The 144,179-nt window shown below is 38.5% G+C and overlaps 6 protein-coding genes across 6 annotated transcripts; 4 read left to right on the top strand and 2 right to left on the bottom strand.

Moving 5' to 3' along the window:
- Positions 1-24,805: 24,805 nt before the first annotated feature.
- Positions 24,806-50,419, top strand: LOC128715422 (roundabout homolog 1). Its single transcript, XM_053810317.1, has 14 exons — positions 24,806-24,890; positions 38,692-38,885; positions 39,897-39,999; positions 44,765-44,918; positions 45,269-45,399; positions 45,481-45,621; positions 46,512-46,643; positions 46,756-47,687; positions 47,754-47,876; positions 47,954-48,188; positions 48,283-48,378; positions 48,441-48,848; positions 49,011-49,206; positions 49,369-50,419. The coding sequence occupies exons 1-14, from the start codon at positions 24,806-24,808 to the stop codon at positions 50,417-50,419; spliced, it is 3,981 nt and encodes a 1,326-aa protein (XP_053666292.1).
- A 6,137-nt stretch (positions 50,420-56,556) lies between these two features.
- On the top strand, positions 56,557-64,240 carry LOC128714717 (uncharacterized). The gene is made up of 4 exons (XM_053809597.1): positions 56,557-56,575; positions 63,453-63,599; positions 63,696-63,772; positions 63,848-64,240. The coding sequence occupies exons 1-4, from the start codon at positions 56,557-56,559 to the stop codon at positions 64,238-64,240; spliced, it is 636 nt and encodes a 211-aa protein (XP_053665572.1).
- Positions 64,241-64,850: 610 nt separating this feature from the next.
- LOC128715289 (uncharacterized) lies at positions 64,851-65,523 on the bottom strand. Its single transcript, XM_053810170.1, has 2 exons — positions 65,061-65,523; positions 64,851-64,984 (listed from the first exon to the last, which is right to left on the bottom strand). The coding sequence occupies exons 1-2, from the start codon at positions 65,521-65,523 to the stop codon at positions 64,851-64,853; spliced, it is 597 nt and encodes a 198-aa protein (XP_053666145.1).
- Positions 65,524-71,511: 5,988 nt separating this feature from the next.
- On the top strand, positions 71,512-72,394 carry LOC128712606 (trypsin-7-like). The gene is made up of 2 exons (XM_053807496.1): positions 71,512-71,738; positions 71,836-72,394. Exons 1-2 carry the CDS (start codon positions 71,512-71,514, stop codon positions 72,392-72,394), a joined length of 786 nt encoding a protein of 261 aa, XP_053663471.1.
- A 5,877-nt stretch (positions 72,395-78,271) lies between these two features.
- Positions 78,272-113,354, top strand: LOC128715779 (protein sax-3). The gene is given in 11 exon segments (XM_053810694.1): positions 78,272-78,455; positions 99,959-100,152; positions 102,304-102,406; positions 105,915-106,199; positions 106,285-106,557; positions 106,637-107,914; positions 107,987-108,082; positions 108,162-108,402; positions 108,615-108,775; positions 109,611-109,788; positions 112,004-113,354. Coding segments are annotated over 11 exon segments (4,344 nt in total).
- Positions 113,355-125,150: 11,796 nt separating this feature from the next.
- LOC128712605 (glutathione hydrolase 1 proenzyme-like) lies at positions 125,151-130,753 on the bottom strand. Its single transcript, XM_053807495.1, has 6 exons — positions 130,038-130,753; positions 129,542-129,967; positions 129,125-129,469; positions 126,272-127,009; positions 125,776-126,201; positions 125,151-125,703 (listed from the first exon to the last, which is right to left on the bottom strand). Exons 1-6 carry the CDS (start codon positions 130,751-130,753, stop codon positions 125,151-125,153), a joined length of 3,204 nt encoding a protein of 1,067 aa, XP_053663470.1.
- Between the last annotated feature and the right edge of the window lie 13,426 nt (positions 130,754-144,179).

The raw sequence follows: 144,179 nt of genomic DNA, 5'->3' as shown, positions 1-144,179 counted from the left end.
AGTTTGTTCCTCAGTATAATGGAGTGCTAATGTGTTTTATATATCATGAGCAATTGGAAATTGTTTTTAAAACAATAAACAGAATGTCGCAGAAAGTTGTCGTTCCAATGCAATATTTTTGAAGAACGTTATTTCAGTTTTGGAAAATAGATCTTTAAAACTATAAAATGTTGTACAGCCATGATGCGTTTTATCGTCAAACTGTTGAAAAGTCCTTTTACTATTTTATTTTGACAAACAACACAAAACAAAAGAAGGAGAACATTAATGTTTTCCTCTTAACGTTTCTGTGTTTCTTTACTGGGGTTGGTGTTCATTTGGTGAGCGAAATCCAATTAAGATCCGTTACCATTGGAATGTGTGCGTATATCCCGCCTGGAGTATTAATTTGATTATAATTCATTAAATAATTAGCAATTTGTGGGTAAACCGCAATTAGCCACAGTTGTACCAACGGGCAAATGTTTGAGAACTGTTTGCTTTTGAGACATTTTTGTGTGTATTGCCGAGCGTCGTTAGAGACAAATATGATTCAAAAGAATACGAGCGAAAATGTCTACATCGATGCAATCCCATATCAATAAAACAGCCGCAACAAACGAATTAAGCTTAACTTTATTCGAATTGATACTACTAGAAGATATAATTTTAGAAGATTTTTACACAATACAAATAAGAAAAAATCACCGGCCATTCAAAACCATCCCCAAGTACCGTTTCAGTTTTGGTGCCATACTACTACTGAAGTTCTGTACGTTATGGTAACGAATTAACTCTATTACATTCCAGCCTCAAAGGAGAGAAAATTTTGCAGAAACAAAACCGCAAGAAATCGTAAGAAGCACACTCCTTGTTTTCAGTTTGGCTTTTTGAATTAATTTCAAACCACATTTTCATCCTCGTTTCGAGCAAGAATTCAAACTAAAGGTTTTGGGATCGGGTTGGATAAAGCGAATGTAATCTTTCGGAAAATCCATTAAATCTAAAATTGGCATATTGCGGTTTCAGTTTATATCTGGCAGTGTTAAGTTACACAAGAGCTGCCAGCATGAAATATTACACCAGTCGTGTAAAACATTGTTATGGTTTAATTAAAGTTTACTTCACTTGAGTTTACCTTAAAACAATGTTATATTTATATATCTACAGTAGCACAGTACCGGCAAAATAGTTGAAAACTCTGTAATTAACCAAGCAGCACTTCGATAACCTTGCGTACATTATATTCTGACATGGGTAAAATTTTATTTTTAATATAAAATTGATAGAAACTTGATAGAAACTAGAAATTTTCTCATAGTAAATTTGCCGTGGCCGAAAAGATAGACAAATGCGTTCACCTGAAAAACTGAGCATGTTTAATAGTTTTATGGTATAGCATTCAACTTTGTTTGATCAATAATTGCGCAGTGCAGAACATATTCGTGAACATATTCCTAACATTATAAACCAGTATGCTATGCAATAATGTGTAGTTGATTTTGCTTACGATGCGTTCATTAAAGTATAAGTTTTAATTTGGTTAGAGGTACTAAAACAATTTCGTTTGGTGTCGTCACACAAATTCGGAGAGGTTCCTCTACCGACATCTCCACTTCGTATGCATGGGTAAGTCAATATAAGCAAACACAATATATTTATCAATTTAGTACACTTTTCCACTAAGTGTAGTTTATTTGACATTTTGGTCTTTGTGTTTTGGGATGGATATGGATATTTGAATATTTACAATCCTATTTAAACGGTATCCAATGCAATACTCAAACTTTATGTTCTCAGGCAAGTTAGAGGTCAATAAATACTCTTTAAGTCCTTCGAAAATTAAATTGAACAGATGCAAGTATTATTTTACTTTTGCAATAATCATCGCCCTTTTACACAGCCGCTCACATTATTTAGTCGCATAATTTGAAGCTTGCGGTGATTAAATAGGATCGCTGCATGGTACTGCGAATTAAATAGAATAGATTTAGTTCGCATTCGTCACTGTCATTGATGTGACTGATGTGATATATGCACTACACCAGACGTCACGAGCTCTCTCAGTGGAACGGTATTCTTGTTTTTGAAAGGGTGCAGAATCTTTCAGCGATCCGCCCATTTGCTGTTTCGGAGCTAATCAAATTAAGCTGCACAGGGGCGACCGAAACGCGATGATTCTGATTTGATGAATATTTGACTACCTTTTTACTGTCGAAGAAGGTTAACCTAGGGAATTTGTAATTTTGTCATCGTTTTAGGAAACAAATGTCTCCCAGAGTGACAGCTTTAGCGGTCTAACAGCCCTGGTGATAATGTCCCACACAACAAACAAATTATCCAAAGGGTTGGAAGGAATGCTTAAATGATTGGTTTTTATGTTCAATACACGGGAAAGTATTGAATTGCTATAACAAATATTGGTACGAAAAGTGATTTGGAGCTTACGAATCAATCGTAAATCAACGAATCAACACGTAAATCCAAATCAATTTTGAGGCCTCTCGAAATGACAGCGAAAGCGGTTTTGGATATTTGTTTTTCTTCTAGTATATAAGTGAATACAAAAAAGCACAAACGCATTTACACTCTGTCAGCAAATGATTGACGTATCGCGGTACAGGTTAATTCAATCAGCAAATTTGGATGGTGTTGTCAAATATCATAGAGCTGTACATACACAAAGGACTTTCACAAAGTAATGGAATTGTCTAAGGTGGATTGTAGTATACATAAACAATGGATTTATAAAAAACATGATCTGTATAAATCAAGCATGAAACTAGTTTCTCGTCAATTCCTCATGGCTTTCGTTGGGGTAAAACCATCGAACACCGTGTCGAGAAAGAAATAAAACACGTATACATATTTTTCCTTTTGTATAACTGTTTAAAGCTTTCACAGTTCTATAATCATACTATACAGCAAACCCGCATCGTTTCGGCTGGATAAAGACAAATACCAGGACCCAATCAAACAAATCAGTCGATGTTAGTGAAAGTGATATCTCTCACTAAAGAATTTTTGAACGAATCGAAACACATTAGTTGGTGCGAGTTTCGTAAATAAACTGAGCACGCGTGTGACATCTATTTTGCTCTTTATACATCACAGCATAGTTAAGAGTTTGTCGCTTTATTCGCACATAACAATTAACGCTAATTATAAGAGCATAAGAAGAGTATACCACTGTTTTGTTGATACTTTCACACATGCCTGTGCGTGTGGGGTGCGCGTTTCTTCAAAGAGCATTTTTTAATGGCATGTTGGTGGGTTTTGCTACGTGACACTTGCATGTTTCGCTATGCAATTCCCCATTTCCCAACGGGGTTGCGGTTGTATGTACTTGAAAGTAACAATTGGCAGCAATTTGGTTGAACTCATTATTTTTCACTTAGCACAGTTGTGTTCAAGACACACCGTATTCACTGTTCGCAACACGCGTTGTCCTTTTGGTCATTACCATGCAATCAGTGAATATATTTAGTGATGGTGTTATTTTCGATGTAATTGTTTAAACAACAGAGAAAGTGGAATTTAAAATATGTCGGAAAAGAGTTATAATTATTTTTCAATTCAATGGAATGGGTGGTAAAACCCAAAAAATGTTATTTTTATATCTTATATTGGTATAGAGTATTGCTTAACATTAACTAGCCACTTTGCGGAAATTTTAAACAGTGTAGAGTAAATACAGTCCAAAGTCGAGTATCTTGTGTTTTTGTTAGTCATAATTCAATTATTCATCGTGAAAATCAATAGAAACGCTTTGAAACAGCGCGGTGGGTAACAGATGACAACACTCATCACTAAAAGCGAAATAAGGAAGAGAGCATTGAAATTGTCAATCAGTATCAAAGAAGCGATGATTATATCCATACCGAGTAGAAATAAATAAATGAAACAGATAGGACAAAAACAAGAAACTCGCTACAGTTACAGATACACTCTCTGCAGTGGATTTTTTGTCCTGCCTATACCCAGTGGGAGATGGAAAAGTTTGCTATTTACAACGAATTTCAATATTTATGATCCAGCTAAGTCTTCGAGGGAGATCAAATTTACTTTTTCATCGTGGGAATAATCAATGGATTCTTCATCCATTAGACACGGAACACAAAATGACGAGTCTCATGTTGAAGCTAATTTTGAGGAGTATTTTATTTTGAACCTGTTTGTATTCTTCGCTTTTTTGTGCAATATTGGCACTAATTCTGATTCGTTGAGCTATAAATGAAGCTATTTCTAAACTCTGATTCAACCTTTAGTATGTTTCGTTTATGTTGTTTGGCGGTTGAACCCATTACAATATAGTGAGAAAGTGCTTCTGCTTGTTAAGTTTTTTATTGGAAATTACTGGAAGCAATTTTTTTTTTTACGTTTTATCCAACACAAAATTTATTTAAGTTCGAAACATGTACGATGTGACATAATGACTGAAGAGTGCACTCAAACTTTATTTATTTCCTTGTTCAAAAGAATAGCTGTTTCACGAAATCATTTCGATCATCACATAAATCACTGAAATCTCTCAAAAGTTTCCTCACACTCTCCTGTATAACGCACAGGGGTTTGAAATATTTGTCAATGTGAAATGGGAGGTTGTTTTCTTTGAGGAAAATTAAAACGGCGTCGTTTGATAACGACCTCGACACGCGACCGGCGGTGGTCCAATCGCACGGTGCGTCTCGATTCCCATGAACCTTGCCGTTACATCATGAAGGTTTGTCCGTTTAATCTATTGCCAAAAGTATCAACACGTTTCGTTTCGTTACAGTTTATGTTGAGTAGCGTCCAACGGTTGTGCATTTGTAGGGTTATAACGTGAAAATAAATTGCTCGATAGGATGAGGCGGCTTTTCGGCATTTTTTTAGGTAGAACAGAGTTTTCCACGGTGACGACCGCGAGATGCAGTTTCTGCAGTTGGGTAGGCAGGAGTAAGGATTGGCTTGCAATTAGATTTGAAAGGTTTCCCTTTTCCGGGGTTTGTACTTATCGCATGCAGTGATTTCGTGATTTGGGATTGTATGGATGGCTGCCGATGGTTTATATTCATCAAGATATGTTTGATACACGCGTTTAATCAATGTTATTTCAGTAATGAACAAGATCGTGTAGATTAAATGTCCAACATTGCTCATAACATTTAGTACAAAGCAAAATGTAACAATCCTCTTTAATCGTTAAATGAATGAGAGAATTTGGTTGTATTACTTTCAAGCCTAGCGCTAAATATGTTTGCGCTAGTAAAAAGCAGTATAAATGATTCACTATTAACTTTCTCCAGCGTTGGGAAGATATTCTTTGCATCAGCTTCGTTTATAAAATTATTTATACTGGTAGTAAGCGTAATGCAGTATATCTGCTTTGAATTAGGTGTATAAAATTGACGCAGTCATAAAAATCTGAATCGTTGTACGTTAATGCTGGTGTGTGTGTCATCAAAATATCGTCTGCCAATAAGTGACACTTGAAAGGCTTGACGGTGATATTCGAAAACGTTCTTGATTTTCTTTGCGAATGCATTATACGTTTGGAGCAGGATTTATGTTCTGAACGGAGTTACGCACGCCACACCAAGTGTCAGCGGAACGAATATACGAACGAAATATATTTAGCCTCTGACTGAGATGCAAAAGTGCGTCAATGTGAACAAGGAGCTCGATGAGACAAAAAGGCAGAGGGAGTTCGGAAACGTTTAGTTCCAGATATGAGAAAAATGCGCTGCAAAATATGACCGACCGAGGGTAGCGCGTTAGAACGCACAGCGTTACACATTTCAGGTTCAATTTTACATGGCTGAATGGTAACACGAGTGGTCGAGGAAAAACTTTTCGAAGGGACGAAAAATGCTATAAATTTATAGCGGGTACATGAACGCATCAATTGCTTGCGGAAAGATTGGAATTTCAGACCTTATTTTTCGTTTCTCGGTGTGCGAAAAATCGGTGTTGCAATCAACGCTCGAGCACTGTAGGATTCATAAAAGAAAACTTCGAAAAATATCTACCAGAATGGGCAAAAGTAAAAGGAAAGTAGAATGACAGAGGATAACTCTGACTACCTGTGCTTTCTGTCAAATGGGATCCGAAGAAACATCTGCTACAAGCATTCACCAAAGTTTCGACGAGCAATAATAAATCACTCGATTGTAATGAGAAAATAAATGTAGAAAAGATGAAACAGGAAAAAAATATTCCGAAAGATGCATATTGTAAAGCAGTTTTCCAATTGCATTGAACCTACGTTGCTTTCATTGTAAAATGTAAGTAGAAAAAGGTAAAATCCGAAAAAATGTTTCGTAGAACGTTGACAATACTTTTTCACATAGAAGCTTTTCAGATCTGCTTAGCATCGGCGAGATGTTGTCCTTTGAAATTTGAACAAAACCTTGACACCTTTCATTAACATCAGGTATTAATCCTGTTGTAATCCTGACACGGGATGCGATAGATTGGTGATGTGCCGGACGGTGAACAGTGAAGTGGCAATAGCAGTGTCTGATCTGTATAGAAAGAACAAACAATTTTAACAAGTACTTTAACTCAGATCATTTTTCCAGAAATTGCAGCATTTCCTAGAAATATTTGAACTTTGGCGATTGACTAGGGCTACATTTTTGTGAAAAGTTTGATGAAATTATCCGTTGATAACGCAAATTATAATTTTAAAACTATATCCAAAAAATGAAGATTAATTGAAAAATAAATAAAAATATAATTGTAAATGTTTGATCTATAAAACAAGACGCTACATTTTACTCTTAGTCATTTATGTTTTACACATCATGCATTGAACTACACGATAGCTGAAAGTATTGAATAAATTAAAGTATTATCCCAAAATTAGTTTGTTTCCCCCTGATTTTAACCAAGTCATTCATTACGACCTTGTTCTTTCATTTACTCACTCTATTTTATCACCTTGTCGTTACCTCCGAGTTTTGATTAATGAATCCTGATGGCACGCGGAAGAATTACTTAAGCAAGAATCTATGATGTGGGTTCCATTTAATTGATTGGGAAGTAATTTTAAACAGGAACAGTGCTTGAAAAGGACAATTTTTGGTGAAGAGTGTCTCGCTTATATTGAGTACTATTTCATTTTCTACAAATCCTCAACATTTATCCACAGTTGCATGTCTGTAGTATAAATGATTAAATGTTGAATCTAGCATAATGTTCCCTCCTTGTGATTGGTTTATTATATTATATTTGAACTCCACAAATAAACCTCAACTGATTTTGTACAAAACAAGATTATTTTCCAAATATAATGGATAACTGTTTTAACGCAAATAAACAAAGTAAAAAATTTGAAATAATACATAAAAACACATGATAATACATATTTGATGTGTTGAAATAAGTAATATTTAAGTTTCTTTATATTCAATTTTATGGACAATATCTTTCGACCCCAAAAGAGGTTAATACAAATGAATTGATTCATAGGAAATAGTACAAGTAATGGCAGTACAAATAGGCTGCTCACTCTCTTTAAGAACAAAACTTTATACGATGATCACATGATGCAAAAAGTAGAAAAGTGAAACGAAAAGTAACTTTGAAACTTTTGGATTACAGTGCTTACAGATTTCCACTAGCTTACAACATTTTCGAAATGTATAACAAAGGTTAGCATAGGTGAATCTCTTCAGGGAACTATTAACGAAGTTATGTGAAGATAAAAACAATACAGAAGTTTCTCTCCTTTCTTTACCTAGGCATTAATCTCTCTCCAGACAGCGAACGTCAATTGTTGCGATAAGTTTCCGGAACAAGTATGATACAAGAGAATTAAAGTATCAGTAAAACGACAAACGGGTTCCTGAAGAGCATGAAGCCGTTCGATTGAATTGATATTAATTATTTTGATTTTCCGTATTTTTACTATGTTTTACTTCGCTTACCTGGTAACGACATAGAAATGAGAAAGTTAGAACAAAATATTACTAGTTGTAGTTGTAGTTTCGGAAAATATCATAAATATCTTCTAAATAAGATCATCCGTTAAGATTTAATATGGTTTTAGAAAAGGTTTTAGTTTACCTCGACCAACGCCTTACATTAGTCCCCAGTAGCAGTTCCAAGTAGCTTTTGGAGTGTTTTTATTGACTATAATTGTTAGTCCTGAAATGAAAATTAATGCTATGTACAAGAGGAAACTGTGCTGTTCAAAATTTGTCTGAGTTTGCTTACACCTCAACGAAATGGGTATTCAAAAAAACATCAAAATTGTGCAGGTGAAAGATCTGTCTTTATATATTCAATTATATTGCTAAATGTTTGGATCCATTACGCTATTTGGTTTTGTACCGTATACCGTGCCAAGCTGTTTGTTTGTTTTCGACCTCGACTTTTGTTTTAAGGTGTTCCATGCTATTCCATGCTATTCCTAGTTGTGATACAAAAAAATGTCGAAAAATCTTGACACATTTAGTTTCTTTCCACTTCAAAAACATCTGCAACCAGTATGGTGGTGATTTATATAACGATATCAATAGCCGATCCCGAACAGCTTTATCCATACGGAGGGCGTCAGAGTCTCTGCTTAGCCTTTCATGTGTTGTGTTGAACCCATTGCAGAATGGGCATTCGTGTAACACTTTCAGGTACGCACACGTATGCGTCAGCCACAGTTGGTCACTTGTGATGAAAATCACGTTTATCACTCCTGGTTTTGGGGATGTATCGGAGTTTTCTCCAACCCTTACATAGGAATGGGATTTGTGTCCCACTGTTTTATCATGTTGCCTTCGTAGGCGGTTCGTCTTGGGGACGATGTGAAGACGTTCAGTCACAATCGCGTGGCCTTTCCGGGCACAGCTGCTGCATGCTGCCAAGGAAATCAATTTATTTCGTTTCGAAGTTGGAAATATTGGCAATTGGTTGGTTATCGCTCGCCGTGCGGGTTTGCTTCTGATTTTTCGTTTGATTTAGATTAGCAACGTAATTGCTATAAATAAGGTCCCAGGTTCCTTGTTGCCGGTGAAGGAAATTGGGGACGTGCACTCCCTGAAGCATCCGACAGCAAAGGCGACCATGAAGGATGAAAAGGAAATGTTTAGTTTTATGGTTTTGGGATAGAAAGGACGAAACGCATGTTGGACGGGTTGCGTGTTAAGGAATTTAGCCGAACTTTGACCATCAGTTCAAAGATGAATAAAAGGGGCCCAATAGAGTTCCATGTGCGGCAAATGATTGAAGTTCGTTCTTTATTTTCATGATGTGTGGATATAGGGGATGAAAAAAATGTTGTTTTCAGTCAACTTTAAAAGACCAATCAAACCACATAAATATATCCCGCATATGGACTAACGAGAAGGCATCTTCCTTTGTTTTCCGTTTTGAATAATCGGCCCAACATTATCGAGATAATGGGTTAATTAATTCTATTAAAATTACGTGTTATTGTATTTGAAAGTGAAATGCTTAACACTTCTACAGCTTGCACAATAAATTTAGGAATTTTTTGTAATGTCCTTCAAAAGACAAAAACATCATGCACTCCGCCTTTTCAATGAAAGTGGGGTGGTGATATATGAAACTCTGCAACATGGTGAAAATAACAAATGTGTTGTTTTCATTCAAATGAAGCTAACCGTGAACGCTCTAAACACGACGGTTCAATTTGAACAATGTTGATAGTTAATTGCGACTACACATGTAATGCTTGGTCACCCTCCTTATGAAAGGACCCTTGAGGAATCGAAAAATCCCTTCTCTATGCGGCCTCGCAGGCCGCATGTTGGGCCAGTTCTTCAGCAAGGTTCGAACTTTCACCCTGACATTAATTTTCATCCATAAGTAGGGTGAAAGATGCATCGCTTGAAAGGTGCGTACAGCTGAGAGTCAAAAAAGCGAAATCGTCTCGGGACATCCGAAGGGATGTCGTCTAGAACCGCTGAAGGGTGTAGCGATTTATTGGGTAAAAAACATTTAAAAATAAATATTGTCATTATTTTTAATATCCGCTTTGCTGGCGCATCGAGCATCGGGCGCTACACGGTAGCTTGTGGCGATTGTCACAACGGGGCGCATAATAACAAACGTCTCTGGATGAGAACAAAAAAAAAACAGAGTGAGAAAGGATGGTGACCATGACGCAGATCCACGCGTCGTTGTTAATGGATGCTGTTCCGCAAGGGTCGCGGGATGAGATAGATCTACGCAGTTGAAACGATTCCGGTGGGAAGTCATAGTGCAAGACTATAGTTTCCCTGTATCGTTGAAGCTGGTCGGTGGCCACGGCTTTTCGTTCCACGTTATCCGTGTTTCATGTTATATTCGGATCCGGAAGGCATTGCGCTCATCTGCCATCATAGTGTACAGAAATATCTCGCGTATTAAGGATTGACAACAGGACCAACTTTAGAAGGGTGAATCACCGAGCATTTGTCACTAGCTTTATTATCGTCCTCTACGCGGGCCTACAGTTCGATGGTTTTTAATGTAACATATTTGCGGAAGAAAGTGTTGTACATTAAGACGACGTAGCCGTAGAACCATTTCTAGAGCAACTACTGAATATAATATGTTTCTGTATATTCCTACTCGCAGAGCTATTCTATCATTGGAAAAAAGGTTATAACAATTTAGAATTTTAAATGCAAAGCCACATGCCACATGCAAGTCTATGCCACATTTTCTGTGGATGTCTTTAAAGTGATGCACACAAAAGAACAAACTGCAAAGAAATAAGTCCCATCGGCATCGTTTCACAAGATACAATAGCAAAAATTTTCAACATGTTGAGTATTGTTTGTAATGCGGCCTATACTGCCATTGTAAATAATGACCAGGTGTCCTTCAGGCAGTTTTAAAGTATGAAACTGATACGGCATAAGAAGAGTCTGAAGATAGGAAAAATGCAAATCTACACAAAATAATTTTTGATAAGACGTGAAAACCTTTCCATTCTATAGTTTCAAACTGAACCACGCAAAAGCTGAAACAAAACACTTCCATCGCCACAGGACACATGTTCACCTACGGCTCTGTTTGTTGCATAAAGAACTGCACACTTTTGGTCTTTTTTTATTTTACGTTGGTTGTTGTGACGAACAACAACGCACGGCCCGTTTTTACACAAGAGATGTTCTTCAGAAGCGAGAGATTTTCTTTTTTTTTTGTTAAAAGAAACAATCCACTTGAAACAACGCAAGAGAATATACAAAAATCACCCACTTGCTTATCTCCCGGAGCGACATCCCACCGAGCAACCGGGCAACTGGAAGTGGGTATACGTTTCGGGATGGGTTGGATTTGGTTGGCAAAATCAGTTGAAGTTTGGGACCGAGTTTAGCTCAATGATTCTTATTTTGTTTCGAAGGAACGGTTACAACATTGTGTGCTGTGTGCTATATTTTGTTTTTCCGAAAGTCCGAACATTCTTCCTGCCATTGTTAAGGGGTAACACAGTATTTATGTGTAATCCCAAGGCAATCATAAGCGATTTTGTGTGAAATTTTGACATAAGCGTGTAACACAATCTCCCCAGAGATACGTGATACTATCATGAAATGGTTTGGTTGGATGTGGTGGGTTTTTCTAGCTCCAAGCCATCGTTTCAAGCAAGTCCCAGGATGGATCGACACCAGAATCCCTGCACCATATTTGACAGGGATGAAATATCACGAGCCAAGGACAATGTAGGAACTTCACGGTCCCACATATACATACTTTAGACCAGCAATTTGTCCATCAATCTGAATTGTATATTGTAACAAATATAGACCAATTTATTGAAAATGCATCACTTTCATATTAATTATTAAACTAAGCTACTGTGGTGCAACATAGACAGACGGAACTTCTACGAGTAAACCATAGCTTGTGATTGGATTCACTGTTGATTATTCTATTAAAACGATTGAATGCTTACATGAAACATTTCTTGTTTCTACTTACATTCTATACTCCCTGTAGTGAAGATTTTCCCAGGATTGCATCAAGTTGAAGCCAGCCGGGACGAGAGGAACCGAGTGGTACAATAATTGGCACCCTCGATTACTCGATTTTCGTCATATGGCTTTTGCGCGTTCTGCAGATGGGACACTGTTTAACTTGCAACGTGCCGTGGCCATGACGGCAAAGCAGCAACAAAAAAAAAACAGGGAACGTAATTACAAGGTCGTCACAAGCGCCTATGGCCGGGAAATCGAATGGGAATTGAATTACTTTTCTATTGCCACCTTCATCATGTTTCTCGAGGGATTATCGTGCGTGCGCACGATACACACCACGCCGTTGGATGCGTTTGCAAGCTGAGATTAGGACTCGCAGGGGTTCGTTTTCGCTCCCTTGCAACAGCTGAATGCTCGAGAACACTGTCGAGTATTGTTTGATTTTTAATGGTCTCTACAGATGAGTGGCTATTGTTTCGATTGATTAATGATGGAACTTGAGTGAAATACTGTAGCAAACCGCCTTATGCCAATATTGGACCACATAATTGTAAGTGTTTTGCATACGTTTATCAAAGTGATCGCACGTAAATGCTAACATATGATTTTTTTTGTACCGATATCTCATTTAATATTATTTCCTATTGAAAATAGTGTGCGTATGTAAAATTTATATGCGCTTATAAGTGAAGAAAACGATATTTTCGTTGCTTATGAGTTTGTATTATACACACAGTTCTAGAAAAACACGACGATTTATCGGAGGCCATGTTTCAGATTACCGTACTCAGACGTACCATCGTCGGCGTTTGTGATAGTTTTATTGCACATACACACATCTGCTTTCATCGTACATTCCCTTTTTGAAATCGGTCCAAAATCGTTTTTGAAATGACTGTTTGTTTCTACGTCTTGTTCCTATATTCTAATGAAACTCGTATTACCGCACTAGCGTGTCATGTCGTTCAAATGGTTTCTACTTATCATGCACCTACGTTCCTGCGAGTCAAATGCTTGCAGCACCAAACGCTGCACGACAGGAAGCGATAGAATATTCCCAAATTCAAAGGGGGAGGGATGAAACAGGGGGGAAAAGGACCGCAACCATATTTAAACGCGCAGTGTGAAGACACAAGCTTAGCCGATTTAGGACTCGTGTAAATATAGTATGTTCTGTTCCCGCTCAACTGTAGCGGTCTGTACAGACATGAGTCTCCGTCTCCCTTTTTTCCCAATCGACCGCGAGTTGTCAGCTGTTTGTAATAGAGAGTTGAGATTTTGGCTTCTGAAGTGCCGCGACACATCTTCGATGGAAATGTCCAAAAGACCCTCCATCCACAAATGGTTCCGTGTTAACGTTTCCATCCCTAGCAGTGGCAGTGGATAATGAAAGTGTCACCAGGGGGCACAACACTAACCTTTTACTAAATCCCGCACACGTCCTGAACATTAATAGCACCAGCTCACGAGTTTCCGCTGGATGCATGGTGCACATAATTTATGTAAAATATATATCGCTAGTTAGGCAAGCTTCCATTTCCATTTCTCATTTACAATCACTACACACCGTACGTGGACGGGAAAATTAGCTTCCTAAGGCGAATAAGCTTACTGTTGCTGTAATATTTGTGATCGTCATTTATATATATTACAGTCGTCGTACAGTTTCGTCTAAATGTAATACTGGGTAGTGAACGTTATTAACGGTCATTATTGAAATGGTGAAAAATAGCACAAGACAACAACCTGTGCTATTAAATTTTGAGCGACAAAATAATGTTCGATAGCAGCAGCTGGTACAGGTAGCTATGTTTGACCCAGTGGCACTATGTCAGTCACGCTAAATTTTATCAGCCACTTTCCGGATGGATGCCGTGTTGTGGACGAGTGCTGTGATGTACGAGTGCAAAAGGCAGGCCCGACGTGATGAAGCCGCTCATGAAACCTTCGCACATTCATCCTCCGTTAAGGGCTCTAAAGAGCTTATTGATTTCGAGAAAACGAACATAAATTAACGAGCTAAATAACTTAATCCCTCCCGTTTGCCGAGGAGTCCGATCCAGCAACAGCTAGGCGTCGGCGTAGAGTGAAAGCGAACCCAACGAGATGGGTGCTTCTGCTAATGCAGCTCAAGCAAACGCAAAACAAAAACACTTTGAACAAATGGAAGAAGATGCTTATGTCAACATAAACATGACATAATTTTTAATGTCAAACGGTTGACAAGGAGTCGAAAAACGGAGCATCGCGCGCTTTTGAAATTGATGGGTCGATCTATGGCCTAGGAGATCTGAAGTGGCTTAACAGAATGTATGCTCTACTGACGCTAGGAAAGATACGTTTCGGGAATTACTAGCCCGAGTACATTTATTTGTTTGTAGTGTGTTTTTTAAACATATTCTTGCATGCACTTAAGTGTCATTTGCTGAGATAGATAAGAAAAAATAGGTTTGGGCAATCTATGCTGCCAATATTGGAAGCCTTCGTAATATGAATGATTATGCTTATGAGTTCCTATGGTTTGAGTTCCGTCAACACCTTTATATCGCGACGACAACACCTTTAAATCGCGATACATAACGAAGTACCTATATTCATACCAACACTAGAGAAGAAACAAAAAACCCTGAATCAAAGTAGAAATAATCTTTCTCATAGGAATAACATCAGCAACAACCATGAACAATTCATTAAAATTATTCCATGTGAAATGACAATACACCCTATATTAGTAAAAGATCTCGTAACCAAAATCAAAATGAGAGGTGTGAAAATAACAGAATATTATTGCTGATATTGCTGATTAAATTCAGGCATCTTCAGCTGTCTATGTAATGAACTGACCATTTCGGTTTTTTCATTCTTCGCAACCAAAAACCGACTAACAATAAGCCCAGGTCATAAAACTGAACAACCAGCGTTTCTAGAATTCTAATTCCTTCTGTACCGCTCTAAAGGACACTCAAGCCAATAGAAAATGATTCTCAAGGATCTGCCCGATTCAGAAGAACAGAAAGGTGGTAAAAAAAATCTACCGAAAATCCTCATAAGCGTGCAGCTTGGGCATGAGATGAGTGCTATTAACCAGTGCAATGCGCCGACAAAGGCCGAGGAAAAAAAATGTTCTTGTCCGTTTCTTTAACTGATTTTTTTAGGGTCAGCAAATGTGTTTGTTTTTACTGTTTTCATGTTTCTTTCCGACCTTCGGTTTGGTTTTTACCTGTGATGGGATAAAAATGTTTTAATAAGTCAAGCGCATCACGCGTTACTGTAGATTCGCACTAGGTTGTGGGAATATATTTCGTTTGAATACTGACACACACCTGATTCAATCATAAAAAAAAACCCAAACAAAATACAGCAATATGTAATGTTAGAGCAGATAGGAAACCATTACGTATATCAAATTTGTACTCTATTTGCTATACCTTATTTAAAACCATAATATGAAACTACTTCATAAATGAAGCTTTGCATTAGTAAAGACCAAGATCACCATGTGCATTGACATTAAATACTCAACAAGTTTAACATCATTTTCCAACTCATATAAAAAAGCCATTGCAACTGCTTTCCATAATGTGATCGTTCGGATTCAAATAACAATCACGCAATTCATAGCTGATGGTCAATACTTTTCCGTTACTAAACCTGTTTTTATTGCTTAGATCTTTATGTTTTATCGTTCAGTTTTGTGGTTTACTATCCGGAAACCCTTCATTTCACTTATAACACGATTGTCGTTCCAATTGATTTTGATGCCGGATTGCCGTTCAAAGGGTTTGTTTTCATCTTGCAATTTCTCCACATCATCGTACGAGTTCATCAACAAAATGTTGTCAATAAAATGTCATCATACCATTTGGACGGCATGCCCGAAACAATGAACCCAGCGGAAAGGGTATTCGCATAATAAAACATATTTTAATCCGTTTTAAACCGATTTTGCGGTATTATGTGTTATTATGGCGATACCGTCACCATGTCGACCATGGCACCATGGCAGTGCCGCCATAGTATGTTGACGATACTGATGAGTGTGATCACGGGCCGTATGATGATTATGATAAGGCTCCACAGAACCTGCGCTACTCGTGCAGGAGTGTACGCAATCTCCATTCGAAATGCGGAAACGTCCAGGAGTCCTGCTGCTGGAGCGAGAGATTAAATATGGAGGATAAAAAATGAAGTTATGGTCGAAGGTTCCGAAAGGATGAACCGATAACTGGTTGTCGGTAGGAAAAAAAAAATAAATTACACCGATACGCAAGGATACGCGTGGCTGTTCCTAGTGAGATAATAATGGACCATACACCCAAGAGACATTTTGCCTTACGAATGTGGGGTGTTGCTGCCTATTACTGCAGGTGGAAGGATGCGATCGGCCTTGGGGGTTGAAATGAAAACGTGTGTCGTTTCAATTAAAGTTACGGTCATTAGGATTAATTTGATTATGTAGGAGGATTAGAAATGCGTAAAATCATCCTTCAGATTGTGTAGGGCGGAGATAGTTTTAGTTTATGTACAAGATTGTTCTAATGTGATGCCCGTGGATTCATGGGGCTTCTGTTGCTATTTATATTGTGGTTTTTGTAGTGCTTAATGTTTTCATGTGTATTTATTTCTGCAATGTATGGATTCTGATTTGTTTATCGTAGTCATTTGTAGTAAATTAAGTAGACGGAGACATTCAAAGTGGAGTACATGTTTACATTGTGGAACATATATACTTTAGTTTTGTAACTCGCTACTTATTATATTTTCAAAATTTGCTATGCAATATGTTGGGTATAAACAGATTAGTAGGTGCATCATATGATTCATACATTCATATAAACCACGAAATCAGTAAGGATTTAATGACGGAGCAGAAATTTATTACCGGCTTCTACACGCTTTGTTTACGTTTTCTGGCAATCACTCATTCGGTGCTCAGTAAAAAAGAGTGACCTCCAAAGATGCCCATTTCCCTGGTTTTCCATCCATGCGATGCGTAATGCTCCCGGAAATCTGCTGCGTCGTGGCAAAGGAAACTCCTGTCAAGCGAAGTTCGAGTAGGCCCTTTCGCCGGTTCATCCGCGCCGGTGCATGGCCGAAAGCCGATCTCGAGACGGAACAGCTGTTCGGAAAAGCAGGGGTTGACAGCAAGATTTAAAAGCATAGCAAACAATTTGAATTTGAGAAAAATGTTATGAAAAAATGAGAAAAAACAATTGAATAATTTTTGGTCTTTAATTTTGCAACTCGATAATACAGCAAAAATTTGTAATTATGAAAGAAATTAATTACAAAATGGCTGTATGATTTAAATGTTCTTTTGGATAACGAACCGCTAGGTTTTCATATTGTATGATTACATTACATTACACTATAACAATAAATGTTTGAATAGGAGCATGTTTTTATTATTATTTTTATTATCATTAGAATAGAACGATGTTATCAAATTTGGATTTAAACCTTTTTGTGTAAAGCTATTGCTCCTCTAAACCATTCCTTTCATACGCAAGAAGAAAACAGGAACGGCTGTAGTTCTTTAAGTACGACTCCGTGGTGTTTTGGTAGCGGCGCCGGCCTTCACACGACAAGACCGCTCAAAATTAAATCAAATTAAATCCCCTGTACACAGAACTGACTTTCCGACTGAGGGTATATAAATAAAAAAAACTGTAATGGCAGAATCGTAAGTAACTAAAATAATTGTACAAAAGCATTATTAAAAAAAAGCATAAATATATGAGCAATTTGGTCAAGGCATCATATTTTTATAAGAGACGTCAAATGCTGGGGTATTAAACGAATGGGAAATAAAGTATAGTATTTGATAAATAGATTAACATTAATATTGCTTTTCATACAAGCAGAAAATAACTGCTTATATCCCGTAATTCATAAACAGAGATCAATCAGCATACAACTATTCTTTAATAATGAGTAATAATCTACTCTCAGCCTTTGGAATTGTGTGCAAACCCTGGATGTGCTGCGATTGGTGCCGGGCTCGGGGTTCGGATCCGTTCGGCTCAAGGCGCCAGGAAAGGGCGAACAGCATCACACGCAGTTGTGTGTTAGTCGTAGTTTGTCTTTTGAACCTGGTGGTTTCGTTATTGGGTATCCGCGTGAAAAATGTCGTGCCGTTTCATTGCTTCAACAGTGCCGCTACGGCAATAGCTGGTGTTACGTGAGTTTCGATTGCCTTTAACAACAGCAAACAGTGTTTCAATCTTGGATAGAGCGAATGTCATTCAATAGTGCTTATGTAGTGAAAAATATAAAGCATAACAAAGTGCACTGGCTGAGGGGCATTCGATGTGCCGTCTCTCATCAGCCAAACAAACACAACGTAATGTAGTGAAAATTGGAGAATGCATCGTTGCGTGTTAGTGCTCATTTGCTGCTGAATATGAGAATATTTTGCTGAAGTATATAACAGTGTTGTAATTCCCAATCAATTTGTTCATCCTACTCAATACCTACAGGGAATAAAGCACGATGTTTATGTTTCTCTTCTGTATTTTCCATCGATCGTCGAATAATTGCATGCATTTGTGTACATCATTATTCCTGCTACCAGTGCAATTTATTAAAGTGATGTGTACGATATGACAGTAGTATAGAATAATAGTGTGCAGGTGAATAGTGAAAATAGAATAATAGTGTAAAGAAGTGAACCATAAAAAATGTGTAGTTGGAAGTGTAGTTACTAGATACGTATTTCCAGAACGTTCACACTATTGTACTGTTACTAAATTTGCTTTTAAATAAGAAGATAATTCAGTGTATGTCAGCCGAAATGATGAATAAAATAATAAGTTAATGTAATAGATAAATTATCGTTCCTAAAGGCAGTGTGAAGGCGGTGCGCATCGTGATGCTAGATAAAATTTTATTTTTTCGATGAGAAAATAATCTGATTGCTGCCAAGGAAACAACAAAGGTAGACATACAGAAAAGGATTATCCTTCCTTTTTATTGGCGGGAACGGTTTCTAGCAATATGCCTCATACGTAACCACTTCGTCGCTGGAGTTCTGAATAACCACGGTAAGCATGCGGGAAAGTGTTTACGCGAAGTCGAAAGAAGTGCTTTTGGATTACATTTCATATCTACGAGTTTGCTCCCAATCCATCTGGGAATTCATTTTTTGTGTTAAAAAAAAATCAGCCAAATACAGTTGATCATCAGTACATCGTCGGCTCAAGCTTTACTGACTTTTTAAGGTGCAATATTCAGGCTGCAGGAAAGCATGATCAGTGCCACATTTAAGCACTGGTAATGAACAGTGGAAGTGGAGGAAGAGTAAAAGCTTTTCCCTACGGAAGGATTAAGAACAAATTTTTCAGGATTATAAGGTGATTATTTGGAGGTTTCTCTTCGCTTCGGAGGCTCTTCGTTTTGGAAGATGAAACTCCTTTATCTATTCGTTTAGCTTTGCAGTCTTCCCTCACGTGCAAATTCATTACGTAGAAAGTATAGAGCAAGTAATGGCTATTCTGAGTGGTTTGTCTGCGTTTAGACAAACAAAACAAGTTAAAACAAACAGCTTAAACACATATTTTGTTATCATTTCATATTCTGTAAGAGTCTGAAATATTTTTAACAAATAATAAACACTTGGTTTCTGATAAAGTGAAAATATAACTATGGTTTATGTAACTTTTCTACTGTAACTATGTCAAATTCCATGACAAGCCGTGCCAGCATATTCATAACGAGCAGTACGTCACAGGACCGTCACATCCTAAAGATTGTTTTTGTTTACCACGCCGGTTCGTGCAACAGGATACGGTAGTAGCATTAATGGCGACATTAATAAAATATTGTCATTGTAACCGTTCTTGATTGACAGATGAAGCAACACAAAGCAAGCAGGGTCAGAAACAAGAAGAGTGATAGTAGTGTCGAGAAAGAAAGCAAACCATCTACGGAGTAGGAAAAGCCTTGGTTGAAAACGGAAAGAAGGAGCATGAAAGACGATCTGAACTCTTCTTAATTTTTAGCGGGCTCTTTGATGTCTATCTCGATGGCTTATTGCCCCGGTTGGTGTTACAACTTCCGTAGAAATTTCATGGGTTTGATGGGCGATTTATTATTAAAATATTCAAGGTTCTTTTTCGTTGGATGCGTTTGGAGCATTCAATTCATATAATGGTTGTTTTTGTTTTGTTATATATAACAGAGTTTCAGAAATATACTTTAGTTCAGACTATTTATTCTAACTTACATCAGTGTCATTGTTATTCTTGTGTTTAAGCTTCAAAACAGAGTTATTATTCGTTTCAACACAACTTTTACATGCAATTTAATCGTCAGTATGAACAAATTCCTCAATACTCTTTCACTTGCCCTACTTTTCTTAGAAATATGATGCCTAGAACTAAAATAATTGAGAATTTGGACAGCCAATTACGTTTGTTATCTGAAATTATGGTATTCACAGAAGTAATGATCTAAACTGTTAATAGTAAATGTTATATTTTTCTTATTGCAAAGTTGTATCTCTTCATTTCCAAAAGATTGGTTGGCTTTGCGAAAAACTCACTGACTTGAGCACAAAAAGAGAGCGACTAGCAACCGCATGGACAAATATTGACGCACAAGCAGTGCCTTACCGGGCTGATGGGAAAAGCAGCCAAAGGGCAATGCAATTATTGGCCCCAAAACGGAACAGCACATGGTGGCGGATGATGAGATTTGCGATAGCCGCGGCAAACCCCGACGACAGGCCTATGCCCGCGAAAGTTAAACAACAGACAGCAACAGTCGGAAGGAATGATGAATCAAGTTTCTAGCGGGCGTGTTTTGCGAGGGCAATGGTAGTTTGCAGCGAAATTTCCAGAGAGAAGTCTAGGAACATAAAAATGGTTGTGCTTAGTTACGGATTCTAGCTAAACATTGAACTAAATGGTTTGCCTAAGGGCGCCACATTAGGATTCTTGTTGCGTGTTGTTGCTGAAAAGTGTTGATAAGATAGATGAACGATCATGCCAAAGGCATTTGCTTGATTATAACTTTTGGAAGAATTTGATTAGCCGGAACATTTTCAACTTGTAACGCAGCACGCAGTTTGACTGATAACTACTTCAGCTATTTGCAAACGAGTTGCTAGATTAGTTAGGCATAGTTCACATTCGATGGCATTAGTTTTGGTGCGCTGGTTCTAGTTCGTTCGTGATGTAAATTTAGGCGGGATAAGCAAAGAAGGAGATGTTGCATTCGGTCATTAGCAAATCGTAAGGGTAAACGATCCTAATCCTCCATTTACCATCATCTTGCTCATTCATACTCATTCCAGTGATTAAATCTTGTCTTTTCAATTCTAGCAACGCATTTGAAGATAAGCAATCACTTTCAGTATAGTCAATTTTGAATGCTGTAAGAATATGTACCATTTCCGTTGAATGTTATTCTTCGGTATTGTTACTGTGCTTGTGTCATCTAGTAACTAACCAACCACTGAAAGACATACTGGGTCTTCCTTAGTCAGACAGCATGGATGCTTTTTCGGTTCCCTCTTAAAATTTCGCAGGGCTTCCGCTTTGCATTGGTCATTAATCTTATTGCCAGATCAGCAGTAAAAACATATTCACCCTCTCGATACAATGGCAGCAAGACCAGGAATTATTGTGGGAAAGGTCGCACACGTTTGTTCCCGTTTTGGTACACTTTTTCAGCAGCTCTAGGATCCGGCTAATCGTTCCGAATCGTTTGTATGTTTTCTTAGCACAAATGCAGACCAGCATGCAAGACCTTTATAGTTCCTTTTTTTTTGTTTTGTTTTGTTCATCATGGTGAAGGAGGGAAAATGTGTGTTTGCTTCGCACAGGGCTTCGGATGTACAGCGCAAACAAAATTTGGGAGTGGCTGGTTACGCATTGAAGGAACTGCCAAATAGTTCACAGCTCTATAGCCGAGCCCTATAGTGAGATAGATGGCAGTAGGAAACGGAAAGGACTTCAATTCTGAACTGGCCACAGCTGTGCTGCATGTTTTGTTTTCACATTTTGCTTTCTGTTTTTTGTTTCTTTTTTAACACTCAATCGATCCCTGATCAATACCGTCAATACCGTAATAGTGCGTTGATGCCTTTTTGCGTAAGTGACAAAGGCGAACGTTAGCGATTCGAGTGTGAGAAAGTAAAAAAAATCTTACTGGAATCTCATAAATTGGTTATCGTACCTATCTGGTACTTTTTGTTTGATATTATTCGTCCTTCGGAAAGGAAAACCAGAGTATGTGACGAGAGCGTTTATCACTTCGCCCGATCGTCTATACGTTTCCGTATTTGCAACAGCAAGGGAACGATTTCTTTGATCATCTAACATGGCTGCTTGCATGTGAAGATACAAGTTTAAAAGATTTGTTTGATGGTTTCCCATTGTTTGCACATGATTCGCTTGGCAGACACTAAGTAGAACGCTTCATCAACAAGGACATTTTCAGTAAGAATGTAAAAAAATCAATCCCAACGTGTTAAGTGCATGAACTGTCTCTGCTGTTACGAGGAAGATGGCAAGTGACCGTTTTGTGTGTGTGGAAGAAAGATCAGTTTTCGCTATAAATAGAAAGAAAGATACCAGCGCGAGCAATTAAAGCATTTGCTGGCAGGGAGACGCACCATTGATGACTAATGCAACGGCGGCTACTAAAATTGCGAGTCGATGACACACGGCCTACAAGTAGGATGGTGGTGGTTGGCTGGCTGCTCATGTAAGCGGTGTTCCCAAAAGAACGTGTTCGGTGCCGTTACACGTGTACATTTTAGCAGTAATTTGTAGTACAAACAGGTGTATGTTTGCATGCTTTTAATTACCGTCAGATGAGACATTTGATGAACTTATTTTCGATCATATCATAACAAATGGGTGTTGCATGGACCAACACGTATCCCAAAATAAATAGGAATAATGCACAAACACAAAATCACTGAATCATCGAGACTCCGAGGGCCCAACTGAGCGATGTATCTTCCAATAACTTTTGAGCGACTATTACAAGACCTCCTCAGCGGTCTGATATCGTAATTTATGGGTGGATTTCCAGTATTTTTAGTTTTCCGTCCGACGCCATAACTGCTCGACACCTTTCACTGTACATCGCCTGGACAGTGTATGTGTAATGTTTAACACTCAGTGCAGCAGCAATGGCTTAAAACTTCACTTCGGTTCGGTTGTTAGAATGCAGTCACACTAATGATGTTAAACGCCTACACCCAGTGTGTTAGCTCGCGAGTAGCTCACTAACCATCATACATACATTCCACAGTTATCATTCGTATCACCGCGCGACGAATTGACTGGGGTGTGTACGGTGGCTGTGTCAGGAGTGTTATGCTGTTTGTGCTCAAGTGTCGACGGAAAATGTGTAGAGAGCTATTGAAAAATCAACCGCCTTGGTCTCGCTTATTTCCCACTCCCGGGTGAAAGCATATAAAAGGTGCGTGTGGAAGCAGAATCCGGAGATACATAAAGCAGCATGATACCGGATCGGTCGGTAGGTGCTGTGCCGTCTAAGGATTTTTCTTGCCCAAGGATCATGGGGGGCAACAATATTGCTCAGATGGTTGTTTGCCTCGTCCGTCCCCGATTCACCTCCTACTGCAAATTGTTTTCTCTGGATGCTTTTATTCCGAACGCACCTCCAAACGCACCAAGTGGCAGCGGTAGAGAGATTATTTTCTTTAGAGTTTAGAAAGCAACACAAAAATACAGCGGTTTAATAAATCAGCATTAGAGGCACCGGGAAACGATTGTAAAAAATGATGAAAAGTAAAATTCATTGAAGAATCTTAACAATGGGTTCGCTGCTGTGAAGCGTTCAGAGGTTCGGCTGAGTATTTCTTCGTGCTACACTTTAAGGTTTATTGCCAACACTTTTATGTGTAAAAGCGTGTGAAATGTTCTTTCTGAGCGGGAACAGTTTGGAATCGAGAAAACTTGTTTGTATCATGCGTTATGATATGGGTTAGCCGAGGTAGATGATGTTTTCAATTTAAAGAAAAAAGATAATCAGAAAATGTTTTTTTTTCTGAACACCATACGTTAATCGGAAATGTGATAAGCCATACCTACAAATTTCTGTTACTATAAGACATTATTTAAAATTAATCAGATCTTATAAATAATTAAAGTGTAATAAAATGTATCATTTTCTCATCTACAGGTTGACATGTGCGAAATTTTCCAGCAATTGGAGTTGAAGCTGCTCCGTTTATGTGCAGCAAGTTGGATTGAAGATTTCTAAATTGCTCTACCATAACGCTTCATAAGTCATGATTGCATCGAGCATCCCCGGGATGAGAGTGTTTACCGTGGTTGTGGTGCTAGAATGGTATATCATGTGACAACACGCCATGGGCGAGACATCAATAATATTCCTCTTTAATCAAAAGATAGACGATGTCACTCAATCAATTCTGCGGCGAATATTGAGCAAATCAGACAGTGATAGTAACGTCCCAAGATATTGAAGTTAAACATACTAAGCGCATGGGAATCCAGCAAGGTCTAACTGGTAGGCAGCAATGCTGTTGTCAGTACTCCAGTTAAATTGTTCACACATGGTGTATACAGTTTCCGAATTTTCGATAATAACCAGATTTTTGCAGAATAAATATTTAATAATCTAGATTTCATTGGGCTAGTGTGGTGGAGCTTATACCGAATATACTTCTTAGTGAAAATAAATTTGAATATCTTCAGTCCTTAGTGATTATGGTGAAAAGATGTAGAAAATTTCATTGTGATTTAACTCATGCAGAATAATATGGATCGATAATCAACGGCGAAGCATAGTGAAGTGGAGTGAAGCATATGTAACTGAAATAGCATATATGTTATCTTATTAAGCCTTCCCGGCAATACTCTGATATCAGCCAGGGGGAACGCAAAGGTTACGGAAGAGCTACGGAAAGCAAAATGACTTTTGTCACCGAGGTTGGCGTTCATCATTTCGTGGCATGGCTCCTGTTAATGTCAAGTGGAATTTCAACGAAAGTATTAGGTGAGTTCGTGTAACAAATGGTATCATTTGAATAGATTAGATGAAAATTCATGACAGGCCATCTTCATTGATGCTTTATTCATGCGTTTTGTCGCTTGTTTTGCTACCCAATGTTGATGATCATTGCATCCGGTTGTGTTCATGGGATTAATTTGAGGTTTTCCTTTTGTGTAATTGAGCTTTTTCATGAAATATCACCTCATCAAAATATGTGTGGCACATCGTCTTATATACATAATAATGTACTATTTATTTCATTAAATACTTTTTTCTACGCTAAATAAGCACAGCAAACGGAGTAACATCCTCTGCACAATACCAGCAATATTATTGAAGTAATTGAAAAACTGCGAATAGATTACAGGTGGTATCGCCTTCAGGGTTTCATGCTATCCTGAATCAAAACCGTTCGTTGCGTTGCGTTAGCACATACTACTTTCCTTATGGCTAAGGTTCTTACTCTTACTTGTTGAGGGCTTGTGGCATATTTATTCTATGCTTCCACACCATGCACAAGTGATGCTTCTACATGCTTTCGAAGCATTCATTATTTGGCACAAAAGATCATAGCGAATCATGGCATGTTTTCATTGTGGAAAGAAAAAAGTTAATCCACGCTGGAAGAACAAGCATTTTCTTGAGTTTCCTCCCCCTTTTCTTGTATGGTTGTTTGCTTAAACCCTATCCCAATGCAGCCATTCTAGAAGACTAATTAATTTTAGCAGCTAATGCTTTCTTGGCAGTACGCATAAAAGAAGGTGTGATATTGATCTTGTTTGATTGTTTCGCTAGCATTCTCATGCTACCCTTTTTACTTGGAAGCATTCGTTTTCCGTTCGCATTTGTTGTTTTCTTTCGATTATGTATTGTTAGTCGCAAAGATATTTTTGAATGCAAATATATAAATGCCATGTTTCCTTTCATTCATTAAAGGGTAATATATGTAAAGAAATACGTCGTCGATAAAGAAGTTTCTTATACGGCCGACTCATAAGTGTATAGTAACATTATGGTCTACCGAGATGATATATTGTTTTTTCAAGCTATTGCAGGATTGTTTGTTATAAAAGTGACTTTTTGTCTGATATGTCTGATATGTCTGAATGTTAGAAGGAACAAAAATAAAAAATCTTGATGTTGAAGTTTGTAACGTGATCAGTGCTTTTGATTTAATGTTGTTACATTGATGTTGCATAAAATTTCATTGAATTCACAACTTCAATGATTCAAGGCATATTATTAGTTGTTTCTTAAAAATACACCAAGCCACATTATTTTTTTTAATTACTGATAGTCGTTGCTATATTTTATGGCATAGCGTTCAGTGTAAAACATCGTTCATGTTATAAGCAGCATGTTACTAAGCATAGTTGATGTACATATACCCAAAAAAGGGTTATTATGAATATGTTCGAGTTTGTAGTATGGTGCTTAAATTGCGTAAATGAATAACATATTTATTAAATAATTATAACCACATAAACCTCATGACAAAATAGTTTTATTTACATCCTTGTAATAACACCAGACTGTACATCACTAACAAGTTACCAAAATATATTTCTTTACGATCATGATGATGTTTGCATGATTTGGTAACGATAATTTGATTTGATTTAGTGTGCAGTTCTAAAACCCCTTACACGTTCACCATGCCTGTTGCAAAGCTTTAATCCATTGCTAAATTCAAACTCTCCGTACTGCGTGCTAAAATTTAACGAAACATATGGTTAATTTTCACAACAGTTACAAACGGATATTCTACTGCCAATTAAAACTAAAATACAAAAAAAATCTATCAATCCTCTAAGCTGTTGCATATCCAGGCTTTATGGCTATAGTACGTTATAATCCATCCGAATGCATCGATGGGATTACAACATAACTGCTGGCCACACGCGCACACGCGATGAGAAGGGTCCTTTTTTTAAGCCAAAACAAAGATCTGGGGTGATTTGAAGCTAGGGTTCCGCGAGAGGGTGAGTATAACGAAAGCAACAAACAAAAAAGGGAAAACTATAGCGAATTGATCCACCTAATCAACCAGCGAGATGTTAAGCAAAAGGGACAATTCATAGTTTTCGCTACCCTGGTACAACCCCCAAAATGATGGAAAAAACATACTGGTGTAGCTTGCTGCTAGGGTCTCACCTCCGATCATTCGACCGACATTCACGATACAGAAGAATTGTTCAAAGGAACCTTTCGATAGTGATCAAGCCGTGAGGGGTTTCCTATTGTTAATGATTGAAAACACCGAAAGTGCGTCAAAATGCGGGATGGAATTATTGGCTTAGGGTTCCAAAAATGGTTTCCTGCTCTTGTCACTCTCCAGCTGGCAATGTAACGTTGTGAATTTCTGCAAAATCAGTGAAAAGAAGGTCTTTGGCAAAATAATGTTTTCGATTTGTGTTTTGTGGTCTCAAAGCTTTAGTCGAGTGTGATTTATAGCGAAAGCGAATAGAAGTTTTTTTATTTACTACTTAGTTTGAAGATTATAGTTTGCAATACAGTAGTTTTAAAGCATAACGAACATTGTGAATATTGTAGTTTGAAACTAGTTTGTGTGGCAAATAGAAATGAAAGCCACAAGTTGAATTTATGTTCTGCTTCATTAGCCTAATATAATTAACTGAAAGTGTGCTATAAACGAATTAAAGTTTTGCTTTTCGTTTGAGGCAAGCGAAGTGGTTTGACATGTGCAGAAACATCATCTTTGACGAAAACGCTACATGAGAGTGGTATTTGAGCCATCATACTGATAGCATCTTATTTACACTCAGCTGATTCTGTTGACGGTTACTTTCATCCTGGAATCCATCGCATGCTGGAAAAATCTTTCAGAAATTTAATGTTTACGGTGTGCCATGTGAAAGGCACACAGTCAAGAATGCCGACAAGCATCAACTCATTAGCCTAATGAAAAGATCTGCTTGAGCAGATTAGCATGAATATAGGGAAGCGTTCACATGCAGTGCTGTAATGTATTCCAAAACCTGTGTGATTAAATGATGGTTCCTATGAGCTTGAGCCAGATGCATTGAGAAATTGAAGCAGACCAACGTTGCGGACGTTTATCGTGTAAGCGATCCAACGTTGAATGAGTTAGTGCGCTGTTCTTTTATTATGGAACAACATTATTTTTAACACAAACATTCCGGTTATGTGCAAACAGTCTGACCGAGCGAGAGATGTTTTTTTTGAGATTTGTTTAAACTACGGTGAATATATTAAGCGAAAATTTTACTAAAACAACTATTTTAACAATTTGTGTGATCGGAAATGGTGCATTGATGCGAATAAAATGGAAAAAAGGTAGAGATTCGCCCCAACGCAAACTTGCTTCAAATATTTGGTTGATCTTATGAGTGGGCAGAACGTTTTCATTAGCATTGCAATAACATGGGAAGGACCAATGTAATCTATACTACCAACAATTACGTTTCTCACTTGCTCACCCAATGATCAAAGTGCATTTTCGGCTACCGTCCATTAATTAAACGAAAGTAAATGATGGATGATGAAGTGGTGTAGTATGTTTCTTGTGGCTATACCGAGTGGTGCTGGATTATTTTTGGGTAGTATTAATTTAATACTATCTCCATTAAGGTAATTATTGCTTTCACCGCTATCGATTCTTTCTCTACCAGAGGAAGTTTACTTATTGTAACATGAACAGCTTTACTATGGAGTGTAAGGCTTAAAGATTTTGCTGCATCTAACGGTTCGATCTTTTTTACTGCAATCAATAGAAGCTCTTAGCATGAACAATAAAAGGTTAATTAAAATGCTTTTAATACAGAAATGTGTATTACACGATGCTGAGTAACATCACATTTACTAATAATCGATACGTTACTTGCTTGGTTCGTTTTGTGACAGATTTGTAATAATAATGTTCATTATTTTCATACGATCTGATTGATAAACAAATGATGCTCAACTTGGAGTAAGGCAAAATACAAATTAATGCTGTTGTCAGCTATTCTTCGGGAACAATATTTTTTCCGTCTGATAAAAATGCGTTGATACGGAACGTTCTTGTTCTTTGCCATTTTGCCCAATGTCCCACACAATCCTACGAAACTGTACAAGTTACTGCACTCTGCCTCATTCGTCACTATTACAAAAAGAGCAGCTTGAACTCAAGAATGGCTCAACTGCTCCACCAGAAACAGCTTCTACAAAACAGAAACCGTGAACATTATCAGAGGATTTTTTTACTGTTGTTGTTGATAACCGTTCAAACCATACTGTTAAATTAATTCATCACCCTTGTAGTAATTTGAAGTATGCTGTGATTTTCATGGTTCTTATCTTTAAGATAGTATACTCACCATGTAAAGTTGGTAATGAAATGATGGAGAGTGTAATCTTTTAATTAATACATTTAAATTCTGACTAACACAATGTGACACAATACATCATTGCCGAAGGCATGGGACAAACGAGATAGTTTTAAAAACGACATTGAACCATGTTTAAGCTTTGATATTATTTACTGGTTTTACTATTGTACGTAAGTGTGTACACCATTTGTAACCAAATTTTCTTAAATTTGTTTTTGCGTTTACATTCCACCATCCTTCTAGAGCCAAAATAAATCAAACATATACAGATGGGTTTGAACGGGAAATTGGAATGTAATCGTTTGACCCATTTTAAGAGCTTCATGTTATGTGTTTTAATGTTTAGTCCTCTTGTCGCAATCAGTAATAGGATTCTCATATCCCTGCGGCATTAAAAGTCAACAGCAGACAAGAAAAAAATCAAATCGGCTCGAGGTAATGTTTTGATGATAATGTAATTTCAAGCTAGGTTGAATACAGATCTAAACTGACAATTCCAAACATATTACTGTTGTTTGGAATTGTCAATTCTCCTCCTTTTTTTATTTTCAGACATGTTTGTTTGTTTGAAAGCAAAAATACTTGTTTGTTTTTAACTTGTAAATCGTAGAATACTGACAATTGTCATATGTATTCTTATCTTATTTTTATTTGGTAATAATGAAGGATGGTGCGAAAAGAGTTAAAAAAAAGATAATAAAATAATTACCGGAATTATTTCATTTAGTAATGCAAATTAAAACATTGTTTTGATCAAGGCCTATTTAATGTGTTCATTTAACACAAATTATACAAAATAGTTTATATTTTATAATAATTTTACTGACAGACATCATCGAACAATCACACCTTGAAAACAGCAAAACAAAGCATAATTATAAGATAATTATATCAAATACATAAGACGCATAAGACGTACATTGAAATTAAACCAAATTGACAAAAGCTTTCAAAAAATGTAAAATTGATATAAAATAGCTTGAATTGTTTCACTACAATTCTACAATCTACTTTAAACACCCATAGTCTAAACATATGTGATTCATTACACACGACTTGAAGCGCAGTTGTACGCTAGTATTTGTAATAAAGCACAATTTTGGAAGCATAGTACCTTCCATGAAATAGGTGCTTATAAGTGGTATTTCGTGTCCATTGCTCCCTAAAACTTCAACCTAAACCTAAAAGTGTGCGGACCAGCCAAACAACAAAACTACCAACCTTCGATGAGCATCAGATTGGTTAGCAGCAGGATACGGCAGCAATACGCTTGCCTGGCAGGGTATCTATCGTAGCACTGCATCCCTGTGAGCGGTTTCATTTTAAATCTCGTGCAAATAATTCATTTTCATTCAGGCGATGTAGAAACCAAGAATGTTCAAAGCCTGATAAAGCTGATAACCTACTGTGACCAGGGTGCAAATGGGGGATACCCTATTCTGGTGTGGCCTAGAACCGTTTTGAGGCGCTCTATGTCACTAACAAGGATTTGAACGGTTGCACCCTCTTCAGCAATGTCTAATTGAATCTTATCTGGCTGATTGCGTGAAGATATTTTCACTGACAAACTCTTGGTAGACAAACTCTAACCGTCCCTGACAAAGGAACTGGTATGTTGTGGCTTAAGGAAAGTGAATTGATTTTTCACATTCAGCTACCGTTCTGAAACATATCGCAGTGCTAAATATCGGCGTAAATGTTGAAGGTTTTCCAAAATGAATCACTTAGGGTGAACATTACGTACCACAAATTTGATCTCTTCAGGAATGGGCTGGAATACCTCCCACCGATATCGCATGCTCGTGCATTCGTTCAACTCAATTTACACTCCGTTTGCGAATTGATTTACGGCAGGGACGACAGAAAATTAGACAACAAATTTCCAATGGCTAGAACGAGGTTGAAAAGATGTGCAGAGTATCGTAGGTTAAGGGATACACAATGGGGAACTTGTTGCGTGTTCACTATTAAAAATGCCGTATTCAAAATATATAGCAACCAAGACGTAACCATCAATGCAAGATCGTCATTAACGTCAAAACCTATAGCATGTGGCAAATATCTGACATTCCTACAAAATGACAGCAATTGATGTATTTTACAGCCATGCAGGTTTTGTGTGTTATTAATGATTTCAAAACCTTGGAATCAAATAATCTAGATAGAGCCTGTTGCTGTAGGATTGATTGATTGACATTGTAATATTTTTGCATCTTTGCCGTTTAGGAGTATTTATCTCGCTACAGCTAAAGCATTGTAATACCAATCAATCATCAGAAAATAGATGAAGCGTTATAAGATTTACAATAGTCGTTCAATAACGGACAGGAAAATCGAATCGAGAATCGCTGAGTAATCTATAAATTTATGATGAACACATAAATATTATACGAAGAAATCGAACCCACTTCATTTCCCATTCGAAGAAAAGCTGATTCATCAGCCGAGAAGCCTAGAAAAGAGAGATAACAAATGCATAATATAACCTTCGGGTTAGAATTGTATCATAAGATTATGCTTGTGAGATTATCATGTGAGCATTAAAAAATATGTAACCAACGATGTATCCAGCGTAGAAACTATATAATGTTCTCACACAATTTTTGTACTACTATTCTTATCATTATTCACGCACAGTTAGTAGTTATGGTACTTTCGTAGCTTGCTCCGTTCAGACAATGCATTGCATCGACTGAACAACGCTCTCAAAGCAGTCTGCTTTCTTTGAATTCATGTTGCATGCCCCACGCCAAGCGTAAGGACCGCCATTTATCTACCGTCTACAACTATTGGTATATAGCACACACTTTGGAAAGGTGTGCAAATGGAAATAGGATGTAAATCCAATATTTACCATACAACAATGATGATTACACCGGCAGGGTCGACCAGGCGTTGTCTAAGAGCATATCGTTACCATGGCTGCACACGTACACACATGTGTGGGGCGGTTTTTTGTGCTTTTTCATCCCACGCGAAACGAAACGGGTAAACATCATTTCATTATTCATTTGTTTAACTCTCAAATCCTATCTTCAGTCATTTCGCGTCTTTTAGCTGATGCCGTTTTAAGTTGTCGGCTGAAGTCGTCAAACATGTTTACATGCTAAATGGTACTGCTTATCCTTTGAATTAATTTCATTTTCGCAGAAACGTGATATTTGGCAGAATAATACAAAATTGATTCCAAAATTGGTAACGCACTAACCGTGTTTACTGTAATTTCTTCACTAGAAGATATAAGAGATAATGGAAGAGGAAAGTAATATCAAATTTGAAAGTTTTCTCAAAATTTTATGGAATATAACTAATCTTTTTTTTTGGTAGTTAAGAAAGATGTTAATTTTGATTTTAATTCTTTGCTGTTTATCAACCTTTTTGCTTTCCAGTAAATGTTTTGTCATAAACAAATATCAAAATAAATTACCCTTTCGCCATGTATACGAGTTGATCAATGTTGAGTTGATCAATCACGAGCATATCAAGCATCAACTAGTGCAAATTGATACATTTCTTTGACGATTGTTCATTCGAGAAGCGAGTTGTTCTAATAGCTTGACTTCAATTAATGCGACTTCCTGAAAGACTGGCAAATAGTCATAACCTACGATGCAATGCACAGTACAAAAAAAGTTTATTTCTCTAGCAGCGTCATCAACGTCAATGAAGTAAATCAGACGCGTTCTAGCATGGAGTACAATTTCTCGAATGATTGGTTCTTCAATTAACTATCGAGGTCCGGGTTTGATATAATGACCGCTTACTTAAACAGCTAATAGTTGGTTAACAAGAGAGCAATAAATTGTACAAAAAAGAGGAGCTGTGTGAAAATTGAAGAATATTTTATGTTGAACTTAAGTTTAGTTTACACTCCTGTTGTGTATTGCTTATCTAAAGCCAAACGCTTTTATTTCACTCAGATCGGTTGACAAATTTATTTATTTTACTTAGATAACAGTTAGTAGAGTTCAGATATTTATTTGAAGGTTAGATAGTTCCGATAATTCAACAGCATGAGCTTACGGGTGGTCCCTAACAATAGGCATCTAAGAAGATATTTGTGGAAAAAATGCATTTATGTTCATCACATATTTTTTATGTTTCCGAAAACAAAAAAAAGACAAACATCTCTGAGTTCACAGAATCCTGCTTCAAGGCAAAACGTAAAATCAAATAAAACGGATAAAGGCGGCATAAAGAAAAGCAAAAGAACTCTATAAAAGATTTCCTCCTACAAACAAATACCACCACAGCAATGTGGTTTCTGTGAGCAAAGCAAACGCTTACTTTCCATACACATAAGTTCTTTAGATGAAATGCCGTCACCGATGGCTTGTGTTTACAAAACTGTCCTGACGCATTTTCAAGTTGTCATGTGTGACTTTGTCCATAGTCAAGATGTATGTATGATATTTTAGTATCTGTTTCGAAGCTTAATTCATGTTCGTACGGATTTTACTAACGCATCTTTACAAAATTCTGATTGCATTTACTGTTTGCCTGACTTTATAATTACTTGCAAATTTATCCTTTCAGTATTCTGAAACGTGATCCAGCAATCTGAATTCAAAATTGCTTAGCTTTGCTTACGGTAGCGAACAGTGCTCTGCTTGCTGGAACGATGGAACAAGAACGATGAACGGCGATCCAGAGTTAATAATTATTTCTGTTTGCTTTCATTGCGTTTTATAAACAACAGCAGTTTCCAAGGTATTGTTTACGTTGCGTTGTCATGTTTAGTACCTCTTGGTCATTGTCTTTTGCCGGGAACGCGAGATATCGATCAGAAGCGATTGCCAGTGAAAGCCGCAGCACTTACACATGTTAGTAAAATATTTCCGCATTTGGGAAAAGTAATGGATCGAGCTTCATTGTGCAGTATCATCCGTTCTGTTAATATGATTATACATATTTCTACGCATTCTCTTAATACGTCCATTTTAATTCAGTGTGCTTTGTAAATGCTATTATAAACGAACATGTGTGTTTAACAATAATGGATAATTCCATACAAATTACATATTATAATGGGGGTGACATATTACATTGGCTAGGTACGAAGCATAAAACTTGCTTGGACAGTTTTTGCACCTGTACATATATTTCAAAGCAAATGTTATGTTGACTTTAACAAACCACCCCACAAAACCGAGTAATGAAATGACGGTAAAAACCAAACATATTTATAATACGCCGTCCGGGGATACAGAATCGTGCGCCAACACGTGCTCCCTAAACGGTTGCATAAACACACATTTATAAACTCAGTCCTCCATGCGATGTCTCCTGCTTGTTCTGTGTTACCTGACAAAAGCATTTATTTGCGTTGTAAAAGAACGGACCTGTAAAAACTGTTCACCGTCGAGTTGTTTGTCCCTTTCAAGTGCGTTGCAGAAGCTTTCTCTGCGATTTCGGAGATGATTTTAAGACTTCGCATCTTACCATAAAAAAATCAACTTACATTTGTTCGGATTCTTTTATCAGGTACGCATGCTAGGGCAGAGAAATGCTAGCGGTGAAACTACCCTTAACAAAATTTGGTCGTATACACTTCGGAAAAGTATAGAGTAGTGTGGACCTACTTTCCTACCGGTTTTGGAAAGGTTTTGGATGAAAAAGAATAACGATGATGATGCCTGAAAATATACTGAACATAAAAAAATTGGAGCATAGAATATTGTGAAACTGCTTTCCGCTTCGGTTATGCCGGTTGACCAACTCTCAGCGTGGTTAAGTCAAAGGTTGAAGGAAGGCAGGGTATTTGTTTGTCGCGTTTACCATCACCGTGATGTAGGTGAGTACTCATGAGGGAACACACAAGGATGGTTTATAGTGTAAACCTTTTACCTCATCCTTTTTCTTTGAAGGGCCAACCTTTTACCCTTTATTCGATCTCTACAAACGGAAAAGGGGTAAAAAAATGTACAAGAGCATTTGGTTAGCATGTCAGCGGACAAGATAAGTGACTCGTTATTTAGCAAACGTCGGCCACAAAGCGGTGTTTGGCGTTCATCAGTGAGCAAGTACTTTGCTGGATAGATTTTTGGATGTTTTCATAATAGTACTAATATTTACATACCATATCATATATGGAAATGTAGAATATATAAAATGCATATGAAACGGAGAAACATTTCATTCTATAACCTTCAAATTCTTCGTTGAAACATTCTCATATGTTTCTGTTTCTTAAATGGTTGCCTCATGCTCTTAAATATATTTAACAAAGCTTTAAACAATTATCACTGAATTTATGTTTCAACATTTAAACATTCTCGTGTTATGAAATGTTAAAATATAATTTCATATACATCGTCCAATCTACGTAAAAAATATCAACAGTAGTCTGGCGCTAACCATAACTCATTTTGTTGCAAGAGATAAATTACTATAATCACATAAATTTGGGATTGCTTACATTATGAGACGCGATGCAGCCAAAAGATCAAAGAAAACAAAAATCATGGAAAAATCCATCCATGTTTATTTGTGGAAAGCAAGACACATTCAAGAAGTCCATATCGCCAAGATTAAAATTAAACAAAACTGAAGAAAAGTGTACAAACGATAATAGCAGCACCAAGGAATGGTCGGTCAAAAAAACGTATAACCAATTTTATGTCAGCACCACACATTGGCAGTTTATTTATCCAATCTGTTTTCATAAGAAACTCAACTTTTGACGCGGTGCGATCCGTTGTGTGATCTTCAACACATTCGATCATTCGAAACGCAGCAAGTTACACAGAGGGAGTATGGTGCAACAACACTCGTAAGTATGACCAGATGAAATAAACGATTTTGATTTACGATTCAAAATAAGCTGGATCTGCCCCGTTTAAATTTTAACGCATAAAACTTGATAAAAAAATTAAGTTGATAATTATTGGAAATCACAAATATAAAATGTTGTAATAGCGAGTATTACGTCCTTCTATCTCTCAATACATGAGATACAGTCTTACTTGAAAATATCTGTCCTACATATAATATCGTGACCATTGGTAGGCCTATCCAGACTTTTCCGTGACAGATAAAATGACTTTAGTTTTACAACTATAAATTACTAAGAATTTCGATTCGATCGCAATTATACATTTTGGTTTCCAGTTTCCTGCCAAACTATGGCCAAATTCTTTGTAATATAAACAAGATAATACATGCAACATTGACTAATATCAACCGACATATTTGACGAATTCGTATATTCTGGAGCAGCTCACAGTTAGTGGTAAACAAAAAGAGGTTACCTATAAAATAAAAACAAAACGGCTTGTAACAAGTACGCCATATAAACCTCTTCCCATTCAATGTCATTACACTTCACCGCATAGGATGAAACAAATAGATGTAAGTCAACATAGGGATACCGTCCTAACCACAGCATGTTTATCGACATGTACAAAGGCCTCTCAAAGGAAAGCTGAACATTCAACTGTTTTTCTATTCCGAACTCATCGTAATCGGGTATGAACATGCATCCGAAAACAATCGAATTTGAATATTTAGCACGTATTATTGGGTAGACGGTTTGATCGTTAGATGAATCTACTGCCTGTTCTAGAATATGTCCCAAGTACCAGCGGTTCGAACGTTCAGCTCACCCAACTGCTACATGTAAATGTACTCGTAAAAGTCATAACTTAGCACAGTGACACTACAGTACATCATTACTATTTTCTTTTTCAATGCTTTCTTTGCGTTGGATTTTTTTTTGTGGCGAAAGGCTCAACATGGAGCACCGGTTGAGGCAGCTGTATTGAGGACTTTGGTACCTATGGCGATATTGAGCCTCTTTCGTTTGTTGTGCTTATGTTTAGAGAAAGAAAAGTAAAGCTGTTTGATAATGCTTACCACAAAAATGCACATTGAAGCCCTGGGACATATATATAATATTAATACAAAATTAAGTACACACTATGTCTCCACCCCCGATATCTGCAGGTGTTTTGTGAGCTAAAACTCTATTCCTGACTGCGCCATACCTGATTTCACCACTTGGAAGCACACCTTTCATCTATTGTGTGTTCCATTCCGCGATAAATCTTCCTGCTGATAGACGGCGAATGCATCGCAGTGCTCATACATTCACTTCGTTTCGCCGCATGGCTTCCGGGCATGTTCAAGACATCCATCTGAAGGAATGAGTGGTTGTGATTTACACAACATGCGGATTAAATATGGCAAAAGTTTAGATTATTATTATTGTTAATTACAATGCAGCTTCGTGCAGGACCGTTTGCTGCCATTCGGAAGAAGGCTCCGATGCGCCAGAATTTCTGCAATGTCTTCGTGGTTTCTCCTTGATTTCAAATGCTGTTTTTTTGTCGAAAGAAAACGCATACCGTATGCATTAGATCCTATTGTGGTAAATTCACTTCTTCGGAATATGTTTAGAGCGAGTGCGAATCGGGGCTTCGCGTAAAAGTTTTGATGTTCTGGCTTGCGACAAACCTCTTGTGCTGAAGTTCCTATGTAATACATTTGCGTACGTGCAGCGTTTGTTGTATCGTGCGAACGCGACCGATGCTAACTTTTACAGCGATCGCATACTTGTGATAACTTATTTAAACTTTCACATCCGCGGGAAGAATGGAACGAGTCCGCTTCTGGGTGCACAGCAATGTCAGCTGCTTCTAACGATAAACTTATTCCAATGGTCTGTGACATTCCTAGTTAATCGCTACCCCGCCAGGATTGCAAATGGAATTATGGTTTAGTGAGAATGTTTCCGGTGAACTTGTGAGTTTGGCTCTGTTATCACAGGCCACTCAATGGGGATGCCTAGTCTTTACTGCTGCGTCTGTGTCTCATGTGTGTCAGGAGTGTGGAAAATATTCGTTCCGACATCGCAGTGCGCGAAGGATGGCACAACGACGGTTTTCGCGGAAATAGCACAAGTGCCACGTGACATTTCTGTTGTTGTTGATGTTGCTGTTTAAATTATAGCTGCTAAAACTACAAGGAGTGCGATTTCAATTATGCATACGTAAATGTTGTTGTTTCATTTCACAATATCATCCACCTACTATTCTACTATTCCTTTTAGTCGTTATTAAAGTTTTGTGGTATTTGCAACCTGCAGTGGTATACTATTCCATATGAAATTTTAATTAATTTCATTACGCTATTCACCGATAAAAAGTGCTAAAATGTTGGAATTTGTATACGTTTTTCATAAAACCTATTCGATACGATAGTTTATGAATATGCACGTATGTTGTTATAGTATGACGGTTTAATAAAGCAAAACGTCTTGGCCGTTCGTCATGAGTAAGAAGAAATACAATAGATTGACCCTTTAAATAGAATAGAACTTACAACAAGAATAGATTATTTTCCAGAATTTTTAACGCAATCATAGAGTATAGGCACATAATCAAAAACGCTAAAACTGTATGCATTCTTCATCTTCTTCAACTTACTAATCATTCCATACCTTCTCGTTTCAGCTTCAGAGTATCCAAAAATTACGGAACATCCGCTAGACGTCATTGTACCTCGTCACGTTCCGGCAACACTCAACTGCAAAGCCGAAGGCATCCCGACACCAACGATCACATGGTTTAAAGATGGTGAACCGATTAAAGTCGAACCGGGATCCCATAAAATTCTCCTGCCCGCTGGGGGTTTATTTTTTCTGAAGGTAATGCCTGGGATAGTAGCCACCATCCGTGTCCCTCCATCTCCATCGACAGTGTCATTCTGCTTCTAGATGCTGTCGATTTGAATTTTTAATTTCTCAACTCTCGGAACGATTTACTGGGCTCCGATCGGCACATTAGAAGGATGGGAAAGGTACGTGACATTGGAAGTTACACATTTTCCATGCACAGTTCATCGACGTACCACTTTTCCATCGGTTCATTTTCTTTCTTCCTTCCGGTACGGGTGAACCGAATGGTGTCGATGTAAAACGAGCAGGATGATGATATGGTACGGTGGTAGAAAAAGGTCCACTTCCCATCGTGCATCTACTAAATGCACACATTGAGCTATCGTCGGGTCTGTTATCCTTTTTTCCATGCAATACAGACATCAAACTAGCAAACTGGAGCCTTGTTCAGCGGAAAGATTTCATAAAAAGCATTTGAAGGAACAATGATGTGGATAACGACGACGATCATCACCACTAGGATGATGCCGTTGGTATAAGTTCACGGGATGCAGGCACAAGTAATAATCGTTTCTTTCCGCTCGGTGCGGCCTTCGCCTGGAGTAATAAAATCATTTTGCGACCAAATGCAACGTATGCAATATACCGAGGACTCGGTATATATCAGACAACAACGTTTCGCAAAGCCTCAGTGTATACACACCGTCGACCCGTTTTGGGCCAGTCAGCCAAACGATGTTCCTTTTATGGTTTTATGAAAGCATAAGCAATTATATTTTAAATTTGAAATCCACCATCCATTCGCGTAGTATTGTACAGCCAAGGGTGAATGCATCTTTTCTGTTGGAATAATATGTAAAAAAACCGTTGCGATATACAGGTAGAGATCTAGGGTAGTAATTCTTTTCGACACTGAAACTTCCGCGTCAATAAAAAGACAAGCAGAAAAATCGTTTGGCTGCGTTTTCTTGGACATATTGCAAATTATGTGTTGAGAAGCCGGCGTTTGATAACGGTATAATTTTTTCTTCAATTTTCCAGGTCGTGCACTCACGTCGTGAGACTGATGCGGGTGTTTATTGGTGCGAAGCGACGAACGAGCTCGGCGTTGCCAGAAGTCACAATGCAACGCTTCAAGTATCAGGTAGGAAATGAAAAGTTTAAAATTTATTGCTGTACCCTTAGCGTCATAGTTGGTAGAAGGGCAAATGGTAAAAGTAAAAGCAATTTTAAGAGTATTCAATTCACAGCATAAATTAATAGACTTGAATACTCCTGCTCCGAGCTCTTCGTCCTAATCCCTACTACGGATATTGAACAATGTACAGCAAAATGAATTGATTAACAAATTCAAAGCTCAGGGTCTTTATGGTCAATTGTAGACAAAATGCGCCTTGCCAGCTTGACTTTTAACAGGCAAACTGATATATATTTATTTGATAATTTTCAATAAAATGGTTGGACAGCTATCTGCACCAGCATCTGTGTTCTGTAAAGTGCAAGCATTTAAGCATTTTGCTTAATGAATCATTATGAATTGGAAAATTTCAACATTTTATACTTATTCATGATAAACTTATTAGTTATATGTGACTTAGACTGTGATACAGTATTAATAAGCATTTTAACCTTTGTTTCAATGACCAAAAATACACCCTTACTTCTATCACCACCTACCTGGGTAGGTCATACATTTCGTATGGGAGTTTGCACCTTTTCGCGTTGAAATGCGGATGTTTTCAGTTTTAGCTGATGAAATGTTTTCAAACTATTAGTAAAGCTACACAATACTATTTTCTAGTCTATTTAAAAAAATCATAATTTTAAAAATGCTATTTCATATAAATTTTGTATTCGAAGCTTTTTATACCCCTGACTTCCAAGACCACCCTGGTAGATCATACATTTTATATGACAGATGCCTTTTTCTAAAAGACCTTTGAAAGAAAATGTAGATCCAACCCAAGATATAGAAGAACCTCGTGATCGGCAGGTCGTGTAAAACATAAGGGAAATTGTTGCATGTGTGAAAAACGGCGATCTACAAGAAAAGCATGTGAAAAATGTGAAACCCCCGTCTGCGCTTCACACACATATGATTTACTGTAATAAGTGTAAATATAACATAGCGTAAAACGCGTATTTTTTATAATTTCCTGTTCTATAAAGTTGTGATGCTAACACTAAACTTGAAGTATACAATCATGAATTAATGAGAATTTATGGATTTCTAACAGGTTTTAGGGTTGTAAATCCTTTCATGTATAAAATATCAATAACAGACTTAAATATATTTTACATGCACTAAAACTGTTGTATCTCAAACATATTATACACAACAATGTGTTGCGGCTTTACTGATAATTAAACATTTCATCAGTTAAAACTGAAGAGATCCGCATTTCAACACGAACAGGTGCTAACTCCCATACAAAATGTATAACCTACCCGGGTAGGTGGTCATTGAAATGAAGGTTAATTGCAGATTTTTACATAATAATTGATAGTTTCGTTATCCCCAAAACTACCCCAAACTTTAAGCAATTTATTAAAATTATAACATATCTGATAGGTTACCACTAATAACATTATAACTTACTAAATTTGAAATTATAATTCAGTATTATCGAATAGTATGCCCAAAAAATAATGCAAAATACATACTTTGATGTAACAGAACTGTGATGAATACTTTGTGTAGAACATATCTTGAACACACTTGAACGCATATCGAATTGATATGACTCTTGTGATCTGATGGAACAAACAGATCTCATTATGAATTTCGCTTCATTATTTTAACAATATTTGGCTATTTTTATCGCTGCATTACTTACTGCATTACACAGGCGAAATAAATAGAAAATGTACAGCGTGCGATCTCTGAATACCAGCTACACCATCTTCCTGATCGTAACATTTCATCAAGACAGACACAAGAAAAGCGCTTGACAGCACTAAAACCAAAACCCACCCCTAGTTCGAGATACTTTCGTGTTGTTCTTTTAAATGTCTAGTCCAGTAGTAAACATGTGCCATATTGAGCTAACTGCAGGACGAGTATTTTCAAGAGATTTCCGAGGATTCATTATTTGAGTGTGATTGACAGTACACTTACAATTTGACGTACATCTGTATTCCTGGGCAATGATTGCAATGAATTGGTAGTCTTTAGCAATGCACATGTTCTATACTATACGTTCCATATACAAAAAAAACAGTTTTGATGGTAAGTAAATGCAAACTCATGACAGCCCGGTGGCATGATGGTAGCGGCGCCGGTCTTCACACGAACGGACCGGATCAAAATCCCATCCGGGCCAATCCCCCGTAGCAAGGACTGACTATCCGGCTACATGGTAAGAAAATAAGTCGATACCAGGCCAGGCCGTTCTAACGAAAAATAATTGCGAACTCTTTGGCATTTTTCGCAAATCAAAAGCAAACTCTTTTCTCTCGATACGCTGTATAGGCCATTTGGTATCTTGAAATAAAGGTTCATAATCTACTAATCTAATCTACTAAATCTTTGGCGGTGTATTGGCAGCGGCACCGGTCTTCACACGGCAGCACCGGTCCAAAATATCATCCGGACTAGACCCCCGTGCGCAGGACTGAATTTCATGTTACGCGTAAATAATGTACGAAATGGAAAAAAGAAATAGTCACAAAATAGAAGGCCTAGACCTCTGGAGGTTGTAGTGCCGATGAAGAAGAAGAATCTACTAAATAACCTAATAATCTATAAAAAAAATACAGATGTACAGATATCTATATGCTGTGTTTGTGTAGTGTCTTCTATTGTTTTTGTAGCATTACATGAAACTAGCTCTCGGAAGATTTTGTCACTTTTGCACCACCGCTGGGAAACAAATTTCGCCGTTTGCATATTAATGTCGCCGTTATGAATCTTTTATTATGCAGCCATATCTTTCCTGCCCGGTGAGTTTGCACAAAAACAGTACGAAATTGCCACAAACTTAACTACACTAGCAGAGCAGGAATGCTAAAAAAAGAGGCCAAAATAACTATACTTTTTCATATGGTACGGTACAAGTGAAAATGCGCTCGTCTCGTCCTGGAACGGCAATCTTCTACGTAGTTTGATAGGATGCGGAAAGGAAAAAGCGTTCAAGTGTGTGAAAAATAATGGCCAAGGGGAGATTTCAACGGATAAAAATGTGCAAGAATATTTATTCGAGTCCATGTCATAAATAAAAGGTGCTAGGGATCGCCTTCACGAGGACTGGCCCGGCCAGTATAAAATGCAATCTTGCATGTGTTTTAAACGTCACACGATGCTACTGTGGTAGCGGTTTTTGGTCCGCTGGCCATTATGTATCGAATAAGTAAGAGGATAGATAGTGGTGTTTGAAAAATTAACTATTTTTAACGGGAAACAAAGATCAAAAACATACTATAAAAACATAACATAGCTCTTTCCTTGCGGAAAGGTCAATTGATTGATAACTTCATTTAACTCGTGCATTGAAATGTAAATTTAAACTTGCAAGATGAGGAGCAATTTTGGGCTGAGATCCTGTTTTTCTGCTATCGATTTTCTTTCTGAATTTTCTACAGTACATAGATTTGTTTGGCTACCGTTTGCCTTTAAGCTGGCTATTAGCTTAATAGCGTTTTCTGCAGTATGGATATATCTCAGCGACAGTTAATCCAATTTGTACAATCCATACCCACTGCATCGGGAGGATTACGATATTTGACAAATGATTTCGTTGATCCTTTCGTCCCATTTCATGTCTCATCTCGGAACGCACATCTTGAGCAGGCTCTTGTACCGAATACACCAGAAGTGAAATGGAGGTGAATGGTGCATACTCTCCTACCGTATACTACCATCGTGATGATCTCGGATCGAAGCTATGGTTTCATATTTTATTCCGCACTGTCCCGGTACGGCCCATCCTAAAACGTGGCTAATTCGCCACGTATTAATCTTATGTTCGGATTTTTAAAGGGGGCCGAAAGCGGAAACAACATCACGCGCCGTTTTGCTGGTAAAACCTCGCCATTACCGTGTCCGCAGTCGCACGGACATAGTCGTTGTCCTTCTGCATTAACTTTTTGCGATAGGATTACAGCGAATACAAGATTGGTTAGCGTAAAGTTTTGCAAGTCACGTTCCGTGGAATGTAATCGACACCCCGTAACGTGCGTTCGTACTTTCGTGACATTCGTTCTAGTTTCTAGCATCCCGGAGCATTTTCGTAGTGCACGGGTTCGTACAAGGCAACATACAGCAACGGGCATTATTTGGAGTTTAGTCGGAGCAATTTGGTGCGCCAATCGAAGAAGATACATTAGGGAAGGTTTTGGTATTGCGAGCGTAGCTTGTGACATTATTTACCCCGAAACGCAGTTTACCAATAGCCGTAGTCGTGGTCTGGCATTTTATCCCGCTTCGGCCAAAAGTTCGATCGCATTCGTTTGCCGTTTCACGTATGAACTCGGAAAACTCGGATATCCCCTGGCGTGGGTTGGTGTTTGAAAAGTTGTTTTTAATACCTGGTCTTTATCACCGGGTAAGATTATTTCGTAGGGGGTTTGCTGTTGGTGTGGATTATAACTTTGCTATTTCCTCTCCTGCATAATGCCAAGGACTAACATTCTCCCGTAGAAGTAATCCGTCAGCCCGAAGGAACATTTCGAATCACTTTATTTTTAGTAGTGATGGTAGTGTATGTGCCGTCTTCACTCAATAACAAATGCTGTGTTTATCGAAGTGAAAAACCAACACACATTGCTGCTCATTTTATTTCAAACTAACATTTGACGATTATAATAAAAAATTGTAAAAAAAAATTTAATTACTCTCAGTCCAAATATTGAGTTAGATATACGGTGGAAAATGATCGCAAAATGTTCTCTTTCACAATGTTTGATTTCAGTGCTCCGGGAAGAGTTTCGTCTGGAACCACAAAATACGCGGGTAGCACAGGGCGAAACGGTCCTACTAGAATGTGGACCACCGAGAGGTTCACCGGAACCAACAGTGTTCTGGCGGAAAAACGGACAAACTTTAGATCTCTCCAGCACCAAACGGTAAGTCACATGTACAGTAGTGGCGGTGTATGGTGAGGACCCTCCACCACCCCACCCCCGTCCCACCCAACCACATTATTTATTAACTTTGGCATGAATAACAACATTTGCAAAGCTTGGTCATTTTATTTGCTCCACACACAAACTTCTAGCGGGCGATCGTTTTTTGCATGAATAATAGAGGTATAATGATACTTATCAACACTTCCGGCCATGCCCGCAGGGTTCGTGAACTTTCGAGCTCTCTCTCGTTAGTAAAAGTTAATCTTTCGCATTCCGACATCTCGTTTTTCATCAATTAAACTAAGCAATGCATTGTGTAACCTGGTCGCATAAATTACTACTTTCAGCATCCGTATCGTGGACGGTGGCAATCTGGCGATACAAGATGCTCGCCAATCAGACGACGGTCGTTATCAGTGTGTGGCGAAGAATGTGGTGGGAGCGCGCGAATCCACCGTTGCCTTCCTGCGCGTACACGGTAAGTGCTGCATGTTAATCGTGGGTGGGCACGATTTCGATGCGGGGTTCCCCTTTTTCATAGTGCTTACTATTTTTACAGTTAAACCATTTCTAATACGTGGGCCCCAGGATCAGACCGTAGTGGCCGGTAGCTCCGTAGTGTTTCAGTGTCGGGTCGGAGGAGAACCACTGCCAGATGTTCTGTGGAGGCGATCCGCTTCCGGAGGCAACATGCCGCTTGGTACGTATCGGAGGCACAACATTGCATGATAATCGGAAACGTAAAAAGGAAACCTCTGCCGAAGGAAGCGGAAATTCGAACGTGCGAAACTGCGAATGAACCAATAATAGGATAGGATAGTGTTTTATGTGTTGTCATTAGTCGTATTATTATTAGCTTGTTTATCATGAAACAAGCTACGGTTTGGTCAGCAGCAGGGCCACGAAAAACGGCTACGTGAGTACAACTTTGATCCCCTAAAAGGGTTGTGCGGTTAGCTGCCCATAAATTGGTATACCAGGATAAAGTTGTCACGTTCGTTCTGCTGTAAGCAATTGCGAAACAGGAAACTAGACACCACTTCACCTAGGCTATACCTCTGTCCGAGTACCGAGAAATCGGGTCGGTTGAAAATAAATTAATTACCGATACTACGTACCGTAGTCCTCTCGGTGCGTTATCTTTTGACACGTGCTAAGCGCATTGCTGGGAGTGACGAATTTTCGGACAAAATTGCCAACGAAAATATATCCATGCTTATAGATAAGCCCCTACAACAATCATGCTGTTTCAGGATGGAACGCTTAAAAATATGTTTTATCTGATATGTTCCATACGAAATCGACCCAATATTCATTATGCTGTCGAAAACACAAACAGGAAATTGCTTCTCACAGAAATTGACAACATATGAGCCAACAGTCATACATATTACTCTACGATTGGCGGCGAACATACGCACATCGTTTGAGCTATCGATTGTAGCATAAATCACGGTAGTAATTTCTATTAATTTGAACCCCTTGTTCGCTTCCGAATATGTTGGTACTTGCAAACAAGAAATAGGAAGCTCGTAGACGATAAACTGCTCTTACATCCCATCCATACTTTGCGTCCTCTTCCAAACACAGAACGAGTGCGAGTGCTGGAGGACAGAAGCTTGCGGATAGACGACATCACAATCGAAGATATGGGTGAATATAGCTGCGAGGCGGACAATGCTGTCGGATCTATCACCGCATCCGGTACATTGGTGGTGCATTGTAAGTCAAGACATGTTCAGTTGCATCGTTAATTCGTTTGACCACAATCGAGCACTTTCTGCTGACCCCGACCTCTATCTGTCTGTCTGTTTCTTTCGCCCAACCCTCGCAGCACCACCGAGCTTTCTGCTCCGGCCCAAAAATCTGCTCATCGAACCAGGATCGGAAGCATTGTTCGAATGTCAGGCAACCGGACACCCATATCCAACGCTGTTCTGGTCGGTGGAAGGCAACCGTACGCTGCTGCTACCGGGAAGCCGGATGGATAATTTAGAGGTTACACAAAATGCGGACGGCACCAGTGTGCTCTCCATTACGCAAATCGGTCGCATGGACAATGGCAAAGTGATCGTGTGCAGTGCCGTCAACAGCGTCGGCAGCCTAAGCACGCGTGTTGTGTTGAGCGTAAATCTTCAAGATGATCGCCCGCCGCCACTGATTCTACAGGGTCCATGCAATCAAACGTTGCCCATCAAATCCGTCGCAATTCTACCGTGCAGGGCGAGTGGAGTTCCTGCGCCGGTGATATCGTGGTACAAGGATGGGATACCGGTGTTGGCCTCAGAAAAGATAAACATCACCGAATCAGGGACACTGGCCATCGCTGAGTTGAGCAAAATCGACGACAGTGGACTGTATACCTGTGTCGCTAGCAGCAAATCTGGCAAAACAACCTGGAGTGCATTGCTGCGGATTGATGTTCCAACCAATCCCAACATCAAATTCTACCGCGCACCAGAAGCATCGACCTTCCCCGGTTCACCTGGTAAGCCGCAGGTAACGAACATAAACGAGAGTTCCGTCACGATCTCGTGGGCGAGAAGTAGCAAAGTCGGTGCATCAAGTCTGCTCGGATACACGGTGGAGTTGTTTGGGCGTAACCAAACCGAAGGCTGGTTTCAGGTTGCAAATCGTCTTCAAGATAATAACCACACCCAAACTGGACTAAGCGCTGGTGTGACGTACTATTTCGTAGTGCGTGCCGAAAATTCCCACGGCATTTCATTACCGAGTCCAATTTCAGAACCTATTCTGCTAGGAATGGTAAGTCCATTGTGGTACATATTTCTTTTTTTTTTTGCCATGTCTTAAGTGGATCTAAACTTTCAGAGTGACAGTTTTGGTGCAGGGATCGATATGAGCGAAGCGCGAGCTAGTTTGCTTTCAGGAGATGTGGTCGAGCTCGTAAATGCTACCGCTATCGATTCCACCTCAATTAAATTGATTTGGGAGGTAGGATAAGTTAATTTGATAGTCGGTTCCGTTGAAATAGTATACAAAGTAATGTCTTTTCCCATTCGCCACTCTAGATTATTAATGGAAAGTACGTGGAAGGGTTTTACATCTACTCACGCACCATTAGCACCGATCGCCCATCGAACGGACAGTCATACAAGATGATGACCGTTCTGAATGCTGGTGCTTCGTCTTGTTCTGTGACGGGACTGGAGAAGTATACGGAATACGAGTTCTTTATAGTACCGTTTTACAAAACAGTTGAAGGAAAACCGTCAAACTACCGACTAGCAAGAACTCTTGAGGATGGTAAGAAATGCAGCCAGCTAGTATTTATGGAATAAATACATTGAGTATTTATGGAACTAAAAAAATTTTGTTATTTTCCCAAAAAAATCAACAGTTCCATCTGATCCACCATACGGTATGGAAGCATTGCTTCTGAATTCATCTGCGGTTTACCTGAAGTGGAAAGCTCCGGCGGCAACGTCACAGAATGGTAATATTTCATCCATTGCAACCATTATACAGACGCTAACAGGGATTGTTCATCTCCCTCAGGTATTCTTCGCACTTACAACATCATTGTCCGTGGAGTTGACTTACGGACGAACTACTCGAAAGTGCTCAGCAATGTCACGATTGAGGCTAGCTCATCGACCCTGTTGCTAGCGAACCTGACCGAAGGTGTTACGTACACGGTCAGTATAGCCGCTGCTACATCCGCCGGCATGGGTCCTTTCAGCAATCCTGCCACATTGCGGCTCGATCCAATCACCAAGCAACTGGATCAAACATCTCATCGATATCCGATCAATCATAATAACATGGACGATATTTTGACACAGCCCTGGTTCATCGCGATACTAGGTTGCATCTTAGTGCTCATGATGCTTTCGTTTGGTGCAATGGTGTTCGTGAAACGTAAGCACATGATGATGAAGCAGTCAGCGCTTACAGCTTTGCGTGGTAAGTGTCAAGCACAGTTAAGGAATGTATTATTCTGGAAAAAAGTGGCATTTGCTTACCTTTTCTCATTGATTTTACGTTAATTAAATCTTTAAAGCAATACATTAATGAAACGGAATGCTGTCAATATTACAAATACCATTCATCAATAAATTATTACAGCTCATTCCGCAGGAGGTGTCGTTAAGATTCCACGCAACGATAGCCTTTGGATGAATCCATCAGGCATGATGTGGGGTTATCAGTCGACAGGAAGAAGTAAAGACCACATACAGGATTACGCTCCCGTAGGTGCGAGTACCACACTGCCGTTAGAACAACAACATCAACAAACGATTCTGCACGACAATCGCAACCGGTAAGTTTTCGGTCGGTGCTGAAGTGAGAAAAACTAACACACATGTATCGCATGAACGCTCCAAAATATTCCCCATCTCATACTAGAGCTGACGATGTGTAGCAAGATTCGATAAGTTTGTTTAACATTTTCACTTTGAAATTTCCATTCCTCCACACACAGCTATGCTGAGTACACTGACTATCCAAGCGATTACGCTGAGGTATCGTCCTTTAATCCGGTACCACACGAGGGCACGAACCATCTTACGGCGCGTAGTCAAATAGGCGGTAGCAGGGCACCGAGCGAGTATGGTTCAGGCGGAACTCGATCGCCGGCACCTTACGCTACGACCACACTGATTGGAAACTCGAGATTTATTACTGCTCCGGGTGGTGCAACCGGTAATGATAGTCACCTGCATCACCTGTTACCATCAACGGCAGCCGGTAAAATGTATTTCGACGGTGATGCCTATTCGGGCGGTTCGATCACACGGGCACCGTCGGACAATGACAGCGCGGGCTATGGTCGAAACGCTTGTTCGGAATCATATTTCAATCCAAAAGAGAAAATTAATATTACCGAGAACAAGCTGGCATCTCATACGATGTCCTTGCTGGCGGCTAGTAATGCATCAGTGGGCGGTGGATATCATCACCTAGTGCCGAGCCAGAACGGAAGTTCAAACGGTCAAAGCAGCGGTGCCAACAGTGCCTGCAGTGCTAGCAGTGGTAGCAGTAACAGCAGCAACGGTACCGACGGTGGAATTATCGAAGGTCGACACGGTGGGTCCTCCCAACCGCTTCCTGCTGCCTCGACCCAGACGGTTAGGGCGCTGAGAAATGGTTCCAATAAAACTCGTTTCAAACTCTCCCGAACACCGATCGTAAGCAGTTTGCGGTCCTCGTCGAAGCACGATACGAGGTCCAGTGAACATGGTAATCTGGACATCCACCAGCAGGAGCAGCAGAAGAAAATGTCCTCGCTCAACAATTTGGGACAAAAGCAGCAGTTCTACATAAAAGTAGGCGACACGGGAATAGCGGGCAGTACAAACAGTTGGAACCACGCCACAGCAAGCGCAATGGCCATGCCTAACCTGTACCAAAATGCTCACGCCACGATGCCGCTCGGTACTACCCACATCGGCGATGTGGTTGTCTACCTGCCCACCGGAAACCGCAGCGTCATTAGCTATCGTGCCGGTTCAGTCGTGGGGGACGATGTGTGAAGCTAGTGGAGCGACGGTTATTTATAATAATTTATTCTAAACTGCAATTATCTGCATGACCTGGAGAAGAAAGCTGACTGACGGTTAAAGGTAATCTTAGTGCCATCATCTCATTACGTAACACAGGGAGCGTAGTGAGGGCGAGCGTCGTTCCTAGTTCCTAGTATGTAAGAAGATTCAATGTTGTACCTATTAGCGTAGGATAAACGAATCAGAAGATAAGCATCGGCAAAGCTTGTGTTTGATTTCGACAATGTTTCGCATTGTGCCGGATGGCGCAACCATACCGTAAAAAAAACTTACAAAACCAAACAATGTACGAGCAAGACTGATCCATAAGCTTCCAACATGTGGGAACGTGGGAACTGATGGGCAAGGAGTAAGCGAATAGTGAGGCCGTTCATCAGGAATCAGAAACCCTTTCATACCTTCATACACCTACAAGTACTTCCAATGAAACTCGATGTAAATAAATTAGCCAGTGACCACCAATTAAAATTCATCCAACCGCAACGAAACGTGTTCCGGTAGGTTGATCCTGTATGGCTTTCGCTAGATCAACGATGTGAACGATGTGCAAGGCAAAAGAGATACATTTAAAAACAGAACCTAATGTCGAATGTTTGTCTCCAATCTTTGAAGCGGTTTTGTGTTTATATTATTATCTTTTTTCCGCTCCCTTCCTGATTATTTTTAAAAGTGGATTAAATTTTTTTCCCAATAAGCAACAAGCTTCGGCTCGAAGCACTTTGATTTGACCGCTTCAGGGACTTGTATCGAATGAGATCAAACATGCATATCATAAAAGAGGCTTCTAATTTATTGCTTTATTTCCTTTCTCTAACAAACATAATACAACACATACTGTTGAGAAAACCAAGAATTAAGTTTCTTTCAGTTTTAACCAACATCACCCAACAGAATCTAATGATGCAAGTCAAAATTAAGCAAGAATAGTAGATCTATGATACAAACGTCTGCTGAATGAATGCCGTAGCTTCTTCACCGGCACAACAACCTCAAGAGGTCTATGCTTGTCATTTATTGTTTTTTTGACATTATCTACTCGTCCCGGAATCAGTCCTGCGTTCGGTGGTTTGGTCCGGATTGGATTATCGACCGGTCCTGTCGTGTGAGGACCGGCACCGCTACCAATACACCACCGAGTCGCCCATTGCCGTAGCTTCACATTGATAAATTTCTCCTAACCGTGAAACAATCTTGCAATGCAACAGCAGTACTTTAGTCGTTACAAAACGCATCGTTACCTTTTCATGCACCTAGGCTAAATCGATTGTACATAGGCAAGGTAAAGCAATATTATCCCTCCGAACAATGAAACAGAAGTAACTGCATCAGACCCACGGAAATGTACGTATAGATAGGCCTGTAATGTAGCATCTTTATTTTTATCATTTCGAAAGATGATCAAAAAATAAGTATCCGATGAGATGAATCTTTGTTTATGTGTATTTCAGTGCATTCACGTTTTCAGGCAGACTACACGGAACGACTGTACATAATGCTGCAAAGTGTCAATTGTAAAATTAACAAAGCACACGCAATAAATTGAACCTTACCTGACGAGCGATGGAAAGGAAAGAAAGTGAATGTCGATTGCGGATGCACATGTACAATTTGTTGTACATTTATGAAAATTCGCTTCTTGGTGTAAAGTATAGACTAAGCTCATCCCTCAAACATGTTTAACGGTTCAAAAATATCCCGCTTTACTTGTATCGGTATGAAAACTGATGTGATTGAATGAAGAATGAATCGAAAACAAATCATGTTTTTTGACAATTTCTTACTTTTAAATTGATGACAATTTTGTTGTTTTTTTTTTTTAGTTCCTGTAGAAATTTCCGCTCCACATTTTATCAACTTGTGCATATGAAAGCCATTGTTGGTTGGAGACGCCCTGCCGCTCACTGCCTTGCCATTCATTTGATATTTTGATATAGGAAAGAAATAACCTTTTTTGTCTGCAGGGCCGGTTTTTTTCCTTATCAGTGCTATGTTAAAAAATAGGAGAATAGTTTTGATTTCCAGCGAGGCGAAAAATACGAACATCAACTAAGGCAAAATACCCTTTGAGCATAACATGGGAGATCAAAGTTAAAAATTTCAAACAACTGTAAGATGGATTACAGCCTAAAGGCCGATAAAGGCACAAAAGCAGTTTGCTTTTCCTTCGTTTCGATGGTATAGCAATCGTTGAAGCCTTTTATAACAATTACTTCATCCCGGGGTACATATTTTCGGACGTACTGCATGAACAACACTAGTCGCGAGCAGTTGAGTGAGTAGTAGCGGGTGTTAATTTAATCTCCCTTATTTATAACAATCACAATAAATTTTTAAAATTCACTGAACATTTGAATACGCACTTTGCGTTCCACCATGTTAAATCCATTACTCCTGGCCAGAACAGACACAGGGTCGCATCCCGCTTGTTGATTGGTTTCCATCTATGAACTGTTCATCGTTTGCACATTTTATGGTTCTTTCCCGAAATAAAATATCACATCACAATGGTTTTATGTAGCATGTGGAACGATGATATTTTCACGAGATGAATATTTCCTTTTTTTCTAGTCCTCGTCTGGTTTTTGAGGTGAGGCCTCGGAATGAACGATTTTCTCGTTGATGATGTTGATGTGCAGTAATCCGTTAGGGTGAGGTTTTAATTCATTTTAAATTTATGTGCCTTATGCTTCAACTGGGCAGGAAAATTTAGTGTTTTGGATAGCATCGATTTCATTAGTACATTTTGTCGCTCTTTTGTTGCAAACTAACTGCAACCTAGTTGCTATTATTAAAGTCGATTTGGTTTTGATGTTAGATGCGTTCTAAAATGAGTAAGTCTGAATATTTTTCATTAGTAACAGATTTTTATTTATTTCAAAAATGTTCAGGTAGTCCCCGATACATGCGGTTCCTCTTAAGCGCGGTTTCGAAGATACGCGATTTTTGGAAATTTGGCAGCCGCGTTAATTTACAGCACAAAATCTCAACAAAACAGTGAATAGTTGATCTAAAATACCGTCGTTTGTAATATAAAACATTTTTCAACATTTATGTTAAAGTTTTATTTCGAAAAATCGTCTGAATTCCTGATTCAAAAAAGTAGAGAGAACGAAATTGACTCTGTAACTTTGAGGCACGAACGATATTCCACTAGGATTCGACAAACGCGGAAATTCGAAATACGCGAATCTTTCCCGGATTACAACGGACCACTATAATAGCTTATCATGGGGACTGCGTGTACATTGTTATTTAAAAAAAATTATAATTTGAACTGGTAATCAATTTTTTTCATACAATTAATTTAACAAGATAAATGAATGTCCGTGAACCAATTTAACTAGTCATAGTTGTAAATTATAACAAAATTAATCACAACAATGTTAACATAACATCTTCATGAGTGGTGTGACATACACAAATATATGTGAGAAACACTGCCTTTGGAACGGCGTGTGTTGAAACGCGAAGCGGCACAATGGGCCAACATAATGGCATTTTGGCACCGAACACTAGAGGGCGCGGCTGGCGGTTAAAAGAATAGGCTGCGCGAGCTAACTAATCGATTTTGTTATTCATGGACGAATGTGGTGTTCAGTACGAGGCGTTAGACAGCGAAACATTTTTGGCCATTGTCGAATTCTTTGCTACATTATAAAGTATTACTCTATTTTATAAATTAGTAGTGAAACGAAGAAAATATAAATGGTATTTTTAAGTTTAAGATATGCTAAGTCTACGGTATTGTGACGGCATGAATGTTAAATAAAACTCGCTATGTATAGGTAGGATTGCAAATGTACTGTCTTTTGGTGGTGCCAAAGGGTGCTCATAGCTGCTCCTTGTTGAATTCGATTCGATACAGTAATTATAAGCTGCATCAAGATTCTCAGAGTTAAAATTTTCTAATAAAAAGTATAGAGGATTTTAACTACACTTTTGACAGTCACGTTTGTATTTATAGTAAAGCCATAAGGTGGTCTCTATAGATGACCAATCTTTACTAATCAGACTGGCACTAAGAACATGAGCATCTTGATGATTTTTCTCCGTATATATGATCCAATATTTCCATAGTATGGCACTCCAACGAATCTTTAGATAATGTAGGGTACAATCTCAGCACATTACAATCACAGCACAATCTCAGCACTGAACATTTTGAACTTCTAAAATCTACATCTCATAAGCTGACTTGAGTCTCCTTATATTTTTTATAAACTCTTTATGAGTCATGTGTTTGGGCTAGTCATCAGATATCTTATGTTTCATTTCAATAAGTAATCTCTGTAAAAAAAATAATACAAATGATTTTGTCTCATTACGTGTTTATAAAATCTGTCATTTACAAACAATAGGTGGAATGCATGAATATGACCACAATCCGTTCTTAAGTAGGAATTCTTACTCTTACGTTTACATATTTGATCCGATAATTGATTCCAATATTTAGAAGGTATCATCGTATTCTTTTAACTCGAGGTACATTACTGTATTAGACAGGCTATATAACTGCTTTTCCGCTAAATATTGCCTTATTATGTTGCGCCCAATACTCGCGCTCATAGAGCGAAACAAAACAATAATAGTGTAAAACAACACTATTGACTGTAAACAGCTATGTTAAGAATATATGGAGCGTTCGCGGTCGAAATAAATTACTAGCAAATCGGAACTCGGAACAGTTCAAACTTAAGCTCAACTATAGACGAACTCAGCCAAAGAACAAACTAGCTAAGAGGTTTAGTCATTTGGATTTGGGTGAAGGGAACATTAGCAGTATGCGAGTTCGTATCCGCATCGGTTGTCGATTGAGACTTAAGTGCAAAAAGACCATTTGCTTTGTGTCGAACAACAAAATCAGTGCAAAATTACCAGAGAATTTCGGGGTCGTTCTAGGATGAACTTTGAGAATAGCAATATTTGGAACATCTTGCCTTATGGATCAACATGTACACCTCCGTTTTACTCATATCTCGTATTATAAAGATCAATACAATCAGATTGAATGAAAAAGGGTGCATACTAAAATGTATATATTTGTGGGGTTATTTTCAATTTACCTGGTATTTAGTTTTTAACCGGATTTTTACCAATTTCGTCCTTGCCCATCAAAAAATTTAGTATTTTCAATTGAACCGTAAAAAAAAGGATAAAAAAAGGAATACAGGAAAAAAGGAACTCAGAATTTACTGACCGAAACTTCCGTCGTTATGTAGGGCTTTTCCAAAACGATGAAGAGTTCTATTGATACATACCGTATTTCTATATGCAAGTATAGTTTACTTAAAATAAATGTTACTGCATGCCTTATTTTGTAATTGATTTTACGTTAAACTAAAAAACCCGTAGCCTACAGCATGTCACAATGAAATTAAATTATTAAATCCTTCCATGACCCTACAAAATTTCTAAACTATCATAATGTCATACTATCGAAAAATACAATTTTACCCTGTGATAAATAAATACCAATTTCTTCCAACTTGTTTCACTGCAATCTCGGGTTGTGTAAATACAATTTCAATGATATTTTTTTCTGTCGCAAACAATAACAATGACTGTAAGGATTTGGATAATAATTTTAAATATCTGCTCAAGCTGCATCATACACAAGCGACAAAGCAAGAATGAAATAAACACCATATGCACAAAGAAAATCCGTGCTCGTGATGAATATTTCAAAACGCACACACATATTTTCAAATGCAAAGGTGGATGAAAATGCAGTCGTAGAAAATGGAATGTGGCAGTTCTACAACAGACTCTTCGATACGATAGTGCACTTTCTTCAGCTAGTCGTGGTTAGCAAAGCCGTTGGATAGGTTGAGCGTTCGTATGTAATTAAAGAAACTGTATTCAAAGCTACGAATGGTGTTTAGGTTGACGATCGAATCGAAAGGACTTAAGTGAATTGTGTAAAGGAGTGATTGACCGATATATAATTGCTGATATATCAATTTTCTGCTGGGTAGACCTGTTTCCAGATCTTGCTAAAAATTTCATAAATCATTATTATTTTTTATGCAAAGACGCACGCATAAGTGATACATTACATTGTGTAAAGTCATAATAATTTGATGTTTCATCCTATACAACAGCACACGATGGAGCTTAGGGTTAGAGGTAAGTGTTCGATAATGTAGGGAAAATACAGAAAAAATACACAAATTAACGTTACGTGACTTAATTCAACAGGGACGAACGTATTGATGATCGGTTAAGATAAAATCAAATTGCTTTAATCGTAATTTTTTTAGTTCAAGGTGGTTTTTCGGATGTCTTATCATTCTTTTTGAGTGAATTGCACTTCTTTAACAACTAGATTACGTTGAAGCAAAGGAACGTGCACATTCTTAACAATATTAACTAAGGTAGAATTGCTGTACGCCGTAAAACAAATTTCAGTGGAAAATAAAAATTTATCAACTGTACGATACCGTTATCATTCTGCAGATATTTGAACAACCGAGAGTTACTTGCATCTCTCAGATACGGGCAAGTGTAGCATATTTGACAAAGATACCGTAGTGATTTATTCAATATTGACTTAGTGATGTGGATGTTGCATTGTAAAAGGGAGTATGATCGTAATTTTATCGCGCTAGAAAAGACGGAAAATATTTCTCGACATGTTAACGGACCCCGTACCTCGTGATACGTTGCGGTGCAGCTCTTGTGGGTTTAAACCGGCGTAAACTCGTGGCTTTGATTTAACAGATTTTTGTTAGGCATTAGGCCGGGTAACCGGGTTCGAAGTGCGTCACAATTGAATAATTAGAACAATAAAAAATCGGTTACCTTTGTCCCCTTTTACTATTACTTGTGTTGCGATATGATATTGTGAGATCAATTTTTAAATCGCCGTAAATTTTCTCACTTGGGGCGGCCGCCGGTGGCATGATGGTAGCGGCGACGGTTTTCACACGAACGGACCGGATCAAAATCCCATTCGGACGTAGCAAGGACTGACTACCCGGCTACGTGGTAAAATAAGACGATACGGCCAGGCCGTTCTAACGAAAAAATAAAAAAATAAAAAAAATAATTTTCCCACTTGCAATTTCCCAAGCATATATGGTTTTGTAAGCTGCATGCCAAATACTTTTTTAATCTTGGTATTCAAAATGCCACATACTCATTTAATTTATCATTTAAAAAATAACATTAATGAACATCATTATACACATATATTGATAACATATCAAACTAACATAACAAATACGAGAATAAAAATCCTTATTTGTTTATGATGTTTAAATAAGCTAAGGCGAAAGGAGTACACAAACCTCCAACAAGATCTTGATTGTAGCTTCATGATACCAACAAACATTTGTTAAAAAGTAGTTTTAGTTCTTATAGTACGCTATCAAACTTATAGCATGACACAATGCTAAGATAACTCAGACAGGCGAACGCAGCGAATATAGAAGTAACCTAACAGAATGTATGCGATCATTAGGAATGGTTTAACTAATATGGCAACTATGGTTTGAGGTTAAAAGTACAGCAAAAGCAACAGTCACCTACAGAGTGCCAAAGAGCCATGTGCGGCGCAAGCCAGCCGTAAACATGTTTGTCCCAAAAATGTAGCAAAATTTAAAAAAAATATTTGAAGCATATTTAATCGTAATATAAATTCCTGTACACTAGAGAACAAAAGGAGAGTTACGATTCTTTTCGTAGAGTAAAAATGGAAATCCAACCAACCAACTTATGCGATAGCCAACGTGTACAATCAGAAGCACAGAGAAGCTAAAAGAGCGGTAGTGTTAAACTGAGCATATTGTGCTTGGTTTTTTTCTGGCTTCATTTTATTCCGAATCGAGTATCACGCAGATCACATCTTCTCACGCATTCACCACTTTTCAAAGACGGAGAATTTACTCTCTTGGTTTGTGGTTTGGTGAACGTGCTGAGCGCATGTGAATGATATACGGACTACAGCCTATTTTTTCTTCTGTCGTCAAACTAGTGTTGTTTTTCTCTTCCCAACGATCAGATCAGTTATTTAAGCAGTATCGCGTAACGTGATTTGTGTACTATTTTACGCAAACAAGAAAAGCATAACATAGCATGGATAATATGAGTGAGTGCATAAAAGAACTGCGAAAGTTTAACAATAATATAACCAATAAAGAAGATACTAGATAACGCAGTACATGTGTAAGAACAGTACGCAAAGGATCGTTGTGGAGGTGTTCTTGTTGAGTTTCTTTGTGGTACAGTGTACGGTAAACATGCGGTAATGCGTATCAGAATTTGAACTTGATAACGATTTTTGTACTTTTTATCATAGAAATCGTTAAATACTCAGCGGAATGTCAGTTGTACTGTTGACTCGTCACAATGTCAGACCGTTTTATGCAAATTCAGGCTGCGAAATAAACAGCCACATTAACGAACAGTCGCGAAAAGTAGGATGCCTTATTGACAACTGGCTCTATTTGCAGAAGCAGACGAAAAACAGCATTTTGCCTGTGGTTGTTATGCTACAACTGTTGTGCTGGTTCTGGTCACCGGTGATGTGTGCTAAACGATGTCATTTCGTACAAAAGCACAGCAGTTTCGTCGGTTCGCCCGCCCAACAGCAAGCTGAATGCCACGGTATCAAAGAAAGTGCGGAATACACGCAAAGTAATGCATCTCTGGGCCGGATTTCTCTTGCACGAGATGATGTTGACCAACCAACGTACGGCGCGAGTTGTATTTGGCTTTGTCTCTGGTGCCTAGACCGTATGTGTCACAACCAAATGAAAACAAACGATCGTCTACGAAATGCATCCACAAGCCGAGCGTAGTGAACCGGTTTTTTCATTCGATTGAGAGATCCCATACATTCCCTCTGGCGGAGGTCACTGTCGAGCTGATTGTGAAGTAAAATAGACCGATATGAGTTCAGACGGTGTCCTAGACCTGCGCCATATCGTTAATCGAGCGACGATCTTCATTAATAATCACAGCTTGATAACAGCCATTGTGTACATTTTTTTAAAGCCCAACCTAACTTAACAGTTGAACTTCATCTCTCAATGTTTACTAAACTATTTCAACAAACGTTGGAATGTAGTCACAAGTTATTGAAAAGGTATGTTAAGACTCTATGTCAAACCCGTTTTGTGCCATAAGCAAGTGAACTACTAAGAATTGGTCATTGCACTACAAAATCTCAGTGCTAAAGCCCAACATATTGCCTGTAGGCTAGGTGACAACTGCATATGTAATGTTCCGGTCTAAGGTGGTACCGGTTCCGCCAAAGTTCACGGTCAGATGAAGCAGACCACATGTGCTAACAAGTCACAAGATCCGTAGGAGTGGATTGAGATGGTGGTTTGGACAACGCATTGGCAAACTATATGTACCGTACACTAAATTGTGTTCACCTCCAACCGAACCCAAACACACTAATTACTTTCGAGAGCGAATCTATTAACCCTTACATGATCTTGTGTGCATACAAGTACGCTAAATATAACGTGGAGTATAAGAGAGGGAAAAAATGGAATGTGGTTCAAAACATGATTTCATCAGCTCGTACTATCGTCCTATTCATATCTGGCTGAGCCCAAAATTCGGCAAATACCTTTTATGAAAATGTCATATCGTGTAACTTATCACTAACACATCAAACCTGTATTCTACTACCGAACCCACTAGCAACGTTCACACTCTTGCTAATGACCGTTACCATGGCGATGACCACGAAACAACGGACCGGTTTGCCCGGTACGATCTCGTGCGATCTCGATCCCTCGTACAGTGTGTATGAGAGCAGCTGCAGCTAGTGGTCGGTAAACAAAACGTGTTCGTATTTGTTTTTCAATATTATACTCAGCCGCGTTTCAAGTTCACGCTCTCAGACACAATCAGCACTCGCGACTATTGAATACACGGTTCCGCGCGCGTCCCATAGACGTTACCGGTATGATCGAAACGCAGCGAGCAACACTTTTTCAATTCCGTTGCTGACTAGTGGAGTGCGTGTGGCACCTGCGAGCCTCACGTATACCAGTCCAGCAGTGATCGCGGGCACGTCTGCTGTGTGATGTGTCGTTCGTCGAGCCGCACTAGCCGAACGTTCGCGTACTGTGTTTCTACTGAATAGTTAGTTAAAGCCGGATTTTTCGTTCAAAGTGCCGTGCTGTTAGTCATCGCCTGTGACACTCAGGAAGCAACCAGATAGCGAAATCTGGTGAAATTTACTCCAAACCTTACACTACTACGCCAGCTGAAGTTCATTGATAAAGAAACGTTTTTTTGTAAATACACTATTGCCAACTGGTCTACAAGTTTGATCACAGTAAGTGAACAGATGTGTCTGTGTGAAGTGAAATGTGAATAGAAGAGCAATTCTATTATTAGCTGCTGAAACCCTGCAGCGTGCCAAAACGTCATTTAAATAACGTCGATTATACGTAGAAGCATATACGGCATGCTGTAAAAAAGTTAGGTGCTCGGCAGAAGTAACCTGTTTCGTTTACAAAACTCTTGTTTGTTCATTAAAACCTTGATCAAGTCTATCTTCGCCTATTTACCGAAGTTTCAAACACCTGCGTTACGCTTCGTTTTGTGTCATTAACTGGGTAGCAATTTGTAAGAAACAGCCACTGAATGCTGAACATTACATCAAGAAAATAATAATCTCTGCGAGCAAATTCTCGTTTTTGTACCGAAACTTTTGACAGAGAGAAATGATTAGGTTAACAGTACCAATGGTGATCTTCTAGCTCCCATTACAGATGCTAGATGGTAAATGAAATCGTGAACCAGAACATGAACATGGTACAAAACCCGAACAACTCATGCATTCTTTTATGCTTTAGTCAACACTTAGCCAACAGTTTTTTTTCTCTTTTACTGCTATTCGCATAACGGATTCGGGGGAAATTTTAATTCGGTGAATAATGCATGACGCAAAAGCTTTCCTCCTTTCTCGTGATCAACGATCCAGAAATGTTGGCAAAAGTAAATTTTAAGTTTGCTCCGATTGTGAGTGTGGCGGTGGAGCCGTGTGCTTAAGTCAATTTAGTGTCTAGAATACATTAGTTTTCTCAATTTTGGACTAACAGCAATAAACTTTTGCATTAAAGCTCCAATAGTTGGAAACCCGCCATGGCTGTATACTTTATACAAGTGCGATTGGAAAACTGGTTGCATACCGTTACAATTTAACATTGAAGTGCGAAGAAGAAATAGTTTAGGAAATGAAATACAAAACACCTGTTTTTAGTTGCCGTCTGTGTAGTCTAAACCTCGAAACAACGCTGCACTTTTAATGCTATGAGCAAACTAGTGCAGCACCAAATGATATGCAGTGACGTTCTTCGTTCAATTGATTGTTTTAATAGATTGGTCGTGATCACTTCGAGTGCTTTCATATTCGACACTTGTTGCGGTGACGTTGCTTTCTGTTACTTAACCCTTAGCGCATATTGAGTAAACTAAAAGAATGTGGTAAGCGTACAAGCCTAAGCTTCGCCAAATAGTAAAACCAACGGAAAGGCACACTAACAAAAACAGGCACGTTAAATCGATGCTAAGTTCTAGTTTAAACCTGCCCCCGCCAGACATATGTCGAAACGCGGAAGACTCACAGAAATCATTAGGCGATGGTTTTGACTCTCGTAAAGACCAGCGAAAACAGTCAAAAAACAAAACCCGCTCCGCACGTCTCGTCAATGTGCTCAAGGTCATCATGCTCGTCGATGCCGGGGTTTAGATTTTGGTGCTATTCAATCTAGCTCATACCCTTATAGGTTTCCGCGTGACTAAAGTTTCAAGCATGGTTTTAGAAATGTCGATCAAACAAGGACGGTGCGTTTAGATTAGTGAACCAGTGGTTGAAAATAGGCGTTCGTTTTTAATTCACTCATTTGCGTAGTCACTTTACATTGACGGCACATCGGACCACGTGTATCCAAAAACCATCTGAGCAAATGATATTGAACTTCAGACGCCAAGGACGCGTAACGCCTCTGTGGGAGGGATCGTTTGGGGTGGGGCTATTTCTCGAACGCAAAGAGACACATCCTTATGATCTATATCTTTGCGATCTCGCAACGTAATGACCAGCACCGTTTTGTTGATGTAAAAACAGGTTTTGATGCAGTTAGGTGCACGGAGGCTCATTCGCAAAACACGTTATCAATTTACGTACGTGACACATAGTACAAACCAGTTGGGAGCATTTAGCTTACGGCGCCCTGTTACTGAGAACTGGCTGATTGTTCGATACAGTTACAACCAACGTTCGTAACTTGGGAGATGGAAGTATCAACTACTAAGAGATGGTTCCATTCGCCAGTATCGGTGTCGAGCTGGTAATGACGTTGCTTTGTGCACTATCAATAATTCCATTGTATTAATTATTCAAAGAATGTGTTTATTATTTGAATTAATTTTTCTATAAATAAACGCCCAGCTGTGTAAATACCTAAGTGTTGCTGTAGTAAATAGCATATAAAGCATTAACGTTTATAATGTTTTACTTTTAAAATTGTTTTCTTCATTAAAATTCATAAAATCTGAAAATGTGGCTCATATAATCACTTACATGATTTGATTTCGTATCTTTTATTATTTTCCATGCCTTAATTATCTTTAAAAGGTAATTATTTCGTTTTATGTTTACGTGAATAGTTCGAGCATAGTTATTAAGGAATGTATATTTTAGAATTCCCGTAAACTATGAAAATTTCCCTTCAACGAATATTTTTAGAATACAGTAAAATGTGATATTTTTCTCTGCCAAAGGAAAACTGGCATTAGTTCCTACATAAACTTAATTGAGATTATATAGAACGTGTGAGACAAAATATAATCTTTGCAGTACAAATGTATACTTCAATACCAATAACAATACCACAATAACATTATGTCTAAGGAATACAATCGATCCACCTTCACGGAGATGAATTCATTTTTCACTTTTTCATTTCTCATTATTGATCTAAATAAAGCAAATCAAATATTTTAAATAAGTTATTGTTTGATTCATTTACAGTAATGTCCTTGGAAGAAACACGTCGCACCCAGCGACCATATCGCTACGGGATGATGTTGTTATGCGTTGGTGCTTTAGTGAACTGGTTAGGGCTAGCAGAAAACTATTCCGAGCCGGTACGATACGCAGGAGTTGCATGTATCTTAGGTAAATATCTTCAACAATTACTATAGTATCTAGCATAGTTGATAGCATTTGCTCATCAAAATGTTATGCTAACTTACTATTTGTATTACCTAATAGCAGGAGCTTGTCTTATATGTACTGCAATGTGTTGTTGGCTTCATACACCAGGTCGTTCAGGTGTAAATGGCGATGAGGTAAATACATTCTTTTGTACTATCTAAATTGCTATATACAACTCTTCTCCTTCTTCTTTACTACCTCCCCTGCAGAGTGACGATCCTGTTCATGTAATTAGTACAACCGAAGAACGAAGACGTGAAAAACCCCCAGACTACGACACGGTGGCTGCAGCTCCACCAAGCTACGATGACGCGATTAAGCTAGATCCAGCCGCTCTTTTACGCTTATCCATAGCGTCGGATACAAATATCAACAGTAATTCGAATGTCAACAGTCTTCCTACAGAACATCCCAGTTCATCCCAAACAACACTGAACAATAGTAGCAGTGTTACAAATGTTGCAAACAGTGAAGTTAACCAAATAGTAGATAGTTCCATGGCCTTTATCGATGAGAAAATGTGTCCCGAGAAACCACCTCCTTACTTAGAGCAGCCTATCAGTAGTACAGGCGACGAACAAACGTCGCGTCGAACAAACTAACATTTTGTCATTTTCTCCTTCAAAGCAACGAACTGTCTACAATGTCCAGCAAGCATTTTCATAACGGGAAACGCTTGACAAGTCATAATAACAATAATGGCTGTGTTCGTATTCTTAAATTGTAAGCTGCACCACATTGTGCACGCAAAAACAAATGCTTCGTTAAGAACCAGAAACATAAAAAACACATGATAAAATGTTGCCGCCTGCAGCCCTTAAACAAAGCTGTACAGTATTAACGATGCCATATTCGAAACAGACGATGTTCGCAAGGAGATTCCTACTATAAGTGCAGTTGGGAAAATTCCTTCTATTTCTAGTACTCGCGATTGAAGTTAAGCAACATCAGTTAAGGAAGTTCATTTACATTACCATTCGTAGTCAATACGAGCGTATGAAAATAAACCAAACCTTTGTAGGTAACTAAGCATGCATGTTATCACGAAAAAGATGCTGCCCTAGCTATGGTTTTATTTTTGTGATAATAGTATTGTAAGAAAATAAAGATAGCCGACCTGAACATCGCTGTTGTTTCGTCCTTTTACCGAAATTTCAATACATACTGAGTTATCACAAAAACACTACTTACAGTCGCTGACACTCAAGACTCTCATGATGGTAACTTATATTCAATTTTTAGCATTTTGATAAACAACTCTCTATCCCGTGCAACGTCGATACCATGATTCCAACCGGTTACCAACAGCAGCAGCTGATCAATTGTTTGTGTGTGTCCGATGTTTTCTGCAATCAAAATAAAATAATGTTTTGTATTAGGATTTTATTCCTCTGTACACTCACACAATGTTGTTCCATTTACCTGCGATGTATTTACGACAAATAAGTTCCTTTTTGTACGATGCCATGATTCTTTCAAAACTATTCAAAGTTCTCTGGTAGTTCCATGTGCATCCTACTGTGTCGCATTCAGAAAAGAATTCGTGAAGAGTTTTTACTTGCTCTATTATTGCAAACCCATTTGCTTCAACATCTTCCATGATCGAAATCATTACCATTAGATTTTTGCAATAAATTTGTAAATTTTCTGGGTAAGGGTTGTTCGCTGATGACGATTGTTGTTGCGCGCTTTTCTTGATTTGTTTAATCGCGTTGCAGTACGTTGCGCCCTTCTCTGCGGCTTGTATCCATTTACGGTGATGCTCTAGAATGTTTGTAACTGCTTCTTTTATTCTCAGCGACGCCACATTTTCCGGAGAGGTTGGAGTTCGTGGTGATTTTACTCTAGAAATAGATACACTCTGTCGTTCGGGTGTAGCAGACATGTTTAAGAACAACATAACACAAATTATGCACGGCACATGACATTTATCAACATCAACAACGCAATGTCAAACTATGCGTAACGGTGTGTAACGCCCAATAACACATTCATTCTGCATAGTAGGTAAGAAAAATTAATATTTTGGTCACATTGTGATCGATTTTATTTAGTGTCACTTGATCCACCGATTATACCGAACTTTTAAAGTACAAATTCACCTCAGTTAAATTAATAATTTGTTATTCAGTCGGCAAACTTAGTTTACTAAATAATTGCAAGTTATCAGGTAATGAATGATATATTTTATTTTACGCATTTACCCTTCTTCTTAATCGGCACAAAAACCTCAATTGCTTTAAGCCAGCTAGCTCTGATTTTCTTGGACTTTATTTACCAGTAGCTTGATGGTCAATCCTGCGCACGGAGGATTTTTCTGGATGGGATTTTCGACCGATCCTGTTCTGTGAAGACTAGCTCCGTTACGAATGCCAATATGCCCCAGATGATGGTTACGATGTAAAGATGATGTCATTTACCGGCCGCGATAAAATAACATCGGAATATCAACCACTGATCATATCTTCACCATACGGCAGATCGTGGAAAATATAACGGAGTATTCGCTTCTTCTTCTTCTTTGGCTCGCTCTTAGTGTTGAGCACGTCGTGCTGACATGGTCACCAATACGTCTCCAGGAAACTCGATCCAGGGATGCCGCTCTCCATCCTCTGCTGCACCCGATCTCCGACAGGATCTGCTCCACCTGCTCCAGCCAACGTGCTCGCTGCGCTCCTCTGCGTCTCGTGCCGAACGGGTCACCGACGAGGACCTTTTTGGTGGGGCACGAGTCCGGCATCCTCATGACGTGCCCCAACCAGCGTATCCTTCCGGACTTCGCCACCGTGAGGATGTCAGGTCCCCCAAACAGCTCAGCAAGCTCGTGGTTCATTCTCCTCCTCCACCCGTCGTGCTCCAAGATACCGCCAAAGATCGTCCTTAGCATACGGCGTTCGAAAACACCGAGTGCATTGGCATCCTCTGTGAGCATGGTCCAAGACTCATGACCATAGAGGACAGCCGGCCGTATCAATGTACGGTATATTGTGCATTTCGTGCGCAGGAGAAGGTTTCTGGATCGTAGGAGTTTGTGGAGCCCGTAGTAGGCACGATTCCCCTAAACAATGCGCCTTCGGATTTCGCTGCTTACGTTGTTGTCCGAAGTTATGATCGTACCGAGGTAGCAGAACTCCTCTACTACCTCGAGATCATCGATACTACCGATACTACCGATACGCTGCTTCCCAGCATGGCCCTATTACGGTCAGAGCCTCCGGCAAGCAGGTACTTTGTCTTCGTCGCATTGATCAGCAATCCAATCCTTGAGGCTTCGCGCTTCAGTCTGGTGTACGCCTCGCACACCGCCGCAGATGTCCTTCCGATGATGTCGATTTCATCCGCGATGCCATCGAATTGGATGGAACGGGTGAAAATCGTGCCCCGTATATCGAAGCCCGCGCTTCTCACGACACCTTCCAGAGCGATGTTGAACAGCAGACAGAAGAGCCCGTCTCCTAGTCTCAATCCCCGGTGAGACTCGAACGCGTCCGACAGCATGCTCGATACTCTCACCTTGCACTGCACCCTGTCCATGGTGGCCCTCAACAGCCGCACCAGCTTTCCCGGAAAGCCGTACCGCTGCATGGTGTTCCATAGCTGCATCCGATCTATGGTGTCGTAGGCCGCCTTGAAGTCGATGAACAGGTGGTGCGTGGAGATTTGTTACTCTCGGCATTTCTGGAGGATCTGCCTGAGAGTAAAGATTTGGTCGGTCGTCGATTTTCCTCCAACAAAACCGTCTTGATAGCTCCCGACGAAATCTGAGGCAAGTGGGACAAGTCTGCAGAAGAGAATTCGGGACAGGATCTTGTAGGCAGCATTCAGGACTGTAATGGCACGGTAGTTCCCACAGTCCAGCCTGTCGCCCTTTTTGTAGACTGGGTGGATGATGCCCAGCCTCCATTCCTCCGGTAGTTCTTCCTGTTCCCAAACTTTCACGATCAGGTGGTGCTTACTGACGGCAAGCCTCTCTGGCCCCATCTTGATGATGCACACAGATGCTCGGCCCCTAGGCCATCGCAGCCTGCTGATTTGTATTTTGATTTGTACGGAGTATCCGCTACGCTTCTGTAATCTTCTCCGTATACTAGAGTGTGATCCGAAAAGTACCACAAACGGGCCTATAGGGACAAATATGCTTACCACCCCCCCTCCCCCCCCCCCCCTTCTCCTCCTCCTCCCACTTATAAGTTTTATAATATGTACAGCTGCCCCACTCCTCGCTCAACCTGTTCAAAGTTAGACAGTTGTGGGACCCCATCAATGGGCGCTTTCGCCTCGTCTCATTAGAGGCCCTCTGGCAAAAATTAGTTTCAATTTTAATCCCGACCCACACTTCACTTTTGAATACTAAGGGGCCACAAATACGATTCATCCCAGGGCCTGAAAGGGGATTAATCCGCTACTGCCAACGTATGATGATAAATCGGAAACCCTTAGGACCGCTTAAAACTCATTCCGCCACAGCTTGAAGGACCCGCAATCAACTTGACTGAATCGCTGAAGTATCAAGAAGTCGACCACTGCAATGAACAGCACTTCAGATACTGGAAGCGGTCTTTAAGCAGTCGTCACTAATCACGAGTGTTTGGATCGCACTTTTACCACATAAGCTTGTTTCTACGGCATTATAAGAAGATCGCTACTGAACGTTCCCAAAAGAGTCACATACTATGAGGCTGCAGCGTGGAACGGACAACACCGTGAAAGCCACGTACTGTTCAAGTGTCCAGCGAAGCGAAGCTGAACCTGGCTAACCATGGAGATCATAGTCATCTAGGAGTGTGCCGGTATTGGCAAATGTGAATTAGTCCGCACGGCCATCAGATGCTGGTTGTTCGCCCTTTGAAGATTCTATCTCGATTACCAAAAACTGGGGTCTACACGGGGATCATGGACTCTCTTGTCTATTTTCCAACATTGTGCTAGAGAAGGATGTTCAACTCGGACAGTCCGAGAATCGCCAGAGGCCCCTTGTGAAACACTTCGGGGCCCCTCAAGCCTACGGAGAGTATAAATCGACGGTTTTCGGGCCCATTTCTGGCACAATTCATACAGTTTTTCCTACTAAACAGCTTTTTTCGGGCCTCCACACGACGTGGTCTTAGGCGACTGCCTACTCCGTTAGATCCACCACCGTTAGATCCGCCACTGGCTAAGGGTATATACCCGTTGTACATTTACCGGCTTGGGTGATCCTGCGTGGCCCGGTTCTGTTTTTGGTAGCGTCGTCGATATTCACACGACAGAAAATCCCAAACAGTGCAATCCACCTTACGCAGGACAGACTACCCAGCAAATCAAAGAAAATCGGAGATGGCTGGTATAAACCAATTGTGTCGATAAAGAAATAGATGAAAATCGGGTGTGATTTTTCAACTTGCAAACAAGGTGCTAGACACGCCGACTTATTAAAGACGTTGATTGGGGAAAATCAAGTTCTATACATTTCAGGGTCATGGATGTAAAATATAAAATTCACAGTGTATAGAGTGTCTGGCTATAACAGGGGTCTCCAAACTTTTCACGATAATACACCCCGCGCTTAAAATAGGCTATCAGTGCGGGTGGCTTTACTGAGTAACAAGCCTCACTCTGAATGCAACGCCGTAGTTGATAATCTTAAAGTAGTGGTGAACATATGAAATGGTTTTAATCGGAAAGAATCCGGCAATGCCTAGCACTAAAAGTTTTTTTTAAAACGTTAATACAAGATTTTTGTAATAATTTTAAACCTTTTACTGATAATAATAAAGCATTCTTATTCTTATAAACCAGAAATTCAAGTAAAGTTTTAGATTTCTTTCTTCTGCCTAATACTAAGCAGATTATTGAATACGTATTACAGGTTTTACTGGTGGCAAACGCCGCACTATATTATAGGACACTCATAAAACAAGTGTGTCGGATTGATTTTATAACACGTTTAATTGTACCTTTATACTTTTATTGCTGTGACTTGATATACTATTATGCGATGAAATAAGACTCTCGCTCAAACTGTGTTGAATTGTTGCGCCCAAATTAGTATTGCAATTTGTATTTTTAACCGATCTATTTAATAAAGAGCAATTTTCAATTTATCTTTCTTAAACGCTTTCGTGGAATGAACTCCACAATGTTCTGTATGAGGGGTGTTAAAGTATATTAAGTATGGGATAGTAATGTCGGATTGAATATGTTTTAATATATGCAGTAGATCACAACTGATTAAGAATCACTTAGATGAAACATGTTTCAAATTCATTTGAGTGTATAAATTTGTAAAAGAAATTATAACATAGATATACTATAAAACTAATTACACAAATCTGGCAAGTGTTTAATGGTGTACTAAGGTTGATTTATGGGCTGTTTCGGTCGCCATATTTTTAAAGCTAAGTTTTGAGCTATAGCTCCTGTTTTGTTATGCTTCGAAGATATGTTTTGTGATGGTCCTTGCCGGTGAAGGAGGAAAAGTGCTTCGTGTTTATTATAAATTGATACTCGGGATATTTACTTGCCTGTTCCCGTTTTCCCTCGGTCGATGTGACAAGAAAAAAAATCATCCAAACCTGGCCTGATGCTAAAGGTTTCGCCACGGTATACGGTGTTCGAGGCCGTATTTGCAAGGTAGCTTCTTCACATTTTGCTCATTCATTTAAGGCATTAGCACTGCACGTTGCTATCACAATAATCAGAAGCGACAACATCGTGAAGCGTATTACTTATCAGCTATTTAACATCAGTTCATGAGACGCTCTTCGCAAACGTTCGCTCGTCCCGCCTAACGGCATCGCTTGATGTTTAGTCAATAGGAAAGGTAGCTTGAGGTGATGTTTAGCTTTGCGTGCGCGGCGAATCGGTTTCGATCGAAGGACATTGAAAAGATTCCAACCGCTGCCAAGACTAAGGGTTCTTTATTTTTAATCCTTCTCTGTAACCATCCCGTCAACCATCATCAGTGACATTGCGCTTCGTGGCATTTTCACACCGCCACCGTTGTGTGCCGTGTCCTGCGTAGATGGGTGGTACCGACCCTTCGTGTCGTCGTTTTTGTGATGTGATATAGTAAGCATATCCCCGTCCCACAGTGCCCTACTGGGCTGGGAGCTCTGGTATGAATATACCATGAACGGGCCGTTTACGGACGGTTTGTAGTAGGTTGGGGGCTGTGTTGTGAGTTTAGCTTGACGGAGTGTAAAATAAATTAAAGCCCCCGACCACCTTCGGTCCGGCCGCAGCAAACCACCGACAGGATCAAAGAGCTCAGCATGAAATCGGGAGGTTAAATGGTTTCTCTGTGGAGCTTGTCGTGGAATGTTCTTCCCTAGCCTTTTCTGCTTGGGTTTTGCGGGAAGGCAATCGGGATTGACGAATTAAGTGCGTGGCAGGTAGGAGTGATGTTTTGGGATGAACGACAAAATGGATTCCTTTGATTTCGTTTAATTGGACCATGAAAATCGCGGTGACCCTTGTAAACTATAGCTACTATAATAGTCATTTGTATAAGCGAATGGAAGCAATATGTAAGGTTTATCAGCTGACCTTTTTATGGTTTGAATATGCTTACATGCTAAAGGTCTAAAACAGAGCTCAGTGACACAAGTAAAACGAAAAGTGTTTAAAATGAAACCACAAATAATAAAGCATTCCCTCCAACAAAACCTCGTGGACTCCCTTCGTTGTACTATCTATACAGGCCTTATCAATAGAATAGTTGTACAAACATTTGTTTAGTCCAGACATACAAAGATAATGGTTGAGTACCAAGATTAACAATCAAAGGGTACAATTTTGACAAGTGCTCTTTAGGGTAGTGGGATCTTAAACTTTAAATCTGCTTTGTTAAGGGATTTCCTTTCATTTCACTTTTAAACACTGTGTGTTGGCCATGGCGCACATGTATAAGGCAACGAAGCTACTTGTTGTTTTGTGTAATATTTTCGGTACGGCGATATGTACTAAATCCGAGCAACTGACACACCGAATAGTTGGAGGTCAAGTAGCCAACATCGAATCGTACCCATATCAAGTGTCCGTACAGGAATTGAAGGTTCATATTTGTGGTGGATCAATAATCACCAGCCGATGGATATTAACAGCAGGACACTGTATTGAGTGAGTAAGATAGATTAATTAAATTATTTCATTTCATCGTTCATGTATAGTTTGCATACTTTAATCTACTTGTTCCCTGTACTCTTCACTGCTGCAGCGATACTATTCCGCGCTACATGAAAGTGCGCGTTGGATCTTCATTTTACAGTGGGCACGGAACTTTTCACGATGTTAAATCATTCCTCGCGCATCCAGACCATATACCGTACAGCTGGATAATGGACTATGCACTTCTCGAGTTGAAGGAGTCGTTAGTATTTTCCAACGCCGTTCAACCAATAACTCTGGCGTCCCAACCGGACGATCTGCCTTACGATCTCGATTGTGTAGTGACCGGCTGGGGGCGCACTTTAAATACGGAAGAAAATTTTTACAAGCTAAGAGCGGTAGAGATTCCGTTGGTTTCCCGAGGATTGTGTAACATCACTTACGAAGGGAAGATCGATATGTCGATGATATGCGCGGGTGATTATGTTAATGGCGGTAAAGGAAGTTGTGCGTACGATTCTGGAGGACCGTTGGTTTGTGCCGGTGTACAGGTTGGAATCGTATCCTGGGGCAAAGGCTGTGCATTGCCGGGATATCCAGATGTTTTCAGTAGCATTTTATATGGGAGAAAATGGATCGACAATGTAATAAAAATAGATAGAGAATAAAATATACCAACCAACCGATACCAATAATGTCATAATCGCTTATAGTAGAGCAAAAGAAAAAAATGTGACGACCGCAGATCAGTTCTAAATTTTTAACCAAGGTGGTGAGAAGGAAATGTAACAAAGAACAAAGGACATGGAAAAAGATAATACAAAGATAATACTAGTGGTAAAAGTAAAAGAAAATAAAGGAACGGAAGGAACGGAAAGATCGAAAGAAATTAATAGAACGAATGTAGCAAAAAGACAGAAGGGAACGAAAGGAACGGAACGAACCAGCTCAGCTCCGTTCTGTTTAACAAGAAACCAAATTCCGTACCGTTCCTATTACACCAATTTGTTTACGATTTTAAATTAACTCATTTGAAGTTCGGTTGATTTGGCATTTAAAATAATGCAAAGAATAGCCATTACACAGCAGCGTTGTGCATATAACATGGCTCTATTATGGTTTATTGAGACATTGATAAAAATGCAAGAAATCTGAGATACATCGCCTAGCTATACATTTGATAGGGGTGTACAGCGACCTTGAGTGCATAATGGAATGGATGATGAGTTGACAGTTGCACACTTTCTTAGCGTGGGGAAGACTAAACCGTAATGGTGCCGAGGAATTGTCTAAGAGCTGATTAGCACAAATCTCAGAATGATACGTTCGTTTGTATGTGCAAGTAAAGCGGAATTTGTCATGAATACGGTTCTATCGTTCGAGATTCATGGCAAATTATTGAATGATGATGGATGAACGAAAGTTTGATATAATTTACTTATTACCGATAACGAATTCCTTCGAGCGATCATAAAGAAAATTCGAACGATCTGGCATAACTCACGTAAAAGAAAAGCGTCTGAAATAAATGTATGAAATCATCCAAGTATTGAAATTATCTGTAAAAGATAAATCCACACAAAATGCTGCAGCGAGACAAGAAAACTTGTTCAGCTCTGATTATATACTAAATTAACAGCCCTGCTGTACATACAACAACTGCTAGTTTTATAGCTGATAGCCAAAATGACCTGCGATTTGGTCCCGGGTTCCGATCCTACACGATAGGAAAACGAAAACCGTCGTACGCTAACACCGAAAACGAACATACTAATGGTAGCAAGTTCGTTTCGGCCACGGAAACCGGAAGCTGCGTTTGGATTGGATTGCACACAAAAGGGCATGGGGCACACGCTGATGTCTGGTCGATTTTTCGAATCATGCAACCAAACTCGACCCTTCCGGTCGTTTGTGTTAATGTACGAACCCGTCATGTTCTGTCGCGCATGTTGTGTTGTTGCGTGTTCGACAACATCATTCAGGTCAGATCCTTGTATTGTCATGTCAAGCGATCGGAAACACGCATCGGTAGTGTCATAAACTATTCTGCTGCTATTGCCATCACTACCACCACCAGCTTGTGCAATAGCAAACAATGGTGATCCATATTTTTGACATTTAATTTTTCAGTTTGAGGTTAAATTGTGTTCAGCTATTCAAGTCCTCAGTGTCCTAGTGTTGGCGTAAAAGGCGAACTAATGGTAGAGTACAACCGTGTTGATGATTTTTGTGAAAAAAAATTGAAAAAAAAAGACTTTATAAGATTTTTAACCAGTAAAATGTTGCCCGTTTCCAAAAGGTGTGGCTCATTCTTGCAACGAAAAAGGTTAAACTTCGTATGATTGAACTTTTTAACCTTTGTACTGGACGCACTTTGGGCTGTATATTTCTTCGCCGGTAGGACATGGTTTGGGGCTATAAATCAAGGATGAACCTGGGATCCTTTTTCGGTCCCGAGAGCCAACGGTCGCTGCTGGTTTCTTTCCGTGCGTGTGGTGGGGTGAATCTATTTTATGGGCATTTTGAAGAGGGCAAAAGTTTAGAAATGCTTCATACATATACTTGCCGTGTTACCGGTGCGGCCATTGCGCAATGTTCGAAATCAGATCGATGAAAATAGGTTCGGTAGTGAATTGCAAACCAAAGCCCGTGACAAGCGTGACTTCCGACGCTTCTTGCTAGGTGTTTTACCTGGTTCACCTCAAATGTTTACCATTATGCAAATTGTCAGAGAACTTATTCCGGCCAGCAATCCAATAGTTCGAATAGCCCGCAACACTATACAGTCCGCCTGTCATGGCATGGCAAGGATTTAGATTTCAACGGTGAAACGATTTCTGGCCAGAACGGTGATTTTCGGGGCAGGATGGGTTTAGAAATGCTGGACCGAATATGCAAATGGAAACTATAAATTCAATTCTGGTAAACGATCTTTCACTTTGTGAGAATTTCGATTTTAAATGATTTAACGAAGGACAATAATCAGTTTTGAAGTATTTCGAATGCACGTGTTATCAAATAACTATTTTATAGAAGGTTTTATAGAAGGGTGTTTTTTACGGTGTGCTGTTGGAGGACAGTGGTGGGAAAAATTGGGCAACCCGATAACGATGAACAAACACAGATTTCTCTGCATGCGGTGTAAACTATGCGTATGAAATCTGCACGGATAGTATCCAAGGACAAGGTCTCCGGTGAAACAGTGCGCCTATCACTCTACCCAAGCTATCGAAATAAGAAAATGTGATGAAGCAAACTGCAAGCAATCAATTATTCACGGCCAGTTGTGGATTATGGAACCAGGAAGCATAAAAAATGTATGCTTTTCAAGAAGTCTGACTGACAGGACAGGACAGGGGTTTTGCCATTCTGTATAATCCGCACACAGTATGTATGTACGTATTTGCCCGCGTGTAGACGGCACGAGATTGAAAGATAGTGTAGGTGTGTGTGTGTGGGAAGGTGAGTCCTTGCATCACATACTTCCATGCTGCAAAACTTCACCTTACTATCAGTGCACACATTTTCACATCCCTCTTTTACATCCCTTTTTTTGCTGTGGGATGGCACTTTCTTCACCTGGGGGCGATGGTGAGTCAACAAATGACACGGCTTGGTAACTTTCGTCTGTCGTGAGTTTTGCGATTACTTACAGGTCGTGGAATTGGGGTCGTACGTCAAGCGGTTACAGCTTTACCAGCATGTTTGATACAGTTGGTCAGAAATGTTAAGGTGCTAAGATACCATATTTTTTTACTATTTGAAGGATTTTTTCTATGTACTGTTTGTAAAATTGTGATGAAACTATTTTCACTAGTCGATATAAATCTCAGTAGAACGGTACATTCCCATAAAGTAGAATAGGTGGAACAGACTCCAAATTACATCGTCATTCAAACGTCCAAGGGTTAAACGAAACAATAGGAAGCAAGGATATTTTTACTACACCTTGATGGCAAGCGCTACCGATCGAAAATATCCTTTCATCTGTTGGTTCGGACGACGGTGTTAGTACACGCGGCCCATTGCGCAGACTCGATTCGACTCGTATTTATCATTCCCAGTCACTGAGCAGGGAGAATCGGCAGGACTAAATAGGAGAGCGGATATAAACACAACCCCACGCCTGGAGAGGAAACGAGGCACACAAAACAAAAATCCTTCAGCATTCGCGTACACCATCATCGGCCAAAATACCTATGGATAGGTAAACGCGCGGTGCCCAGACGCAGCCACAAGGATACAATGCACAAAAACTTCCATCCAAGCGTAGGGATGGTACCGTTGCTGTGCGAGTGTTTGGGGACGCTCCATCCGACCGAGAGCCGAGAGAACCGTGTTTGTGCCTTCTTGCTTTCGGCGAGCTCGCTGGATCCTTAACGGGCGCCCGTTTGCTCTGTGTACTTGCGTTGCCGAAGCATGTTCGATTCATGGTAGTGGTAGCAATTTTCACGTTGAGTATTCAGCACATTAGTCGAGTACGGTGAGTAGCTTGGAATGCACGAGACGGCTCGTCGCTGCTGCCGTTTGCAGCACATTACGCGATTGTACCGGTACGGAGTTTTCTCGGTGACAGTTAAATGGAACGTTAAATTCGATCACCCTCACTGGCACAAGCGGTGTGTAACGCAATGCAAGTTTGTTTGGTGATTTTCAGTTAAGGAAAGGCTATCGTCTCCGGTTGGATTGTGCTGTGTTGACTGAGCATTTGAAGGTGATTTCGTTCGCGGAACGCAACGACGTGGAAGTGTTTGGAATAGCAAATAAAATTATACTATTATTCGATTCCCTATCAATTTGGAATACGAAATTTGAATAATGCTGCCCGTTGTGCGGTCAATGCGTATAGCGGATGAAATATAATTGCAATCGATTGTTCCCGATATTATGAAAAGGAAATTAAGTGAATGCAAACCGGTGTGCCCTGTGTCGGAATTAGCAGCGTGCGCGCTTGTGTATGTGGTAAGAAAATAGGCGGAAAAATTCGCTCGCAAACGGAAAAGCGTCGACAAAAGGAAAACACGTCGAAACCCCGAAAAAGTAAAGTGGTTTGCGAATGGTTCTACGCCATCCCGGGTGAACGAGAAACGACAAAACATCCGAAACAGTACGGCCAGGAATAAAATGAGCCGTGAAAGTCCCGGCGGAAATTGTGAAGCTGGCAAACGGGCAAATGCAAAAAGTGATTAGCAAACGGAGTCCTCCCAAGGAGAGCCCGCCCGCGTTTGAGGGCTGTTCTTTATCAGTGGTGCACAATAGGAAAGAAACAAGTAGAACGAAAGCAGGACAAAATTTCGACCAGCCAAAGCATTATTTGCAGCAGCCATTGAAGAAGGGGGTGGTTTGTGCATGAATGTGTGGGTGTGTGTGTTTGTGTGTGTGTGCAAGGATAGAGGGGGAGAGGGGTGAGTGTTTATGTTGGAGGGAGTAGAAGGAAGTGAAATTTGATTAATTGAGTGTGATTTTCTTTTAGTTCTGCGGTTCTAATTCTCCAAAGCACACACTTTGCGGAGGGTGGCCACATTTTCTACCATTTCGGACCATTTCCGGCGCGGATGGTTTGAAAGGTTTGTTTTTCTTTTGAAATGCTCATTCAGGAAAGGTGTGATAACGAGTGGATTTTTGCTCAGAGGGCAAGTTGCTGAGAAGTGATTGCAGTATTTTATTTTCTCCGGCTGGTCCCAGCAAGCAGCGATGGTGAACGAAAGTGACTAGCAAATCAGTTGAACAACCGTGGAAACCGTTCATCATCCATGAAAGTGGGAACCCGGAAATGGGTCAGTCCGACTGGTGGAACCAATGAAATTGAGCGCATAATAGGAAAATTTGTATTGAGTGTATAGAGTGGCCATGAAAACAGAATAGAAAATCATAGCCAAATGTAATGTTTATGAGCCACAGAGAATCACATTACAACAAGATTTTTATTTTACTGCCACGAATGATGAATGTACCTGCGAGTGTTTCTACGAGTGTGTTTGTGCTGCGACATTTCAGTATTAAACGTATGGTAGTTTGTAAAATAATGTTTTGTATTTCTTTAGTTTGTATACCGGGTAATGTAAACACAATCAACTGAGTGCGAGTTGCGTTCATTCATATTAATCCCATGATAGTGTGGTACGTAGTGGTACGATAGTAAATAGTGCATGGTAGTGCGTAGTGAAGGTGTTGGTTTTAGCGTGTGTGTTTTGAAACCGTTCACATGGATCAGATCGGTTGAGAAAGTGTAAAGAAAAAGTGAAAATCATCTTTTAATTTGTGTAACAACGCAACAATGCTGAGTCAATATTGATGCAGGAAGGTGCACGTGTTTAAAGTGTAAATGCTTGATTGTTTGGAGGGTCCGAGACTGCCGCATTAAGCACGAAATACTTCTCCGCTTAGCCTAAGTACGGTGGGTTTAGCGAGAAGTGCGTGGTGTTTTACAAAAATTCATGTCCAATGGAAGATTGGCACGGGATCCAGACGAACGGGTGAAGGATTCATCTGTCTGGAACGCCAGGATTATGTGTAAATTCTGATAGCAAACCGAACTAGCACTGATGCAAACGGGGAACAGTGGATACTGTGCTTCGAAAACAATGAGAAAGTCCCACTCTCGACCATCGAACCGTTGGTTTACGGTATGCCGATATAAGAAACTTGCCGACGGCGTTAGCAAATGCAGTTTGAACAAATTCACCATTGTTGGAGTTTGCTTACTGCTGGTGCTGCATTCTGTCCAAGGTAAATAATAGTGCAAATGTTCGTTAGTTTAGTTATTTTTTTTTATTTCGCTCACTGCTTCAAATCATCTTTTTCAATTGTACTTGTACTAAAAGATCGTTTAAAATGTGTTTTAGGTGAATGGATGCATTCGCGGATGATTTTTTTGTTATAGCAAGCATAAGCTTTCAATCATATTTGCTAGTTGTTAGCAATTTGGGCAGGCTGTTGCTGTTTAAATATGTACTTAGGTGAAACCATATCTGTGATGATAATATCCATTTGGTTGTTGCTGTCTCATTCTTATGCTTTCCGACTGTAGTGACAGCTTGCCAAGTCTTTCCAGATCTTCACTGGATCTTTATGAACTATATAACTTTATGATTATAGGGAAAACGCACTCCTTTAGACACCGTGCTTTGTAAATGTTAATGTTTATGGTCTAGCTTGTGCTGGAACCCCGAGTTTGAATTCAGGCTATTAGTCAACAAAAATGTACTTAATTTAAATTTGTTTGTTTAAACCACCCCGTGCTGTTACCAAATGAAATCTATTTTTAGGTACGTACTTTCTAAACCTGATCATACCACTTTCGGGAACAAGTGTTGTCAATTGATTTTAGTCTTCTCTAAAATGGACTCTTCTGGTGTCATCACCAGGTGTTTCGGACTTCTGGTGTTACCATATTTGATATGTTGGCGCTGTATTTTTTGCAACATCCCCAATTGAAAGCCAATTAATGTTCTCAACATCTTCAAATTCAATTGTCGAGCTACCGTTGCAAAACGACGATTTTGTTTGACCTGTCCACTTGACTGTTCCTTCTGAGGGGACATCAAATGAACACGAACATATCGGTTATTCCATATTTAGAAGGAACTCGCGTAAACTGTAAAACAAAAAGCACAAATATCTCTTGTAACATTTTTCAGTTAGGAACAAACTTTTCTAGGTACACACACTCGAAATGGCAGCGAGTGGTAAAGGTTAACCTTTCTGGCGATGATTAAATGCTCTCAAAACCGTTTCAAAACATTATTATCAATTTTTGTTAAAAATGCAAAAACATGCCTTTGATTTGATGTAAATTCCATTTTCCTACCTCGAATAAAACTGTGAAAAATAACTGAGTTGTAGCCAGTGACGTATGTACGTATTCTTAGTGATATATTTCAATATAAGCTGTTATTTTTGCATCCAAAGGTTGCTACTGTTTCGGCAAATAATCTCTAACGCTTAAGTGTACAAAGCATACACAAGAAAGTAATTAGCAAATATGATACAAAGCTAATTCTGCATACCATGTTAAACTCACAATATAAAACAATTAATCAAGAATGAAAAATGTGATCAGCTTCAAATGGTTTAAGGAACGAAACGGAGGATTTGAATAAAATTAATTAGCAGATAGCAAATACGGCCACACACTTAGCTCCAAATTGATATTCAGCACCGAAAATTATCTTTCCCATCGAAAGCTTGAATCCGGTAATGCAGCTTATCACGCACGAGGTTCTGTAGGGTTTATAATTTCCCAAATATTTCCCAGTCAACGATTAAGTGTGCAAATAAAGTTAATTGTGTGCGAACCGTCGTGCCGCTGGGGTCTATTCCCAGTTGACGTTTTATTGCGTATAGGCGTAAGCTGCTACGTACTGCTATATTTCTGGTCGTCCACTAAATCTGCTCCAGGGTCGAAAGGAACGACAAAATGTAACAATCTTAAAATTGCCAGCCTGCCTACAGCACAGTGTCACGTATTCGTAAACCGTACCTTTGCTATGGAAAAAAGCAAATCAAACACAAACAGCCCACAGAGGCAGGCTGTAAATAAATTTGCGAGCAAAGGAAATTAATGCTCTTGTTTCTCTATTCAAGCATTCAGTTATTTCAAAACACAAAATATACAAATTCAACCAAAAAAGAAAAGGCCTCAACGTCTGTACAAATGGCATGGGAGCGAATGGTTTTACCAAGGGTAGGAACAGATATTTCGGCTCGAAATTTCGCATCCAGGGTGCAAAACTGACCATCAGTACGAGTGGCTTAATGGTAACACTACCAGCTATTTGTTTTTACAACAGTGTGAAGAAAAGGAGAACAGGAGCGAGGCAGAAAAATCATGTTCTGAAGAAAGGTTACGTGCCCTCATCGTCGGGTAATAATTTTTGCCACTACAAACATTGCTCCCTTCGCATACCCCTTAAATGTTCCACAGATTGTACCGGCCCTGGAACGTAGGACGCGCGTGATGGAATTAATTGGGTTGGTCGTTGGGTTTTGCTGACCTAAAAGTGCAAAAAATGAAACGAACAATGCGCGAGCTGAAGCGAACGCCACACGGCGGGTTGGGTTTAGACAAACAACCAACGCACCCAACGTGGTAGACCAGGTTCCATGGTTCCTTTCTCTGCGGCAGTATCCGTCTATCCAGCACTTACAGTTGGCACGTTGCAATGTTAGGACATATTTTCGACTATTATGACTGTTTATGTGATAGAGTTAATGTTTCCGTCTTCCGGTACGGCAGACAAACGCCGCAGTTTCTGTATCGCGATGGTAGAGGACATTGGCAGAAATGGAAATGGAAGCAATAAAACATTGTCAAGCGTCAGGCAGACTTCAAGATCAGCGGGAGTCCGATACAGGATATGAGTGTATACTGTAAACTCACAGAAAGTGTAGCAGAAATGAACAATGCGCGTTCTTTCGCATGTAGCTCGAGCATGATGGTCGTTTGTTTGTGTCATTAGAATGAAACAAAATAATATGCAAATAGGCGAAATGTCAGAAGTAAACTAATGACTGTTATACTAGCAGTTAATAATGACCTACTGTTTAGTGAAACAACGCCCGCTTAAGCATTTCACTCGATTGCATTAAACCAGGTGCAAGGTTAATGAAACATTGTTGTCAATTCCTATTTGCTACATTATTTAAGAAATATTTTATTATTATTCCACTATTAAGGATTCTATTTCAATTCCATTCTATACATACATATGATAATACATATGATATGGCTAATGCGTGATTGTTGGGCGTACAAAATGTTATAAAACACACACATGTAATCAGCAAACAGCAGATATTGATTTTTACCTTGTGATTGCTTGATTGGTGGTGTGACGATCACCAAAGTGCTGGTGTGTCGTTCATTGGCATCAAAAATGTTTACATGCCCTGCAGGAGAAGGTCTTCGTTAGGAAAACCCAAGAGTTTCCGGACAATCGCTTACTGTTTTGATTGGGCTCCTCGCTGTAGTAAGTCTACAGACAGAGAAAGAAAACGAAAAAAAGGCAGACATGTGAGTCTACTTCGCGTGCCTTATAAATGTGCCCGGGCGCATAGAACAAGCTGTCAGCCAACGACGGAAATAAAGGAAAACTTTCGTTCGCCGGAGGGTGGTAAGAGGTTTGAGTTAGACATCAAAACAACTTATTAGACATTGATTGACTCTAACGTTTTCTATGAAATGTTTCTAAATTCGTCGTGTCTGATACTAATGACGAGTGTCTGAAGTTAGTGCGTAGCGCAGGACCGACTATTATGTACAGGAAGGCGTGATGTCTGAAGTATGCAAAGTGATATGTACACTCGCATACAGCGAGAACCTCTGTTGTGAAAATTAGTTTCATCATAGTTTTTGCAGTCTTATTTCACAGTTTCGGGATCGTTCGTGTTTTCTTTAACCATCTATTGCTCTACAAAAATCGATTTTTAACGGTTTTTAATGCTTTATTTTCAGTGGTTTTGTTTCACATGTCAGAAAAAACGTACAGGCAGTCCCCGAGATACGCGGTTCCTCTTATACGCGGATTCGGAGATACGCGGTTTTTGGAAATTTGACAGTTTATATCATAAAATCTAAGCAAAAAGGTGTAAAATTGGACTAAAATAGTTTCCTTTGTCATATAAAAAATTTATTTATAGTTCATTCTACTGTATTCTATCAAATGGTAGCCTGGATGACTGAATAAATTAAGCGCAGAGAAGGAAGTCAAGTATCTAACTTTGAAGTATGAACGATTTTACTCCCGGATTCGACTTACGCGGATATTCGAGATACGCGGATTTTTCCCAGGTTATAGCGGTCCGCTATAATAGCGTATCTCTGGGACTGCCTGTATAGTGGTTTTTTTAAACTTTTTTTTATATTCAAAACACCTCATCAAAGTTTTGACGGGGAAAAAAAAAATTTTGTTGTAATATTATCGAATTGTAAAGCAAAACAACCATAATATTATTTATGTTTGTCACTTATTTGTGAGTTATAGTTTTATGTTTCTTAGAAGATTACTTTTTAGGCTCACCCACTAAAACACGTAGTCTTTGTTCATAACTACGAAGATCGTAATTGCGAAGAAAATGTAATTACACTCTATCGATAATTGGTCCATTTTCTTTACACACCATATCTGCTTTGTTATATATGTTCTATACCCTAGTTAATAGCATAATGCTACTGAACAAAGAGTAACATTAAAAGCATTTCTCCTAGTGACTGCCGTACACTTGTCCCATTTTGCACGAACGCACCAAAGCGTGAACCTCTTCATTTTTCCCGCTGTTGCACTTTCGAGTTTCGCATTGTGGGAGTGCAGTGTTTTTGAGATTTTCCACCTTTCCGTTTAGAAGTACTACCTGACATTTGACGTAGTCTGCATACCGGGAACTCAGCTAACGCCACTGCCAACTCCAGTACGGCACCATGTTGGTTAAATATATGTGGTTACTATAGCGTAAAAAATCAGTTCCAGTGGTAGCAACTGGAGAGAAGATTTCATCTTTACACGGCATTCAAATGATTCTCCAGAATACCGCTGAAGGAATGGTAAAGCTCTCTGCTGCATAGGTCCCGTTTCAGTAAATCGCACCACAAAAGAGCATCGTGTAGAGTGTAAATTGGTCGTAATAATGCTAAGGAATGCATGTGCACATGAGATATCATAATTTTAACTTCCCGTTACATTTCAAAAAACGGACAAAAGGGTTGATTTGCATGCACTTCTGACAAAGGCAATTTACTCGTCTGGTGTTAAACAACACAAAGCATGTTGTTTACATTCACTCAGAACGGATGCGTCTCTTCTGCATTTTTTGTCTGTGTGCTAAGTAATACGCAGTGTTCCTGTATAGTCTGATTCTGTCGCTGGTTATCGTAATAACGAAGATATTAAATTTTTCCGACTTTGTTTACTTTTTAAATGTTGTAATTAGCACATCGTAAGGTAAGTTTGAATATAAATGAAACAGTTGTAGAAACTGGTGAAGTATTTATTTAATCAATCATATCGTTATATTAAATAGCAAGCTATTTTAGTTCTTCCAGAGTTTCTTATATTTTGTTTTCTTCAATATTTTCCTAATCAGGTGTAATATCCATTGCAACTAACATCCTCAGTGAAAATTAAGCTAAATCTAAAAACCCGATCATAATCAGATCAGAGAGATTAAAATATATCGACAAATACCCGATATTGTTCCCAACAAGTTCCAAATGCTATGAATTAACATTGCTATGAATTGACGTTAACACATAACATTGTGTATAGAATTCAAATAGTATCTTACTACAGGCAGTCCCCGAGATACGCGGTTCCTCTTATACGCGGATTCGGAGATACGCGGTATTTGGAAGTTTGACAGTTTATATCATAAAATCTAAGCAAAAATGTGTAAAAGGTGTCCCTTACTATGCTAGAACGATTGTAAGTCTGGTGTTATTTAAAAGCCAAGATTATTCAGAAAGATTATGGCAGACTTAAAACCTTCGGAATTTAAGTACCTCGATAAAAAAGAAAAAAGCAGTACTTCAGCTATGGTTGTCATTACGTTACTTACTTTCTTACTTCTCCGGCGTTACAACCGCTTCGCGGTTTGCTGCAGGATACCTCTAAAGCGCTTACGGTCGAGAGCCGTCGTCAGCCAATCTGTTATCCCGGCCTTTCTGGAGGATGCATCGACGCCATCATTTCTTCTCAATTTGGGCTTACCACGCATCCTCTGCCCATGTGGACGATCTGGAAGGATTTTACGGGCTGAGTCGTCCGGTGTCATTCTCAAGACGTGACCAGCCCACCGCAGTCTGGCGAATCTAATCCTCTGTACGACAATAAGTTCGCCGTACATACGTTGTACGACAATAAGTTCGCCGTCATTGTAGCGGCTACTCCATTGTTCCTCCACACATTCGGGGCCAAACATCCTTCTAAGCATCTTCCTCTCGTCAGTAAGTTTCGTCAGTTTTGGACAATGCCTCCATGTCTCAGAGGCATATGATAAATAGTTACATACACTCAACTCACTTTTGTATAATGAATACATTTTAAACACACTTTGCAAATTGAAATTTGCTATTTATAACGTTTAATGTAACCAGTATGAATTATATGTTATCGTTTCATCTTCCCAAAAATGTAAAAGTCGTATGTAACTAAAAACTATGCTGTACTATAGTTAAACTCTCACTAAAAATGTACAATGTAAAAATGTAACTGTTGTATCAACATTACGACCCCGAGGGTATATTCTATCATCCATTTCTCATTTGCGTTGCTGTTTCTCGTGATGTCAGCTTTTGCACAATCAAAAGCCAGACTATTTCTTGTTCCTGTGTGTGCATGTAGCAACATTTTCGGGGTGATACATAATCTCTTTGTTGAGTGGATGAGAATGGGATGGGAAAGAAGTGAAATGAAATATACTTCCTACAGATGATGAACACTACGGTGTCTCTGAACGTTATGTGCGACTATGTACTTTTAAGTATGCTGACACAGGAAATGGCAAAGGACGCAAATCCTGTCTGATGAACACCAGCGCTACTGCTGGAGGGAAATGAAACAAATAAGACTTGTTGTTTTTGATTTTCTTCTTCACTTCACGCTTGTAAAGGGAAGAACAAAAGCGAAACATTATGCAGCAAACAAGAAATAATAACTTTGAAGCACGGGAAGTAAATAATTTTCACAATTTCAAGTGTTCGTCGCTTTAGCGTTCTTAACATTCATTTTCTAAAATCATCAAGGGCTGTTTTGTTGGGGCAAAACTGTAGTGTTGGTATTTTAAATATATTGTACAAAAGCCTTTTGAGTTTCGTAGCTGTAACAGCATGAAGTATTTGCTGAATTCTATTCTCATTTTCATACTTGTAGTTGTCTATGTTCGCCACGCACATTTCTGATAAGATTTGCACAATTGAGAGGTAATAGAAAATTTAATTCTTGTTCGCGTAACATTCGCCGTGGACATTGCTGATTTACGGTATCAATTGATAGCATCTTTAAAACCTGTTAACGCATCTCGTCTTAAAAGGACAATCTAGCAGTTATTACAATGATAAAGATTCTTCTTACTTCTTACAACTCGGTTACGTCATTTCAATGACGCTTCATGATTGAGTTCTTCTGAAAATATTTAGCTAGCTAAGATTATGTTGAAAAAGTCTTTATTTCGTAATTTTATTTTACGTATTTTTCGTGTTCAGGACCCTTTAAAGCACGCCTGCAATATAAAGTTTTCACTAGACTCGTATACATCAGCAGGAAGGAACAGAACGTGATCAGAATTGGTCTAGAATAATTTAATACGCACAACTTGTGATTCATTAAAAAAAATAATTCCAAGATGCTATGACGCTTTAAATGACATGGGATCAAATAAAAGAGACGACATAAGTTACCCATAGCCGTTACATCTGAGCTTCATGGATATTACGATCCAATCGAAATTAGAGCCCATACCAAGCCATTCTCGCATAATGCCCTTTACTAATCTACTGGCTCTTTCACTTATTGATTAATAAAAACATCCTACAAAACAGTTTATTTGGAATATCGAATGCTGTAAAGTTGCGGTTATTTGTGTAAAGTGGGTAAAGTGTAAAGTTATTTAAAGTTTTCCTAACATTGTGTACATGGTGAAAAGAAAAGTTATCTATAGCTGGGCATGAAATGGCAGTAGGCAAAGACCCACAAGTATGACAAAAGAGCGCATTTGTTTGGCAAATGATCTAGTCTTTTTGCTTTACAAACAAGCTGCATAGAACAGTATGTCAAAAGATTGAAAAGCTATAGAAAACGTTACGAAGGGTGGCTGTTCAAAGGTCACATTTAATTAACTTAAGCTCGCCTTCACTTTCTCAGCGTATCCCAAGAGCAGTTGAAAACATAACCTGCTGGAAAGTTTAGGTGGCAACAGGTAGACGTATATGGAATACGATTTTGCACAAACTGGCTTTTCTCGAAAAAGTACTACTTTGTCCATGTATTTCATGTTGCTTGTATAAGTAGCTCGTGCTTATGGTTCTCTAGAATAATCGTAGTCTCTTTTGATAAAATGGGTTCATTACGACAAAGTACTGCTGCTGATGAGTGATTGATGTCAAGATAGAAAGCAACAGTAGCGAGGTCGGCAGAACCATCATCTGGAAAAATAGTTAAAACGTGCTAGCTTCCAGGAAATCTCTGGTGATAGCGAGGGCAATGTTACGCCTTCCGAAGGAAAGTTGATGTACTTAACTTGATTAAATCATTGCACACGACGTGGGAGCATAGTGACTGTGACTCCTACACAAGATTCAAACCATAATGTACAGTATTTTTATAACGGTCTGGTCAATTGGCAATTTTACACGATTCAACAGATCCTACGTTTTCCTTGTTAGCAATAGATGTTGCTGTAAATGCTGCAGTTCATAGAGATTGACTTATTCCTTTTTATTTTATTATTAGTAAACATAAAACAACAAACATGATTTTACTCACAAGCAATAATGATTTTTTAGTCGAACAAGCCATACAATTTATCTCCAATCTCATCAGAAATATCAGCCACTTTCAAGATATCTGATTAATCCAAATCGAAACAATTACGATAATTCCCTTAAGTTCTTGAGTTAGTTACATTATAAGTTTTAATATTACTTGTTATAAGATACTTGAAAACGAAACTCAAAATTAACATATGCAAGCTGCTAAAGATAACATAATGTATAAGACTTAGATGAATTATACAAACGACAGGCAATCCACTAATCGGAATTCGAATGGAAAAGTTAGTACATTCCAGATGTTGAAGTAAAAAGTTGCAATGACATGGATATTTAAGCACAATCTTGAAACAGTTGACGCTTTCAAAAGGAATTTTGTTTTTGTTTTATGTATCGCCCAGAAATAGTAAACAATTGATTTTCTGGATCAGTTTATGAATCGTTATTTAGTAAAGGACAAGAAAAACTTAGACACAAATCAACACGCGTTATCTTTTGTATGGAGTCATTACCATCACGGATAGACAATTTCACATGTCCCCCAAAATGATGGCTATTTACTTCCATCAATTGAAAGCTTGTACCGTTTAAGGCATCTTTACGATTGTTTTCTCTCGACGAAAGTGCTGTATGCCAGTTGTTGTCAGTAATGTAGACATTGATAAACATAAATATAACTTTAAACCACCCATAAACTGTATCTCAATCTATTTTGTCATCGTATGCTATTGGTGCTCTACGGTCAGGGCTTGGATTCCAGTCATTCTCCGTATGTACCACCATGTATAACAATCCAGTAAAAGAGAACATCAACCGCTTGGAACAATGAGAAACGCTGTTGGTCTCTGAGCAATACGTAGAAATCATTGTGACAGTAGATCAGTAACCGTATGTAATATGCTGTTTAAGTACCAATCAACCCATCTTACGTGATGCTTTGGTATTTGATGTGGGGTTGATATTCCGGCTATGATAATAAAAGCCCGAATGGTATGGCAATACATTTTCTGGACATAGTTTATACCCGAAAAACTGCTGCCAAACTACAGTAGCTAAATGGAAAAGCAGGAATTGATAAAAATCAGTTGATTTCTTCGAGGTTTCGCTTGGCAGGATGATCTGAAAATTCTTCTACAACTTGGTGGTTACTGTCGTCCAATCAAATCCCTGCAGTAAATAAGAGTCTGTATAACCTATGAAGAAACGAATAGTTGGAACAAAACACGTCGGCAATAAAGAGCATCAACAAAATTCATATGGTATTAAAGGGACATACAGATAGCCATGTTCTGATTTTACGAACACATTTTCTTCCTGATTAGGTAGTTTTAGAAATGATGTTAATTGATTTTCACATTTAAACAAGAAACTATTTAATTGCTGCATTGCAATCTTACAACAGGAATATAATTCGTTACCTTAAGCTCCAGCATATAGTCAATCGTGACTTTCAAAATAAATTAGATTAAATGATTTCTTTATAACTCTCACCTATATTTTGCCACTATTTACTCCTAGTTCGAGATATTCATTTATTAAATGTATATTGAAAAACCTTTTATGATATTTCTTGTATTACGAAAAAGGAATACATATGATATAACGGTTTTACGTTTGGCTAAAAGTCATTAAAGCACTACATTTCGCGTAATATAGAAACATAAAAATAAAAATACAATTAATGTAGGGAAATGCAGGCTACTTGTTTAGAGAAAAGAAAATGTGAAAATATCGTCTTTGGTTGTAGCTTTTTGATGCGTGAATCAAGTAAAACCTCTGTTTGAAACTTTCAACATAAGGCATAACTATACAGACAGTTAATGAGTTCGACAATTGAAGAGATATTAGTGTAAACTATTAATTAGTGTGTGAGATCCCTGTAAATGCTGCAACTAATAAGAGAAATAATTTTGGAATGTTTAACATTTCGACTAGTGCCTTTAACACGCCAAATTATTTGGCCTGTCATTTCCAACTTTCCTTAAGTTTATTGCACTTTTAGTTACGTAGAACATATCGTGTTTGACTTTCTTTTTATCAGTTAATTAATTTCTTAGTATTTTATAAAGACAAAGTGGATGCCATTGCCAGATGACGCTATGAGAGCACTAGAAGTAAAAATCAGCTAGTTGATACGATGATAAAAACTACTAACCATATTCCGAGCAAACGTATATAAACATATAAAGTTAAACTCTTGTATTCCGCACCATTCAATGTCAGAAGGATGTCTATCTGTGCATCTTGCGTGGATTCCCGTTTCGGGCGTATACGATTTTCATATTAGTATGCAATGACATGAACACACTTGAAATCTGAATGTGAACGAGCCGTTCTGCATCTCAAGTGAAAACAGTCTTTCCAACCGTTCTCCTGGGACGGACTATGCTTGTTGCCTATTTTACCGGAGCATCTAGTTGTGCGATATTCTCTACACATCACACGTCAATTCCAATTTTGAGTAAATGCACCAGGGCGTTTCAATGGCTGAAACGATGAGAGCGATGATAGTGATTGGGAATCACTTTTTGAATGGCTCTGATTCCGATCTTGCCAGCACGGATTAGTCCTGCTGTGGTGTAGATGGTTTCGGATGCAAAATGTGCTAGAAGAATTTTCTCTGGGTTGATTTTGCGATCGTTAACACAATCACATCATAAACATTTTTCTTACGTAAAGCTGTTGATGATGGCAGTAAAACGCTTGTTCATAATTATTCTCTAAATTTTCGGTTACAGTCTGTACGTAGCGTCTGCTGTAAGCAACACCGTATGTCTTAGAGAAGTTATGTGTTGAGCCTAGCTTTAGTAAATATGTACCACTTGTTTGAATAGAAATTTCGATTATTTTGCCAGCCATGGACGGTTCACATTTTGTATCTTTAGTTTTGGATAGAAGCGAGACGATTCAATCCAGTGCTCACGTAACGAATGGCTCAGGTCCGGTTTGATTCTCAGAAGACTTTCGTGAGTGACACTACTTAGGCACGCTTGTGGCTCGTCCATTGTTCGTCGAACACGAAAGCAGGCAATTAAATTCTCTTTATCTGGTTATAATGCTTTCTAGCTCATCTCATGTGTTGTCCGTTCGATGATCGGAGGACAGTAGCCCCGTACAACAGCTTCCACGTCTTTCACGGTAGCTGGGTTGCTAGAGCGAGCCGCTTGGTGATGTTTATGACATTTCAATTATCGAGTGAATGACCAGAATACTTAATTAATGGTCAAAAGGATGTGATTCATACTTCGTGTTCCTCATTGTGCTGATGGCGATGATAAAGGATGATTTATCATCGATTGACATGTGATCCATTTTTGTGACGGCAAACACCGCTCAACGCACCATACTTTTTTGTATTAGAACGATACCGATTATGGTTACATGGAATTTAGGGTTTGTTATGGATTTTAGGTAATCGTACTAATAACCTATGTGAGAAATGATATTCTGTTACTAGTTGGAACGTACAGCTTTAACAATTATTTAGGCTTATGCAGTTTCTACATTGATGATTTAAAACACATCACAAATAAACCAATAGCCTGTACTTCTTCCTATTCAGATGAACATATACGTGATATAAATATATTCTTGGACACGATTCTATTACATCGCAAATGCAAAACTTTACCAACGCAGGCTTACATAGTGATATGTTCCTATCTGAATCGGGTTCAACATACACCCCGAGCATAACGATCGGCGCATGATTTATGCTCCATAATCTTTTGTCCGCCCATGGGGATTAGTTTTTTTTTATTGGGCCAAAATTTGTCCCAAAAATGCTTCAGTCGGAGATAGCATATTGGCAAGCTGTGTTCGTTTTATTATTTCCTAGCAATCCATACCCCTTCTGTTCGCTTTCACTAAAGCTCAACAGTGAAAGGGATGCACGAAATGTAAAGATTCTTATTCTTAAAAGGATTCCAACCAGCGATAGAGTTTCTGAAACCATGCGGGAGACTAACATGACCTTTCGTTCGGCATAGACGCTTTATGTATGTGATGTACACGCTTGCCGGTCTAATCCTTCTTCCACATTCGCATCCTTGCCGGCTAAGAAAATCACCCAACCACATAGGGAGGGTAAACAGAATAAATTTACTTATTGAAGCCAAATCATAACTTTCCTTGCTATCCGGGAGGTTCGTTTCGGGAAAGAAGTAGAAAATACAGCTTACAAGAAGCAAAGGAAAAGTAGGGTAAAACCACTTGTGCTCCCACTAAAATGCAGCGCTACATAAGGATGTAATGGAAGTACAGAAAAGTACCATCGTCTTCAGCTAGAGCATAATAATAAAAATGATTGTCTGGGTCGCAACTTCAGCCATTCTCTCCACAAACAATCTGCTCTGTTAGCCGAATGAAGGATATCAGCAATGTTCGATTCTATTTCAGACATGGAAGGATTATGATCAAATCTGCTCTTATTTATTGACATAGTTTTTTTCATTTACTTTTATATTTATTGCACACCAATATAAAATGGTGATGGTTTTACTACAACCTTTAATATTTGGATGTGCTACACTTTTACCAACCGGGTTTTACCATATTTTGCAATTTAATTGCTAAGCAATTTGCTTAACGTTCTTTTAGTGGACACAGGGAAAGACAGGGTTTAAATTTACTTACATTCTGAACCGAGCATGATTGCCATAAATACAGTACATAAAGTTGCTATTGGATACACTAAATTTAGCTGCTTATAGCAAATAAAAAAGTACATTTTTCTACTTTAATTGTAATACAAGTCGATGGAACTACACGGTTTAAATGGAAATACGCTATATTTTACTCATAATGTGGAATAAGGCAGGCGAACAAAGTGTTTTGAACAGATAGCTCGAGAGGTGGGTAGTTGGTAGTCATTTCCCGTAGTAATAAAACATAAATAGAAGCACAGAAGAACAATAGGGGCAAATCACGCAACGAATGTTTAGCAGTGTCGTGGTAAATCGACTAGATTGTTTATGTGAATCGATGTGAAAGGACTGCGTGCCGGGTCCTGCGATGCAATGGACGGTGAAGGTATATCGGGTGAATGTTAACGATTGTTTGGTTGATTGGTTTGGTGTTGTTATTGTTGTTGTCGTGGAGATCTTACGGAAACCATAGAATCCTGTCCTACTTCGTTGCTTTACCCATTGACGGTAGTTTCGATGTCGGTTTTATTGTTGGAGTATGAGTAGCGGCGGAAATTATCATTTTAGAGGCATCCTCTTAGACGGTTAACTGATTATATTGTTGAAGGTCAGCGTTAGGTTCAGAATTTTATAGCGACATGAAAAGTGATTATCATGAATATACTATTTACGCCATTGTTTTCGTGCGTGTAGAGGAAAGCATTGTGCGTGTTTGACTTGTGGTAGAAGTTTTGTGCCCAATGATTCAGAGTTAATTACATGACATTGTATGTAGAAGGTCTAGATAGGAAGGATTATAGTGTCAAAGAAGAGAGTAATTAATTGTTTCAGACGAGATCGATTTTTCCTCTATCATACGAGTCTTTTTATTTATTGTGATGCATTCATAGCGTACCATACTGCAATAATTTTATTTGTTTACAATATTATGAGCGCAGTTTTCAATGTTAATTTTTCAATTTCCAATATTTCAGCCCTGTAAGCTATTAAATCTTGATAAAGAAATGATAAATTTTATTCTTGTCTAGTTTGACATTATATAGCAGTCATGCCTCCGCCAGTGAATAAAAATATATCTGCACCTTTCAAACACTTTTACTCGAACTTCTACTTCCTACCATAACGATCTACTAGGTAAAAGGTTACATTTTTACCTACCAGACTTTATTATATCATGTTTTTTATTAGACAACTCTACCTAAAGAATAACGATCCCAATAAGATTTTTAGTATTTCTCCAGTTATGTGAAAGTGTTGCTACCACCTACACTTACTACCGTAACTCTCCAAACTAATCGTTGTGTTTGAATGATTTTGTTGGTAGTTGATGTACATAATATTACATTTACTAAGAAAACCAATTACCTTTTTCTAATTCTACTTTAGTTATTCCAGTTTAACAACTTTTAAAGATAATTTTGGTAAACATGCGTGAAAAATGTGGCCACTAAAAATGTGGATTACTAAAATAAAATTGTTAATTTGATTAAACTGCATAAAAAAGCACTTGCAAGAATTGCAAGAAGTGAAATGAAAAAACTTGTAAAATGTTACCAACTACCCAATGGTGGTGTACAAGGTTCTCATCGTGTTTACTCCACGATTCAAACTACTCACAATACCATATAATGGTTTTGCTATACCATCCTATACCAGTTAACTACGGGTCGTACCAAATTCATGTCACGTGCACATAGTTCATCACACACAACAGTTGCGCTTATGGAAGGCTAAAAAACGGCACTAACAAATCGACTTGTACAAATTTTGTTAGTTTCTCGGAAAACTCAAAGCTTCAAAGGTACTATGGATTACGTATAGTTAGGAACCCAGCGAGACGTTTTGTTCTCGTTCCGAATGGCAACAATGGAAGCCCTGAACTAACAGATACATTTGCATACTTAAGATGTTGGGGGAACTAGCACATCTTTAACAATGGTTTTTTTTTTTTATATTAGTAATTTTCTTTTGCTCGAATCCTCTGCAGTTCCATGCTTCAATTGGCTTCCCTGCTCGAAGTAAATTCATCAAATCGATAATCAACTGATAACAACGATAATTCCTTCAACCCTTAATCTCATTTTCTCAACGAAACCTTTTTCCATTATTTACTTTCAATGTAAATGTGTTTTTAAATTATGTCCAATTTTATTCCCATGAGTTTAGTCAAATTATTATTTAAATAAACTTAAACAAACTGCATAACTGCGTAACTTTTTTGGAGGAGGCAATGTCTCCAAAAAGATTTAAACAATACATAAGTGTGCTTAACTGTGAAACTCTAGAAAAATCCATCTGGAACCCAAAAATAGAAACAACAATAGCAAGAGCAAGAGACTACAATGAATGGAGACATGCGCGGGAAAAGTCCACTGTTTTTATTCACAAATAAACAGAACGCGAATTGTATGGAATTCTATCAGATTGCCAATCAGCCGTTTTTTGTTAACTAGTTTTAATTCACAATCATCTACTCTTACGAACTCAATGTAACGTAATTAAATATTGCAAGCTAATTCGAACATCTCAATCCGTAGTAGGGGTCAGAGGTGGGAACATCATCTAAAGTTATCAATAGTTTCGCGGTAATTGCTGACACGCACAGCGCCATCTTATATACAATAACATGTTTATACACTGCTAACTAGTTTTACATAGATTACCTGACCAATTGATCAGAGGATGTAACCTCTTTATGAGAAAATGAGTGCTATGCTGATTTGATTTCCTACACCAATAGCCGAAAGCCCTTAATTACATTTCCCCGTTTTGAAGTCACGCAATTTCAACGGCAACAATAAATTTAAGGTTGGCATAAAATAAACTATGCCAATGTATAAAATTCTAAACTTAATTGTTAAATGTTTTTTGAGTACTGCATCCAACGGAGCATAGATAAGGACTACTACCTACTTAAACCGATGAACCTTACTTACCGATTGTGAATTTTCAAATATCGAACTATTTACTGGTGTCGGATTTTCCATGTGTGGAGTTTCGTTAAATATGGTATCATCATATAACATGCTGTAACGTAAAATGCTGTTGTTGAATTGTTCAACATGCAAACAAAAATCGATAACAACATTACAGTAATATGAATATAAATTTTCTAAGCATACTTCAAACTATAATGTAATTTTTTCAAGTTTTAAAGAACAATCAGATACTTTAAATTGTCTATACACGTGTGATGTACGTGTGATGTACACGTACCCATCAAAATTAATACTTCATAAACTGTAAACGAGGGAGTCTTTCCTTTTCTACGGTGTGTAAGGATGGACCTTGTCCTTTCGCAATCTGGGAAAATGAACACACTTTGCATGCTGTATGTTGTACACACATAAAACACAAACATAGTCTCGAGTAACTTTCGTGGTACGAGTGTGTAAATTGCTGAATTCAATTTAATGCTTGTTCCGCACTCTGTTATTTTAGTGCATGTTGTTCTTTTGAAATGTGTGTAGGGTATGCCTTTGCAACAAATTGGTATGGAACAGCAAAAACGTGTAAAACGTGGAAGGTGAACGCAGCAGTTGTTGAAAGGAGGATGAAAAATAACAGTGCTCAAAAGAACATTAACAACAGGCCTGTCGTCCTGCAAGGGTACAGCATATATGATAGTTAGATGATCTTCCTGGCTGTCAACGTATAAAAGCAACGATTGATTTTTTAACGGATTACCTTGTAATTTACACGAAGTAAAGCAGTGTTACTTTTAGCAAAGCACGAAATTATTGGATTGGATTACAAATATAACGAAATTACAAATTACAAAATTCAATTACATGCTGTACAACGTTTTGAGTGATATAATGTACAATACATAAAAATATGAGCGTTTCGTTATTGTACACTCGAATACATTACAAATTCTTATTTATAATTTAGAGATTTATGTTGTTAGTCTGAAAATGGAAAAAAAACTTATCGAACAAATTAACAATATTACGGTCGGAAAGTTTATTACTCTGAACCTGTTGTCAACAGTAAAAAAAGATTTAACTATTATGTCACACATGGAAGCCCATTACAAGTTATCGATTTTTTTTTTACTTTTAAGCAAACCTAACAGAAAGTTATTTCACAATGGTCTGACAACTGTGAACAATCATGAAATAAAAGTGAAACAAAGGACACTATCTCTCGACAAGTGTGCTGACTCACCAAACCTTTTCTTACGTGAACAATTTAGTTGTCCTTAATATGCCAAATGAATATGCTGTCAGTGATATAACGCTGTTTTATTTACACATAGGAACATAAAACATGCGAGGAAAACTTTGCACAGGTTTTGGTCAACAACAAAATCCAGCAGAAGCTTGAAAAAAAAAAAAAACATCAGTCGTGATCCGAATAGTAATTTCAACACAACAAAGCTCAACGTGTTAGAATGCAGAAGAAATTCATACTCTCTGTTGGGTTCGAGACTGTGTAACGCATTCCTTTGACTAGTATACTACAATATACTAGAGCACGTCATTTCATTTTTAGATCAGCACGTTCGAAGGATTGTTTTTATCGAATCATATAGTTCGAATCAATGTATGTTTGTATTTTTTAAGAGTCCACGAATACGATTAAATATTCCCTACAAAATCTTAAGCATATAGTACTCTGTATAATAACACTGTACGTCAATCAACTTTCATCTTTTGTAGTTCTCATTGTTGTTGTGTTTTACATGAATACTGTCCTTATATCGGAAGTGATTTTGAAATATTGCATGCTACGGGGAAAAAATTAATTATATTTTAACTTTGCTTTTGTTGATTACAGTAAACCAAATATAGTTGGGTGTATTAGCGCTTTGTGGCCTCGTTCCAATCGAGAATCGAATCCAGTCTGAAGTTGGCTAAATGATGAATTAAAACATAGCACACCAAGGAGACTTTGCAGTATTGTGATTATTTTACCTTTTTATTTAAATTAGTACACATTTCATATTTCATGATAATCATTAGTATGTTAATGTACAACTAATTTGTCCTGTAAAATTAAAACCTAAAATGGTTCTGTGTCAGCCGGTAATGCATAACGGCAATATTTTTATCAACTTTATCGTAAGTAGCCAATACTTCCAATTTCCTATCGACTTTCATACTTCCAATCTACGTTCATAAAAAGTTTGAAAAATTCCCACGGAACATACTGCACGACGTACGGTAGCAAATCGCATTCTATCGATGCAAGCGTTTGCCGGTGTAAATGTATGCAAATTGTTTTGCATGAAATATTCATAACCTTGTGCGGTTTAGCGCCGAGGGTTTCAACAAAATGTCATACATTGAATCTATAGGTTTGCGAGACAGCCATGGTCATAAATGTGCAAAAACAGACAAAGCTAGTCGTTGCTTATTTTTACCAATTTTCCATGTTTACTGTGAACCATTTTCTCAGCACTATCAGTAAACGGTGAAATTTATTTCAACGACAATTTGAACGCAACAAACTGAATGTGGTTACATGTGGTGTTCAGAATATTTGTCCAGAATAGTGTAATGTCAGCATTAATATTTTATTTCAATAAACAGCAGCATTATTCTTTTAATACAAGTACCACTACAAAATAATTATGAAAGCAATATACGAAAAATAAACAGAGGAAGTCATATGCAGCGAAAGGAGGAGAGCATATAATAATTTACGTACCACAGTTTTTATTAGTCCACTGTTTTAATTATTTTGAGTTTTAAAGCATTTTTTTCTATTTTGTTTTTTTTTTGTAATTTGCATTATTTTTTCAGAACCGCCAAACCGAGTACCGAGTCAGTATATTATGCATTCTGAGATATCATCACAAATTGCGGATAACCAAACTATGGTGTAGCAAAACATTGTGTTATTTATCAATAAATAATTTATTTGATCTCATTCAAATATAGGTGGATTTATTTAAAAAATAAATATAATATTGCAAAACATTAACATATTACATTGCGGGTGTAAAACATTTTAATCCTAATGGTATAACTCTTTGTTGTCACTCTAAAAGTGACTCAAAACGGAGTACATTATTTGCATTTTCCATTCCAACTGAAGACATCTGAAGAACAATACCTTAATTTTTCCATGCAGCATTTTTTGGTTTTCTTATTTTTACAGTTTCGTTGAAAAACATATTCTACCGCTTGTCTATTATCATTTTTATAATAAATTTAATCAATGTAGAATGCGTAAAAATATGAAATTTATAAATACGCACTTTTTCGACTCTGTTTTACCCGAATTATAACACAGCATTAACAAATAACACTCATCCACAAAAAGTTCCTGGTACTATAAGCAGACTAAATTCATCATCTGATACTATTAAAAACAAGCTGGGCACTCTTGTTTAATATGTACTTTTTAAAAAGGATAATTTTAGCGAGTGGAAATTAGGGACGGTGTGATGTAATGGGTTAAGCAGACATGCAGTATCAATAAATGACATAACAGTCTTTTCGGTATGTTATGGTGTAATACCGAAGAACTATTTTCACTTGTCTTATATACTTAATTGCAAGCTTTCAATCCATTTATAACATAATACCTGCTGCGGATACTATGAAACTAATACGAGTTTCGTAGTTCACAAGTTTGACATTCAATTTTAAATGATGCAAGAACCAAGCTATTTATCATGGTGCTATCGAACTTGAATTTGACCACGAGACCACCCAAAACAAAGTGTGACCAGTGTGGTTTAGTTTCTCGCCACAACACACTGTTCTTTATTCCACCGATGGCTTTGGAACACCTTACTCTCATTAGCCAAAGGTTAAACAAACGCAAATGTTTGTACTACAACCAGCCTTGCGTGACGTGTTCAGAGGTTTTGACAAATTGAATTTTAAACAAAAGCTCCGCACAAACGATGGAATCAATCCATGCTAAGCCGTGCTTGTTACTTAGTCGCAGCACGGGTAGATGACTAATTGCTTGCGGACAGGGCGGATCCCATGTGTCAACGCAATATGGAACTTAAAGTCAGTTATGCATGCAAATGCACCGGTTGGCTGTCGGTTGTACATTGGACTGAAACAATCAGGTATTGTAATAATCGTTACGACTCTATACATGAAACTTCCGTTTTGTGGTAATAAGCATGTTCTTGCATTCTTTTACGAAGAACACAGTAATTACTGTAAGCTTTAGTTGCCACGAGCTACGCTATGTTCTCCTTCTGCTTCTTAATGTGCACAGCAGCAAACCATGTCCAAACGAGGATTCAACAATCGCACCGCAATTACTGCAGGCATGCCCGAGTATTTATTACATAATTAGTAGTCGAAGAAATAGTACGATACAGCCCGTTAGTGTCATCGTAGACACACTATGAAAGAGGTTTAATTATATTCTTTTTCTTTTTTGAAACAATAATAATAATAGATAATAATAGATAATAATAAAAAAAAAGTCAAATGCTATTTATTTTCGCAACTGGTGACGAAAAACAGGATTAACTTTTGTGATTTAATAAAAAATTATGCGATTAAATACAAAGAACTGACAATTATGCCAACAAAAGCGAGTACCTGTCTCACGTAAGATTGAACAACATGTATTCCACATACACCCTATGAAATTCGATTGATCGGTTTCGGAATTTCAAATCAATAATAACGTTTTGTAATAGCTTCACAATATTCACAAAGCATTCGTTGGAAATTTCTTCAATTTCTACTATTGCTAAGTTAACTGTACAACTGAAACGACTGCCATGCCTCAGGATTATTGAATTCGAACTTTAATTATATATGTTCTCAGAATCCAGGATGCACGGTCTGTACAAGGTATGATCTTGCGAGCTTCACCGAGTATACTTCGAACGACTGACACTAGTGTCCATAAATTTTTAATGGTTTATGAAACTCCATTATAATTTAGTGAAAATATTTCTGCGAACATTGCTGTACATCTCCTGAATAAGCATAATTTGATTGGTTGAAAATCACTTCATTCGCTATTAGAGATATTTTGAAGTTGTAAAAATACCATTGGTACACACCGGTATTAATTGGACTAAAAAAACTAGTAAATACACAGTATTCATCCGTGAAAAGTGTTCGCATGTATGTATAAAACTAAAAGGTATTTTCCTCTTTGTACATTTACAGCTCTTCAGAACCCACGTATAACAGAGCATCCAATAGACACCACCGTACCGCGTCATGAACCGGCCACACTCAACTGCAAAGCGGAAGGAATACCCCAACCAACAATCCAGTGGTACAAGGATGGCGCACCATTGAAGATACTCCAGGGATCGCACCGAATAGCGCTGCCTGCCGGTGGTTTGTTTTTTCTGAAGGTAAATAACGTTCTTAATCCCTTTTAAAAATGCAAATTTGCCGAAAAACCAACAACCCTGCCAGAGTGTGTACCTCAAAATGTTCGGTACGATACGATACTATTTTCTACGCTATGGGGGTGGATGTTTTTCGCTTCGGCATTAATTCCCCTAATGAAGCACCTCGTGTTTCAAAGAAATGTCCAAATACTGCCTGTTATAGGTCAACTTTGTAGAATCATTGAAGTATCTTTGAAGCGCTTTTGGTATTAACGGTGTGCGGAATATGAGTAAACGTGTTTTACTCTCACTGTGTGAAGCATTACGATTTTCGGGCCCCTAATGGTTCCGTGTACGTTTCGATGCTCGGTTAGCAGAAGTTTCTTTCCGGTAAATATTTGTAGGTATTAAAATTTAAATAATTTCATGGAAAATAAAACACATATCCCGCTATACGGAAGGTGATCGAGTTATGTTAGGATGACTTTTCGGAACCGTACCTGGGTGAGTTGGTGGGATGAGACATTTTCACACATTGTTATAAACAACGTCCTCTCTCCATATTATTTTGTGAGATTTTGTTTCGCTTACGATAAGGACAAATGGTGGAGGGAAACCGACTTAAACAAGGGTGCAGTTCTGCCGCTTGACCACATTTGACAAATTAGCTTTGCAACGAAAGGATGGTGCAATCATTATTAAAAAACGAGCACTGTGATAAAAAAAAACCGTACCTAATGTCGCACAAACTATACGGTGAATAAATGTTTAACGAAATAATCTTCCGCTCACGCAAAGGTGGACGACACCTGCTGATTATGAAAAGGGATGCAGCTTTACATGTCCTGTCACAAAATGTTACGAACCGTTCTGAAGCTCGGTCGCTGGTAATCACGGTTTTCCTTGTTTTGTGGTCAGCCACAGATGCTGGGGTAGTTAAAATATACTCTAATTAAAGTTTTGTGTTTTGGAAACACAAAAATAAAATTTTCGTTTTTAATATCAAAAAACTTTTTACTGAAAATTATTTTTCATACCAGACAGCATCACAGTATATAACTTTACGGTCTAGTGATTTGGAGTACACATCAAAAATAGCTTCTAATTTCAACCTTTTTAATATATCAATTTTATTAAATAATATTTATTGTCATGTAATTTCGTAAAGATAAATATTAGAACAATTATATGGCCTCTTCCAGTATTTCTGAAAGGCTCTTGTTTCTCACGGATTATGTTGTAGAAGTTAATAAGGTTCCTCAAAAGTATTTCAAATCCTTATATAAACGAATTGTACCGTTATTCATAGCCATTTATACTTTTTGTAAGCTGTTCAGATTTTTTCAGTACTTTTCATACCATTGAAACAAGTTATTCCATTTCAGTACATAAAATATGTTTAATTACAACTTAAAAACGGTGTAAAAGATTAAATGCCTCTAATGTGGCACACAGAGTAAACAATCGATGCGAGCATCAAATGGTATTATGGGGGATAAACCACAGATGCAAAAGAAAGCAAGTGCCTCACTTAGCGCTCAACTTGAGAAAATCGCCCAAAATGGTTCACCATTATCCGCTGGTAGTACTGCCGTAACTGCTGTACTCGTAATAATTTTAATTTGAAAATATTTATAAGACAACCTTAATTTACCACACGCTGTTTCGGTAGCTTGTGCTGCACATATTATTCAACACCGAATGCCCCAACACAGTTCCGTTGGTATGGCACTTAGCATACCCTAGCTGGCCATCATCGCGAGCTGTGAACTTGCACTGTAGAGATTTCTCCCGAACTTTTCCACTTACTAAAGGTTGTTTCGTTAAGCCAGATATGGCTTCTCCTGTTCCACAAAATGGAACCTCATCACAGTCTCAGCGAATCTGTTGATGAAAAAAATAGCCGAACTACGCTCTGCGCTACGGATTTGATACTTTTCTCGCAGGTTTTCCATCTTCTTACGGTATCCACGAGTTCACAGCATCTATGCCATGTTATGTAGTAGGTTCCGCCATTCCGACCGATCATCTTAGTTCTACCGGCTTAGCAACTCTCCCTGCTAGAGAGTGGTGGGGCGATGGTATGGTGGCTTTTTCGGTGAAATTGTGTTCCTAATTCTACAATTTTCTTTTTTTTATGCGCTCAATTTTGCTTTGCCTTCTTTCACCAAGGTTGTAAACTCCCGGAGAGAAAGCGACGCTGGTGTGTACTGGTGTGAGGCACGGAACGAGAACGGTATTGCCAGAAGTAGGAACGCTACCTTACAAGTAGCAGGTGAGTTGCTTCATTTCCCATTTCCTATTTTAAATTGTTTTGCACCTTTTCCCAAGCCTGTTTCATTTCCCTCGAAACCAAATGCACGAGCAAAGCTTGGCCATTTTCCCATACCCAATAAAAAGTCATATTAAGCGAGGTGGTTACTTGTAGAATTGTGAAGTTGAGTGGAATGGCAAGTAGGACATAAATTACTTAAAACGATCTGCTTGTCGAGGACGATCTGCAGACCCAAGGGAAGGACGGCGACAAAAAGAATATTAATTCAATGGTGGGAATGATGTTTTTTCGTCTTCTACATTCACGTATTTTCCCACATTTTCTCATTCAGATGAAATAGTACAATAGCAGATTTTTTATTTCATACTGTCTTAACACCGAATATTTTTGCTTTGTAAGTAAATTTCTTTTGTGTTAAATTGTACGCATGCCGAAATGCGGAACAAACTCCACTACGTTAAGTGTAATGTTTAATTGCTTTATTAATACGCGCACTAAAACCAATTAAAAAGGATGCTTAGCACGGCCCTAACGATGCTAATTGGAAGCAGTTAGGACAAAATCTCCCCATTTTAATAGCGGCATACCGCATGCATGTCACGAAACTGAAAAGCTGACAGAATTAGAAATCGTTTTCAGCGTTGTTTAGTACGATTTTCATTATTTTCCATGGCAAAGAAAACCTGACCAGAATAATTAACATCAATATTAAAGTGCCGTTTAGAAAGAGTAGAACAAAACAAATATATCCAAATAGAAAATAAACGTTGCATAAACAACTTTCCTAAACTAAAGAATTAACATTACTCTTTGTTTTTTTAATAGATTGATGGAACAGTAACATACTGCTTAAAACGAAGTGTAGCTTCTGTATATTTAGATTACATGTTGCAGTATTCTTAAGTAATTTTGATTTGTAAACATATTTTCTCTTTTCATATTCAAATTTTAATAATTTTCATCTCTGACAGCAATACATACATAGTAGAGAGACAATACATTCAATACAATACAAGTGTACGTTAAGTTTCATGTATAAGTACTGAGGTTTGAATAAAGGTTGCCCTAAACACAAAACATACAGCAATGTAGGGAGCGGTTTAGCACAGCGATTTTAGTATGAACCTGATCTGGACTATTTGCAATGTTGCTGCTCCAATGACAAGCCAGGAATCCCAGTACGGTGAAAGCAGTGATGAAATAAATTTAATTAAAAATAGCAACAAGCATCTATCGCCGGAGGCAAATCAATTTATTATCCTTTTCCTGGAACAAAGTGCAAAGATGAAACCATTCTGGCGTAGGTTGGTACGTTCAGAGGGCATACTTGTTGAGCTGATAGAAAATACATAGTACTGCATTGTGCATAACTGTGCCAAATACATAGAACAGCGTTTGGCCGCGATATGCTACATACTTATATTATAGCTTGCCACTTATAGTCGATTACGCAGTTTAAAATATGCAGTTCATGTTTAGTAGTAAAATATTTGGAAATTTTAACTGATTTAACGTGATGAAACGAGATATAACCTTGATTTTAGTCATCTGCAAAACAAAATCAACGTCCAAGGTTGTTCGTTTTTCCTGATTGCATTATCCTCCCTGCGTGTGCATGTATATTGAATGTTACGAGTTTGATCAAGAATGGCTCGGGGAACAAACAGCTTGCCCATATATCTACTTTTCAACTGCGGCGGCTTTGTTTGTCCTTATAGTCGATCCTTTGCATTTATTATGGATGAATGTTCCTGGGATTTGAAAGTCAGTTATGTGTGCAGAAGATAATGTTGATAAAACCAGAGCAAACCATCGAGCAAGGCCTTTTCTGTTCGTTAGCAACAGACCATCAATTTCAGCAACTACGCACCCGTACCAAATTTCTGCCTGGTTGATTGTCGTCTGTCTTCGCTGACAGACAAAACTCGTTTAAAGCAACGTGCGTACCGCTCTAACATAGCCGAGTTAGAGGGCGGAAAGCGTTTGAAACATATACACATTCTGGTCACATACATTTAGTTGTTTCTTTCCATTCCATTACAGGCTTTTATTTCTATTTTTGACTCAGTTGGGATGTATATACGAATCGTTTGTCATGATTTAAACGTTAGGAAAGGCTCAGACTCAGGGAAAGCTTTCAGATTTTTTTTGTAACCTTTCAAATTTGCAATCCCTTTCACAATTCAAATTCAATTTGTTTTCACTAACGTTTGTGCTTGTTGTTTACATACTCATATTGTAATTATTTTTTTATAATGTAGTTTTATTTATGCTATAAATTTATGTTCAAAACCGTCATTCAATGCAGCAAGATTGGCTGGTAAACATATTAATTCCAAACCCATCCGCTGGCAGAAATGAACTAGACAAACAAAAGTTCCAAATAAATTTAGATCTACTAGCAGGCACTAAAAACGTATGCAAAAAAATGGTACAATGGAATTAAATCTTGCATAGCGAGCACTTTGAACCGTTCGTCCGTTTGAGCTAGAGCTTCTAAAAAACTATTTACGCTAGTTATGCTACCAACGGGAAGGAAAATTAGTAGAGAATGAAAGAGAAGCAAAACAACCATGCAAAGTGAAAAAGCACATAAAAAACCAATGGTAAACCCAGCTCTGAATGCCACTCTTATGGGAAGCACAAATGTCGGTGGAAAAACACACAGAAATACACAAACAAGCTTAGGAACATAACGAATGGCACCAAAAATGCAAATAAAATTTCCATTTGCATCCCAGACGATCATAAAAACCGCTAGGTTGGTCAGATTTCCAATGTTTTGTAGTTGTTTGCTTCTTTTGGTATGTTTTCAGGCGACGCCTAGGAATATTGGTCAGTTTTCCATTATGTTTAACGCTTTTGTGACAGTTAGTCGTTGAGATTGCTTTTCGGTTTTGCTTGCGTCCATTATGTGATTTTCGTTGCAGCTAGCTCGGTAACCCATTCGGGGAAGATATATCGTACTCGATGGTTGGATGCAAAAGTGTCAGGTCCTTCAACGCATGTCTACGGTTCCGATTTTTCACGTGTTGTTATGTTTTAGGGTTAAAGTGGGCAGGGACCGTTTACTAAAAATAGAAAACGCCAACATGGAAATCAAATGGAACCATCACGCAGGCTATAAAAACATTGCTCGTTTCAATTGTCAATTGGTTCATGCTGGACTGTAAGGTCTATGTAACGGGAAACTGAAATCAAATACACTATAATTAAGGCACAGTTGCTCATACCATGCGAGTATTTCTGGATTGGTGTGTTTTTATATGATATGATTCCTTTTCAATGTGTATAGTGAGGTAAACTGGGAGTGAACTGAATATCAAGCGGATCGAAGTTAGGTGCGATAGTTACGATTGTTTCTGGAAGTTTTTCACAGTATTTTACTTCATTTTCTTGTTTCATTCAGTAAATAACACCAGATTGGTTCGCTTCTTTGTACATTCCGTGTCAGAAGTATGCGTTAATTGTATATCACACGTTTTGGGACTTTCATTTTATTTTACAGTACTAAGAGAGGAATTTAGGCTCGAACCGCAGCATACTCGTGTGGCACAGGGTGAAACGGTATTGCTAGAATGTGGTCCACCAAAGGGTATTCCGGAACCAACTCTATCGTGGCGAAAAAATGGCCAAAAACTGGAAGTAGAATCCTCCAAACGAATACGCATTGTAGATGGAGGTAATTTAGCTATTCAGGACGTACGACAAACGGACGAAGGACAATACCAATGCATCGCAAAGAACTTAGTGGGCGTACGGGAGTCAGTGACCGCTTTTCTCAAAGTCCATGGTAAGTTGTGTTGCAAATTCCCACCCACCATCGTTCCAGCAGCTCATTTTCGTCTCATTCAACGTTTTTATGCATCCTTCTGTAGTGAAACCCTTTCTGATACGTGGCCCTCATGATCAAACTGTCGTCGAAGGTGCATCTGTAACATTTCAATGTCGCGTTGGAGGAGATCCCATGCCGGACGTTCTATGGCGTCGATCCGCATCGGGAGGCAATATGCCATTAGATCGAGTGCACATCCTCGAAGATAGAAGTCTTCGCTTGGAAAATGTAATACTGGATGACGAGGGAGAGTACAGCTGTGAAGCGGATAATGCTGTAGGAGCCATCTCAGCAACTGGTACATTGACCGTCCATGGTAAGATTTTGCAATGTTTGTTACGTTTGCGAAATTGCTGATGTTCGTGACATTTACATTTGTACACCACATTTTTCAGCACCTCCCCATCTTTCGATAAGGCCTGTGCCGCAGGTTGTTGAAGCACCGCACGACGTGTCGTTCGAATGCAAATCTGAAGGCCGTCCAAAACCGACGACTTTTTGGTCGGTCGAAGGCAATCGAACATTGATCTTTCCCGGCACGACCTTTGATCGATTCGAAACGACATACACGCCGGAAAGTCTCACCGTTCTCACACTTTCGCAAACTGCGAAGTCTGACAATGGGCTCGTGGTTGTTTGTAGCGCCGTAAATAGTGTTGGTTCGATCAGTGTCCGAGCTCGGCTAATGGTAGCTTCGCAGGATGACCGACCACCACCGATCATTATTCTTGGCCCAACCAACCAAACGCTTCCGGCGAAATCGACCGTGCCGTTGGTTTGCAATGCCGTCGGTAATCCTAATCCGTTCATCTCCTGGTATCTGGACGGTAATCCTGTTGTTCCCTCGGAACGAATCAATGTAACGGAAAATGGGACGCTTTTGCTGCGAGAGCTGGAAAAAAGTACCGACCAGGGGCTGTACACGTGTGTGGCCAGCAGTCGTAGTGGGAAATCTACCTGGAGCGCTTACCTACGCGTGGAATCACCAACAAATCCGAACGTTAATTTTTACCGCGCACCTGAACCATTCGAATTTCCAAGTGCACCGGGAAAACCACAAATCGTGAACATCAACAACAGTTCCATCACAATCTCATGGTTGCCGAGCATTAAGTCCGGTGCTTCCGACATCAATGGTTATCTGATTGAGGTGTTTTCAAGCGATATGGCGAAGGGTTGGACAACGGTACCGTACAAGATCTCGTCGACCAGCTACAATTACTCTCCCGTATCGCCAAACGTTAGTTACATTTTTATCGTACGAGCTGAAAATGACCAGGGACTTGGTATCCCCAGCCTTATGTCAGACCCTGTGACAATTGGACGAGAATTCAATCACGGAGAAGACATCAATCTCAGCGAAGCGCAGGCAACCCTTTCGTCCGGTCAAGTGGTCAATCTTCTCGAGGCTAATGCATCAGATGCTACAAGCGTACGGTTGGTTTGGGAGATTGTTAACGGTCAGTATGTGGAAGGATTCTACATCTACTCACGGAAGATAAACTCCAACGGAACGTATCGAACATTGACTGTTCTTCACGGTGGTGGTGCCTCTGCGTGTACAATAAATGGGCTAGAAAAGTTTACTGAGTACGAGTTTTTCCTAGTACCGTTCTTTAAAACGATTCAAGGTCGTCCGTCAAATTCTAGATCTACTTGCACACTGGAAGATGGTAAGTCATTTGTTCAAAATACATCCATAAGAAAAAGGAATCCTAACTCGCTGTACGTTTGCAACGTTTCAGTTCCAACGGCACCACCAATCAACCTGGAAGCGGTTTTATTGAACACCTCTGCCGTGTATCTAAAGTGGGATCCTCCAAGTAACCACACTATAAATGGTACGACGTTATCCCAAATCGCTGCGGTTCAACTTTAAAAATTAATCTTTGATTTCTGTTTCTCGTGTAAATTCATTAGGAAAATTGAAACACTATCACATCATCATCCGAGGCTACGACGTTCACAACATATCCAAAGTTCTCACCAACATGACGGTGGATGGAGATGCACCAAAGTTACTGCTAGCTAATCTATCGGCTGGTGTTACTTATTCTGTCAGCATTGCAGCGTCGACTAAAGTCGGCATTGGCCCATACAGTATTCCTTCCATTTTAAGGTTGGATCCACACACTAGACGGCTTGATCATGGGTATACGAGGTAAGTTGTGATGAGAATGTGTCCATCCTTAGGTGCTTTTTCGTTGTTACCAGCGATTAAATTTTTGTTACTAAAATCTATAAGCTATAATACGCTGCCATTCAACCGTAACGATTATGGCGTCTCAACACCTCAAATTCTTAAGTGTAATATACTTTTAATTTGATGACTGCATAAAAACCGTGGATTCTTTTCATTCCATTCTTCCACAGATACCCAATAAACCACGACTACTCTCACGATATTTTGACGCAAACGTGGTTCATTATTCTGCTCGGTTCCATCATTGCCATTATCGTCTTCCTGTTCGGTGCCATCATCATTTTCCGCAGGATACAATTTATGAAGCATAGCTCGTTGAACAATATGCACGGTGAGTCCCAACCAACTACCCAAACCATCAACTTAACAATCGTTCTATCCAAGCGTTCTGAATGTCGTTACATTCAATGATTACGCATCGGAAATGCAATTTAAATGGCCATACATCACTAAGTGTTAAAAATCTGATAATGTGGGAAAATATATACTTGAAAATAATGACTGTATAAAAAGTAGTAAATATGTAAAGATTTTATTTTTCTCTGATTTATAGCTCATTTTTTGTCGTTCGTTGTGTTGTCCTACGAGGCCGTAGACGATATAAAAAAAGCTAGACTGGCATTAAAGCTACACAAACAATCATGCTTAGTGATCTTTCAATTTTGGGTTTTGTATGATTTGTGAGGAAATGTTTATTATTTGTGTGTTTTACCGCACAGCACTTTACAATCAATCATTTTTGTTGAATTTGAGACGTCACGCCACAAACAATTCAATGAACAGCGGCGTTGTTACACATTGCATGTGACATACGAGGATTCTTTCAAACGCTTGAAACTGAAGTTTTTGACATGACATAGTGTAGATGAGAAATGTGTATAGTCACGGAACAATTTATCGTATCATGCCATGTCGCGTTTCTTTACTCAAATCACTTTACGTGCCAACAAACTTATTGCATGTGTGTTTGAGTTTGCAATCGTCCGTGACCGTTGAAAATCATATACGGAATGCAATAAAATTTCTCATCAGCGAGGACATTTAAAGTATAGTGTAGCAGCAGGACACGATAAATCTTTGCCCTGTCGTCTTATCAGTCAAGAGCATGACTAAAAAAAAGCACCACAGTAACAGACTACGTTGTTAACACATTTACACTTTTGCAGGTAATCACGCTATTGGAACTGTTCGAAAATTTCCTACCCTACCATTGAATCCGAATGGCGTGTGGATCGACCCGGGGGGTGGTGTATGGCGACAAGCAACTGATATTACTAAGGAAGTCATCACCGATTATGCTCAGGTTTCTGCCGCACCTACACTACCGCTTCCAGATTATGAACGGTAAGAATACGATATTCTACTCAAGATTAAAAATATTGATAACGTATAACAATGTAATGTGTAAATAAGTACGGCAACCATTTTTTATCGAACCAATCCCGTTTGCAACATTTTAGCTATTCCTGCGCGATTTCTGCACATAGCTCTTAAGCCTTTGTTTATTAAATTGCTCCCATCTCGTGCTCCCACGAACCACAACGTACAAAGTTGTACGGGGAGTAAAGCCTATTCTAAACAACCTGCTTAATTATGCCTAATTGTGTACATTTTAAACAAACGCCGTACCGCAAAAAGGTTGATGACAGTTTGGTGTAGCGATACTACCCACGAGAGCTTTTGAAATAGTTTCCCAAACAATCAACAGGGCTTAAAAACACACAAAAGCAACACATCTTCAACACTTTACTCCAATCCCTCTCTAGCGTACGTGTGCGTATGTATGTGTGTCACAAGAAACTATGAGGGTAAAAGCAAACAAATAAAACTTTAGCATCATTAAAGGATACACAGCATAGCTAACCGATGCTCTACTTTCATTCAACGACCGCTCTGAAGATAATGGGGATCACTTCAAAGGTTTGAGCCAGTAATGGAGTTCGTAAATTTTTGGCGGTTTACGTTTCTCACTCAAGGTTGCCGAGGCTGCAGCATTGAATGAAACTTTTCCCACAAACCGATAGTGTCAGTTGTTTACCACCATTACGTTCTTGAGCAGCCGCGACAACGGTAAATATGCCTATCCTTTTGAAACATGGCTGAAACATGCCGTGCCGTGTGTTTCATCGCTCTGACTCCCGTAAGTGCGAACGTGTTAGCAAGAAGGTTATGCATGAAGTGTGCAAACTTGCGAATGAGCATCTTCAAATAAATGTTTTGCGGGAAATCCTTACCTCCTGTCGTCGAGCAAGTTAGTGTTGCTGAATAAAGTGAAAACTTTCGCCGTCACGTATTTGTCTAACACTTAAACACTTGTCCGTTCCATTCTATGTTCGGTGGTGTAAAAGCACCACTAGAAAAGGATTTTTTTTACCCGAAGACATGTAATGCATCTCTTACATTGATTTATTGAGTCCTTCGATATTGACTTGGAATAGGATGTAATACATATGCTTATATTGCTCAATACATACATGAACGCCTACAATACACGAACGCCTAACGACACGAATGTTTTTGACATACACTTAGACGAATATTTGTTATACCTTATTGCAAAGATATGCATATTCAAGAATAACCAAAAAATCATATATGTTGACGATTATTATTACATAGGTTGAGACAAATGTTGACCGAATAAGAAAAAAATACACTCGCCTGTGTTAGGATCGTTGATAGCATTAGAAATATAGAGTGGACGTAGGCTTAAACTGTAATTTAAATTTATTTTATCGTCTTCGGAAAAAAAAACTCTTGGAATAACATTTTCAAACTAGCATAACTTTTGCTAACAAATTTTGCGTAAGCGTATCGTAACCTAAGAAGTGATCGGTATTTTAAGTTGCCCAAAATTGCTTTAATATTGCGTAATGCTAGATATACGACACGGTGGCCATTCTTTCGGAATTAAAAAAAAACACGGTTTAGCAACGTTCAACGCTGGGACTACATTGAACCTTTGTAGTTTGTATAACCTGTACATACATCCGCTTCCGATACTTGAACGGTACCCAACGCTGGTGAAAAGTTGTAAATCTAATTGGAGAAGAGAATCCTGCATTGTATACCGTATAATGAATATTGTAATGAATTATAACAACGCATAATGAATGAGATTATGAACATGGTTTAACCTTTAAGCTTTGATAAAGATTCAGAACTAAAAAGACCATTTTTCCTAACTGGTCTACATCTCTTGTTATCGATGTACTAAAATATCATCAAATTTATGGAAGAAGGACCTCTACATGTACAACTATCTTTTAACATTTCGTTTTGCAACATTAGTATCTTTTAATTTTGAATGGGACTGTACACAAGGTCCCATCTGGCAGATAACTGCACAAAGTATCGAACTGTATGAACATATTTACCACCCGTCTCTTTACGTTTCACGCATTAAGAGTCCCATATAATAAATAGTTATGATACGCGTAAACTAACAGCATACACTCGAATTGATTCTCTTTTTTCCCGTCTGTTTGTTCTCGAAATTTCTTTCTCGTCCGTTTTTTTTATCTTTCGTCGATATAATTAATTGCAACTGTACGCACAGACTGTCCCCGCTGAATATGCCTGACTACGCGGAAGTGGCCGGTTGTTCATCATTCAAAAACGATCTGGGACAATCGGACCCATGCTATGACAACTACGGTGCGTATGCGTCAACCACGCTGGTAGGCCGCTCGGTGCAACTGTACGCCCAAAATCAATTCGATGGCAAAAATGTCTACTCAGCTCCTACTCTTGCAACGGCCGCCGCAGCGCCCGCTGGATGTCACTACAATAATTTCATAAATCAACAACATCAGCAGCGCCACCAACAGCAACTGCAAGGGCAGTACGGTCTCCACGGACCGCAGCAGATGCATGCTCAGATACAGTCGCAACCACACCAGCAACAAATCGGAGTGCATGATAAACGGGAACGAGACGCTAGCGGACGCCCGGTCGGTGGCGGTAGCATGAAAAGCCAGAAAATGAACATCATCGAAAATCGGATGGCCGATATGTTGAACAATTTGAATCAATGCTCGTCGACGGGCCCTACGGCAAGCTACAGCACCGGCGGTGGCATTGGCTCATCGTACGGTGGCTCAACGGTAAGTAATCTCAACAGTGGCAGCCACTGTAGCCTACTTCCGGCGGGCCAACCGATGGCAGCCTCGTCGACGCTGACGATGGATGTGATGAACGGTTTGTCTGGAAGCGTTCCAAGTGGCAACGGTGGTGCAGGTGGTGGACCAGGCGGTAGTAGCAGTGTACCCCATACACCGCTTTTTGGCACGATTAAACGAACGACCAAGTACAACAAAATAGGCTACAATAAGGATAATAAACTCAATTTCGGCGATAATGGTCGATCGGTTGAGCAGCCGTTGTTCGTCAAATCGAAGTACGACGGTACCTGGTCGTCCGTGCCGAGCTCAGTCACGACGGCGTCGGCAAGCAGCATCAACATGATTAATAATTCGCCATATCAACAGCAACAGCAGCAGCAGCAGCATCATCTACTTCCGCTCCATCTGAACACCAACGGTGGTCATCAGCAGCAACCTTTGACGGCAACAGTAGGCCCACCGCCCCCACCACCACCTCCGCAGTCCCCAGCAATTCAACAAGCGCCTTCAGTAGTTCATCACTTTCCTTCGGGTCACCATCACCCAGCATCCGTTTCGTCGTTCCATGGTGGAAAAGAATCATCCTGATCACCATCGCGCATTTCGCCAACGAAGCACGGCATGCAAACAAATAATTTAGATAATCATCCAATACAGGAGTGCAACAATGGAGCCAACACAATCACTAATGGGAAGGAAGCTGCGACTGGTTTCATTGGCAACACGCATCATCCGTTGCAGCAACCGAATTATTTAACGGGCAGCACTAAAACGGACAATGTATAAATTTGATTTACTGTACTGCTTCAGTTCCAATTGCATGCTATAAAGATATTTTCTAGTTAGTTTTTCTTTTATCACCGCCATAGCGAAATATCGCCATTTGCGTATGTAAGCCATGGGTTTGTAGTTACCATATTTTTGTATTTGTTAAGTATTGTTTCATTTTACTTATGTTCATATTTTATTCGCCCTTCATGTGTCTGTATACCCATGTATTTATACATTTATTTTGTTTATTTATAGTATTTGAAAATTTCTTATTTGATTCCAATGGATTTCCAAAGGTAATTGGATTTGAATCTATGTTTCAATATTACTCAATATATTCTTATTGATTTTATACAAAATATTAAGCAATGGCAAAAAGGATTTTATATTTTGTTTAATTAAATAGATTTATTAAATAATCACTGCATTTCCAGCATGTACATAATGCAAATATATCGCTATACTGTGTATATTCTGACCATTGCTTTTGTATTGTTCTAGGCGCAGGACGTGAGTTAATTTTAATTATAATTGCAACACACTTGCAGTACAGTTCTGCCACCTGAAGTAGTTAAAACACCATGAACACATTTTTAAACAATTTATCGAAACATATGGCAAACGATGTTGAGTTCATAACGAAAATAGTCACAAAACCAGACAATTCTTAGAGACAGTTGGAAAAATATCGCCACATCAGCTGATCTGTTTTCCTTGCTAGCTTGCATAAAACCCACTGGGAGCAATATGGCGCCGATAGTAGCGGCACACTTACATGGAACATATCGAAACCAACCTACTGCGACCGATGCTTCATCTTTTTATTAGATTTCCAAATCGATGACCAAACTATTTCACGGGTGCGCACCTACTCTATGTTGTTTAGCGATTGTACATAGCTCTTGCTCATTTAGCTGAACAGCTGTACTGAAACTGTACTGTAAACGCTTGTAAAAGTAGAACTCTAACAAAAGCACGATCATTTGAATGAACTGTTGAAGTATTGTAATAGAAATTGCCTGAAAACTAAAATAATTATGATATATCTTCACCTTAACAAAAGCATTCTTGGACATGAGTCCTTTAATCTAACGTTTTTGTTCATGTCAAGAGACGCTTCGCTTAGTAGCAAACTTATTAGGCCCATGGACTTGCAAGCGAAGAAACGCATGCCAATAGGAAAACGATTATGTTCGCAGAGGCTGATTCCGTTATGCGTGCGTAGCTATCAAAAAATAGGCGAGCGAGCAACACTTTGTTTGACTGAGTAAAGGTAAGTGACGAATTGAAGCATAGGAAATGAAACACACAGATAAAGTATCCTGCCATCGAAACCTATTGCTAACTATTATCAGATAATTGTAGGCCAACTACTTCCACTAGTGATTTTTCTTTAAAAATTGGAGGAGATGTAGGCAAAACCAAATAGAATTGCAGATCAATGGCATGTAAAAGGACACAGGTGGCGCACGAAAAAGCCATGTAAGGGGCGGATGTAAACAGAGAGGAAGTCGTAAAATAAAATGATGATATTTTGAACGAAAAGAAACAACAACTTTTTTTTATTATGTATTAAATTTTCGCAATTGTTAATAGTATGTGATGACCATTTACTAAATGTGAACTATCATTCTATTTTTATCTGATGTGCACATAAAGCTCTTTGAATTATAGTTACACGTTACACTTTCACTGTATCTGAATTCAGAAACGGGGGGGGATCTTTTAAATTTTAATTAGTTTTTTAAATTTTAATTCTATTTTAATTAAATTTTAAATGTCTTTTAAATTTTAGTTGTATAGAAACATTTCAATTTGTTTTCAGTTTGCAAATTTAGCACATTCAGTAGGAAAACCTTTTTTTATGAAGCAATTTTCTCTATCATTGTGTTTATTTGTTTAGTTGTAGTGGTCCGGACATTTCTACAAAGTTCAATTTATAGCACTGCTGAACGCACATTTTTTAATGCTCTATTGCCATTAAAAAATCATATCCACGATGGTTTAACCAGATGTGCTTCCGCTTTTGTTCCCCCGAGAAAATTGTTTGCGCAAGATTGAACTTTCAGAAGATAAGTATATGAAACTCTAAAACGCAAAGAATCAACGCTCCTGCTTTCGTGTTTTTTTTTTATTTTTCATAATTTAAACAGCTTTTTTCTACCCCAATCTTTGGAATAATGATACCACTTCATATCAGCTTGGGTTGGAACAACATCTGTGTCCTTTCTCAGTACTTTTCGGTTTCATCAGCAAAACATTTTCTGCTTACATCACCCACTTGCGTTTACCGATTGTTGTGAAATCTTAATTACTTTATATTTTATCCTCAGTGGGTCGTTTTAACATCTCAGGGTTAAGGTTCTGTATGATTTCGCTTGTACCGTGCTTCAGCGAGACTTGTATTTGGAATTCGCTGTGAAATAAGTACACTCGAGATAAAAGCACATTAAAATATCATTTTAGTTTACACGAGTTTTAGTTACACGAGATGTAAATGTCTCGTGTTACTATTCACACAGGGGCGGTTTGGTGGTTTATTGCTAGTGATAGAATCAAATCTCATCCTGGTCGTTGATTTGAGTTTTGAATTTTGAGTTGAATTGGTAGAACTTTTTAAAATATTTCAATTGTATTATTTAATTATTATTATTTTAAACTATTGAAATTATTTATACAGAAAATAAATCTGTGGTCATAATCAAGGAAGTATTGTCAATGGGTGTTGCAAACCCTATATAAAACGTAGTTAAGCTTTGATTTGATGAAGCATTAACAATATTTCTATATTCTTGTGTAGAAACACAAAGCAAGCGATTATCCACTTAATTCGATGCTTTTGTTTTCAAGTTGTATCCTTAATTGAATAATCCTTTATCTAAGTCATAGATACACCTTCGAAGATGTAGAACAATGAAGAATATAACTAAAATAAAGCTACAATTCTAACAATTGCGACAACAATTAAGGATGTGGGCTACAATATAAGAGATTGGAAGCTATGCCTGTTTCCATGCCTTAAAAAGTACGAATCAAATAGTAGTAATGATGGATATAGGTGTATTGTTTACCTCTGTAACTCTTACATCTTGTTAAATAGTTAATTAAGGATACTGGAAAAAATGGAAGAAGTGCATCAGAAGATAAATATTAAGTTGATTTATTATTATTGGTATCAAGATTACTAATTAAAGTACACCATAGCAAAACTGTATCTGCACTTATGCAACTTTATAGAAAAAAATCTCTATTGCTTCCCATATCTGAAAGAACAAACTGAATCGTTTGTTAAACTACACTAGAAATATTCTTCAAATAGTCCAGCTTGAAACTTCATGTGGAAACGGACTAACATACATAGAAGAACAGGAAATTAATAAACTTATAAAGAAACAACAGAAATAATAAGATTCCTTGTACAAAAACAACTGCCATATCGTATTCTATCACCACTATCAGTTGATGTAATCCAATCTAATACCATTTAGAAGCATCACTGACAAATAAATCATAAATAAAAATCCATTTACAGAGCTTTCCGTGCACCATCTTCCATGTTATGTCCTTTCGCACGGTTGACATCAGCTATCGGCGATCCACAACTGCCAAATGACCATCGGTTGTAGCTATTTTTATGAATTTCTATCATCTCCCATATCTTGAAACTTTGTTTCGGTACATTGGGACAATCGGGCGAAATTTGATACTAATGCTGCAAGCGGTTCTTATCGTATCCAATTGACTGTGTAATAATTGAAATTCTTACCATTCGTTTGTGACAGACACCAAGAATCTTCCCTCAAAAACAGCTGAGAACATATTGGGGAATTTGCTGACGTTCACTTGCCTACTGGACCATAAAAAGGGAGACACGCTTAAGGGACCTTCACAAATCCCTCAGTTTGGTTTCGATCTAATAAGAGAAAAGAAACTATGTGGGGTAGGAGTACACAGTGCTGTTGTTTTTGCGTCTCCTTTTTTATACTGATCATTTCCAGCCCTGGGGACCGTTGAAACGAAGAAATTGTAGTAGTGTACAGCTTCATATTGTAGCGAGTAGAATGAAAAATAACTACTACATACCGTGAGTGTGTGTGTGTGTGTCACAAGGAGTGCAATGTGGACAGAAGGAAATAAACTTCCTTTGTAACTGTCATTGGGAAATAAATCGAAGAACTTTTGCTTCCAGATAAATCCAACCAATTTTCGACCGAACGAACTTTACGCCGTGAGCTGACACTGTCAGGCGCACTAGCATTGTGCTGGAAGTAATCTTCGAATGACCAGCTTATCTCGTGGAGTACCCTTCAAAGAATTTAAAGAAACTAAAACCATTCACCGTGCAGTTTCAGTGTGCTTTCGACATTAAACGATCCGTTTTCCCGACAACATTAGTTTGTTATATGACAACAATGGATTTAGCCACTACCAAAGGACACTTAGAATAGAATCCTTTTGCTTAAGGTAACATTAAAGATCGAAAAAGTTTTACTACCGACTTTGCTTAGTGTATTTTTACATTTGCAAGCTTCCGGCACTGGCCCAAATGATAAAACCGAACTGTCCGACAAGGTAATAGCGGCGTTTTATGCGACTAATTTTGGAACAATTACGGCATCCCACTTGAGAACGCAATGGATCAAATAAAGACTCCCTCTTTATTCCGGGAAAGGTTTTAGATGAATTGAGTCTTTCCAACCCCATCCACCGCATTCATTGCTTCATTTAAGATGGGATACCACTTTTTAATGCCAGCTTGTTTTATGGCTAGAGCAGTTCTGTAGGTGCGCGAGCAATAGCCGTGGATAAACGGTACGAGCTCGTTAAGCGTAACACCATTAGAATAGGATGAATAAATTCAAGAACCTGCTTTAAGTGTGTTCAACTATTCTAAGCCAGTGTTGAAGTGTACTCGAATCGTTGAAGGATTGAAGCTGTGAAGGGTTGTATTTCATAGCATATTTATCACAAAATTCCCATTACCAAGATCTAAAGCTTGTGCTCATTTTATGGTGCAGTACAGAACTTTATTGCAAATAATATTATTAACAGAAAGGATTAATATCTAGTCTAGAAATACAAAAGAAACATTCTTGAAGTTATTTAAACAAACTAGAAATTAAAATCTTACCTATAACTAAAATTTTGTACTTAACTAAATTTTTGATTTTTACCAATATATTTCCTAGCTAACAAGACCACAGCAAGACATGTTCTTTGCCCAACGGTTAGAACAATGTTTATGCTAGCATATTGTTCACAGGTGTGCCACAGAGCTTCTCACACGTGTATCGTATATGTGTGCTTACGCAAACGCCTTACGCTTGTACGCAAACACGAGAACACACCTCTGACGGTCACATTCCCTGGATACAATCTCCATCGAGCACTGAACGGGTGTAACGTTGTACGGGGTTGGATTTATTTGCCAATCCTTTTTACATCGCTCGCATGGAGTGTCAAAAGTGGTGCCTTGGGATTTCGGGAAAGGGGAGAAATCCATCAGGATCAGAAGGTGTAGAAAATCCACGCGCGTACTACTGAATGCGATAAAGGGGCTCGTAAGTAAATCCACCCCGAATCGCTTTTATTCGTGCTTCGCTGTAAAACGGCTCATAAAAATATGTCCCGAAACGGTTTATGGCAGCGAAGGGCATTTTATTGCGGAAGACGCAAAAGTTTTGGTTTATTTTACATCCGAACGCTTTTTATTGGCCGTGCAAGGACAGGAAATAAAAAGTGGTAACCGCATCTGTGCAGCCGAACAACATGTGGCTAAACGGTTTACATTTTTTTTCCGTAACATATTACAAATGAATCCCGTTTAGCTCGTGATGGTATAAATGGGTAGATGGTTTTGTAAATTACTGTGTTAGTAGCATAAGCTTTTCCTGGCTTGAAAAATGTAATAAAATTAATATGCAATGATACAAATGATACGATAATCTGTGTTTTTTACAACAAACTATTGTTTATGGAGCATTTGGTAACGCCATTGAACCTTTCGAAAAGCTCGTTTAGGTTATTTAACCCGATCAATTATACAAAAGGGAATGAATAGATTGATTGCTTGAAGAATAGTCATATTACCATATTTGCTGCGATCCAAACGACCTGTTATAAACGCAAATTCTGTTGAATGTTCGGTAGTGGTAATACTTCTTTTGGGGTGGTCTATTTGGGGTGGTCCGGTGGCAAAATGGTAAGCGCGTTGGTCTTCACACGAACGAACCGGTCCAAAATGCCCTTCGGACAAATACTCCATACGCAGGATCCAGATCGCAGATCCCAACTATCCAGCTACGGGTAAATAAATTACTATCCAGCTACGGGAAGCCAGAAATGGCCGGCCTAGACCTCTTGAGGTTGTTGTGCCGATAAAGATACCGATAGAAGAATATCCCTTACATACATCCGTTACATTCGAAGCGATCGGCAGGATCACTGGGACTAAACTTTACTTTTAGCAAACAACAGCATTGGACATCGGATATGTAACACTACACACCCGCGGAGCTATTCCGTAGAACGTATATGCTTTCTAACACGATATCCCATGCCATTCATTAACATTATACGATATCCATGGGGCAAAACTGGGAAAACATAATCCAACATTTCAATCATTTGATCGGACTACAGCGTGTGAGAGACCTTAATTAAATGCAGAAGGTGGTATAAGTACATTTGCACTGGTGACGAATTAGAACCTTACCCTCGGAACAGGAATGTCTTAAAATTTGATCTAAAAATATCACGCACTAAAAATCTCACGAGTACAGGTTTCAGCATTTCGCATACTTTCCAACACAAACTCCATTGTCCACCGAACAACAAGATTCTAGGCGTATTGCTAAAGATGGACCGATCGTGTTGTGTGTTGGCTCTCGTGTTGAACATAAGTTTACTTAATAAGTTACCTAATTATGTGTAGCTTTTTGTGCTGATTTCATTAGCTTAATTGAAAACAATAATGCTGGGATTCCTTACAGAACATACAATCCTTAAATGATCTTCCTAAATCCTGTACATTATAACATCCATTTAACATACCAAATTTTATGTTGAGAGTTATTATTAAAAACATTGCATAAAAGAGTGAAATAAAAGTAGAAGTAGAGTAGAGCTCTTATTGAAATAAAAAAAAACTATCAATTATCATAAAAACTATAAGCTTAGTCAAGCTGGGTTTGTATACACAAACTAGTGAATCCTATATCATCTACGGCATCATAACGTTGATTCCCGTTGATTTGAATCATATATGAAAATTTCAATTTTGTCATTAAATCATCAGACGTTAATCCTATGAAAAGCATAATACTACCAAAGTTAACAACTCAGTACTACGAAACGCAATCAAAACAGGTATCGTACACTTATCTTATCTACGCGTGTGTATGTTTGTTGTGTTCGTATATGTTTTATAACGTATCATCTTCCTACACTCAACAATTATTTCACACCACGTTCCACCAAACATCTAATCATCATTTATCATCATCGTGGAAAATATTCCACGCCATATTTTTCCTATTAACAATTGTTGCGCCCCTCACGATAAATCGTTTTCTTTGCATGAGCAAAACTTGAAGGTAGAGTTTGTGGAACGCAAAGGGAGACCCGGGCATCTCTCGTGCGTCCTTTGAAGCCTACACATTTGCCATTCATAATCTTTTGCTGAAGTGAGGAAGCTGAACAGATCCGAAAATCCATTGCTACGGTTTATTGGAGAAGCAGTAGCAGCAAAAAAACACCACCCGAGGAGATGATGCAATACACAAACCATACTTTGGATCGTTTTTATTTTTCTTCTGCCGTTCGCTAGCTGTAACAAGCCTGAACTCAAGAATTTCGCTGAAAGGACTAGCTACGTCAGGACTTTTCGCCAAAGCACGCGTAGACATAGGGCCGCGAATACCATAGTCATCTGTATTCATCACGCCCTGCACCATTATCATTATCGTCACCATCGCCGCCATCCCTGTTGATGTGTGGTAGAAAGCAACAAAAAAAGGACTGGAACCATCGCCACTACTCACTTCGTCGACCATGTGTCATAAACTTTAGCGCTTCTTGCCTCAATCTGTATCAAACATCGGTATCGCATATTCATGTTCGCATATGAGATTTACCATGCGTATGTGGGTAGATAAGGTTTTGCTTATGCTTATGCCCAAAACCGTGGTCCCAGCCATTCTATTTTCTTGATTCCCATTTTACGCCTCCAAAAGGACATCACGCGGAGAGACACATCAATTGCAGAGCATTAAAGAAACTCCTTGGCCCGAACGACGGACACGGTAGAATGTCAAAAGACGACTAACTTCGCTACACAACCACCTCGCCACTATGCGCCACTCCCCACACTACATGCTACACCTTCAACATTACCTTTTGCGCACGGATCGAAAATGTGCGCGGAAAGCGAAGCGCACGGAACCATCAAGACGATAATATTTCCCCACGTTAGACGGATATACTCATGGACAGGGTTTTGTATGATAAATTGTGGAGTGTAACAGCTTTCCACTCGTACTATATTGAATTATGCTTGGTGGTTTTTCCGTCCCCTCACCGGGCCGGCTGCCTTTCTACCATTAGTGCGCAACACCAAACTCCTATCGACAGAGTGGAGAAGAAAAAAAATCGTTATGAACGCTGGAAAAGACGAACAAAACCATACATCACATTGTGCAATTGTGTTTATCGCACGTGGCCAATGACACGCTATGTTCTTCGCTAGAATAACTAAAAGGTGTTTAAAAGCATCTGAATCAGATTTTTTGTGTTGTGTTGAATATTTAAATGCCAATTGAAACACCTCCGAAAGGCAAATGTTTTACCATCGTTTTACCGGTTCTTGGGAGTTCTTAATAGATAATTAACTTAATCTCATTATGATAACAAACTTAATTGAAGCAGAGTCATAAACGTTTTTTTTTTTTTGTATGATCTGAAAAATGTACAGGTGTAATTCATCTAGTATCTATACGGTCCTTATTTTTCCCAAAAAAGTAAAAAGTTCGGAAAACTGTTCAGTTTTCATCTTCTAGTTAGTGTGGTATTACATGTAGCTCATCGTATGGTGGCAGTGGTGAGTCACATGTGTTGGATAATAATCCCTATAATAACACGCACCCCATGTGTTCTTGGTGCTTGAACATCAACATCCTGGAGGGGAAAAAACTCATAAGGTAAAGGTAAAGAACACAACATAGCCTCGAGTAAAAGTCTGTGGAAGCAGAAGCAAAAAATGAAAACGGAATGCCACGACATGCCGGCAGACGCACAATAACTACAACCTTCAAGACTCTACAAAAATGCCTTTGAGCTGCTGCTATCAGTTTGAAATCACATGAAAAAATCCCAAACGCACATCATCCCCGCCATGATAAGCTTTGAGACAGCAAGCAAAATATACAAATAAAAAAACGTTAAAGGACAGCGAATTGCTGCTGCTTGGCGCTGGTTGGTGCACTGTCGCAAGTGTCAACCTGTTTCATCCACCGTACCACTGCTGTCGAGGGTGAACCAGCGAGGCACGGAATCTGAAGCATCACGGATATTTTTTGTAAATATTTTATTAAAGCTAAAACACGCCAACATCAGACCATGAAAATGTGCAGAATCTCCCCGGGTTTGAGTGCCAGCAAAAAGGAGAAAATATGCCTGGCCTGTATGGAAGTGACACGGTAAGCGACAAGACAATGGCACAACAAAACACTAACAGCACCGGCACAATAACAAAAACCTTTTAAAGCTTGTGTGCTGTGAATATTTCTGAGTGTTTGCAATACGAGCAGGTGTTTAGCGTCGTAAATTCCTAAACTTGAGAAAATTCTTGACAGCGCTTTTAGGAGTTTAACAACATATAATTTATGACATTTCCGAAAAAAGTAATGTTGCAGTATAACGCAATTGTTTAACAGTTTTGCTTTTAATAACGACATTGATCTCATAAAAGGAAGTTATTTTCAAGAAAAAATGCATCACCATACGAACTTGTGCATCTCAATTAGCTCCACATTGTATAAACAATATAACAAATAAACGCACAATATTGCTTAAGTGTTTCCCGACAAAACCGACATTTGCAACAAACGGGAACAGTTCCATCTGCTTATGTACAAGTATTTTCCCCTTGAGATATTTTCGCAGAAAGTCTCTACCACACTGATAGGATTAGATCGTTACAGTTCCGATGGTTTGTATGCCACGGAGACCCTAATTCGTATCCCGCTGTGAATTCGCAGCTTGTTTTCTGGCCATCGAAAGATAAACCCGGTGGATGATACGGATTGCAATGCGGCATGAATTTAGAGAGCCATAAATATGAGTAACAAAGAAGATTAAAAAAGGGAGAATTTACGCGTGAAATTTTATATGCTGCGTACTACATTCCACCCTCCTGTTTGCGTTGGTGTTAAAGTGTGAAACAACTCATTACCTTGATTAAACGGAAAGGTAGCTGTATAAGGCTGAAAAGTGGTTTTAAAAACGTTAGCTGATAAACGAGGGGTTGAAATCTGTATGGGTGGTATCCTCTTTAAGTAGTGCAAATGTTGTGGAATAGTACTTCAAAACAGTTACAAAATGTGTTGACTATAAAGTCTTACTATTCGAAAATGGTACAATTGCACAATATGCATCTTTCATCAGAGAGTACGACAAATTAACGAAAAAAACGAAAAACAATTTAAACTTCAATTTGAGCAACTTGATACAAACCGTTCGACACAATCATCGTTCTATTGCACTGTGGAATTGTGTAGCATCTCCATCACTGTAGGATCGGCAATTGAACATACCACATTGAAGTGTTGTGTTTCAAGACGCAAAAGAAAATGAAACAAAACTCAACCCCAATGTGATGTATTTTACACCAACTCGAGAACGACGGCGTCACGCCACATTATTCATTATTCGCTGCACTCCAATACCAAACATCACATCACTGGTTTTGTTTTTCAAAGTCGACTAAATTTATTGCTTAAATTAATTTCATTACTTACCCCTCTTGAATTAAAACACTGCATACCATTGCACATGGGATGGGATGCACTACGAAAGTGCACAAAAATAAAACCAAAATACACATCCCTCGTCTGACAGCTGCGATCATGATTCACAGGCACGTTTCAACATAACAAGTGCGATTCAGACCTGTCGTATCAAACCTACCATGGCAACGCGATGTTTTCCCTTTCGTAGACCAAACTGTCATACTTTGTAATCAGTCGGGGTAATGCGCCTATGGTAACCATTTCTGTTTCATTCTACCGCCTCAGTGGCAGGATAGGGAGAGAAATCGGGCTTTTAAAATTTATGATCTAGTTGAGTTTGATGAATTGCATGTCGCATGTGTTGTCATAAAACAAATTACATCAAAACCTTTTGGTTGAATCGTCCAACAGGGTACAACATGGCGTTACGATGAAAATTTCTCCAATCATACCCCCGTTCTGCCCCATCGTACTGGAGTAAACGGGCCATCGAATTTTGGTGAGAATCAAGCAGCCATTCTGGTTACCCCTGTAGGTAGAGGTTGACTTGGGAGATTAATGAAATAAAATATGAGCGTTAATTAATTTGACCGTGATTTTAATTAGGGACTCAAATGTTCGAGTGCATATTAAATAGTTTGTGTAATTAGTGCTGTTCAGTGGTGATCTGTAACGTTAAGAAATCGTAATATAATTTCTACCTAGCGGAATTCTGCTTGCGGCAATTATTGCAAGTTAAAAAAAAACGGTAGTTGAAAGACCCGATTGTAAATCTTAAAGCTTAAATTTTATGGATAAATATTATTCAGTATCTAGTGTAGTTTCTACAATAGTCTAACTCAGTTTTGTGCGGTCGCACTGACACACTACCACCTCGCCGTCTGTCAAAAGCTGCTGAAACCGTGTCTCCTTGTTTCGCAATCGCTGTTAAGGCCGCAAAACCAAAATCTGCTTTAGTCTCTTGAATCTTGTGTCCGCGAGCAGCGAGCTCTGTTACCACATTTGAATCGAACCCCTTCTCGTATTCAACCTGCATCGGTGCTAACTGATGATGAATTCGTGGTGCGTTCATGGCATCGCAGAGGCCTTGTTTGAAGTACAGATGCCGAAGAATAAGCAAAGCCGTAGCGGTGGTAATCCTGGATCCTCCTGCTCCTCCAACTACCATCCGCACATCACCCTGCCGATCAATTATGATCGTTGGAGACATAGAGGAAAGGGGTCGTTTTCCTGGCACGATAATGTTTGCTGGAGAAGGGGACAGACCGTAAGAGTTCACAACACCTGGCGTGGAAAAATCGTCCATTTCATCATTTAGGATGATACCGGTCAAAGGAGAAACTATTAACGACCCAAACCTGGAGAGTTAAAGCGTCATGATTAGTTCAGGAGCTAGCATGTAGCATCAAGTATTTGTTTGTATTACTCACAGATAGTTGATCGTACTTGTTACAGCTATGGCATCGCCGTTGGCTGCTAGTACCGAGATGTGAGCGGTGCCTTGATCTTGCAGGCCAGCAAAATCTGCTCCGTAATAATCATAACTATTGAATGTCATGTTGCTCACTATCGTGTCACGAATATAGGCAATGTAGTTTTTGTTTGTCATCTTTTGAAGCACCGTGATTACAGAGGTGACGAAACGCGGATCTCCCACCTTCGTACGTAATCCATACCCGTGCTTAAAGCTCTCGATGATCCGATGCCACGTTAGTGGATCATTCAATGACAAGTCTTTGTACCCGTCCAAAATCGATAACATATAGCTGAGTATCGGTCCACTGCCTGGTAGTGGCATGGAATGAAGATAGTAATGATTGCGTAGTTTAGCTCGCGCTGACTTAAGCCATTCGGGTCTAAAACAAATAGGGAATATAGGGAATATTATGAAACTCCAAATTCTACATCAGATCTCTATACTATTACTTGTAATTGTAGAAATCATTCTCCGTTAGGATGCTGCCAACTGTTTTTAAATCTTTCATCAATTTGGGTAAAAGTGTACCGTTTTTACCGTACAACGCGTTCGCTCCTTCCACGGCAATCACTTTCAGGGATTCCCCCAGTGCTAATCGCTTGATGCGATCTCCCACCTTCCAGGTATCATTAGTTGCGGGGTTGATGAAAATTTTTGCTAGTGCAGGGTACGTCAATATAAGAGACTTCTCTGAAGACAGTATTTTCGACAAATAATCCGTCACGAGGGACCCCTTGGTGCATAAATCTATCGTTGGATTCACTAACGTTTTCCAGGAAAGTTTGCCATACTTCTGATGCAACTCCCAGTAGCCCTTAACTTCTCCTGGAACGGCAATCGATAGACCACCTTCGATGGCGGCTTTACCGTTTCCGACGTACATATTTTTGGTAGCAGCTGCCGGAGCGACCTCCCTCGAGTCCAAGGACTCTACGATGCCCGAAGCTTTGTTATAGACGGTCAATACAAATCCACCTCCGATACCCATACTTTGCGGGATCGAAACACCTTCACAGAACAGGGTTGCGATAGCCGCATCGGCGGCGGAACCACCTTGATCTAGCATATTCATCCCAATTTCAGCACATTCGGCCGCATTCGATGCCACTGCAGCACCCATATTGTCTGCATCCTGTGATCGAGTCATGGGGCATGTCATACACACGACTAGTAGAAATGATCGCCATCTGAAGGTATGACATGATGAAAGGTATGTTTTTCAAGAATATTAATTTCTTCTGTTAAACACTATTACTGAACTGACTAAACTCACTGTTTTACTGCATCACGTTTCATATTTTTCAAGTTTTGCTTTCTGATAAATAAATACCCTACACTACAGTAACTCCAAATGAACACTAATGAACGTACATCGGTTTTCGAGAGTTATATACTTCGGACTAAAACAATAAACGTACCGCTCGAACACAAACATGTCTGGTGTCTTTTGACATAATTGATGCAATGTACAAAATGATACCATCCATTCCAAAATAATTGTACAAATTTCGCACCATAATCAAAAAATAATTCATCAAACGGTATAGTTTCTATCATCACCAAATATACGTTACAGAGTTCGATGGTTCTGTAACTATATTTCACGCAACACGATATCACATTTTGGAAGGTAAAAAAATATACAAATAAATCCATTTTAAATTAGGTTTCATCGCTCCCAAAAAACCATTGTTTTATTTTTCTTTCAATAACAAATCTCCCGTCTATTAACAATACCCTGTATAGTTGACAACTGTTGACACAATTTTTGCACCAGTGAACATGAGTGTCAGAATGAATATGCATTTCCATTTGCAAAAAACTCAACTTTACAGCTGATAGTTTTTGTATAAAGATTGATGGCTTTCATTTTAACATAATTACATTTGGTGTTTTCTTGCGCAGTATTTTTTAATTTTTTTGCAATTTGTTAGCGTTCCTAAAATTACCGCTTCCTATTCGTTCATAAATTTAGTTCACAGTCAACCTTCTACCTGTTCGAACGTACTGTTAAATGTGTGATAAAATTCTCTGCGTAACGAAAACGAGTGAAGTGAGACATGAAAAGTACAAATAACCAATATCGTTCTGTGATCAGCACTCAGCGATGAATCGAAGCAAGAATAGAATACCTAGACGAACTACAACAAAACTATCGCTGACTCAATATCATCAAAAGAACTTTTTCAGGTTTTGATGAACTTTTACTCCGCCATACTTTTACGTTCAAAGGTTAGTCACAACATAATGAACACTAACACCACCAATTTTTTAAGCCGAGTGCATTTTGAGCATCTGCGATTACATACCTCCGAATTCAAATTATCATCATTCAGTAGGGCTCCGGAATTTGAAACCTCTCGTTTTTGTTTTTTGTCTGACATGTTGTCAAAGCTGATCAAATACAAGATCAGCACCGTGGACCGTGGAAATCTGGGATGCCATACCAGTGTAGTTCGTGTTTTTCCACAGTTCCCGCTTGCGACGCGTTGGAGACACATTGGAAATTAATGAAGAGCAAAGGGTGTGTCGTACATTCCAGGCAAAAGGTCAATGTAGGGAACTGAGACAATATACAGTTATATTACTTGAGTTGCGGTTAAGTTAATCTAGCATATTATGTGCTATTTTGATAATCAGTCGCTAGTTAACACGCAATTCCCATTTACTATTCAACATGACTGCAAAACTGCGAAGGAAATCAGTCAATATATAAACTAAACGCCTAAACTTTTTATGGCCGATAGAAGAGAAGAGACATTAATGATATACAACAAGACTAACATCTGACCTCCATATTGTATCACAATGTAATTAAAATTATTTTCGAGTATTTGGTAATGAAAACAAAAGCACTGTTTGTATTCAATACAAGTTTTGCTTATCTACCTATGAACGTCATATGTCTATGAATGAGTTAATTTGATCACTCATTTCCGAAGTCTAACAAAAGCACTCTAAAGATATTTCTTCTTGTAAAAGCTTTATCCACTAATGTAATTATGATTGTACTTTGATAAAACAGCATAACACATACTACTGCCTAATAAATTAAGTAAGACGTAAAGTCTATATTTTATCGTATCAACCGTGAATCATTATGCAGTATTTAGTAACAATTGCCTAGCCCTCTTTTGTGCGGTCGCACTGACACACTACCACTGCGCCGTCTGTCAAAAGCTGCTGAAACCGTGTCTCCTTGTTTCGCAATCGCTGTTAAGGCCGCAAAACCAAAATCTGCTTTAGTCTCTTGAATCTTGTGTCCGCGAGCAGCGAGCTCTGTTACCACATTTGAATCGAACCCCTTCTCGTATTCAACCTGCATCGGTGCTAACTGATGATGAATTCGTGGTGCGTTCATGGCATCGCAGAGGCCTTGTTTGAAGTACAGATGCCGAAGAATAAGCAAAGCCGTAGCGGTGGTAATCCTGGATCCTCCTGCTCCTCCAACTACCATCCGCACATCACCCTGCCGATCAATTATGATCGTTGGAGACATAGAGGAAAGGGGTCGTTTTCCTGGCACGATAAAGTTTGCTGGAGAAGGGGACAGACCGTAAGAGTTCACAACACCTGGCGTGGAAAAATCGTCCATTTCATCATTTAGGATGATACCGGTCAAAGGAGAAACTATTAACGACCCAAACCTGGAGAGTTAAAGCGTCATGATTAGTTCAGGAGCTAGCATGTAGCATCAAGTATTTGTTTGTATTACTCACAGATAGTTGATCGTACTTGTTACAGCTATGGCATCGCCGTTGGCTGCTAGTACCGAGATGTGAGCGGTGCCTTGATCTTGCAGGCCAGCAAAATCTGCTCCGTAATAATCATAACTATTGAATGTCATGTTGCTCACTATCGTGTCACGAATATAGGCAATGTAGTTTTTGTTTGTCATCTTTTGAAGCACCGTGTTTACAGAGGTGACGAAACGCGGATCTCCCACCTTCGTACGTAATCCATACCCGTGCTTAAAGCTCTCGATGATCCGATGCCACGTTAGTGGATCATTCAATGACAAGTCTTTGTACCCGTCCAGAATCGATAACATATAGCTGAGTATCGGTCCACTGCCTGGTAGTGGCATGGAATGAAGATAGTAATGATTGCGTAGTTTAGCTCGCGCTGACTTAAGCCATTCGGGTCTAAAACAAATAGGGAATATAGGGAATATTATGAAACTCCAAATTCTACATCAGATCTCTATACTATTACTTGTAATTGTAGAAATCATTCTCCGTTAGGATGCTGCCAACAGTTTTTAAATCTTTCATCAATTTGGGTAAAAGTGTACCGTTTTTACCGTACAACGCGTTCGCTCCTTCCACGGCAATCACTTTCAGGGATTCCCCCAGTGCTAATCGCTTGATGCGATCTCCCACCTTCCAGGTATCATTAGTTGCGGGGTTGATGAAAATTTTTGCTAGTGCAGGGTACGTCAATATAAGAGACTTCTCTGAAGACAGTATTTTCGACAAATAATCCGTCACGAGGGACCCCTTGGTGCATAAATCTATCGTTGGATTCACTAACGTTTTCCAGGGAAGTTTGCCATACTTCTGATGCAACTCCCAGTAGCCCTTAACTTCTCCTGGAACGGCAATCGATAGACCACCTTCGATGGCGGCTTTACCGTTTCCGACGTACATATTTTTGGTAGCAGCTGCCGGAGCGACCTCCCTCGAGTCCAAGGACTCTACGATGCCCGAAGCTTTGTTATAGACGGTCAATACAAATCCACCTCCGATACCCATACTTTGCGGGATCGAAACACCTTCACAGAATAGGGTTGCGATAGCCGCATCGGCGGCGGAACCACCTTGATCTAGCATATTCATCCCAATTTCGGCACATTCGGCCGCGTTCGAGGTTACCGCAGCACGAGCGTTGTTTGTATACTGTGATCGAGTCATGGGACATGTCATACACATGACTATTAGCAACGAACTCCAACTGTAAGAGTTAAACAACGCATATGATTAGATTGTAAATATACTATTTAACGTCATTTTAAACATTTGTAACCATTATTATTCATTTAACATCGCACTGGTTTTAGAAATAAAACATGCTTTGTCACTAGCTTCGTTTAAATCACACATCAACTGCATTATCATATGTTTAAGCGGCATACACAATCATCAAAATAACAAAATAAACTCACTTCATCACGTTTTTGCTTTTCATTTCCTTCAATGTGTGCCTTTCTGCTATATAGTCAAACTCTACACTACAGCAGCTTCAACTGGATACTGAAAAGCGAACATTGCCTCGCGAGCGTTTTATACTTTTTACCAAATACGAATTTGTATCCAAAAGAAAAAAAAAACCATTCTTCGAGTTTTACCCCATTCAACAAAAACTAATTCATACATTCAACTTGTTTTTATCTTCACAAAATAGATGGTAGTGTTCATCGAACCGGCAATTTTGTTACACACACCTTCCTATATTGGGCAGAGTGATTAAAAAAATGTACATTTCTACGAAATCATCTTTTTATCCGATGACTTTGGATACCGTTCTCTTAGAACGGGATTTTTTATATTTGCCATACCAAGTTTTATGTCTGCTGACGACGACACTCTGTATAACTGGCATCTGTTTAAATAATGAATTTGTTTGCACACGTTGAAGAGAGAATGAGTTTTCTGCAACTCTTGTTCAAATTTAACGCTTCTGCTGGTACTAGTCTATGATAATCTTTTTACCTCAATAACATTTTGAGAAACCAAACTTCACAATCGAAATTGTTTAAAACTTTTTGCGATGAAACACCGGCTTAACACGTTGCATAAATTAACACTTTCTTGCCATTCATTAATATTGAATATGGGATTGATACGGATAGTTCTTTTACTATAACGGACTATAACACGACGGATTTCAATTACTTCCTCTCTTGAACCCACAGTACTGACTGAACCGGATCCATCCAACGAACGTGGAAGGTACCACAATCCGACGTCGAGTTGACTCGCTTCTCCTTGTAGGTACATATGTGATACTAAATGTCACTGGAGTTGGCAGTATCAAGGTCTACTACACGTTCAATATAATCTTTCCCACTTGAATATCATATAGAGGTCAGTCCCCCAAAAGTGTGAAAGTGGGTTTTGACCGCACTGATGCATAACCACACATTTGCTGATCAATTGCTGATTGTTGTAGCAGGTTTTTGAAGGTTGCTTCACGTAGCATCACGTTAACACAACTGGTACTCTCTCGAGGAACAAGTTTGTTTCTATTTTCTTTGGTGCGCAAATTAAGCAAATTAATCACGCTTGGAATGTATTGTTTTGCCGGTCAACCGGCTGTTGATTTTTTTGTGATAAAATGATTGCTACTGCGATTTTTTTTCTTTTGTAAAGCGTACAGAAAAATTCGATGCATCTTTGATGACTCTGTTTTATGTTTATGTTAATACAAATTTCTCCTCGGGATATGTCATAAAATGCGCTTACTGATTATAATTTATTCATCAACACCTTTCCGAAGCTGTTACATACATACACACATACATACATACAATACACATTTCAATGAAAACCTGTTGTTTTATTTGTTTCTTATTTGTTATAAATAATTTTGCAACAATCGCCAGATTTACAATTCCACTATTTTAGTAAAATTTGTTGTAAAACGTAATTGAAATTTTATATTTTGCTGATGAAAATGCTGTATTCATCAAATGATGTTATTAACTAACGAGTTTCATACTAAATCATATTAAATATCATATATCATATTAAATGTGATAATATTAATGTTGACAATGCTATCTAACTAGAACATACCACACGTACAAGAGTAGCATAGCAATTTATAACATGTTCTAGGTTACGAAAATATTAAAAACATAGATGAAACATACAGAGAAAAAGTTATCGTCATTCGAGAAAAAAGACACAAACTTTGGAAAAAAGGTAAATGTCGATATAATGTCACAATAAAAATTAAAAAAAACTCATATAAATCTGTATGTACCTTCAGTTACTCGGAAAAGAAACAACAGCAAGTCTTTTTTCATGAAAGGCAGAGATAATTGTAATTGAAGATTTCAAACAGTATACGGTATACGGTATAGTTGAGGTATACGCAAAAAAGTGGCGACCATTCATCGAACGTATATAAAGATGGTTGCAATGCCGAACACCTCAAATGTGCAGTACCTAAAAGATAAAGTGGGCTCCTCAACCTTAGTTTGACGGCAATTTATATTGGTTTTGTATGGATAATAAGAATATAGTTAATTAATACTATTAAGTTATTAACAAGTAAGATTATCGTTAGTTCGTTGAACGACAAAAAGATCATCAGACTCTATACTTCCACTTATTATACACTTTCTATACAGTATATCTTATGAAGTTGGCATACAAAGGGTAGGGATCTTAATATTCATCAAAAATATTGAAAGCAATCACGATGACATTGACTAGGTACTGATTTATGTTGATAAACAACAAACTTTTAGGGAGTTGAGGGAGTACGTCCAAGATCAGTTCTTCATTCTTAAGGTTATTACGTCCTCCCCGTTACCATTCACCGAAAGGCCTAAGCATCTCTTCATGAGGAGCTGATAAAAATATGTTGATTGGATAAGTAAATTCTTCACTCATCGGTCATCATTGGTCTAGTTTGGATTTCATACCGTTTCTATTGAGTTAGATCGACGATGCTACCAAATAGACCACCAGGCCGCTCCATCCTGAAGGCCTTTTTACTTTTGTTCAATGTTTTTTAATTTATGTTACTTGTTTTATGGTTGAGGAGCTGAGTCAGTGGATATTTGTATTTCGAATTCAAACGTTATGCCCGTAACGTGTTTTATTGATTAACAAAAAGCTTACATCTATGTTTAGAATTTTGATGATTTAGTTTTAATTCCGCCTGTTTAAGTTTTATTAAACTTTGTACAAACATTAGCAAATTGATACTAATATTTGTGTGTCGCGAGTACACACATTTCTTATTCCGGAATTGAACATTGAACCCGATGTTCGTGACTATCAGTGTTGACAAAATTTCGTGATGTATTGAGTATATTTCGAATTATTTTTTTTCGCGCCTATTGACAAGTACATATTTAAGCTGGGTGGACGAGCTATGGAAAAAAAATAAAAAGCAAATGAGTTCTTAATTTTTCGCTTAGAAAGGATAATTTATATTCAAATTATTTTAGTCCTCCTTTTGAAGACATTATGGAATTTGACTTGAACGTGTTACCCTAAAAATGTCTTAGTAATTATCATTACTGAATCATCTAACCACAATTTAGAAGACAATAAAATGATTGCTATTATGTCTTTTTGAAAGGTATCTTTACCTATGCCAACTCTTTGTGATTGTGCCTAGTTAAGTTTAATTGTAACAGATTACGAGTAAATGAAAAAAAAAAAATATATAGCAATTCAATAGAAGCAATAATAGCAATAATAGCAATAATAATAGCAATAATAATAGCAATTCAATGTCGATTGCATTGACAAATTACAGTGAGATCTTGTATAAATGGCATACAGCGACTGTAATGAATATTTCCATATTTCATCCGTACTATATAAGTGATGTAGTTGTACACCAACGTAGCATCTTCATTTAACTTGCTAAGGAAAGAGATCTAAAACGTACACAGCAATTGAGGTTTATGCCGTATACATGTGTCTATCTTGGAGCAAACTAAATATCCATTTAAAAAGATATCTGGTAAACACCTCGATGTGGACTTGAACCATGTGGTTGGAACACATCAACTTTTGAATAAACAGATATAGTAAATATAACTTATTAAGCTATAAGCTTTGAGGAACGTGTTGACGATCATTTAAATTCGTCACTAGTTTTTCTGTTCTTGTTTCTCTAAATTACAATGATGCTTAGTCTAGAAACTAGTAACCGTCGAAAGTACTGAAGACGAAAGTAATTAATGCGTATGTAACTAGACCACTGTCGTCTGAAATGGGTGGTTTGATGAACTTCAAGAATATGATAGTCATGACTGAATAAACTTAAACATAAATATTCAATATTCTAGAAATTCAAGGAGATATGCATTGGAACATCAAAAGCTAGATAATTTTAAATAATTGAATTAATTCATCCAAACCGTTTGATTCAAAACAAAACCAAGACAGCATTTTTATTTAATTTCGCAAGCTTTCAGCTACTTTCTACGTAGAGTAAATTTAGCACCTTTTAAAATTGTAAAAGTAAGCATCACACAACTTTGCATTCCATTCCATTTTTACCCAACACCCTTTTTCCATTACTTAACTTACGAAAGACTTTCACCATCCACAATAATGGATGTTGAAAGCACATCATGGGGATGGCTATAGGCACTGAGCGCATAAAGTTTTCATTAGCCTTATCATACAGCCGAGATGTTCACAGAGATGTAACTCTCTCATCCTGATTTTTTCAATTAAACTGTTGGCAAAACGAAAATGCTCGAGTTATCTTTGGAAAAGCCTACATTACTACATAATGATGAATTTATTCACATGTGAGGCCATGAAATTTTCATGAGATCAAATAAAGTATTTTGCTTTAGAAATGGCTACAATTATTTTTTTATCAATTCATATATATTTATATTCATATGTTATATGTTTTCTCAATGAGTGGCGTAATGTTTTTATACCCTTTAAAAACACCAGTAGTAACAGAAGTAAACAAACTCATATTATATCTCCTATTTCAATTTCAAACTATGCATAGGAATACTCTAAATAAATCAAATCTGACGGACGAACAAACCTTGGAAGAAAAAACAACGTTTCCCAGTGGCAATCCTTTTCCCGGATAGAGCATTGCTTAAGCTATTTTTCATGCAAAGCTGAATTCAATTCGATGAGTTAAGTGCTTACTTTCATTGAAAAACGATGAATGATTACCCATTCATCAGTTGAAATCATTCTTATGCACTTCCTAAGTACAAGTTCTTACCTAACGGATTCTTTCAGTGCGGTAGTGTGTTGTTCTGCTGTTGGATTCGTATATTTTTTATCGCCAGTTCGGTACCACTAGCAAGCTATAAATTTTTATGATTTACGTGGCCATCGTCCATAATTTTTCTCGCCGCTTTCTGCTTTCTATTCCACCGTATTACTCTTGGTCATTCTGGGTGGTGGGTACCACACCTGCTGCTATTGCTCATTTTTCATGCTTACCTACGAGAATAGGGACATGATATTTTCACTGTTTACGTTTGCTGTAGTTAAAATCGCAGCCGTGTTAAATCCTGCAGCGGAAATCTTCTACAACGTTTCTCCACGGTCTTATTGATTTTGGTTGCTCTATTTCACTGAACGCCCTAGGTTCGGTACAACATCGGTAATCGAATGAAATCGAAATTGCAGATGATATTTGAAATAACAGGTAAACATACAATATATCACCATAACGGTATTTTTTACAACTTTGTATAGTGTGTAAAATAAGATTTATATGAGATTTGGAAAATAGTCATACATCAGGTTTATTTATTTTACCTTTAGTTCCACAAATTTTGGCTTATTTTCTAGCAAATGTTTATTTCGTCCTGAGGTAATTCAACCAGTGTAGCATGTTTGTATGTATGCATAGATGTTTAAAATCAGAACGCTCCCAGTTTGCTGATTATTGCGGAGTGGTTGGTATTTCATATTGGAAGATTTTTCTCCGCCACTTGTTCACGTCGCCTTGTGTTTTTCCATGTTGTGGTATGGTGCTCACTTTTTTTAATCAACCTTTATATAAGCTTGAACTCTGACTTTAGTTTGATATGTCGTACCTCATATCAAACAACCGTATGATCATTCCACTAAATGCAAATAATCTCTTTGGTTGAATCTGCACAGAAATACGAGGTTATCGTAAGCTTTTTTGATTGATAATACGTAACTGACTGCTTTCATCGAAAGGTGTTTTGAGGATTTTTCCTCAAGGACAACGCCTGAGGAAACTTACGTGCTTAGTGTTTTGGAAAGTAAGAAAGATTAATTTATTTTCATATCTCGATCTCACGATGTTTTTTGCCGCTTATGCGTAAGCCACGTGTACTCCTTCCGAACGCGCAATCCGCTACAGGTAAATCTTCACTGCTGTTTTGGCAGATGGTGTAATAAATGGTGTAAACCTGAAAATCTGAAATTAGTGCTATCTGAACTAGTCTCCTAATTCTTCAATAGGACTAGATTTAAATATTTGTTAACGTGGGTAGATGCTGATGACTATAAGAAATAGCATAGAAACTATTGTTAACCAACACTTTCGTTTGCGTCACCGTACCATAAACCTCATCTTTACTAAAACCTTTTCCTTGTTTTGCAAAATAGCAAAACTGTCTTTACGTTATAACTTCTCCCACAAGGTGCAGCAGCGTTCTTACATAACGAGAATACACCATACCTCTCAACATTATCTACTTTTCTCATTCAGAAATAGCTACTTTACATCAATAGTCAGCTGCTACCACAAAAATGCTTCCTTGCTTACTTTTTTCTCTCATTTTATTTTGCTTTCTATAACCGTGCGCTTCGGCACAAAAACCGAACCCAGGATTGCACCAAACAGCCCAGCAGAAGCAGGGAGTCGAAGGGCAAGCGATGCAAAGTTTACAACTTCAGCGAAAGAATCATATAAAAAGAACATGCTGTGTCCCCGGTCTCTTTTCGTGGATAGCTGGTCCGCTTTAAAAAGTTGTCATTTTTCTTATAATTTTATGATTATGGAATTTTGCTCTTCCGGTTCCATATCTTGGAGTGGTGAAATTGACATACGGCAAGCAGCCCATAAAACCAACGAAACTTTCTAAAAGACACTCTGCACAAGCACAATAAATGTGTTTCAAAACAAATTTGGACTATTGCTTAGAGTTGAATAATAAATCAGCTATAATACAATTAGAAGAGCGTTCGAATGTGAGGGAAGATAAACCACACATGATTAATCCACAACTTTAATGAAATTATCAACACATGACTCACATTTTCTAACTTTTCACATGATTATCTTTCGCTTGAATTATTGAGTTGCGAAACAAACTATCAAATATACATTATAAGTTTCATAAAGCAATAATCATAATTTTACGGTACTTTGTTTCACACAAGAAATTGCATCAACTTTCAATTTATTTATTTTTTTTTAGATTTTTTTTTTATTTTGTTCTGTAAACTTTAAAAAATATGTTTCAAATTTTATTGATTATTGCTCCAATTTGACAGTGAAATGCTGAATAGTATAAATAAAATACCCCAATAAAACGACCTGGAACGGTACGGTCATTGAACAATTTGAAAAATGAAAAAAGCTAATTTTTTATGGCGATACTTACAAGGATTTTATGCGTCATCTGTATTATTAATCAAGCATTAATGTTCTTAATTTGGTTTTAACAAACATCTCACTAACTTATTTTTTCACAACATTTGCAATGTCTGGCAGATGGTTTAGACGATTTATTTAAATCAACCAATAAATTTATAATCGATAACCAACAAACGCCGTAAGGCCAGGTCTACGCTGGTAAAAATGGTAATTTTATTTACAACCCTGGTTTTTTATTCAGTCACTTCTATGGTACGACGGTGAATGTTCCATCCGCCCCACAGACCAAGATAGTTCCAAGATCAGACGACCAACAAAGAAGTTGAACTTTCGATTCCCCGCATCCATCCTTGACGCGGCGTTAAAGCATCACGGCACACATCTATTCCAGTTCCTTTACCAGCATAAAGTTTTCCCCATCGCTGCCGTACGCCTATCGAAAATGGGAGAAGTGGAAAAAGGCGAAAACCGTCGACCCCGAGAATACCGGCAACCGGAATGATAGTAAAAGCAACCCAAAAACCTAACAAAAAATCACTCCTCCAAAAGGAAAAATCTACCTAGGCCATATGGCGAAGTGGTTCACATCGGTCGGTAAGTTAGGATGGTATTTACACCAAACGCAGGTCGGAAAAGTTATCAAAGTTATCATCAAGCATCCCTCACATTACCGTGCCGTGAAACCGAGAGAAGGAGAATATATGTATATATATATTTCCGCATATAAAAAACATACCCACAAATTGGCACACAGATGGCAAGAACGAACAGACCCAATCCCCTGTAGAATAAATCTTAAGAGCTTTTGGTAGTTTAAAGTTTTCCCTTTTTTGCTTTTACTTTAAAATTGCAGTCAAAACCATCGCCACTGCCGATCGTATTCATCGGTCGTAATCTGTCGAATATTTTATGGTTCCTCGAATTTTACTTTTTTCTCGTGAAGCATTACATTTGCCAGGATTTTAATGGTCATCAACGCCCGTGGATAAATTTATCTGCAAGCTAAGTATTTATTGCGTAAAGAAACAAATATCAAACTACTTTTAAACCTGATAGCTTTATTATAATTACAATGCCTTCTTCTGCATTCAATACAAAAGCTAGAAGTGTGTTACTAGTTAATCAACCAAATTTGCAATCATTATAGCGCGACATGAGAATTATTTCTTTTACGTTAAATCGTCGTTTAATCGTTCGAGGCCTTTCCTGACCTGTTAGGATTTGTAATAAATTTAATATTAATACTTGTTTTTCATTACTTATAAGTTTTATCAACTTTATCTTCCAATTGTTTATTGTTTCACAAAATTAGCAATTTGGTTTTATAGTTATATTAAACCTTAATTATAGTTTGAACTAACTATTCATTCATTTTTGCATAAATTAGCATAATTTATCAAAGGCTACGAGACATCTTTTGAATTAGCTGATATTGATACAGATCAACCGGTTCAACCAGTATAAAAGCGTTATAAATTATTTCTTAAATTTATACAGTTGTTTGTTACCGAAATACTGATTTCAAAATGTTTGTCTCTACAATGTTTAAGAGTAAATTTAAATTTAAGAGTAATTCAACCGTCTATAAAAGTTCGAGTAGTAATTGGGTTGTTGGTATGCAGCAGATTGTTGGTATACGGAAGTCCAAACCAAGTTAACAAAAATTGTTTTTTGACCTGTTCGAAAACGAACATTTTCTGGTTTGGTTTGTTTCCTTTTTTGGTTGATCTATCTAATATAATACTAATCGGTTAAAAGGTGAAACATTGTTGATTTTATACACTCCCAATATCTTCTCGCCTATGTCATAAACATACATATCTAATTTCTTTTGGATGCGCGGTAAAAGTTTAATACAATTGTCTATAGTTCGCATCAAACCACAAATTTTATTGAAATTTTCTTTCTAAAAATTTTCTACATTTCAAATCATTGAACGAATGCAGTAACTAATTTAACATCAACCTCACTTATTGCTTCAAGACCGTGCCATAGTGCCGTATAAATAATTAAAACAAAGATTTAGTAATCTTTGTAACAGATTTAATCAGGGCAATACCATGATCATCCTTTGTGTCCCTGTCTTAACAATGCAAGGGTTTTTTTTGTTTCAACATCAATCTTAATCGAACATGTCTTGAGCTTGCCTTTAATTACGAATTCCCTCACTACACTTTATCGTCATGTTCTGCTCAAGAGCAACCCTATTTACGTGAAGCTATAACAACACTAATGTTGCTGAACGAACTCATTTCACTGCAATAGCACGCTCGTTATCGACAACTTACCCTAGCTGTATGCTACATCTAGTGCTTGAGAGCATCAAGAAACCTCCGCTGCCCGGCTAGATCGTTTGATTTCGCACATTACACACATATAAGTCTGGTGCAAAATTTTGGCTGCACCACAGCCAGGGTTTACAACTTTTGTTCTCTTATTATCAACCCTAAGCTAGAACATTTCATCAGCGTTTCGATGCGAAGGAATCCCCGATACACACATACAGGGAAGTTGTAACTTTAAGAGCACCCTCAGTAGGTGTGCCTACTGCTACAACTACCGCCAATGCTACCGCCACATGATGTTCAAGAAGACGGTGGGGGATTAGTGCACAAAAACACCTTCCTGCGTTGAATGCCGTCGTTGATTCGCACTGGGGCGTACTTGAATGGCCTATTTACAACCTCTCCGAGGTGCCCAAATGGCACACCTTTACCGACCCCGGCAAAAATGAGAGATTCCGTAAAAGCATAAATTTTCTTATGAACGAGCAAGCATCGCAAGTGGGGACCATGAATTGATCGAGGAACCGTCCTGCTACTCTTCGCCCAGATCTACCAGGCGCTGAAGTGAGCTTGCAAAAACCAGACGAGCAAACTCCAATACGATTTGCTATTTTCGGACAATGATTTACGGTTATGAGCTTAAGGCTTCGCTCTGCCTTCATAAATACTGTTGAATCGTTTCTGGCGTTCTAGCAACGTTCTTTTGGGGATTTTGGCTGAACTGTCTAACAGGCAGGACACGCGAAACCGTAACAAAAGCACGGACAAACACCTTGGATCATAAGTAGCACTCGTAATTGTTGCATTGGACGATGATAGTGTAGTTGTTCCGGTGGGAACCAACGGTAAGAGCAAATAGTGACCACCAGGTGTAAAACCGGCAAACTATAGTGAATAGCTGTAGTGGCGTTATGTACTAGCGACATGAATTACTCTCTTGATGGCCTCTTCCAGATCTTATAGCTTGATCAGCAGACCGTTCATTGAATGGAACAAGCGGTGCTGTAAACCAAAAAATTACAAAACATTCTTCCATTGAAAGTATTGTTTTTTTTTATTATACCCATATGCGAGCAAAACTCATCATCACGGTACTTTTCTTTAAGAATAAAAGCAGATTAAAATCACATCCTACAAAAATACACTAAGTTGATAAAGGAAAATACGAAAAATGTAATTTTATTTCGTCTTTAAATAAGAATTAAGAATAATTAATATAGTATCATACAATAATCCCATTATTGTGCATGTAATCTGATCAACAATGAACTCAAAAGGGTTATCAATCGTCTGTATGCCAACACATGAAGAATCAATGTCGTGCCTTATTAGAAGACAAATCCTTTAACGTCTTCTTTCAGCACTGCCAGTGAGTGTTCAAAGAAGGCAAACATTTAGCTGATATCTATTGTTCGACAAGTTAAGAAGTTATGCTACGAATGGTTGATCGAAAAGGTCGCCGTGGAGTAAAAGAGATTAAATAAAATGTTCCAATTTCAAGCATCCATTCTCCACCTACAGCGTAAGCGGATGGATGCGCCATTTGGTTTCATCATAAATGGCCCCTTCTATTTTTTTTTTTTTGCTGTAACGTCCCATTCCGTCCAAATCGTTTTGGTAAAAAAATAGCAGCAAACACAACGAAGACGCTCCGTGGAAAGAAAATGGGCTCATAGAGTCGCCATATAAAACTTGTTCCAGCAGACTATGGTTTTCCACTGTTTCTACGGCATTCTCTTCGTACGATGCCTTCCACGTAGCAGAAAATGGTCCCCCCTGTTATCTGCTGAAAGCAAAACATTACAGGCTATAATGCTCCCGAGAAAGAGTGCTTTAACAGGAACGAATCAAGAAAAACATTAAAAACATCTGCTCTTTATTATTTTAAAATTTTCCACTGAGAAAACGAGATGAAGTGTTCTTAACAACGGTTCGTCTGAAATGGGTACCGGCAGTAAGGGATTTGTCTAGCCAGACCTTTTCTTCCCACTTGCAGCAACCGAATTCTTCACAAATTTACCAGGAAACAGGATTCCCTTTTATCAGATAACATTCATGCAAGGACGGTATGGTTATGGCAACAGGGAACGGAAAATTTGGTCTAAAGTGATCAGACGCGTGGAAAAAGGAAAAAGGAAATGAACAAGCCAGCAGTTACAATACCTCTTTTCTTCTTTACTAATAGTGGAACTATTTTTTATTTGACAGTGCATGTGGAACAACACAAATTGGTATAAATGATCTGTTCCTAATGCAACAATGTAATGTAACAACAATTCAACTATTTAAGACCAAGCTATCCAACGCAATGCTACAAAACATGGTACAGAAATAACCATAAAAGTAAGACAAAAACACAATTCTTTCATAAAGCACTCGCAAGAAATATGACAGGAAAAGGGACACGGAACCGTCTTCATCAAGATAACCACTGTGGTGCGGCTGTTCTACCAGTGCAGCATCAACAGTGCGCAAGAAGTACATCTAAACTTCAAAAAGACAAGTGAAAATGATTTAATTAAAATTTTCCACCACGTATAACCGGGTGGAAAATTTAATAATTTCCTACAATCACGAAACTATTATGACATTAACGCTTTGCAGCGAGACACGGTAAACGTGGCGTACATTCCGAGATGGTTGGCGGGATGGTTGGATATCTTATGTCGTCGGTGGAATAACTTTTATCATATAAAATCGTATCCTTCTACGTACAGCTGTAGCCGCCCGAACCGGGAAGGAAGGAAATGCGCACAAAAGATATCATCATATGTCTTTAATCGTGGAACCACGATAAATCAGGAATTTGCTGTAGATCTGTTGGAACGTTGGAAAACTTTTCCCTCCGACTACGGTGAACTCGGAAAAATTGCGAGAAACCGAAGCACTCTAAAGCCATAACAAGCACGGTTTTTGAACAGTTGTTTGACAAAGTCTTTACTACGTGTTTCGACTCTTTAAAACCGGGTGAAGATATACCTATAGCAGTTGTTTAAGGAGATGCATACCGTATAACGATTGATGTGGAGTTTCATACATAAGTTTTTATTCTATAACTCATTTTAAAGTTGTAACATTCTTAAATGTTGTTTTTTTTTGTTAATTCATTGATGCTATAATCGGTTCATGTCACATCATTAAACTACTACCACTACTAACACATAAGTAAGAAACAAGCAAACATCCCCGCGGTGTGGTTTGTGTGGTTTAGCTTCAGCCTTACATGCGTTGCAAAAACCTTTCAAGTCTATACCACACTTCTCATAGAACTACGCTGAGCTGAATTACACAATAGTTACACCTATAGCAAGTTTCCGTTGGAGATAATCTACATCTTGTATCTGCATGTGTGCCGGCATGTGAGTTCTTCCTGTGAGCGCTAAAATCCTTGGCCGCACGCATAACTCAGTCCTCTGTGTAAATCATCATCCTTTTACACCAGCGTAGAGATCAAGACAATGGGTTCACTAATTAAAGCTGACTTTGTTTATTGTTAGTCTAATGGTGGATGTTCGCTTTCGCATGGTTGTACCGGTTCGGCTCGACATGGGCTAACATCATGCGTCTGAAATGAAACCATCCACATGAAACCATCGCCACTCTTTCACCGAACCCGCAACCGAGCTGGATGTGGTTTTGACATTTCAGCTGGCGTTAAATTCTTCATCGCCAGTCTCGATAGCAAGGAGCCCGGCCAGCACAGAGAGAACAAGAACTGTCCAGGGTGTCAATAAATTGTCCGTGTACGGCGTCATCA

The sequence above is a fragment of the Anopheles marshallii genome, chromosome 3 (genome assembly GCF_943734725.1).
Source record: "Anopheles marshallii chromosome 3, idAnoMarsDA_429_01, whole genome shotgun sequence".
In the NCBI taxonomy this organism is placed as follows: domain Eukaryota; kingdom Metazoa; phylum Arthropoda; class Insecta; order Diptera; family Culicidae; genus Anopheles; species Anopheles marshallii.
The sequence above is the reverse complement of the archived record's forward strand: the minus strand, read 5'-3'. Positions and strand labels throughout refer to the sequence as shown.

Bases quoted from the DNA above. Each gene is read 5' to 3' on its own strand.
- LOC128715422 (XM_053810317.1), top strand. From the start codon at position 24,806: ATGACTTTTGTCACCGAGGTTGGCGTTCATCATTTCGTGGCATGGCTC. The intron at 47,877-47,953 runs GTAGGATAAGTT...TCGCCACTCTAG, and splicing joins CAATTAAATTGATTTGGGAG to ATTATTAATGGAAAGTACGT. The intron at 48,189-48,282 runs GTAAGAAATGCA...AAAAATCAACAG, and splicing joins AGCAAGAACTCTTGAGGATG to TTCCATCTGATCCACCATAC.
- LOC128712605 (XM_053807495.1), bottom strand. From the start codon at position 130,753: ATGTGTATGACATGTCCCATGACTCGATCACAGTATACAAACAACGCT. The intron at 129,470-129,541 runs GTGAGTAATACA...TTAACTCTCCAG, and splicing joins ACAAGTACGATCAACTATCT to GTTTGGGTCGTTAATAGTTT. The intron at 126,202-126,271 runs GTAATAGTATAG...TATTTGTTTTAG, and splicing joins AATGATTTCTACAATTACAA to ACCCGAATGGCTTAAGTCAG.
- LOC128715289 (XM_053810170.1), bottom strand. From the start codon at position 65,523: ATGTCTGCTACACCCGAACGACAGAGTGTATCTATTTCTAGAGTAAAA. The intron at 64,985-65,060 runs GTAAATGGAACA...TTTTGATTGCAG, and splicing joins TTGTCGTAAATACATCGCAG to AAAACATCGGACACACACAA.
- LOC128712606 (XM_053807496.1), top strand. From the start codon at position 71,512: ATGGCGCACATGTATAAGGCAACGAAGCTACTTGTTGTTTTGTGTAAT. The intron at 71,739-71,835 runs GTGAGTAAGATA...TCACTGCTGCAG, and splicing joins ACAGCAGGACACTGTATTGA to CGATACTATTCCGCGCTACA.
- LOC128714717 (XM_053809597.1), top strand. The intron at 63,600-63,695 runs GTAAATATCTTC...ATTACCTAATAG, and splicing joins AGGAGTTGCATGTATCTTAG to CAGGAGCTTGTCTTATATGT. The intron at 63,773-63,847 runs GTAAATACATTC...CCTCCCCTGCAG, and splicing joins CAGGTGTAAATGGCGATGAG to AGTGACGATCCTGTTCATGT.